Genomic DNA, 144,179 nt, shown 5'->3' with positions numbered 1-144,179 from the left:
AGAGCCCCACCCAGTTCTCTGGGCAACATGGTGGCGTAGCTGCAAGGCTGCAGGAGAGCAGAGATGAAACTGGAATGGTGTCAGTGCCAAGGACAGAGACTGAGAAGGCTGAGGGGGCAGAGAGGCCCAGAGGCAGAGCCCCACTTGCTGCATGCAGATTTGCTCTGAGTGGATGGGATTCTAGTGACTGACCTGCTACAGTGGGAATAAAGTTGGGTATACCCCTTTCACCCCAAGAACATTCCAGTGTCATTTCTTTGGTCTCATTGAATCCAGAGTGAACTTGTCCGTGGCTGAAACCCATTGGTAAGACAATTTGTATCTGAAGTAGGTCAAGCAGATAGATTATACTTGCTACAAGAGAATTTCAATGAACAAAGGTCTGTTCTCTGCTGACTATATGTTCCAAGTGTCATTTCTAGGCAGAGGCAGGAGCCGTGGTTAAAGTGGGAGGAAGAAGGAACAAAACTAATTTGCACTCCTTATATTTTCTTGGTGCTCATGGCTTTCATTCCAACACCACCACAGCTTCAATTTAGAAGGTACAGAGATGAGGGCAAAGGCAAAATGCCATCCTGAGATGATATGTGGATCTAAGAGCTGGCCAGATCAACTCGGGAGTTTTAAATAAATTCTTTGAAATTCTACTGTATTTACTGTATCAGAAAGCTAACTCTTGTACAACAACCTGAAGCTCTGGAAGGGAGGCTTGAAGAAAGGTGTTAGACTTAAGGTGTATTTAAGAGAGAATACTGCAAATGTAACTTGCATATTGATCAGTGTGGATATGGTGGGGTATGGTTTTCTTTGTCCCCTGTCACTGCCCCCAGCTGTGCAGTGGTGGATCTCAGCTTGTCTGTGGTTCAGAACCCTTAAAGATCTCTTAGGCAGATTCAGTAACCTCCCAGTGATTTTCAGTTGTTTAAACTCAGAACAGCCCAATCTGACTTACAGCTGCATTTTAGAGTTCATTTGAATTTCGGCCTGCCCCAGCCAAGCTTTGTTACAGGGGACTTGGAGAAGGTGGAAGGAGTGGGTCTACTTTTTCCTTCTGCCTCTGAATCCTGTGCCTTGCACATGTGTGTGTGTGCTCGTACGTGTGTGTGTGTGTCACTGGTCTAGTTTCAGGACCTCCATCCCCCCTGCTCTGTTCTAGGCTCTATCTGCTCTCCTGTACTGGGGAGGAGGGGGGTGGGTCATGGCTGGGGCTGCCTTCCACAGCAAACACCTATCGGAGGAGGGAGGCAGCCCCTGGTCTCACTCTGGCTCTGCTGGCTTCCCGCGCTGCTGGTGGCTCAGTCACAAGGATGGTCTCTGCGAAGTTCAGTTATATACCCACCCCCTCCAACGCTGAGGGATCAGCTGGGCCTCCTGGGTCCTAGACAGTGGTGCACACTCTAAGTATCTTTTTGGGTGAGACACCTGTTCATGCCTGTTTTTATGGGCACTTTTGTGGCTTGTGCTACCTCTCTGCCCTTTGTACACCTTCCTGTGGGGCCACGGGAGCTGCGGAGTTTCTCTTCCTTACTCTTTTAAGGCCACAGGAACATGGGATGGGTTGGAGGGCTGCCCTCTCACTAACTTTATTTACCATGATTCATCTCTTCCCGTTGTTGCAGGTAATAGCCCCAAACCTCTCGTATTCAGAAATCTTGGGATGAAAAGTAGGCTTTGCTCCCCAAGTTTGGGTATGCTTCCAAATACTAAGGGCCTCGTGTGATGCACTTTCCCAGATTTATCATGCTGTTTGCTCTGATGGAAGCATTAGGTGGTCCTGCTGATTTTTCAGCTCAGCTAATGCCAACCCAGAGAATGAAAAATCACTTTCCACTTCTTGTAGGCACTTACAACTATACTGGCAATTTTCCTGGTTCCCCTTCCCTTGCCTTGTGAATTGAGGGGATTGACAGGCAGGGAGAGCAGCTGAAGATGAGGAGGATATTTTCTCAGGATTCAGAAATGTCAAGCAAATTGGAAGGTGTCTGTCCCACCTGAGAAACTGAATCTCATAGAAAATAAATTACCTAAAGGAGGAGAGATTCAAGCAGGCCCCAGGCTGCTGGTGAAGTAGCTATGTCTCAGGCATTGAAGAAAAAGGAGGATGTAAGGATAGCCGGGTTTCTGCCTCTCAGTGTTCCCTCACCCCAGTACCCAAAGCATTTGGGTCTCAATCCATGGGTAGGGGGTGGAGAGAGCGATTTGAATAATAAAGAAAGGAAGAGCAGTTTCTACACAAACTCTCTTTGAAACTTTGAGAGTACAAAGCAGCGTTGTTTTGACAGCCCAGCCACATAGTCACAGGGGGAGAAGAGGCGTGTGCACCTGGGCACCTAGTGCAGAGTGCCTTCCATATCCGGAGCTTTGGCCTCTTGGCAGCTCCTGCACAAGTGTGCTACCTCTGGTTCTTGGGTAAGCGTGAGGGAGGGCGGCTGGCCCCCAGTTCAGCTGATTCTTACACAGCAGCAGGAGGAGACAGAGGAGGAGAAGTTCTCACTAGAGCCAAGAGGGGCATCAGAAGCTTTGCAGGCAAGGGGAAATGGTGCCCTTACCCTCAGGTAGGGGCAGAAACAGCATCCAGCGTCAGCTATGTTGCTCTGGCATAACACAATAGCTTTGGTATGTAGGGGAGAAGAGCTGATTTTCCTCCTATCTTTCTGAGTTCTTAGTTGAGACCCCAGTAATAAAAGAGAAAAACGTATGTTAATGAACATGTGTATCTCATGTATACGTGGGGGATGACCAGGGAAGCATGAGTAACTTGTGAGGCGACTTAGAATTCAGGATTAAATGTCACCTTTAAGAAAAATTGTTTCATGTTTTCTTCCATTTTTATTGAGATATAATGAGTGTACATACAACATTATATAAGTTTTAGGGTGCACAGCATAATGGCCTGACATAAATATTGTGAATGTATGGATATATGTGTGAATATTGTGAATGGTTACCCCAATATAAATACCACCTCAATAGGGGAAGGGGAGGAGGGGTGTAGGCTTCTTGGGGGAGAGTAAATGATTTTTAACAAAGATGAATCGATTAGATGGGACATGTGATAGTTTGTGACAAAGTTTGTTTAGGTGTGGTATCACCTTCTAGTCTCCCCTCCTGTGATGAGTCAATCTTTCCTGGTTGACGAAGTTCCAGGGAAGGGGATTTATGACAATTGAGTTCTTTTTGGAGCATCTGTCTTTTAGGCAGAAAGGGAGAGCTCAGAAGAAGCCTCTCCTTGCATTTGTTAGTTTTCAAGTGCCTACAGCTTAAGATAATCAGTATACCAAAGTGGTGTATTTTGGGGTTGTGTGCCCTGAATGTCTACAGTCATACTTTGAGGTGGCATATTCTGCTATCCTTCATGTACATCTCACCAGCATCAAAACCAGGCCAGCAGGCACCCACAGAGGGGCCATCACATGGCCAAGTGGGACGCTCACACCTCAAAGTGGAGGGAGCAATGCTGCCTGGGCAGGCAAAGGGCGAATGGTTGTGAGGATTGTTCCTGAGAACTCCAAGATCCAGGATAATAAGTGCGGGAGGAGGAACTTTGCAGAGAACTGGAGTTTTCCAAAATGTAGAGTGGGGTTAGGGGTCCCATCTGCAGGGAATGGCGACTGACAGTGGAGTCACCTCCACACATGAAGAGAATAGGTATTTATGTATGCATACATGTCTCTGCTTATGATTTGTCAGGAGAAGAGGAGCAAGGATGAGACAGAAAAAAAAGAATTTTCGAAAGGGTAAGTCCTGGAGATTTATCACAGATAATTAGCCCATGGGCAATGGAGTAACAGGGTGACAGCTATTGGTGGAAATTCAACATCTGAACCATTTTCTAAGGTTAGAACAGATACTCCTAGATGAGCCCATTGACAACTTCTCAGTGGGGCTTACTTTCTTAAGGCCCTGCTTTGTGCATATGGCTGGTAAAATGTAACAACCAAAACCAAGGCACAGGTCCAAAATTCATAGTTTTGGAATGTTGCCCTCTGAATTGCTGTGGAGACACCTGCTACTGAAGTTCTTAGCCTGGAGTTTATTTTGGCCAATGATTCAACTCAACCTAAAAAAAAAAAGAAGGATTGATTTGCATGAAAAAAAAATAGCCCTGAAGACTGTTAGATAGTGTCACATGGTACCTGAGCAACTGGGGAGGAATAGCATGGTGCATAGGAAGAGGGAGAAGGAGCCAGCCTGCTTGGTGGGTGGAGGGAAAACCATGCACATTTCAAGTAGCTTGGAAATTTGAGAGGAAGAATTTTGACACTTAAAGTTGATCAAAGCATCCTTAACCATTGCATTATCTTCAGAACTACTGGGGGCAAAAATGGTAGCTCTTTTAAAAATGCAGTTTAAACAGGAACAAATGAAATAAGAAACAACTACTGGTTTTGAGCAGTCCTGAAAAATCCTTGGAGTTGTCCATTGGTGTCCACTAACAGGATGGTAGAAAAACAGGTTTAAAGGTTAATTTTTTAACCTGGCAATAATATCAAAGAAAAGAGCAATGGTGAAAAGTAAATTAGAAATTCACTTGGAGATCATATTTGGATTAAGAAAAAAAATTTTATTAAAAAATTTGTTTTTTATATCCTTCCCTGGTAATGAGGGTCTAAGAAATACGTTAGGAAAAGCTCACACTGACACTGTTCACTCTACTCCTTTGAAGTAATTTTTCTGCTGGTCTCAGTGCTGTGTCTTTTCTCTCTGGTTTGCTTTCCCATCATTCAGTCATGAAGCAGAGGGCACTACCCTAAGGCCTGCCGTGCCAGCCCAGGGCCTCGTGGCCATCCGGGTCCTCTTCTCCCTGTCCAGCCGCAGCTGGGCCTGCTGCACCTGCTCTCTCTCCTCTTCCCCCAGTGCAAAGCATCTTCACTTTTGGTTCCACTCTGCTTCTCCTCACCCCTCCTTTCTGTTTCTTGCTGCGAGATTAATCTCTACCCTCAGGAACAGTTCATGGCCCTCCTCTGCTCATAAACTTAGAGTGGCTCCTTTTGGCCACTGAAGGAGCCCAGAGTCCTGGGTCAGGAATGTAGAGTCCCCTAAAGCCCCTTTAAGAATTTAAAGTCCCATAAGATCCCTTTTCAACCTCATCTCCTATTATTTCCCTTCACACATGTTTGTCTCTGGCCCAAACCCAACTTATTTCTATGCTATGCTGGCTTGAAACTTTCCCTGATTGTTGCCAGGTAGAAGAAAATTCATTTTCTGAATGCTTGCATGCCCCCTTTTATGGCATTTACCACATTTTACATTGTCTTTAATTTACCAGGGATGTGCTTTGTCTGTACACCTGTGTCTGTCATCTTTGTACCCACCTCATTAATGTCTTGGACAGAGCAGTTCCTGAATAAATATTTTAGATCAATTAATTCTGCAGGGTGCAGCTGGGAATATTAGACCAAATTAGGTTCATTTGTCCGACTCTGATGGAATTAAATCTAGGGCTGGTCTTAAACTTAATTTATTGTTCAGATTTTTATAATTCAGGCTGGATGTAGGACCAGCTTTTAGTTCTTGGGATGTCCTTGAAAGGATGGACTTCCTCAGATTTTTCTTGTCAAATTTGCAGTTCAGAAAAGAGCATTAATGACTTGGAATCAGTCTGGAATCTAGGGTGGATACTGTCAGTCCCTCCCAGCTTCTGACCCGCAGATAAGGGAGGAGACGGGATGACATATCAAAGATCTGAAAGGACCAGCCAGGGGACTCGAGGCTTAACCACCCAAGAGTGGTGCTGAGAGGGCACCCCTCATATTTATAGAGCAAATAAATATTAACAGTAATAGAATTCTGTGTGGGGGACTTAATACACAATCATTAATTCTCAGCTGTCTCCAGTCTCTTGGGGCGTGACGTTCTTACAAGGTGAACAAGTTCCTATGTGGTGAACAATGGAAGGGCAGTCATGTCACAGAAACTGTTTTGGTCTTGATCACGCATCATGAATTACAAGAAAAATAATTAAGTTAGATATGATTACACATTCGATTTTTATACTTGATTTATATATTAATCCCATATTTCCCCCTTATTTTTTAAATAAAATGTTTTAGTAAGTAGACATAATTGAGATTACAGTTTCTAATAGAAAGCTTTTTAACACAGTTTGCTTTTTCATAAAAGATAATCTATTTTTTAAATCTTGTGACTTAAAGATGGAAAGTAGAGTTTAGTGCAGTAGGAAAGCAAGGGTAGGTGGTCAGGTCTGTGCCTATAAACTAGGTATTGATAAGAGCTAGACAAGGACAACAAAACAGCCATTGGTGCAGAAGATTTCTCTCAAAACTGGGAGGATGAGGTTCTAAGCCTCACCTCTGTTGATCCCCAATTTCTCACCAGATGGCCCCCTGCCACTGTGCCTTAGGTTGTTCCTCCCTTGAGGACTCTTACCCGTCTCTGTCTAACCAGCCATCTTCCGGGGCCATACAGGGAGATGTAAAGTTAGTAAGTGAGAGAGAAGCAATATTCTTTGAAAAGGTTAGCTTTTTACTTCTTTGCAGATTTATGCTCCGTGGCTTCTATGCCCAGCACTTGTCTTGAGGTATCTTTACCAGCTGGAAGGATTATGACACACAGTAATTTTAAGTATGAAGCACGAATTCTAGTAAAGGGCTGTATTTAGGAAGGAAAAAGAAAAGCTATAGAAGTAGCAAAGGAAGAAAATATGAGAAGATTGATTATCTCTTTGACATAATTTCTTGTAGAGTAACGTAAGCATGTACAGGTTTTAAAAACTACTAATTAAATTATGTACACACATTAACAGAACAGGAATATAGATACATAAAAAATTCAGACCTACAATTACTGGCCATATCCAATGAAACCAAGAAAACTAGTTAGGTAACCCAGGCATTTGTAAAAACTTATTGATAATATGATGGATATCATCTAATTGATTTTGAATAGTTTGAGAAAAATCAGACAAATTAAAACAACACATTCCTGGAAACTGTTCACATCCCATATGTTCTTTTAACAGCAGATAGTCTATAATAGTGCGAATTTGAAGCACTGCAACTGGTACTTCTCCTAGGTCTTGACTGAGTTCAGGTAATATAGAAGCAGTCAAATTTGTTGTCTTGCCATATGCACAGGCCAGCTTAGATATCTCTTTTTGCATTCTGCCAACAAGTCCAGGAACAGGCAGGAGGAAGGCAGCTGCAACTGCAACAGCAGTGGGATCTAAAAGTTTCAAGTTGTCGTTGCAATCAGACGGCAGAGCTCAGAGAAATCTTTTGTGATTATTTCCAGGATGATCTATTAGAGCAGGAAGAATGTGTTCCACGCCACAAACACCTCGATAATGTGAAGAGAGGGCTTGATACATTTTGTTGTTACACAAAAATACCCAACCATTTGGAAGTCTATATCCAGAAGACCATTTTACATTGATTGTAGAATTACAATAAGAGGGTGTATGAGTACAATTAATACATACATGGTCAGTGATTATAGTAGTACTAACAGGTAAATTTAATTGAGCATCAGAAGTGAGAGTCTTAGGAGGAAGAGTAATATTTATGCCTGATATGTTAGTAAACACTGTAAAAGGAAGTCCTATGCCTATTAAATTCTTCTTCAACAATCCACTGATAGAGGAATCTCCTGCCACACAAAAAGATGACTTGTGTAATCCCTGGCTCGTGAGTTGTAACCACAAGTTAGTTTAGGAGAAATTATTTTCTGGCATAAGTGATATATTCAAATACACATAACTGCTTTTATATAACATGTCAGGAGTTCCCTTTTGAAACTTCTCATAGGTATAATTGCCAATTCTTCCTGAGTCAAAACTGCTTTATAAATATCATAATGATCATTATCTCTAACAGATTGATCAGTAACATTAATCCATAAATTTTCCTCCATCTTTTGTCTATATATTTCTTCACCATTCTTTTTCCATACTACAGGGCCCACAGGAGTGGAGCAAGTAGATGAACAATGAAGAACCACACCATGGCCTAAGAAAGGGGCACTATCTATGCTTGCTGTTGTAACGTAAGCCTGTGTAGTATGTACATGCATAAGCCATTATCGGGAATAAAAACAAAGGAACTAGATTTTGGTGGGTTTCAATTTTCTGTATTTGACGTACAGGCCTTTGTTGAAGTTTTTTGATGGTCATCTTCTGGAATGACTTTTCCAGAGGATGTTGATGCTGGAAGTTCTTTTTCATATCATATCTTGATTCATTTTCTGGGTAGCTAAATCAGGCGCTGATCCTCTGTAACAACACAAACAAACCCTTTGCCCCACACTTTGATATGACCTTTATACCATTGTGAAGAACCTATTGGAGACCACCACACAGGAACTGCTTTTGTTTTAGAAAAAGAAATATCAGAAAAATGCATTTCCATAGCTGATCATCCATCACTCTTTAAAAGATCAAAATTAAGGATATGTAAAGCATGCATTAATCGTTGATTTGCAGTTAATTTTATCATATCGGGGAGTAATCCTCCATTTTGTTTTAATAAATAATGCTTAAGAGTAAGATGACAATGTTCAATTAGAGCTTGACCTGTAGAATTATAAGGAATGCCTGTTTTATGAGTGATATTCTATAACTTAAAGAATTTTTTTAATGTAGAGGAAAGGTAAACTGGAGCATTGTCAGTTTTTATGGTGGCAGGAATGCCTAATACTGCAAATGCTTGTAAAAGATGAGTGATAACATGATGAGATTATTCTCCTGTTAAGGCTGTGGCCCATGAAGCTGAAGAATAATTATCAATGGAAACATGAACATGTTTGAGAGTTCCAAATTCAGGAACAATAATAACATCCATTTGCCATAGGCATTAGGACGTGTTCCTCTCGGAACAGTTCCAGCTTGTAAATGAGGAGAATTAATCTGAGAACAGGTTGGACAAGAATTCAAAATATTCTGAGCTTCAGAAACAGAGAGAGAAAAACGTTTTTGTAAAGTAAAGGAGGGAGCATGAGTCTGGTCATGATAATGTTGAGCCGGTGAGTAATTAACTAAAGAAACAAGTTTGTCTACTTTATCATTATAATATAAAAAGGACCTGGTAAATTAGAGTGTGATAGTATATGAATGATGAAGAAGGGGTGTAGAAGTTGATGGACACATGACTGTAATTGAGAGAATAAAGTGTTAATAGGGGTTGTACAGTGCCCAACGTCCCAGTTTCTAATAGAGGAACAGAAAAGCCAGCATAAGCAGAGTCAGTAACAATATTGACAGGACCTGGAAAATCTTGCAGAGCTTGCAATACAGCATATTAACTCATGTTGTACAGAAGTAAAAGACATTTGAAAAGTTTTTGACAAACCAGAGCAAGTTGTATAGGCTGCTTTAAAAGATTTTGTACCATCTGTAAAACAGGTAACAGTATTTAATAATGGATTAAGAGAAGTTTTTTGAGGAAGGATCCATTGATGGCGCTGAAGAAAGGAAAATAATTTATTCTTAGGGTAATGACAGTCAATATTTCTTAAAAAAATCAGAAAGTGCAATTTGCCAATGAGTATTTTCTCGAAATACTTGTATAATATTTTGTTAAGACAATGGAAGAATAATGGAGTGAGGATCTTGACCAATCATCTGTCTTAATCTCTGTCATCCTTTAAGGATAATGGAGGCTACTTTGTCAATGTAAGGTTGTAACGAGGGTTTAGTTTGATACTGTAAAAATATCCATTCCAGCCAACTGTCATATTGACAGCAATCCCATGGGAGAGTGGGGTATAAAATAAATTAATAAAAGTAAAGGTTTATGTAAGTTAATTTTTGATAATTGAGCTTTTTGAATGTGTTGTTCTATCCATTTGAGTTCTTCCTCAGCTTTTGAGGTTAAGTCTCTAGGACTATTAAGATCTGAGGGTCCTTCTAAGGTATTGAAAAGATGTTGTAGTTTATAAGTAGGAATACCTAATAATGGTCAGATCCAATTGATACCTCCTAATAGCTTTTGAAAATCATTTAAAGTTTTAAGATGATTTCTCCTTATCTGAATTTTCTGAGGGATTATTGTATTTTCTTGAATTTTATCCCCCAAGTATTTCATTGGGTATTGTATTTGTATTTTATCAGGGGTTATTTGTAAGCCCCATTGTTTTAATTCAGCTTCAGTTTCATTGAGAATAGTAGTAAGAGACAGATGTTTAGGTAGGGCTATAAGAATATCATCCATATAATGAATGATATAAGCTGGGGGCCATTTTTCATGTATAGGCTGAAGAGCCCTATTGCACATAATTTTGACAAATTGTAGGGCTGTTTAGCATTCCTTGAGGAAGTACTTTCCATTGGAATCTTTCTGAAGGGGCCTGTAAGTTTAAGGAAGGCACGGTGAAAGCAAACTTTCCCTGTCTGCTATGGCTAAAGGAATTGTAAAAAAGCAATCTTTAAGATCAATGATAGCCATGTTCCAGTCCTTTGGAATCATAGCCGAAGAAGGGAGGCCTTGTTGTAAAGGTCCCATAGGTTTAAGGACTGCATTAATTTGTCTTAAGTCATGTAAGAGTCTCCAGTTTTCTGACTTCTTTTTTATAACAAATACAGGGGAATTCCATGGGCTTGTGGAGAATTCTTATCTATGTAGCTGAAGCTGTTCTTGAACTAATGTGTATAAGGCTGCCAGTTTTTCTTTATTGAGGGGCCACTGACCCACCCAAACAGGCGTCTGAGTGGTCCACTGTAATGGTATAGGAGCTGGCAGCCGTGTATCAATGACCCCTAAGAAAAAGATTGAACAGATGAAGGTTCATCAAAAGACAGTGTAGCTTGCCATTGCTGCATCAAGTCTCGTCCCCGGAGATTAATTGCTACCTCAACAATTAAAGGTTTCAATAAAGCTAATTGTTTCTCAGGGCCTAGACAATGTAAGGTAGCTGAACTTTGCCATACTTGAGAGTCTGTACCAATGCATGAAACTTGAATGTGCTTTTCTTGTTTGGACCAATTTTTCAGCCAGTGGTTAAGAGCAATTACAGACACATCAGCCCCTGTGTCTAACAATTCTGTAAAAGACTTGCCTTGAATACAGACCTTACACTGAGGTCTGTCAGATGTGATTTTTGATTTAAGCCATATTTGTTTATTTGTACTTCCAAATCCACCTTTTCCTCTTTCATAGGGTGTTGTTGAAGGTGGGAGGCAGGGGAGTAAAAGTAATTGAGCTATTCTTTCTCCTTGAGATATATATATAATTCCTTTTCAGAGGATACCATTATTTTAATCTCGATCAATAACCTTAGGTCTTACTATTATTCCTTTGAATGTCTAGCTACTGTGACCCAAAAGTAATTCTACAGAATTGACTGGTAAAGGGCCAAAAATTCCTGTACTAAGTAACTGGACTCCTTGTGATGGGTGTAAATATTACAGATTGAGAAGAGGCAAGATCTACAGCAGAACTTCCTTTACTTGCTGCTTACAAATCATGCCATGTTCTTTTAACTGGAGAGGATGCCTCTGTATTATTTTCTAGGGCCTCAGGGGCTGGCCCAGTTGAAGGTTTAAAGACCGAGACTCATTGATAGGATTACCATCTTTATCAAATTTTGAACGACATTCATTAGATCAATGTCTCCCTTTTTTACATTTTGGGCAAACAGACGGCAGTTTATTTTTGAAAGTTGACTCTTTTGTCCCCTTTTTAGATTAACAGTCTTTTTTCATATGTCCTTGTTTGCCACAACCAAAACATTTCAAATTTTTTGAACTTCCCCTCGACTTTCCTTTCATAGCAGTTGCTAGTAAATTAGCTTGATATGTAGGGGAACCTACATCTGCACATGCCTTGGTATAATCTTCCATTCTAGCTCCACCCCCCACCCCATCCCCCACCCCCGCTTTTAAAGGTCTAAGAACTCTTTGACATTCCGTATTTGCATTATCATAGGCTAACATCTGCAACAACGTGTCTCTCAAATCTGGATGTGCTACTGTCCTTCTCAAATTATCTTGCAATCTCGCAACAAAGTCAAGATATGATTCATTAATTCCCTGTTTAAGTTTTAAGTTTACTAAATCGTAAGGCAGGCTTTCCAGCTGTTTTTATTTTTGCCCAGGCTTTTAGACAACACAGACGTACTTGTGCTACTGCCGAGTCTGCAGAGGTTGGAAAGCGAGAGTGATCCAATTACATAAAGACCAAACAGGCCCAGGGATAATATCTCCCTGTCTGTGAGCCTTTCTAAAATCTCTTAATACAGTATGCCAATCAGCTTATTTAAGGGTTCCCTGTGGCGGCAACCAGTAACAATGGTTTTTAATATATCTGTGAAGTTGAGCAGAGTCTTTTTTAGAAGTTTTCACTCCTGACGTTTTTAGGAGGGCACGGAGTAATTTTAAACAATCCTCTGGTTTAGCTGCTTTAGTTTCAGTTTGGCCCATTATAGTGTCCCTGACGTCTCGACCCTGTCCCTACCTACACTTTCCCGGAAGTCTTACTGGATCTACGATCTTCGGAGCTTCCCCGCTCTGAGTTTCAGGGACCCTGTTTGGGCGCCACTTGTAGGTCCCTCCCTGCCTCTGACCCGCAGATAAGGGAGGAGACGGGATGAGACATCAAAGATCTGAAAGGACCAGCCAGGGGACTCGAGGCTTAACTGCGCAAGAGTGGTGCTTAGAGGGCACCCCTCGTATTTATTGAGCAAATAAATGTTAATAACAATAGAATCTGTGTGTGGGACTTAATACACAATCATTAATTCTCAGCTGTTTCCAGTCTCTTGGGGCATGACTGTCCTACATGGTGAACAAGTTCCCATGTGGTGAACAATGGAAGGGCAGTCATGTCACAGAAACTGTTTTGGTCTTGATCACGCATCATGAATGACAAGAAAAATAATCAAGTCAGATATGATTATGCATTCGATTTTTATACTTGATTTATGTATTAATCCCACAGGATACCCCTTTGGATTCACACCCTTTTAGACAGTAATGCCTGTTGCATACATGGCGACTGTGTTTGTATATTCCTTTAGTCTAGGAATGAAACTGCAGAGGCCGGAGGAGGGGTGAGGAGCACAAGCAGTACAATGGCCAGTTCGATCTCGCTGATGAAATTAGAAGGGATGGGAGATGAGCGCCAAACAGCGAGGACCACGTGATTTTCCTCAAAGGGGGAGCTAAGGTCCCCCTCTGATGTGACTGATGATTTTGTCGCCATTGCACTAGAAGCCTCTGAGTGCTGGGCTGATGGCTCTGCTCTCCTCTCTCACTCCTTGGTCATCTCCACATTTCCAGGCTCTGGTGCTTCAGTCAATGAGCAGATATTTATCGAGTACCTACTTGATGCAAAGTACTGTACCTCTGTTGTAGGGAAATGACAAGAAGTTTAAGTTATAGGCTCTGCCCTTTGTGAATTTGTAATCGAATTGCATATTTCGGTTTAGATAGGCATGGGAAATGTCAATAATATAAAACAACCCTGAGCACTTGACATAATCCTAAGGGAAACCTAGTGACAAAATATTGGTGGTTCCGAAGGTTAAATTCACACACACAAAGAAACACTGTAAACATTGATTGATGCCACTCCTCTTCAAGACATGACCCAATTCCCAGAAGTTTTAAAGTTTCTCTGAAGAACTCAATGAATAGCAAATTATACTGCAAGTCGAAATATCTTTAATGTTAACACATACTCTAGTATCTTTAGCCATCTGGCTTAAATAGGGCCTCTTTTCTAGGACTCAATAAAATTGTAATGAAAATGTAAAGGATAAGAAATAGTGGGTCACTGGAGATATTCACAATGATCTTATTTGGGTGGAAGTCTGAGATATTAAATACAGAAAATATTTCAGTATCTAGATTAACAGGCACCATTCCTGCAAAGTAAACCTGGAACATTTACTTCTGGCCAGAAAAAGATCCACAGATGACTATTAATAGGTATAAATGGTCTGGTGTGAAGGCCAACTACCAAGAGACAGTAATTCTCCAGCAAGAATGTCCAAAGAGTCCAGTTTATTACCAAAATTAGAAAGTTTTTTGACTTTAAAATGACTGGTACTGAAGAAGGAGTCATAGAATCTATAAAAAGCTATCACTCGTGGATCTTAATCAATGAATCAAGCAGACACAACAGCAGCCTGAGTTCTCGAGTTGGAAGCCCTAGGGGTTTGCAGTGTGATTCTGGATAGGATGCCTTCTCAGTGTCCCAAATTCCTCTCTCTGAGATAATTACACTAGTATTATCTACTTCCCGGGAACATCAAGAACCAAGAGGAGATGAGACAAAAGAAATGTTCCAATTATTAGCGAGACTAATTCTGACATATTTAAATGGGGCTATAAATGTTTAAGCACCCGCAGGGAATTTGCTGACATATCTGTCTTTAAGGAGCTAAGAATCCTGGTGTTGGATTGTCTAGTCCTAGAGCTTCACTGTGCTGCCCATTTTTCATCTGTTTCCATTAGGGCAGTTTAGAACATGGCCTTCAACTGAGAGCACTGTTCTTTTCCCTTGCTGCCCTGACATCTGGCCATCCCATTCACCTCTGACCATCGTCTCCTCCACCCCCAACTGGTGGCGACCCTGGCCTAGACCCCTTTGGGTGTAATTGAGAAAAGGTAATCATTCAGAGGAGATTTTTATTAAAGAAATAATGAAGAAGATAAGATTAAAAAAATAGTTGAATTTATAGATTTGATTCTGACTTAACCTCAGATTGGCTAGGTTGGCACCATTTCTGGGCACCTCTTCCTGGGTCCTTGCCATTTGTGCAGTGATCTGGCTTTTTGTCCCTTGTTTTGTTTGTTTAGTGCCTCAGTTTAACTGTCCAGTCTTGGTTCTCAAGAGCTCTACAAGTGCTTTAATGAAAAATGAAAACCACCACCACCCAAGACTTCCTGATTCACCTACTTTAATCCAGGCACTGTGCCAGTGGTGTGGGGCATACAAAAGAGCAAGATGATTGCTGAGTAGTTCACAGCTTAGTGGGAAGAAAGGACAATACCCATAGAGTTGCAGTAGAATGGGGCAAAAGTTTTGGGCAGATATTTCTTTTCTCTTTGTTTCCCTCCCCTTTTTTGATACCAACCACCCAGATCTTCTTTCTATTCTTTTGCAAGATTGTATCTTCATGCCAGGAAGGGCCTTTATTCACCTCATATAAATTGTAGGAATTTTTTCCTGTCCCCAGCAGAGCAGATGCAGGCATGTGACCACACTCAGCCCATCTAATGCTCCTACCTAGGGTTTTGAAAAAAATATAAAAAGTTCTTTAGTGACCATTTTCTGAAGGCTAGAATTGTTTATGGAGATGTTGTCATTGAAATGGGGCCTGTGATTTCAGTGGAAAGATTGGGGTGGGGGTTGGAGAGGCCCCATCCAAAGGCAAACTGAGTATGGTTTATGATGCTAATGGCAGGCAGCCATAGGGCACAATATTCCCTTCAAAATGAAAGACCCGCTGTTCCCCTGCCATTAAGAAAGAGGGACATATCAGCATGTCTGATATGCTTGTTGAATATGCCACATGCCAATCACTGAATGCTCATAACAACACTGTGAGCTATTGGTCTTAGGGTCTCCATTTTATAGGTGAGCAAAGTGAGTCACAGAGGTTGAGAACTTTGCCCAAGTTCTCACAGCTCCTAAGCTGTGGAGCTAGGATTCTATGCCCGGGCTGTCTGGCTCCAGAGTTAATACTGTCCTACCGGATGTGTTTGATTTTGGAGGCAACCTATGCCCAGAGGTAGGTTTGCCATGAAGTTATTGACACTTAAGTTTCAGGGACCCTCTAGTGCATGGGCTCCTCCTGAGGCCCTGGGAGGGCCCTAGGAATGTCTTTATCTGGTTCAATGTTTATGTAAAATTTGCAAAAGCAAGATATTCTAACTGCAATTTGTTATAACTGCTGTCTTTTCTTTTCTGACTTCTTGATCTTCCTTTTCCTTGTGTCTGGTGGCTTTGGAGAGGCTGTATGCATTGTTGGGAGCTGGCTAAAGGGAAGATGAGTTAAAAATTCATTTTGTTTAGTTTACTGAGTTATATTTCTGTGGTTTATAGCGGCTCTGCTGACCTACCATTAACTAAAGTCTATATCTTATTAAGATTTCCTTAGTTTTTACCTAATGCCCTTTCTTTGTTCCAGGATCCCATCCAGGACGCCACATTACATTTAGTTATCCTGTCTCCTTCCCCTTCTCCTGACTAACAATGTCTGACTTTCCTTGTTTTTGATAACCTTGAGGAATATTGGTCAATTATGTTGTAGAATGCCCCTCTGTTGGAATTTTTGTTATGGCTAGACTAGGTTTATATCTTTTTGGGAGAAAAACCACAAAGATGAGGTGTCATTTTGATCACATATCAGGGGTACATGCTATCAGCATGGTTTATCACTGATGTTGACCGTGATCACTTAGCTGAGATAGTGTGTCATGTGTCTCCACTGTAAAGTTACTCTTTTTAGCCCCTTTTCCACACTGTACTCTTCAGAAAGAGTCATGATGCCTAGGACACACCTAAGGAGTGGGACTGTGCTCTTCCTCCTTGAGGGCAGAATATCTATGTAAATTATTTGGAATTCTGCACAGGAGGCTTGTCATTTCTCTCTCATTTATTAATTTATTCAATAATTCATTTATATAAGCACAGACTCTTGTATACTTATTCCATACCTTGGGTTATAATCCAATACTTCTTTACTTACCTTGTGGCTCAAATTGTTCCAACTTTGGCCATTGGGACTGTTTTCAGTTAGCTCCTGTGTCCCTTGGACATAAGTAAGCAGTTTCTTACTTTTTGACAGAAAAAGATCTTCCAGGCTTATGTTTTCTGTCCCAGTCCTAAAATCAGCCAAGTCTCCAACCAGCCATGAAAAGAACCCTTGTTCCTTTTACTGGAGAAACCAAGATTTGGGTGGTAGGTGTGTTCATTGCTGCTAGGGTGTTACCATTTCTGGATGGCATGTTTTTTTAAGGGTTAGCTGTAGAAATAGCTTCAAAGCATGGCCCACAGACTTGAAGCATCATCTTCATTTGAGAGCTTGTTAGAAGTACACAATCATATGCCCCAGACCTACTGAATTAATATCTACAGTTTCACAAGATTTCCAGGTGATTTGTACCTATGTTCCAGTTTGAGCCCTGGTCAGAACTCAGTCCCATGGTCCCAACTGTAAGGGAAGCCGACATTGTGTGCCCAGGAAGAGAAAAAAATGTGAACATGGTCCCAACTGTAAGGGAAGCTGGCATTGTGTGCCCAGGAAGAGAAAAAAATGTGAACATGTTGTGTTGTCTCTATAGCAACTATGTACTCAAGTATTTGCTCAGTATTGATTTGTTTGGACAACTTATTCTTAAAGTACCTATTTTATTTTTTTTCTTGCTCTTCCATTGTATTATTTTTTTAACATAAGCCATTCATTCACTTGTTTAAATACTTATTTAGCAAAAATTCTGAGAATTGGGGCTGCACAGTGAACAAAAAGATAAACATTCCCACCTTTACGCAGTTTATAATTCATGTGGTGAAGGCACAGAAGAAAATATGTATGTATTAGATGTGGTAACTGTTATAAAGAAAAATAAGGCAAGTCAAGAAATAGAGAGTGATAGAGGGGATGGGGATGGTTGCTGATTCAGATAGGACAGCCTGGTCATCCACACAGAGATCTGAATGAAGTGAACAAGGGAGGCTGGTGGACATTCGGGGACATTCCAGGCAAAGGAAGTACTAGGCAGTGGGTTCTCTTAAAAGCCAAAGGACATATTTGGATTAAAATTTTACATCTCAGCTCCAAAGCCAGGTGTTGAGATATTCAGGTGTTGAAGACATTTGGATGTTGGCCTGAGTTTTTTTTTTTTTCCATCAAGATTTTTGACAACATCTAGATCTTGCTATCTTATCACAACCTCTTCTGTCATTGGTGTATGTGATATGTTAATGCCCCTTTTATAGGCTGTGAAAGACTTTACTATAGTCATTCTCAACCTTTTTGATCTTAGGACCCTTTTACGCTCCTAAATGTTATTGAGGACCCTAAAGAGCTTTTGTTTATATGAGTTACATTTATATTTACTACATTAAAAATTAAATCTAAGAAAGCTAAAGCATTTACTTAACTCATTTACAAACAATAATAAACCCATTACATATTAACAAACAGTATAATTTTTATGAAAGTAAGTATATTTTTCAAAACAAATCAAAATGTAGTGAGAAGAATGGCAGTGTTGCATTTTTGCATATTTCCTGGATGTCTGGCTTAGTAGAAACCCATTGGATTCTTATATTTGCTTCTGCATCTAATCTGCTGCAATGCCACACATCATATAGCATCTGGAAAAGTTCTTTGTATACCTTATTGGGAGGAAAAACAGTAAACAAGGCAAGTAACAGTTTTTTAGCATTATTACAACACAGTTTTGACCTCATGGACCCCCTCACCCCCTGCAAAGAGTCTCAGGTACCTCCAGGGCTCCTGAAAGCACAATTTGAGAACCTTTCCTTTTGCCATATTATATAGCTCCACCATTCCACCTCAAGTGAATCATTTAACTTTTCTGTGCCTGTATTTCCTCATCTTTACAATGGAAAGAATAACAGTACTTACCTCGAGGGGTTGATGGGAGGATCTAATGACAATTTATGTGACCCACTTAGAGCTGTGTCGGGTGCATATAAAACTCAATAGTTATTAGTGTAATTTTTAAATTCAAAAGTTTATTATGCCTATTTTTGACCTGTGATATTGTTCACATATAGGATTTAATTTTATGCTACTTACTTGATTAGGAATGCTTCCCCTACTTAAAGTTTTTTTGTTATGGAAAAATAAGGGACGGGGTGAAAGGTATCAAGAACTCATACATTGCTGTTTTCTTTTTTTGGAAAAGATTTTTCTCTTGCTATATTTTAAGCCACATTACAATTTTTTTTCATAATTATAATCTCTTTGTGATAAAAACATGTGTTCCCTTTCCCTGAGATGAAGCATACCCATTCATGACAATTCTCCAAATATAGATCTCTTTGCTATTTATTCTCACCATTGACCTGAATTCCTGAGAAGTCCGAGAAGAAAACTACTTTCAACTGCTGTAATAATTCCTGAGGGATCAATGACCTTCAATGTTTCTTTTGTTTATCACCATTTTGCATGTTTGATCTAATTGTTATAAAATCCCTGTGAATGAAAACTGCCAATCAAGAACATTAACATGGTATGTTGATTTTTTTCATGTTCAAATTGCAATGATTCTGTTAATTCAGGATGTATGGCATTGATATTCTGTTTTACCATGTGAGTTAAAATGAAAAAGCTCCACATCACTTAAGCAACAGATGTACTATGCATGCAAATTTGTGCAGTCTTGTAATAATTATGTTAAATGTAAAAAAGCTTCAAATGATAATAATACAAGGTTAATCCAAGAAGTGTTAACAGTCTCCTCTTCACCCACCCTGAAAAGGGAAGCATTTACGTAACTAATTAGTTTACCATAGTAAATAATCCACTGACATTTAAAAGAAGCATTCCTATTGGAGCCTGGAGTAAATATTATGTTACATGTTAAACTATAAATAGGATGGGTAGTGGTGCCAGGCTCTGTTTTAAAACGCTGCAGAAGATAAGTGAGCTCCATCTGGGTAAAATGGATGTTACAAGTCTCCCATACACAAGTGTCCAGTTGCCTGGCCCAGGTTCCCTGTAACTGCTGTGGAAACTTGATGATTCATCTCAATTTCCAGCATGATTCTAGAAGGTAGCTAAAAAAGTGAGTGAATGTTTCTCTTGGAAAGAAAATGTAGAAGGGGAAAGAAAACAAAATTTGTAAATGACTTGGAGAGGTGGATTCCATCTAGCTTGAAGTGAATGGAGAAAACAGGACTTTTTACATAATAGAATTTTGAGTTTCTACTTGCAGTTTAAGACAATTTGAAGAACTTAGATAAGGAAATCACATGCCCCAGATCATTTTATTACAATTGATCTTAGCCTTGGGGGTCTGTGCATTTTGTCATTTTCTTCAAAACTGGATATCAGGTGTAGCAAGAATAAAGCCCAGAATAGAAAAGTGATGAAACAGAATGTCTCCAAGGAGAAAACTTCTCGAGCCCAAGGATTTAGGGGAAGCATAAACCAGGTGCTCAATTTAAGTCCTAACTAAGAGGGAGCAAGAAGAGGATCAGAAAGAACCAGTAATTTTAGGACTCACCCAGCAAAGACAAAGATGCAGCTGCCTTTCCAGGATATAAGAGGGACCCAGAGATTGTCACCTGCCCCATTCCTAAAATTCCTACCATGGTAGCTACACATTCAAATGAAATGTCTCTTTGTGGAATGATCCATTCCTGGGTATGACAGCATATTCATCTATTCATCTCATTGATTCAACATTTCCTATGATCTATGGATTCTTCTAGAAATGTAAAGATGCCAGAAAAATATTCAGAGTTCATAGTCTTCTGGAGTAGAGGGATAAGAAAACGAGTGACTGTCCTAGGCAGTTCGAGCTGCTGTGTCAGAATGCCCGAGACTGGGTGACTTAAACAACAGATCCCTTCCTCAGAGTTCTAGGGGCTGGAGGTGCCAGATCACTGTGCCAGCAGGTGCAATTCCTGGCGAGGCTTCTCTTCCTGGCTTGCCAATGGCCTTCGTGCTGTTCCTCATGTAGCAGAGAAAGAGGGAGCCTGTTGTCTCTACCTCTTCTTTTAAGGACACCAATTCCCTCATGAATGTCCCACCTTCGTGACCTCATCTAAATCTAAATATCTCCCAAAGGCCCCACCTCTAAATACCATCACACTGGGTTAGGATTTCAGCATATGAATTTTGGGGGACACAAACATTCCGTCTATACCAGTGACGGTGTGGCAAGTGCTTTGATGGAGAAAAGTACCAATATGTGCAGGAGTACAGATGATGGGAACCTGACCCAGGTGGGAGTATGGCTGGAGCAGCTCTGGATCATATTTCGGAGGGGAGTAGAGAGGGCAGGGAGGGGTGAAAAGGAAAAAGGTCCATAACTTGGGTCTCTGGGTTTCTCACCAACAGCGACAGTGGGGTGCTCATGCCTGTCCTCTAAGTCCTTGAAAGCCAGCATTCCCACTGCTGAGTCTATGCAAGACAGAGTGTGGTACATGGTGGATGTTCTATTGTTTGTGCATTCATATAACAAGTGTTCATAGAGTAGCTGCTCTGTGCCAGGTGCTGTTCTTATGCTGGGATAATTGCAGTGAACAAGGCACACAAAGATGCCTGCCCTCGGGGAGCCGACATTCTTGTTTAATGAATGAGTGAAAATGGATGTGTAAGAATGAGTTTCAATATTTTTCAAAGTCCCCTTACTAAAGCCTCATGTCAAATATGAATTGGACATATCTAAAAGATAATTATGGTCACCTCTGGAAACCTTGAGACTTTTGTATTTTAATTATGAATGTATGTTTTAATTCCTCATCCTTGATGTTACCTTTGAAATTAGAAAAAAGTGAGTGACTGTGTGTCTGTATAATAAATGTGTGATGTATGATAAATGACACTACATTGATTAAAAAATATATGATATGGAAGATTGTTTCTATGTCCTAGGGAAGTATGAGTTTTTAATCTCTTCCCTACTTTTCTGATGTTTGGGTTAGAATATATTCCCTCACTGTTTTTTTCTTCCCCCCACTGTTTTAAGGCTGAGAATGTTTTAGTATTTTCCATTCCCTTTTATTCTGTTCCTGGAATGGTTAGCAGACCCTCTTGCTGAGCTAACTGCATTCTCTTTTCAAATTTCCTTCACTCAATGTAGGATTTTTCTAGGTCTTAAGAGGATGGGCAAAACCACATTTGTTGATATTATCATGTCTTCAGTATGAAGTGTCCATCTGTCCATCCATCATCTACTCATTCATTTATATTGTATTTTCTACTGCATCTGAACAGCTTAATAGATACAAACCAGTGAGCCAATGTCATTCAATGTCATAAATGCTATGCTAGAAGAACATAGCATGTTCTGGGAGCACACTATAAAAGCCATTTGGCCAAGATGGAATTAAAATCAAACTTAGCACAATGGAGAAAATGGAATTTTAAGGTATTTATTATGCACAACAGTTATAGTTTAAAATGTCCACTTTCAACTAAAATCATTTGAAGATTTTTGATTGGACAAGATAGTTAGCTAATTACCAAATTATTAAATAGTTCTGCTACAGATCACCTTAGCCTACATGGTGCTATGTTTTGGGGACATTCTTCAGAAAATTGCACACTAGATAAGGCAAAAGTAGCACCCATGATGGTAGAAAATTAAACAAAGAAGCCAAATTTTTGAAATACTTCCTTCTGATTTGGGTGAAGCCCTTGGATTGGGATGAAAAAAAAATCACATGTTTGGTTCAAGACATAATTAAGGAGTGAAAGAGAGGCATGCCAATGTATGCTAATAACCAGGGGCTGCGGTCTGAATGGGCTCCCCTAAAATTCATATGTCGAAATCCAAATCCCCAAAGATGATGGTGTTAGGAGGTGGGCCCTCTTGGAGGTGACTGAGTATGAAGTGGAGCCTTCATGAGCGGGACCAGCGCGATGATGAAAGAGGCTCCGGAGAGCCCCTTTGCCCTCCCCGTGGTGAGGACACAGCAGGAAGGCTCCGGCTGTGAGCCAAGAAGGGGCCTGCCCAGAAGGAGACCGTGCTGGTGCTCTGATCTGGGACTTCCAGCCTCTAGAACTTTGAGAAATAAATTTCTGTGTTTATAAGCTACCTGGTCTCTGATATTTATTTAAAGCAGCCAGAACAGACTAAGGAGTCACACCAGTTACAAGGGCCTCTACTGCCCCTCAGGCCTGGTGGGTTCTCAGTGTGCCAAGAAAATCCTTCCCTGTGAGCTGGTCCCCCAGATCTCCCAGAGTGAGGGGCATCCTTTGGCCTCTATTCCCCCTAAAGAGATGGAAGGGGGTTGCACCCAATATTATGTCCTCGATTGATATTCCCATACTACCAATACAGGACGAAAGAATATAATGGTGACAGCTAAGTCATTATAAATGGTCCTCTGCTGGAAGTTCCAAAACTTTTCTAGGGCCAATGCACCCCGGGACCAAGGGAAGCGATAGACTGGGGCACCCCCTCCCACTCTGTCTGTCTATCACTTCCCTCATCTGGAATCTTCCTGGGGTGTGGGGAGGTAAGTGTGCTCAGCTGCAGGACCCCATCGCAGGATGCCATGTGTAAGCCCTGTACTGGGGACAGTGTGTCTTCTGTACAGCTCTGATTAACTCCCTGCACGAGGAGCTAATAGGACAGGGCTCTACTCATACACCCAGGGAACCCCGAGCTCTGATTCTTAAACTCTCTGAAGCTGCGTGAGGTTGTAGCATTTCTCTGAGGTGGTTCAAGGTGCTGGCAATTTAAGAATTCTGTTCCTGTTTTGGTTCCTGTTGTCTAAGTACCTCTGCTTGGGAAGGCGATTCTGAGGGGCAGGAATGGCAGAGATACAGACTAACAATAGGAATACTCAGGGGGCCTGCAGTTACACATGGTGGTTATGTTCAATCCGTGCCCTTCAAGGCCAGGGGCCTTGACTGGGGCAGTGACTGGGGAGGCCACTTCAGGTCCTGCTTTGGGCTTGATCCTGCTTTACCAGCTTTCCTGCTCATCACTGCTATGCTGCTGCTCCAGCCAGAAAGGAGGTGAGGATGGGAGCACTTTTTTCTGAGGATCCCTGACCCAGTAATCTCTGCCTTTGGCATGGATGGTGAAGGACAGAACCTCTTGCCTACAGAGGATTCCCATCTCACTCAGAATAAACCCAGATTTCTTGCCAGGGCTTCCAGGGTCCTGGGCACTGTGGCCCCTGCAGATCTGCCTTCTAGCAGATGTTGTGACAGGCGTGGCCCTGCCTCTGGGCATTTGTGCTGGCTATTCCTTCTGCCCGGGGCTCTCTGTAAGCCTTGCTTATTCATGTGTCTGTTCAAATGTCTTACAGAGACCACCCCAGATTAAATACTGCCTACGACCATCCCTCTTCCCACTGTTGCCTCTCACTCTCTGCCCCCTTCCTGGCTTTATTCCTTTTTCTAGCCCTTCTTACCATCTGACATACATTGTGGGTTTGGTACTATATGTTAAGTGTCTCTCTCATCACCCAATTGTAAGACCCTCAAGAGCAGTGACTTGGTATCCCTAGCACCTAGAACAGTGCATGCCACAGGATTAAGACAGTCAAAAATATTTTGGAATGTTTGTTGAATGGGTGATGGAAGTTTTCTAAAAAAAAATACTGCACCTTCAATGTCTGCCTTGTCTGCTCACCTTCTATTCACTTTGCAATTCACAGCAATGACACTCCACCCATGTCTGAACCGTGACTTCTTACATCTATCTATTCAGCCTTTTTCAACCTTATTTGACTTGACCTCTGAAGCAATTTATACTCTGCAAACAGTATCGTGGACTTTGGAGCCAGACACCTTTGGCTCTAACCCCAGTTTTGCGGTCCTGGACAAGTCATTCCACCTTTCTGGGCTGCTGTATCCACTCGGTTAGAGTGGGACACTAAGGTCACTCATGGGATTTTCCCAGGAGCGTGAAGTGAGAGGACACACATGAGGCCCCTGAGGCAGGGCTGGGGGTGCCATCCAAGAGCAGTGCATGTTCTCTCCTTTAGAACTTCCGTTGCTGCAACTTTTTCTGTTCTCATCCCTGGTCTCTTCTTTGTTTCCCTTGCACATTTTCCTTTGTCTTTCTCCCCACCCCTAGAGCTATGATTGTTCCCGAGGCAATGCTTAGCCTTGTTCCCCTTTTCCGTTGCTGGGTGCCTGTGGGTTATCTCACCCACACCCAGCCCTCAACTCCACGGGGCCTCTGGTCCTCTCCTGGGCTCAGAACTCATGTTTCCCAGTATCTACTCAGCTCTCCATGCAGATGCCCTGCTGGCATTTCCAACTCAACATATTTCAACTCAAATCTGCCCCTCCACCGCAGGGAAAGGGGTGTCTGCTTTCCCAGTGACTCATGGGAAATTTGGGTCAATATGCATTTTTCCCATATCTTTAAGCCCGATAATTTCTAGTTTCTAAATATCCTTTAAACATTTTCATCCTACCTGCTGCTCCCTTAATTCTAGCTCTCGCTGTTTTTCACCTACTCGACTGCCAAGGGTTTTAAGCACTGGTCTCCCCATTCAGTGTACTCTGTTTTCTAAATAATCCTCTAGTGTAAACTTTCTAAAGAGGAAACATAATCACATCACTTCCATTTAAGAACAAAATCTTGAATGGTTACCTGTTATCTTTAGGATCAGTTCAAACTCTTTAGCATGAGCATGACCAAAGGCTTTTCCTGAACCCACCCTTTCTCAGCTACCCTTGAAGTTGCCCCCACATGCTGAGTTTGACAAGCTCCCTGCCTTTGCCCCAGCTGTTTCCTGTGACTGGAGCACCTTCATCTGCCTCCTTATCCATTTGGCAAATTCTGCTTACTTAGCCTTGCAGCACTGTTTAAACATCACCTTTTCTGAAGTTTGTTGACCTTTCCAAGCTGGGGAAAATACCTGCCTCTGGAGCACCCCCACCCCGCAGCCACCACAGATGCCATTATTGTTAAGACTTCCCACGCTCCCCTGTAACTCATTGTTTTTCCTGCCTCTCGTGTGGTCCTACAGACAGGAAGGTCACAGAGCCACTCACCTGATTCCCCAGCAGTCAGCATGGTGCCTGGCTCTCAGTGCATGATGGCAGAGGGACTGAATGGTGAGGGTGTGCTTGCTTGGCCGGAGCTCATCCTTCAGAGCCCTGAAGCTGCTGGTAAGTCCAGCTTTGCCTCGCTCCGTAACCAGTGTTTACCTTTTACACATTCCATGTGTGCTGGTTCTAGAGTTGCTTTAGGTTTCAGTTTTTGTTTTCGTTTTCTAGAACCAGCTCAGTTTTTCTCTTGAATTAAATCTGACAGATTTCATTGGACTGGTTCATCTATCTGTAAATTCCTCTCAAATCTGATTTGTCTCAATTACTTCTGGTGGGAATAGAAACCATGAGACCCAAGTCATGTTCCAGACACTAGCAGTTTCCACAAGTCACTTAGCATCCTTAAGTTTTTTTGTAGGATGGAGGAATATCTTGTAAGTATTTGTGAGGATTAAAGTGCACAAAAGATTCCAGTGTGAGGATATCTTTAGGGCGCTATGCTATGTACTTCTACATTTTATGACATCTGGAAATAAAGAGGGACAAATATCACATGGCTGTCTGGTCTTCCTATTTTGAATCAGGAGAGGCCACATCACAAATTGTGGTTGAAGTCTTGAGGAAATAAATAACCCAGAGCACTCGGAACATACCAGAAGACTCCCTCATAGAAGTGGTCTAACAGTCTTCCTTTTGAAGGAAGGACAAGCTGAAATGGAATTCCTGGGGACTGGGATGTGCCTGCCTTGATGGGGTTCTCTGAGCTCTGTGTTCTGGAACATTCTGCTGATGTCCTCTTCTGAGACCATTGATAATCACAGATGAAGAAGTTGCTGATGTGATTTAGAAATCCAGGAAGTCCAGAGAATGTTCCCAAAACAAAGCCTGTCTGATTTAACAGCTGCAGATAAGAACTGGAAGGTGGGAAACCAGAGCAGGACAGAGCCGGTCTGTGCATAGAGCAGTCCATTCAAAGAGACTTACTGAGCAACTAGTACATGTCAGCGCCACTGCCAGGTTCTGGGAATACAAAGATGAATAACAAATGGCTTGTGCTTGTAGTGGAGGAGATTGGAGAAGGGGTAGGAAAGGATTTCCCCAAGAGATGTGGCTTTTTCTCAAAGGCTGAGCACCATGGAGTGCTATGGAGACAAGGACCAGGGCTGCCCTGGGATGGTATGTGCAAGGAAGCATGGACTGCCCCTTCCCAGTGACTGTGAGAGTGATGGGACACTTGTTCTCTCATCTCTACACATGGTGGCCTCACTGCCTCCCACAGGTTCAGAGACAGAACCGTTGAACTTTGAGCAGTTGGAGAGAGATCTTGTTCACCACACATGTGGTTCTATTTGATAGGCACCAAAGGCCCTCCCACTTAGAAATAACTTCCCAGAAGCCTATGTCATGTAACTTCCACTATTACAGATTCATTCCTCCAGACTTTCAATGAGAGACCATTTGAAATGTGAATAATTCTGCAAACACCTACTAACATTTCCTCTATGAGACTCTGGTTTAAGTGCTTTACAACTATTCACTCATTTGATTCTCACAATAACTTAATGGTGTAGGTGCTTTTGTTATCTCCATTTCACACGCTAGAAGTGGAAGCACAGAGCTATTAAGTAATTTGCTCAAGGCAGGTCACACAAGTAGGAAGTAGTAGAGGCAAAATTTGAATCCAGACAAATTGGCTCCAAATTCATGCAAACAGTTGTTATTCTAGAAGGAGCAGCATTGAGTTTTATTAGCAATTAGTTCTTTAAATTACAGTAGCTAATATTTAGTGAGCATTTATAGTGTTCCAGGCACGATACTAAGTGATTTTTGTTTATTATACTGTTAGTAGTAAAACCCAATAGGGTAGGTACCATTATTATTACCATTATACAGATGAGGAAAATAAAGACTTAACTTGATGTCACATAAACAGGAAATATGGAGCCAGGACTTGAAATCTGGAAGCTTAATTCTAAAACTCGGAAGTCCAATAGTACATTAGACTGGGTAGGAGCTGCCACTTGTGAACTGGAACACCGAGCAGGGAAGTTTTCTAATGGAGGGAGGGCCCCTGCAGGGTAGGTCAGTACAAGCGCCTTGTGGTGTGCCTGGGGAGAAAGGGATGTGGGGCAGGGTGGAAACAACCTCTCCCAACCTTCTGTTTAACTGGGGCTCTGATCTCTGTCTAGCTCAGAATTTGGGGGAATAGCTTTATCTACTAGAGCCTTACTTAGTAGGCCAAACATTCTATCATTGAACTTTAAAATCAGAAAAGTCAAAGATCATCTATCCCAACATCCCACTCCATGCCATAACTAAGTTCCCTGAAAGATACCAACTATCTCTCTACTCGTACATTGTCATTCACAGCAACTCACAGCTTCTCATCCTAAGACAGCTGGCTATCCTTTGTTAGAGCTCCTACTGATGCCAAATTATTGAGCTGAAATCTGTGCCCCAGTAATATTCCCTTTAGAGCTATATGAATTTGGCTCCTCCGCTTCTGTGTCCATCTCCTCATTTCTTCTCATGCCAGGATTTCCCCCACTCCCAGGGCTCCTGGCACACTAACTTTCAGGCACTCAAAAAAACTGCCACACTCTCTGCTGCCACAGGACCTTTGCTCATGCTATTTCCTCTGCCTGGAAGCTTCTGTCCTCTTTTGCAATCCATTGTGTTCATTTTGACTCTTTCTTTCACTTCAACTCAATCATTTCCTCAGGAAAGCCATAATTTAGATCAAAGTTCCCTTATGTTCCTTTCTGGCTATCAGGGGAAACAGTGGTGAATTACAATCATTTTTGTTCTCTAGGAATATTCCATAGATTGTTGAGGGGTTAGGATCCAGAAGCAGGAGCAGGATAAGAGGAAGCTAGGTTTTGGTGGTAGAGAAGCTATTTGGAGTCTAACAGCCTTTCGAATATTGAAGGTACTGGGCCCTAGACAGGAGAGCTCTAGCAGATGATAGAAGCTTCTGAGGTACAATTAGTCTGGCTTAAATTCTAGGATGGACTCTATTGGACTAGGCAGTAGAGTTCCAATGAGTTCTCTGCCTTGCAGAAGTGTGTGTGTTTCAGTCAGTCAAAAATATTGGCTGGGACCTATTTGCCAAGCAGTGTTCTAGGCACTGGAGATACAGGAGTGAGACAACAAAGTCCCTGCCCTCAAGGAGAATTCCAGTGTGTGCACATATCCAACCCTAAGGCTCGCAGCTCTCTTAGCCTACTCCTGGCCCATGCACACTCATCTGGGCTTCCAAACCCTCTCCTTCCACATGCCAGAGCAGCATGGTGTATAGGACAGCACACTTGGCAGGAGGGGAAAGAGCTGGTATCCATTCTTGGTGCTATACTCCCCAGTCAGGTCACGTTGGGAATGACGCTCACCTCACTGAGCCTCCATTTATTCATTTGCAAAGCAAAAGGACTGGAGCAAACAGCCTTTTGCTATAAAATTCTGTGGATACTCTGTGTCTACTATGTGGCGGGCACCTTTGTGGTAGTTCATTAGATTTCATTTTCTCATTTAATTCTCCATGGAGGTGGTGTCATCCTTGATGTATAGATGAGAAAACAGAAGCCATAGAAGTCAGGTCACTTACCAAGTTGGTGTCTGAGCCATGCAACGCCCATTAGTCCTGACTGCAAGTCCAGGCTAGTTGCAGACAACGCTGCTGAGCCGAGCCGTTCTTCAGCTCTTGCGCCATCATCCCATCTGCTTCTGTCCCCTCTCCTGGGCTGGCCATCGTCAGGGACTCCTGGCAAGGGGAGCAGGAGCCAGAAATGGAGGGCAGTCCCATCTGGATTGGCTGTGAGATCTCTACTGCCATCCTGGTTAAAATTCCCATCTCTACACTTTATTCCACGCTGGTACCAGTGGGTCAGCAGCATCAAGGGGGAGAGGAGAGCCCCAGATGGAAACAGTGAGCAATAGGAACAGGATTTAGTGTTGTAACAGAATCTGACACACACCCAGACATGCACAATAGTTATTATATTCTATAGTATTGAAGAATAACTAGTAAATGGTTAAATAAGTATGGCTAGTATTAGATTTTAAAAGTTATTCTAAGCACAGATGGTTTTAGAAGGAAAGGTGACTTGGCCACAAGAGAAAACTCTTTACATTCAACTTTCCCCCAAAGTAATTTGAGTCCCAGCTCTGACCCTTCCTGACTGTGTTCTTGGGTAGTGGTTCATTCAGCTCACTGACCTGCAGTTTCATCCTCTATAAAATGGGCACAATAATTACAACTATTTCCTGGGGTTTTGATAGAGATTAGAGGCCCTTGTGGCCAGTCTACCTTTACCTGAGTGCTCCAGTTGCTACAGGTCACATAGTTTTCTACTTCTCTGATCTTCCATGGTAATGTTACACATAACATTATACACAACATTTATATACATAAAGCAGATTGAGTTGATTTAAGGGAATATCTCCTTTCCTCCCATGCAAAGCTCCAATCCTCTAGTGTGGATTTTCCTAAAGCAGCATTTACTTGTCAGCAGCCGACAGCACAGAGCAGAAACACACAACACAGAGTGGATTGCTGGCATGGATTGCTGGTGGGGAGGAGAATCCCCCCAGAGCAGCCCAGCCCAGTGGAGATTAGGAGCTAGGGAACTTGACTTTGTCTAGAGGTTAGGGCCGAGTGTAGCAGAGACTGACTGCTGTCCACTCATAACCACCTCCTTTCTTCTGTTAGTCAGAGATCCCCAGTATGCAAGGAGTATGTGTCTGCCAAGCTCCATGACACCAGCACGGCTATGAGACGAAGATCTGTGTTGTGCACAGAAGTGATGTGTGCAGCTTCCAGGTTGTGCCCTTAAAGGGCTGAGGTCTTGACTCAGTCTTCTCTTTCTGTAGCCTGGAATGTTGTGAGGGCTGACATATAACAGCCATCTTAGACTACAGATGGAAGCTGTGTGCTATGAATGGCAGAACGAGATTAAAAGAGCCTGTGTTCCCAACGCCACAGGAACATTGCTATTAGTAATGGACTGTTTCCACATTGTTACCTGAGGGAGAAATATATCCTATTTTGTGTAAGCCTCCATTATTATGGCATTTGTCACAGCAGCTGTATCTTAACTAATCCAGCCAGAAAGGGTATTTTGTGCCCTCATAAAGATGGGCAAATCTGGGAAGCATTTGATGAGGTAGCTGTAATTTAGGGGAATAAACACAGACATTGATATTGAGAGACTATTTTGGCATTTGCATCCCCAAAGACCTAGTTTGAAGTTGGGCACATATTAGATACTTAATGAATGTGAATCAAAAGCATAGCATTTTCTTAAGTGGGATACTTCTGTTTATAGAATGACAGGTTCATCTTGATTTTAACAAAATTTAATTGTATATGTACATAACATATAATTTACCATTTTAACCATTTTTAAGTGTACAATCAATGGCACTAAGGACACTCACATTGTTGTGCAACCATCACCATTATCCATTTCTAGAATTTTTTTATCATCTGAAACAGAAATCCCATACCCATTAAATGATAACTCTCTAGATCTCCCCTCCTTTCAGCCCCAGGTAAACTCTATTCCACTTCTGCCTCTGAAATTGCCTAATCTAGTTTCCCCATATAAGTGGTTAAGTTATATATATATAGCATTTATATATACAAATACATACAAACCATACAGCATTAGTCCTTTTGTGTCTGGCTTTTTTCATTTAGCATACTGTTTTCAAGGTTCATCCACGTTGTTGTGCATATTCAGAATTTCAGTCCTTCCTAAAGCTGAATAATATTCTGTTGTATGTCTGTACCACATTTTGTTTGTCCACTCACATGCTGATGGACAGATGGGTTGCTTTCACCTTTTGGCTGTTTTAAATAATGGTGCTACGAATGTGGGTGTACACGTTCTAGCAGGAATTCTGACCTCACATCTGGAGTGGACACCTGTGTTTTCCTGGGGCGGTGCAGCCCTGGGGCCTGTCTGCTGTGTTTCTGCAGGAGGCATGTTTGGAATATTGAAAGTGCCTTGTTGATGCCTAGACATGACAGCTGGTCCCTGGCACAGCTGTGAGAATATTTTCAGGGTGCTGCCATCTCCTAACTTTTCACAGAAGGATTCTAAGGGACAGAGAGAATGCAGGGAGGGTGATGTTGGTGTATATGGGCACAACATATATTTGTGAAAATGAATCTCTTGTCTGTTCCTGGGTATAACATGTTCAACCTGATCTTGTCCAGCTGGATGAAGGGGTGCCTGAGTTTGCCGAAGAGAGATTGACGACTCGGAGCTACAGGTCAAGGTTCCATAGCCCAGTGTTGTAAGCGCTCAGTGTGTTTGGCTGCTAATCCTTCGGTCTCAGTGTTGGCCCCCTGTTGTAGAAACAGAAGCTGATGACTTTGCAACTGTGTTATAGCCAAAGAATGCCTGAGGAATGTGGCCATTACCCCCACATCTGAGAAATGCAGTTGTGAGGATTCGCACTTAGGTCGTCTAGCTCCAAAGACACAGTTCCCTAGGTCTGCAGTTTTTATAGTGGCTGCCAGTGAATTTTAGAATCCGTGTCAACATACAAACCACTGCATGGCCTGGGAGCCTCTCATGCTGATTCTGCAGTCTGTGATATCGGATTCCGGGATGATGGGATTTTGACTGTCTCTAAATTTCAGACAAAGTCATATGAGGACAGCAGAAGCAGGTGTTCTCATAATGTCCTTGGTTTTGGGATCTGTCCCTTTGGGTTTCAATCATTCAGTTAAAATTCAGATCCTTTTGTGTGTTGTGGTTTTAAACTTTCTGTTTTTACAGCTAGCTGGACTATATAACAGGCCTCATAAGAAACACTAAGAAAAATAAGGATGCTAGGCTGTGTTGGGGAAAAAAGGACTTCTGTTTAATGTGTTGGTTAACTGCAGAAATACAAGAGTTTATGGAATAGAAGGCTCCAATCCACTGGTTGGGGTCCATTGTCCTCATTTGTTTTGCTCACTGAGTTTCTAAAATATTAACTAGTTCTTTCTTTCTTTATTTTTTTTGGGAAAAAAAAATATGCACATTGTGTTAGCCTAGGAAACAGAGCTTGAAGAAAAGCTTAAATTCTATTGGTTAATTGGGAGGTACAATGACAAGGTGGCCAGAGGGAGGGAAAAGGTGTGGAGATAGGGAAGGATGGTAGGCGAATACAAGGTGGTGCGTTACTTCGCGTGGATGGAAGGTGGCTGATACTGTGCAGAGATGTCTGTGCACTTTTCTCATTCCAATGGGCTGGCTCTGGATAAGATGCACGGGGCTCCATGCCCTAGAGCAGGCCATCAGGGGGTGAATGAGGGAGAAGTGTATTTGTTAGCTCTCTCCTATCTCCTATGCTCCCATTAGCTGAAGTTCACCTCACAGGATGTCATTGCCCCTGCACTCCAAGAATGCATCACCTGATCCTTTAGTGGCTGCAGAGAAGTCAGACCCCACTGTGTGGTGCTTCATCTGAAGCGGTGAGAGGAGCCAGAGACACTGGCCATTTACTTCCCCAGTGAAACCAGCGTGTCACAGCAGCAGCTGGCAGCCTGAGCAAGCAGCAGAAGTCCAGGAGAGGCCTGCAGCTAGAGAATCTGAGGCAGCTCTTAAGATGTGTTAATACAGACATGGTAAACATTCAAGCAATACAAAAGAGCAGCCAATAAATGAATTTCCCTCCCATCGCAGACCTTTAAGTCACTGGCTACAGTCTGCAGCAACACACCACGTATACCAGACATTTGTCTGTTTGTAACATTGTATCAGGATAAGATTTTGCTACTTATAGCAGGAATCCCAAAAAATGTGAGTTAAATAAGATAGAAATTTATTGTTTTCTGTCATAAAACTCAGAGGAAGGCAGGAAGAAGGCAGGTGAACTTCAGCTTCCTGGTTATCATTCTGCTCCATCATTTTTAGCATGGTTTCTATCCTCAAAGTGGTTTAATGTTCCAAAATAGTTACTGGAGCTCCAGCCATCACATACATGTACCAGGCCAAAAGGAAAAAGAAAGGATAAAAGGGTGTGCTCTGTGGGCTCAGTTAACTTCACATAAGCAGTTTTCTCAGAGGCCCCCTCAGTCATTTCCAGGTGTCGTTACCCATCCCTATCAGCAAAGGGAGGCTGGGAAATAAGGTCCATGACAGTTACTTTGCAGACTAGAATAAAATCAGGGTTCATTAAGTAAAAATGAAGGAAAGAATGAATCTGGGTAGACAACTAGCAGTTTCATTTTATACAAATTTAATACATTGCTTTTTAAAATGTAATGTTTCTTGAATATTGTTCTAAGGTAATAATTATATAGACTTACTCCATTAATTTCAATACATGCATTATACTGTATGGAAATAATGAAGTTTACTTAATGTGTCCTCTATGGGTAGATATTGAAATTATTTCCAATATTTTGGCTGTTATAAACAGTGCTACAATTAACATCTTATACATATGTATTATTCATTTTTTGAGTATATATTTCTGTAATAAATTTACAAACGGAAATTTGTAATGGAAAGCTTGGGTCTAAAGGGTAACTGTATTTTGTTTTACTATACTTTGTTAAGTAGTTTTCCAAAGTGTTGGCATTCATTCACATTCTATTTGAAAGTATATAAAAGAGGTTATTGCCTTCTAGGTAAATACTGTAAAGATAACACAAATAACACTGTATATTATTAAACTTTATGAATTCCTCTAACTAGATAGGTAAAAATGATATCCTGTCAATTTGAATTTCATTAATTGTCTCATTAACTTTTTAAGTGATCATGGAATTTGTCAATTCTACTTATTTCTTAGCCTTAAACCACTTTAGATCAACAGATATTTATGTTTTTCTTCAGTATTCAGAAATATCTGAATTCTTATTTGCAATCTACTATAGCGGATTAAATGACTCATCTGATAAGGGGTTAACATCCAAAATACATAAGGAACTCAAATGACTCAACACCAAAAAAGCAAAGAACACTATTAAAAAATGGGCAGAGGACCTGAACAGACATTTCTCCACAGAAGAAATACAAATGGCCCACAGGCACATAATAAGATGCTATACATCATTAGTCATCAGGGAAATGCAATTTAAAACCACAATGAGATATCACCTCACACAAGTTAGAATGGCCACCATCCAAAAGACAAGAAATAACAAATGTTGGCAAGGATGTGGAGAAATGGGAACCCTCCTACAGTGTTGGTGAGAATGTAAATTGGTGCAGCTGCTGTGGAAAGCAGTATGGAGGTTCCTCAAAAAACTAAAAATAGAAATACCATTTGATCCAATAATTTCACTTACAGGAATTTACCTGAGGAAAACAAAATCCCTGATTTGAAAAGATATATGTATCCTATGTTTATTGCCACATTATTTACAATAGCCAAGAAATGGCAGCAACCTAAGCGTCCATCAGTAGATGAATGGATAAAGAAGATGTGGTACATATACACAATGGAATATTATTCAGCCATAAAAATAAAAGAAATCCTGCCATTTGCAACAATATGGATGGAGCCGGAGGGTATTATGCTCAGTGAAATAGGTGGAGAAAGACAAATACCATATGATTTCACTTATGTGTGGAGTATAAAACAAAGCAAAACAGAAGGAACAAAACAGCATTAGACTCATAGATGCTGAGAAGTGACTAGTGGTTACCCAGGGGGAGGGGTTGGAGTGAGTAGATGAGAGGGTGAGGGGGATAAAGGGACACAGTAATTCTCAATCACAGTATAAGCTGGTCATGGGGATAGTAGTACAGCATGGAGAATATAGTCAATGATTGTGTAACATCTTTCTACATTGATAGATAGTAACTGTACTAGAGGGGGTGAGGATTTAATAACATGGATAACTGTTGAACCACTGTGTTGTACATTTGAAACCAATATGACTGAATATCAACAATAATTCAATTAAAAAATTTATTGGTATATAATTCACACACCATAAAATTCACCTTTTTAAAGTATGCAATTCAATGGTTTTTAGTGTATGCACAGTTATGCAATCATCACTATTATCTAATTTCAGAATATTTTCTTTATCCCCAAAAGAAATTCTGAACAATTAGCAGTTGGTCCTCATTCCCTCCCCCCCCCCCCAACTCTGTGGCAATCTACCTTCTATTTCTGTGGATTTGCTAATTTGTCTCTTCTGGATATTAAATATAAATGGAACCATACAATATGTGGCCTTTCGTGACTGGCTTCTTTCACTTGGTGTAATGTTTTCAAAGTTCACCCATGATACAGTATACATCCTCCCTTAGTGTTAGCTCATTTCCTTCAGTAGAGATTTGTCTATTCATTCACTCATTCAACAAGTATTCATTGAACAGACTGCCTTGTGCCTTTCTCAAGCAGAGAATGCAAAGGGGAATGAGGCATACTCTGTATTTCCAATGAACTAAATGAGCGGAGAAGGAAACTAGACAAGGCAATGGGTGGTTGCTGGACACTATAGCAATAGGAGGGCACCTAGGTCAGGAGGTCTGGACTGTTTCTCTGGGAACAATGACTGACTCATGCACTGAAGAATGCAGTAATGTCTGCTGAGTGGACAAGTGTGGGGGGAGAGCGATAACACTCCAGGTGGGGCAAAAACACACATAAAGGAAGTCACGGCACCCATGAGGAAGCATGGTGCACTTACAGACAGGAGCTTGTGGTGACCCTCTTGGGAAGTGTCATGTTACAGTCCTGGGTGCCAGAATCAAAGGTGACCCGCCCTGGTTCCTGGAGGCCTTTGCTATAACACAGACAAGGAGTTATGAGAGGCTCAGCGAAATCCGAGGCAGTAGAAATGAAGCAGGAGGTAGATTCAAAGAATATTGAAACGTTGAATGGATGGGTGCTGGTGTTGGATTAGGTCTGGCCAGGGAAAAGGAGGTGATACCTAGGATTACAGCTGCAGGGACCAGGGGACAGGGGTGTGGTGCACTGAACTGATGAATTCAGTTAGAGACCTAAATATGATCTGTGAACATCTACTACATTTTAAGTAAACTTGGGTCAGGTTCAAAGCTTTCAAAGGGCTTCAAAAAGGTAGTTTAGGTGTTCTCCTCCTTCGAAGTCCAATTCAGTTTCTTCCATGTGAACTCTTACATACGGAGCTCCTCACACTGTTGTTAACACATCACTGGATCAGGCTCACATTCCTCTCCTTTCCTCTCTTCCTTCTCCTTCTTCGCCTTTCCCTTCTTTTTTCAGTATCTTTTGCAAATGTGCAGAGCTAGCTTATTGCCGTGATGGGGAAAGAACGACCCCAAGGCTTTGTCTCCCGCCGCCTCTGGGCTGTGGTCTCTCCCTCCGTTGGACTCGCCAGATTCCAGTGGGTACAAAGGACTTTGCTCTCCCACTGGTTCCCTTGGTGAGAGCGCTGCAGGGAACTAGCAGAGGCCACACAAGGAGGAAAAATACACATAAATGCGGCCCGCTGGCACGCTTCCCTTTGCCCATGCGGCCCTGAAAACACGCCGCCAGGGGCGAGATTGTGGTCAGCACAGCTGCGGCTCCCAGCACACGGACTGGTCTTCGGGAATTAGAAACACATTGATCTGAACTGGAGAAGCTGATGGCTAAAGACTGTCCAATGGCATCTGTCATTCGAGAGGCTCTAACTAGTGTGTTTGGTCAGTGGGGCTGCCAGGGGTTGGGTGAGCCAGCTGCTTTTCCTTTGCTGTGACACTGCCATGACCCAGCATTTCAACAGCGAAGTAATGGGCACAGGCACCTCATCCTCAGGCCCGGAAAACCCAGGGCGCCAGAGAGCCAGTGCAGTCTGTCCCCTCCTCTGGAATGCTCTGGGAAGATGGCAGCTTGGCTACATCCTGACTGTCTCTCCCCGGTTCATTCTCAGTGAGCTGATGGGACTGGAGCGGGTGTTCAGACCACACTTTCCTGGGGTCTCTAGAAGGAACAGAGAGGATTTGCCTCGAGAGCTTGCCTTTCCTTGGGGCCTACGCTGCCGGTCCACGGTTGCTCAGCGGCTGAAGCTGGACAACTACAGGGCTCTCACCTGGCCATCCTGGTTGCCTGGAGGGAACACCGCCCTCAGAGCCTCGGGCGAGTGGCACCTTCTCTCTGATTTGTAGGCCTTTTTACTGAAGGTCCACCTGCAACCCTTTATTGAGTTGCTGGTGTGCTACAGTGCCCAGCGGCCTTCTCTGCCTGCGGGCTGCTGTGGGGAGGAGTGGGGTGATGGGATGCAAAATCATGAACAAGTAAAGAAACCCAGCTACTGGATACAAAAGCCAAGGGGCACATCTGGCCCAGGTGACCCTCCAAAGCAAAGTCCTTCTATAGACAAGGTAAGAAAACTTTACCCCCCTAAAATTGTGAAAAATCTTAAGAAAATGAAATTAGAGCTTTAAAAAGGTTTTCTGGAACTAAAGAATTATGGGTTTTGAAGAAATTCAATTCAATAGATGCATTTTGAGCTCTTAGGACTGTAAAACACCTTTTTTTTTGCTACAAGGAGTACAATGGTGACTGATATCTTTTCTTAAGGAGTTTACAATGGAAGAAGAGGGACTTATAAGTAACGACATGGTACAGAGGATCATGACGTAAGAGCTTATGTGAAATAGGAATGAAGTGTTTTCGCGCATAGAAGGAGTCCATTAATTCAAAATGGCAGGTGAGGAAAGCCTCAGGGAGGGAGAGTGTTTCAGCTGGGTTATGGAGACGGCAAGGCTTCAGCTGGGGAGGATGAGGACGATGAATGCTGGGCTCAGGGAACAGACCCGTGAGCTGGAGGCACGTGCTGGGAGCTGAAGTAGGAAAATGGTTTGGAGTCAAATCAGAGGGTCTTGATTGCCCCGTTAAGAAAGTTGAGGGCCATGGTGGTACACGAACAAAGTAAAATGTCAGCCACCCTGAGGGGTTCCTCAGGTGTGAAGCAGCATCAGGGACCCAGACTTTGGCATCGGACACACTTAGAATGAAGGGCCTGTTAGAGCCCTCACAGCTGTGTGACCTTGGAAGCACCATGCAGTTTGCCCTTCTGTAATGACATTGCTTGTGTAAAAAGTGAAATGTTCTAAGAACTCGGAATAATATATGAAAAGGGCAGTTTTTACATCCTGGCCTCTTGGTGTAGGTCTGCTGCCTGAATGAACAACCCACAGGGAGGCCTGGTATGTTATCTCCATTTTACGGTCCAGGTATTTGTAGGAAAGAGTTTGAGCTGCTTGAGCAAGTAAGAATTCCCGTCCAGAGCCCACTTTCTTCCTGTGGAAGTAGTCTCCGTGGGCAGGAAGGCCCAGCACGGGGAGGGCTGGGCGAATGAATGGCTGTGTCGCTGCCTTCAAGGGGGGACCCGTCTGGTCCCTCTGAGGGAAATCGGGCTATGAAACCAAAGCTGCCGGGGTTGTGCTGGCGGCGCTCAGAGGAGCTCAGGGACTTCTCCCGAGGGAGCCCATCTCCCCCTGGACTTGGCTTAAGAGAGGGAATTCCAGGGCGGTAGCTACTGGGAGGCACTGCCCACGACCCAAGGCTGGGGCGGTGGGCCCAGAGGCTCTCTGAGCCCCCAGCTCCCCGGGGCTCCCGAGGGCTCCTTCCACGGTGCTCACCCTGCTCCCAGACTCCTGCAAGCTATCCCCTGGGCAGTCGGCTTCCCGGGGAGCCTCACCTGCGCTCCAGTATCCAGATTCAGACAATCACTTGTAGCTCCGGGCTGCAGCTGATTCTGTAGGCTTCGTCCATTCCTCAGGTGCTGTGTGGTGGGGGCAGAGATGAACGTGGAAGGTGGATGGAGAGCCCATTAGCGTATGCTTTCACAGGACCTGCGGTCTGTCCCTGGCCCCTGCCTTCTTCTTAAACCCTTAAATTCTTGTCAAAGGGCACACTTTTTTATGCCTAGTGGGACAGAGTTGACAGTGTGTTTTCTGAGAGGCTCTCTGCCCCTACCCTGGCAGAGTTCTCATGGCCAAGGGCTGGCCAGTTGGAAAGACAAAACTCAGCAGGGGACCAGCCCTCTGGGAGTAGCCTCTGGCCGTTCTTTGTCAGACACCAAGAGCCTTGTACCAGAAAGGGTCTGGCCTGGTTCTGGGAATGCAGGAGGACTGTTTCCTCTAATTTTTAGGACAGTGAAGACCGTGTACATTCTCTCAGGAGGTGGTGGGTTCAGAGCTAAGTTACAGAAAGATTTGGCTTTGCATCTCTGGCAAGTCCTAGCAGCAGCAATAGGAAGGGCAGACAGGGGGCAGGGAGACCAGTTAGGATTCTCCCGTGCCCCACACACACATGGGAAGGAGGAGCCAAATTAGAATGGCGGTGATGGGATTGAAAAGGGGGGTGTCATCTGAGACACACTAGAAGCACAATGTGTGGGAGGTAACAAGGCTTCTACAGAGACAAGTCCGAGTTCAGCCTCTAGGGAATGGTGGCCGATAATGCCATTAAAAGAAACTGGCAAGTCAGCTCTTACAAACCCTATGAGACAGGCTTCAAAAATAGACTTGGTTTCAAATTCCAGCTTTGTTACTACTAGCTGTGAGGGTGCCACTGGATATACGGCACCTCATGGAGTCTGATTTTTTTTTTCTCACTTGTAAAATCAGGATGACAATGACTCCTCCATAGAATTAAGAATACATTAAATGAGAGGATATCACAAAGCATTTACAATAGGCCAGCACGTGATCAGCACTCAGTAAATGGTAGTGACTGGGTAAAGCCTGATTGGTGCAATTTATGAGATTTGGGAATTGGGGAGGGGGGTGCCCTGGGAGGATGGACCTGCAGAGGAGAGTGAACCACTCTAGTTGAACTGCTCAGGACGGACCGTGGAGTTAGGAGGTTGTGTTGATGTCTTGTTAAGTTTTCGTTGTTTTTTAAGTCCAATGCTACCAAGCTTAGATGTTTGTAAAATGGTCTTTTATTTTTAGGGTAGAGGCATATGCATGAATACTGTTGATAATCCCTTCCATACTTACACAATGCCGAAATTATTTTCCCTTATTATCATTGTAATAGCAGCTGAGACTCTTTAAAAAGGGGATTAAACCATAATGACGTTTGCTGTTTGCAAGAAAAGTTAAACATTGTTATTAAAGATCCAAGCTCTTTCCAACTTTCTGCTTCCCCATTCTTGATGGATGTTTAGTCTTAAACTCAGGCTCGTTGCCATGGCATAAGGCCCTACCCACCCGTGGGAAGGAGGAGCCAAATTAGAATGGCAGTGATGGGTGATTCAATATGCATGAATAGAAAGAAAAAAGGTGGAGCAACACTGAGGTCTCTGCTATTTATCTCTTTTATCAGGGAAACAAAATTTTCCAGAAGTCTCTGCTGAGTTTTATTGGCCAGAATTAGGTCACATGGTCACCTCCAAGGATTAAGAGAGGCTGAGAAAACAAAAATCTGGCAAAGAGGAATGAGATTGCCTGACAATGATTCACTACCCTAGTGGGAGATTTTTAAGATGCTGAGATTTCAGCAGATTTTGGCAGTTTATAGTTCTTGTTCATCCAGTGATCACTTAACTGTAGATCAATGGACATTTTCATGGATGAGTGAGTCATCTCTGTTTCCTAGGGGATAAGAGATCTGAAAGATCATTTTAGAAGAGAGAAATTTGCCTGTTGAGTTGACCAGGGTCTTCAGAAGTTTCCCTTTTTGTTTCTTCTTTATTTTCCCCCCAATAAATAAATCGAGCTCTCCAACTAGATAATAACTAAAACATAATTGTAGATTTCAAGATTAAACTTTGTCACTTTTTAAATTTATGAGTTGGGCAGTCAGCTCAATTGCCCAGGAAGGCAAAACAACAGGAAGGAGGACAAAGCCTCCAGTCCCACCTCCTGCAGAAAGGGGCTTGGGCCATAGTGGTTAGCAGCTGCCCCTCTTCTGCTCTCAGGCCTGACGGCAAGGTCCAGGCTCCTCCCTGTAAAGAAAAACTTTCATGACCCTTCAGGATTCTGCTAAAGCTTAAGCATTCACAGCTATTTACTGCAGTTTGGTCACCAAATTCTTTGTTGTAAAATGGCTTAGAAAAATCGTACATTTGGTGTGATCATCAGTGACCTCAGATTTAGTGATAAAACTAGTGATTGTAACTTCAGATGCCTCAGTAACAATTTAAAAAGCTCAAATTACGAAAGAGTTACTTTTGGTAAGAGACTAGTTTTAAAAACCTCAAATTTAGAAATCTGAAGGTCGATGGTGGTGATGGTTGTATACCAATGTGAATGTACTTAAGACCACTGAACTGTACATCTATAAATTGTTAAAATGGTATATTTATGTTACATATATTGTACCACACACAAAAAATTTGAATACAATCTTGTTGAGAAACCTGCTCTAATGAATGACTCTTTTGTAAAGAGAACAAATAATTGTGTAGCAGTGGGTGCTTTTACTCTATACTCAGTGCTTACTGTGATCATGGAGAGTTCTCTTGAACCTTGGACTTGTGTACCCAACAGCATTCTCTCCACTTGGCCCAGCTGTCAAATATCTCAGGTCTGTGATGCCTCAAACTGAATTCAGTTTCTTCGGTTCATCAGTGCCTCCTCCCATCCTCCCTGTCTTAGTTAGGGGCCCTAACAGGCACATGGTTGCTCAAGCTTGAAATCTGGATGATGTCAATTCTTGAATCTTACTTTTCCCTGACTCACTATACCAAATCAAGCACCATTTGGTGTTAGGTCTGTCTCCTCAGTGTGGCTCTAACTCTCCATTTCTCTTCATTTCAACAGCTGCCACTCTAAGGTAAAAGAGGGATCAGGAACTCTCGTCTCTGAATGAGCTCCCAGCATACACGCTGCCATTCACCTAATCCTAAACTCCTAAAAAATTTCAAGATGTTAAATAATTAAAAAAATTTTTTTAAAATTGGGTAAGAACACAGCATGAGGCCTACCCTCTTAGTAGTTTTAAAAAGAAATTAAGGTATCATTGATATACGATCTTGTGAAGGTTTTACATGAGCAACATTGTGGTTACTACATTCATTTACCCATGTTATTGAGTCATCCCCCCAATGCAGTCACCGTCCATTAGCATAGAAAGATGCTATTTCTCTTCTCTGTGCTACACTGTCTTTCCCATAACCACCCCCAAACCATGTGTGCCAATCATAATGCCCCTCAATCCCTTCACCCTCCCTCCCCTTCTTCCCCACCCCTCCCTTTTGGTAGTCGCTAGTCCCTTCTTGGAGTCTGAGTCTGCTGCTGTTCTGTTCCTTCAGTTTTCCTTTGTTATACTCCACAGATGAGTGAAATCATTTGGTACTTGTCTTTCTCTGCCTGGCTTATTTCACTGAGCATAACACCCTTTAGCTCCATCCATGTTGTTGCAAATGGTAGGATTTATTTTCTTATGGCTGAATAATATTCCATTGTGTATATGTACCACCTCTTCTTTATCCATTCATCTACTGATGGACACTTAGGTTGTTTCCATACCTTGGCTATTGTAAATAGTGCTGCCTTAAACATAGGGGTGCATATGTCTTTTTGAATCAGAGATCTTGTTTCATTTGGGTAAATTCCTAGGAGTGGAGTTACTGGGTCAAATGGTATTTCTATTTTTAGTTTTTTGAGGAACTTCATATTGCTTTCCACATGGTAGAACTAATTTACATTCCCATCAACAGTGTAGGAGGGGTTGCCTTTCTCCACATCTTTGCCAGCATTTGTTGTTTCTTGTCTTTTGGATGTTGACCATTCCAACTGGTGTGAGATGATATCTCATTGTGGTTTTAATTTGCATTTCCCTGATAATTAACTATGTGGAGCATCTTTTCATGTGCCTGTTGGCCATCTGAATTTCTTCTTTGGAGAAGTGTTCAGATCCTCTGCCCATTTTTTAATTGAGTTATTTGCTTTTTAGGTGTTGAGGTGTGTAAGCTCTTTATACATTTTGGATGTTAACCCCTTACTGAATAAGTCATTTACAAATATATCCTCCCATACTGTAGGATGCCTTTTTGTTCTGGTGATGGGGTCCTTTGCTTTATAGAAGCATTTTAGTTTGATGTAGTTTCATTTGTTCATTTTTTATTTTATTTCCCTTGCCCGAGGAGATGTGTTCAGGAAATAATTGCTTATGTTTATATTCAAGATATTTTTTTCCTGTTTTCTTCTAAGACTTTTATGGTTTCATGACTTACATTCAGATCTTTGATCCATTTCAAGTTTACTTTTGTGTTTGGAGTTAGACAATAATCCAGTTTCATTCATTTACAGGTAGGTGTTCAGTTTTGCCAACACGAGTTGTTGAAGAGACTGTCATTTCTCCATTGTATGGCCATGGCTCCTTTATCGTATATTAATTGGCTATATATGTGTGGGTTCATATCTGGGCTCTCTATTCTGTTCCACTGATCTGTGGGTCTGTTCTTGTGCCAGTACCAAACTATTTTGATTACTGTGGCTTTGTAGTAGAGCTTGAAGTTAGGGAGCATTATCCTGCCAGCTTTGTTCATTAATTTTGTATCCTACAACTTTGCTGAATTCAGTTATTAGTTCTAGTAGTTTTAGGGTGGATTCTTTAGGGCTTTTTATGTACAATATCATGTCATCTGCAAACAGTAACAGTTTAACTTCTTCTTTATCAATCTGGAGGCCTTTTATTTCTTTGTGTTGTCTGATTGCCATGGCTAGGACCTCCAGTACTATGTTGTATAAAAGTGGTGAGAGTGGGCATCCTTGTCTTGTTCCCAATCTTAGAGGAAAATCTTTTAGCTTTTCAATGCTAAGTATGATGTTGGCTGTGGGTTTGTCATACATGACCTTTATTATGTTGAGGTATATCTTGCCCTCTATACCTATTTTGTTGAGAGTTTTTATCATGAATGGATGTTGAATTTTGTCAAATGCTTTTTCAGCATCTATTGAGATGATCATGTGATTTTTATCCTTTTTGTCGATGTGGTGTATGATGCTGATGAGTTTTCAAATATTGTATTATCCTTGCATCCCTGAAATAAATCCCACTTGGTCATGATGGATTATCTTTTTGATGTATTTTTGAATTCAGTTTGCTAATATTTTGTTGACTATTTTTGTATTTATGTTCATCAGGGATATTGGTCTGTAATTTTCTTTTTTTGTGGTGTCTTTGCCTAGTTTTGGTATTAGGGTGATGCTGGCCCATAGAAAGAGTTTGGAAGTATTCTGTTTTCTTCTACTTTCTGGAAAACTTTAAGGAGGATGGGTATTAGGTGTTCACTAAATGTTTGATAAAATTCAGCAATGAAGCCATCTGGTACAGGGGTTTTCTTCTTAGGTAGTTTTTTGATTACCAATTCAATTTCGTTGCTAGTAATTGGTCTGTTCAGATTTTCTGTTTCTTTCTGGGTCAGCCTTGGAAGGTTGTATTTTTCTAGAAAGTTGTCCATTTCTTCTAGGTTATCCAGTTTGTTAGCATATATTTTTTCATAGTATTCTCTAATAATTCTTTGTATTTCTGTGGTGTCTGTAGTAATTTTTCCTTTCTCACTTCTGATTCTGTTTATGTGTGTAGACTCTCTTTTTTTCATGATAAGTCTGGCTAGGGGTTTATCTATTTTGTTTATTTTCTTAAAGAACCAGCTTCTGCTTTCATTGATTCTTTCTATTGTTTTATTCTTCTTAATTTTATTTATTTCTGCTCTGATCTTTATTATGTCCCTCCTTCTACTAACTTTGGGTCTCATTTGTTCTTCTTTTTCTAGTTTCATTAACTGTGAGTTTAGACTGTGCATTTGGGATTGTTCTTCTTTCTTGAAGTAAGCCTGTATTGCAATATACTTTTCTCTTAGAACTGCCTTTGCTGTATCCTGAAGCTTTTGGGGTGCTGAGTCGTTGTTTTCATTTGTCTCCATATATTGCTTGATCTCTGTTTTTAGTTGGTCATTTGATTATTTAGGAGTATGTTGTTAAGCCTCCATGTGTTTGTGGGCTTTTTTTTTTCTTTGTGTAATTCATTTCTAGCTTTATACCTTTGTGGTCTGAGAAGCTGGTTGGTACAATTTCAATCTTTTTAAATTTACTGAGGCTCTTTTTGTGGCCTAGTATGTACTCTATTCTTGAAAATGTTCCATGTGCACTTGAGAAGAATGTGTATCCTGCTGCTTTTGGGTGGAGTCTGTAGATGTCTGTTAGGTCCAGCTGTTCTAATGTGTTTTTCAATACCTCTGTCTCCTTACTTATTTTCTGTCTGGTTGATCTGTCTTTTGGAGTGAGTGGTGTGTTGAAGTCTCCTAAAATTAATGCATTGCATTATATTTCCCCCTTTAATTCTGTTAATATTTGTTTCACATTTCAGGTGCTCTTATGTTGGGTGCATAGGTATTTATAATGGCTTGTGGGAGGTAAATTCCCTTATCTTTTGCTTATATGGAAATTGTTTAATCCCTGCTTCAAATATAAATCATAGTATTTCCAGGTAGAGTATTCTGGTTTGAGGTATTTATAACTAATCCTCTTGTTGGACTGACCCCTTTATCACTATGTAATGTCCATCTTTGTGTCTTGTTGCTTTTTTTGTTTTGAAATCTATTTTTTCTGATATAAGTACTGCTATTCCTTCTTTTTTCTTCCTATTATTTGCATGAAATATCTTTTTCCATCCCTTCACTTTCAGTCTGTGTAGGTCTGGGTTTGACTTGAGTCTCTTGTAGAGAGCATATAGATGGGTCTTGTATTTTTTTATCCATTCAGTAACTGTATGTCTTTTGATTGGTGCATTCATATCATTTACATTTAGGGTGGTTATCAATTGATATATACTTACTCTATTGTAGGCTTTAGATTTGTGGTTACCAAAGGTTCAAGGGCAGCTTCTTTACTATCCAACAGTCTAACTTAACTCCCTTATTATGCTATTTCAAACAAAACATAAAGGTTCTTTTTTCCCCCCTCCCTTCTTTCTCTTCTACTCTTTATGTATTGGGTATCATATTCTGTACTCTTTGTGTATCCTTTGACTGACTTTGGTTGTAGTTGATTTAATTTTGCATTTGCTTAATAGTTAATTGGTCTACTTCTTTTACTGTCATTTTATTTTCTCTGGTGACAGCTATTTAGCCTTAGGAGCACTTCCATCTATAGCAGTCCTTTTAAAATACACTTTAGAGATGGCTTGTGGGAGGTAAATTCCCTTATCTTTTGCTTATCTGGAAATTGTTTAATCCCCGCTTCAAATTTAAATAATAATCTTTCCAGGTAGAGTATTCTGGTTCGAGGCCCTTCTGTTTCATTGCATTAAATATATCATGCCAATCCCTTCTGGCCTATAAGGCTTCTGCTGAGAAATTTGATGATAGCCTGATGGGCTTTCCTTTGTATGTGATCTTTTCTCTCTCTCTGGCTGCTTTGAATACTCTCTCCTTGTCCTTGATCTTTGCCATTTTAATTATTGTATGTCTTTGTGTTGTCTTCCTAGGGTCTCTTGTGTTGGGAGATCTCTGCACTTCCATGACCTGAGAGACTATTTCCTTCCCCAGATTGGGGGAGTTTTCAGCAATTATTTCCTCAAAGAGTCTTTGTATCCCTTTTTCTTTCTCTTTTCTGGTACCCTATCATGTAAATATTGTTCCATTTGGATTGGTCAGAGAGTTGTCTTGTTATTCTTTCATTTGTAGAGATCCTTTTTTCTTTTTGTGCCTCAGTTTCTTTGTATTCCTGTTCTCTAATTTCTATTCCATTTACCATGTCCTCTACCTCATCTAATCTACTTTTAAATCCCTCCATTGTATGTTTCATTTCGGATACTGTATTTTTCAAGGTTTCTGTCCCTTTCTTGAAGTCCTCCTGAGATCTTGGATATTTTTCTGTAGCTTTGTGAGCATGTTTATCATTTTTATTTTGAAATCTTTATCTAGAGGATTGGCGGTTTCAGTTTCACTTAATCCTCTTTCTGGCCTTTTGAATTCTTATTTGTACAATTTTTTTGCCATTTAATTCTAGTGATTCCTATGGAATAATAACTTTGTGTAGGTGGTGTCCTCTAGTGCCCAGAAGCTCTATTCTCTGAAGTTGTGGACTACCTGGAGCAATGGTATGGGTCACAGGTGAGCAACATCAGCACCTGCTCTGAAGAAAGAGCTCTTTCCTGCTTCCCACTGCAGTGCCTGCCTCCACTGCCAGGTTCAGTGGGCCATGCAATCAGGGAGAAGCTTCTGCATTTTGTTCCTGTAGCTGCTGTAGGCAGGGTCACCCTCTGGCTGGCCTGGTGCAATGGTGGGGACATCAGGTGTGCTGACCAGAGCCTGCTGGGATGAAGGAGCAGCCAGGTGCCTATCACAGTGGGGGCCCTCAGGGCTGCATTGCCAGCCAGGGAGTTGGAGTGTCTGAAGCTCCTGAAAGTTCTCAACCTGCTCAACTGAGTGTGCTAGAATGATTTTGTCCACTTGCCATTTCTCCTGAGCAGCGAGCTCTGTGTAATCTTTGCCCCTTTCCCTTTCTCTGTTGAGAAGTCTTTCAAAGTGCTTGCCCTTCCTTTGTCCTGGAGTGGCCAGTTGTGCATACCTATTCTTCACAAGCATCTGGAATCTCAGTCTCTCTGAGTATTTTGCCTGTCTCTGCTTTCCAACCCCACTAATCTCCAGAGCACCATGTAATGGAGATTTGTGTTCCTGGAGAAGATCTCCAGAGCTGGATGTTTAGCAGTCCTGGGATTCTACTCCCTCCCTGATCCTTTTCTCTTCCTTCCACCTGTGAGCTGTGGTGCAGGGAGGGTTTGGGTCCTGCTGGATCATGCCTTTGCTACTTTACCCTTTTCCCTGAGGTCTTCTCTTTTCTCCAGATGTAGGCAGTGTGTTCTGCAGTCTTTGGGCCACTCTTTAGGGTTCTTTGTATTTGCTGTATTTTCATTTATATATATATATTTTGGGAGGAAGTTTCTTCCTCCTCATGCCACCATGTTTTTCCCCTCTTAGTAGATTTTTAAGCATACAATTCAATCATCTCTAGGCACAGTGTTGTACAACAGATCTCTATAATTCATGGCACTTAACTGAAACTTTATACTTGTTGATTACAAATCATTTTCTTCATCAAAATAAGATGACTTGTTGGTCTTCTGGGATGTATTATCAAATTGCTTAGCCATCCAATTTTATGAAGGCACTCAGCCATAGTTTTTGCCAAATGGAAATGAGTGATATCAGAACAGGATTTCTGTGTATGTTTAAAACTTCTTATTCTTCTGAAACTATTTACTCCCTACCCCTCCATTTAGCAAAGTAATATTAAAACTGTAAGACAAAAGAGTTGGGAGGTCATGTCCTCAGGGCATATTGTGGGAGATGGCTTTCTTATACTAGTATGTGAGTTATATAAGTGTACAAAGTTATTTCATTTTTATGATTCACTCATAAGTTTTATTGGATATATGTATGTTCCGGGCACTGCTGGAGTGGAAGCATTGGGCAAAGTCCCTGTCTACAAGAAGTGCGTAGCTTGGTAGTGGAGGCAGATTTGAAAAACAGATGATTTACGTGTGGAACTGCTAAGAATCAAGCAAGGTAGTTTGGGGTCTTTGAGTAGGGGCATTTTTGGAGGCTGGGAGAGCTTCCCAGAGCAAGGAAAATAAAGAAGATCTGGAGTTGAGGTTCAGGGTTGACTCCAAATTAAGGTCTTTTTCTACTTCAGCTAAAAATATACTTAATGTGGCCAACACTGAATTTTAAAAAATCTCATTGTTTTAATTTGCCTTTCCATGGCTACCAGTTAGGTTGAACATCTTTGCATGTTTATTGAGACTCTATTTTCTCTTCCATATGTTTTCTCTACTCTTGCCATTTGTAGGAAATCTCAATGTTGAAAATAAACTCTCCGAGGCTAGTTAGGGAACTTGTCTGATGCTCTTTGAAGGATTGATTTCCTAAATCCTACATATATCTACTGAGAAAAATAAGGATCAGGATGTTTTCTTAAAAGCCCCCTTGCTTCCTGCCAATCTCTGCCTTCTCTCTGATAATTGGGCTTCCGCTTTCAGCCTGGTGGTCACTGAGGAAAAGTCAGCAGGACATGACAGAATCTGTGGCAGACACTGTCATCATCTTTCACTACATTTTTTTTTTTTTTTTGTCAAAACTAGGGGAGAAAATCCACACGGACAGGAGCTGTGTGTAGGCTTGCAAATGTGAGCACTGTCTGATAAAACAGAAGTACCTAAGTGCACAAATCTTAAAGAATGAAGTCCAATTTCATCTGTGGCTTCAGAGAAATGTCTATAGATAAACTACTACAGGGATTTGAGACTGACTCTCATTCATGTAATGGTGATGTACTGCCTTCAGCTTCACATAACAAAGTTTTGTCCCAATTAACCCTAGAACTCAGCCTTCAGGTTGTCTTGCTTGATGGCAGTCAGAAGGGCTCTCCAGCTGTGACTTGTGTTCTAACCTCTTGGTGGCCAGAGGACAGGCGAGTTGTGGAGATGTAGTGGAAGGAACAGCCAGGACTTAGAGCCAGAGGCACCTGGGTGGGAGTCTTAGCTCTGCTGCTTATCAGCTGTGTTTTGTTCATAGTCTCTGCTCCTCTAGGTCTTGATTTTCTCATATGCAAAATGGGGAAAATGTTTCCAAGCTCACTGAGTTACAAGGATTGAATAACATGATTGTTACACAAATGTGGGGATGTATATGTATATTCTTGACTCTTCTTTCTTCTTAACAAGCAAAGGGCTTTGACCATAGTTGGTACTTCATACTTGTACACTGCTGGATTCCATAGAGAAGTGGTATTCTAGGTGTGGTGCCCTGACCGGCACCATCACTTGGGGACATGTTAGAATTGCAAATTCCCTGACCTAGGCAACCAGAAACTGCTGGCAGGGAGCAGCAGTATTCTACCTCCAGGTGACCCTAATGTTCATCAAAGTTTGAGAACCACTGAAATGGAGGCAGCTTCCTGTTATGGTCAGTGCAGAATGAGATTTAGTGAGAGGGGGAAAAAGTGAGCGTGTGTGTATATTTTAGTGATATAAAAGCTATTTAAAGACCCAAGAGATGACTTTCATCTAATGTCAGGTTTTCCTTAAAATAGTAAATGACATTTGTTTCAAGCAGAATTGCTTCCTGTTACTTGTTTAAAAGTACCTGAGTTTAGCTTCATGAAGGATTCAAGATAAGCTCTGTGGATGTCTACACTGAAATGGGGCAGATAACTTCTTATTCTATTTTCTCTTTCTCCATAAGTATTAATGACAGAACATGTAAACTAATGTACACTACTCAGCTCTGGAAGATCTGACATTATGATTTTTTGTCATGCTATTATTTCTGATTAAATATATTTTAATTTTATCTAAAGTCAGAGCCATTTGCTTATGTTCTTAACCACAGTGATTAAATATAACAGCTGAGCCCTTGAACACACTCCTGTGTATCAGTGAAAATCTTGATGCTCTACATGCATCAGGAAATTTGTTCCTACAACCAAGAGTATAATCATTGTGGCAAGCCTTTGTCAGACTCCTTTCTCATACACCTTAATTGTATCTCTTTATTGTACAGTTTTTGTGAATAATAGACATTAATGAATAGTTGTATTTAGTATATATAATGAGTGTTCTGCATTATTAAATATTCCTAAGCTTCTCCAGAGAAATGTGTTGAGGCCCCACAGTGTACCTTCTGCAGATTATTAGGAGCTTTGGGTTTCTTTGTCTGCCCTTACTTTTGAGAAGGAACTCATTTAATTGTTTAAAGTACAATTGATTCTATAGGCAGAATACATTCTTTAGGGCAGGACCTAATGCTTAATAATCAAGGAATTTCAATTCAGTGAATTTAAATTTCAATTTAGTAGTTAAAAATGATTAAAGCAAACAAGTTATGTGATACAAGCAGACATTTAACATGTCAAGAAGTGAACAGTCTCCTTTTGGAGAACTGCAAAATGGGGAAGAAGACAAGAAGCTTTTTTTGGATTAAAGAATAAAGAACAAAGGAGACAAAAGTAGTATCTTATTGGCTGGGGCCACAAAGTCAACCTCCCTTGTCTGGGGTGAGAAGGCCTAGAGTTGACTTGGAGTTTGGGGACTGGCTCACTGGATATACTGCATTTCTCCTCAAGCAAAGCATTTACAGGGACCTGAAAATTACTCAAGTTTTGGTTTGCTGATGTGGCACTGTGGATAGGTGTGGCTCCATCCTGGGCCTGGAAAGTTATTTTGACAGATTGTAATAAATGCTTGATGAAGGAACAAGTACAATTTGCTAATAAAGTTAGATTATTAAATGTAATAGTATTTACTGTATGTTGAGTGTCTATCATGTGCTGCGAAGTTGATTGAAGTTACCTACTCTGATTCTTACAAAAATACTATAAGGCGGATATTATTGTTTCCACTTTACAGTCCCCAATCATTAGTGTACAAAATGGACATGTGATATTTGGTGCTGGTAAAGCCAATGACTGTGGGGATGACGCAAAAGAAGTGTGTGGCTGTTTCCATGCACTGAAATCTGAGAGTGGCATGCCTGAATTTAGGCCTGTTGATGCTTCTCTTTTTGAATTGATATTGTCAATAAATGACATGTTTGTCAAACTGCATTGGTGAATTGTGTGTGTCTAATCATGCTATTGGCCTGGAGAGAGTGGCAGGAACTATGATTAGGGATGATGGAGGGTTTGCAGAGTACTAAGGCATTAGGCAGTGCACTGAATACACAGGCAGTTATTAAAATTCTTGGAAGTTTATGGCAGGACAGCAAATAGGTTCAAGTGCTTCCTTTCTAATTTACTCAGTCTTCAGAATGTCAACACAAATACAGGTAAATTGTTAATCCAAGTGAACCAATGGAAACCCTCAAATATAGTCTAGGATCTTTTAGATTAGTCATAGTCTTTTGTGAAGAAAAAAATGGACATGATTAATAGAAAAAAATGGCAAGATGTTTCTGTGCACAAAAATTCCAATGGAAGAAAAACCAATAAATAAGGAACTATTGGGAAATGAAGTGGAGACTGAGAAATGAAAAATTATGCTGAATTCTTATTGCTTGTTGTATCATAACAAACACATGGATAACATCAAACGTTATTTTTGAGCCCAGGTATATTCTTTGGTACTTTGTGTTGAGCTTATGTCACAAATTCTTGCTTGGCTTCAGTGGACTGAGTTAACAACAGAGTTAATTGTTACTTGTTGATCCTTTTGAATATCATATGGATTAGAGTGTTTATAAGCCGCTGCTAACTTTTATTTGGCCCAATATCTGATGCACAACTTCTTTTAAAATGCTATATCTAATTCTTAGGTGATGGATCCCACCACCTGTTAACCCTATGACAATGCTGTGTTCAAGTATCTTCTTGGTCTTTATCAGCTTCAGGAGCAGCTACCTGATCTCTAGATATTTGCTCTAGTGGTTGGATACTCTTGTAAAAACATGCCCAGAATGTGAGAAAATTAGAGGACCTTTGGCTTCTTTTGCCTGTCCTGCTTTTACTGCACAGGGCATATGATATTTATCAGATTGTTTTCTTCCAAGTATGTGCTATAAGTGACAAGAATGTGACCTCCATTGCTTTCCTGTTAGAAAATATCATGAATTCCATGCTCTTGATATTTCAAGAATGCGTTTGCTTGGGGCAAGGATGGGGACAAGGAAAGACTTGTACATCAACAGTGTAATCATCTTCCGCTGAATTTGTCTCTGCCTCTAAATCTTCCCTCTAAAATCCTTTTCAAAGATTGATACATTCTTTACCACAGTAAGTGAACAGCTTTCTCAATCACTAGCTGAGCAAATCTCAGGCCCTCATTTTTGCAATAATTCTGAGTTTACCTAAATCAAACTTAGAATTCAAGAGAACACAAAGGACATTTTATGGAACACTAAGATAAAGTCTCAAAGGAACATCATGATATTTGTCTAAATCTTTTAGGTCTTTTAGGCACTATGTGCAATTACTGGGTTAATCCTAGAGATCAAGTTCATTTATAATGTGCTTCTTGTTCCAAAATACCAAGATATCATTAAGTGCTAAACTTTTGTTAATATTTAGTATTTTATGTTTCCAAAATAAATGTCATATATAAATACCTTACTAAAAGTCATGAAGCAGGAGGATTATAAATACATTATTCAGAACTTGTGGAAATGGGTTCATTCAATCCACACTGCTACCTTGAATTTCATTGTATTTTCCATCTTTTCATGGTCGATGAGTATAACAGTGTGGAATAATGTTAGCAAATACATGGAATGAGAAAGCACAACATTAGTCAGATATGGATTCTGATATAGATTTTTATAACTTTTTGACTGTGTGACTTTGGGCAAGTCATTTAACTGGAGAAAATCTTTCATAGGGGTCTTGTAAGAATCTAATGAGATGCTGATGTGAAAGTTCTTTGCAAAGAAGCAATTGCCGCATATTCTATTATACCACAAATGCCATTTTAGCATTGAGAAGGAACTCTGTGGCCTTTGATTTTTACCATGAGAAAGACTCAGTGATCACCACTGAAGAAAGAACATCACATGACTGGTGGCATAATTAACCTTTACAAAGAGGTCCTCAGTGGGATTGCACTATATTTTTTAATGTTTGAGACACTTACAGAAATTAATTTTTTCCTAGTTTCTCCAGTTAGTAAAAGCTAACATGTGCAAAGCAATTACTATGCACCAGGCAGTGTAGTGAGCCCTTCATGGAAACAAGCTCATCTGTCCTCATAACTACCCTGTGAAGTCAGTGGTATGGTTATGCCCATTTTACAGAGGAGGAAAGTAGGGGGCACAGATTAGGGAAGGATCCACAATCAATCATGACCACAGCCAGAATTTCATCCATATTCAATGCATTGGTCAGTGTTCATTCTATACATTTTGTTATTTTCTCCCACTCCCATAAATCAGACCCCCACAGAGGCTATTCCAGAACGATTAAGTACTTTTCAGTGCTTGTCTGGTTAAGAAGGAAAAGTTGGAAATAGATGATTCACAAATTTGGGGTTATCAAATACAGCCTGCGGAAGTGTTAGTTACACTGTACTGTCAGAAGATGCCATGTTTACAGCCACTAGGAACCTTCCAAAGTGTGGGCTGTAAGCTGTACTGAGTGTATGGCCTGGGGAATCTGCTCACCATGCCTCTTGAAAAAGTTACTGCACTAAAAGGGCATGTAGAATATCTTCCAGATTTCCCAACCACATAGTCTTCACCTCAGCTTTCGCTTCAGCCATCAAAATGTGTGGTTTGGGCATGAAACTGGAATCAATAAACCTTTCTAGCACCCTGTGCTTTCCCTGCCTACTCCAAAACAAGTTTATTCTGTGTTCTGTTCCTATAGAATTTGCTAGGAGATTCATCATTTAAGCTGACAAATCTATTAATACCTAGAAGTGATAACTTTGTGCATTTTGTATATGGGGTATACCTAGGCCCTCAGCAGGACTAATTTGGGAATTTAAAAGCACCATGACAACTCCCTGGGAAGCTGTTTTCAAGAAGGTCCTTTTATTATAGCTCATAGGAAGCCTGCCTTCATGTCTAGCCAGCCTGGGCCAGTGCTGAGCATAGCTTCCAAGGGAGCCCAGGGGCTGGAAATTTGGGTGGCAGCAAGTTTATTCAACTGCACAGTGTGCTTGCACCTCCAGAAGTGTGCCTAAGCAGTAGGGGCCATGGCAACACATTAGTTTATTTGGGGCACAACAGTCAAAAGACTAATTATTTGAAAATACCCATGCAAAAGGGAGATTTACTCCAACTTGGAGTTTTCCTTTAATAGGAGGAGACTTAAAACCTTGGATAAGGCACTAATCCAATTAATTAATGAAGGCACTAAGCAGAGCAATGAATGTATTTTACAAAATTATTTGAAAGGCCCAGGGAGAAAGAAATAATGGTGCAGTATAACAACCTTTTGCTGTGTGGCTGCTTTGAGCATTTTTCACCCACATTTCTATTGTTAAATCTCAGGTCTTTCTTTGAATAACCACCCCCTACAAAAAATTCCATGTAACTCAAGACAGTAATTTACTCACAAAGGAAACACACCTGAAACTTTATTAATAATCAAGTTTTTTTTTTATTAGAGCAGATACAGTTGTGAAAACTGTACATTATACATTTTGGTTTTGAGGATTATAAATAAAGGAACTCACAGGTAGGGAGTTCTTTTTCACAGCAAGAAACTTTAAATAAAGAAAATCATGTTTTATTAAGTACATTGGCAGACTTCATGTGCTGTCCAAAATGTAGAGTACAGTATAACCCATTAGAAAGAGCCTTTCATGTAAAATACAGCTGTGCACATTTTAGAAAAATACCAACAATTTGAGCTTTGTTTTAAAAAAGCTTATAAATCATACATATATTTATAAATGGAACCAACATGCTCACCTTATAAACATATCCTTTAGTTATCTGTTACCCATTATTTCCAAAGCATTATGCATTTTAAATAAACACTTAATAAGATTAAATATTTTATTTTTTAAAAAAATCAGCTTTCCCAGCAATAGAGCTGCAGGGTTAAGAAGGAGCAGTGGGAGTATTGAGACTGACACAGGAATTTAAATGTTTCTTGGGTAAAAACATACTTCCTAAATTTAAAAGTCAAAGCAAAATGTAAAAAATAAGTACATATACAAGTTGAAAATTTCATTTGCTCTCTTCCTGCTTTCTTCTTTATTCCATATTGGTCACACCCAGGATTCTCAACATATTGTACTTCTGTAAAAAATACCACTGGATTACTACCCTGCAGGTGACAAAGCGTTCAGTACACACCTGTGCTAACTTGTGAATAATCTCTTCTGCACTGAAAGGTAGCAAATGAGGTAAAAAGATCTGATTAAACCATGCAGACTGTGAAAATACTTAGGAATAGCTAGCTCCCTCTCCACAATGTAATGTCTTATAGAGATTTAACTGATACCTTTCCTCCCCTGATGTCCTTTTAAATAATTCTTTTTATAAAGACCACGTTGTTTCCATAAGCATGCTTCTGAGTAATAAAGGATAAATTATAAAACGGCCAAAAAAAATCAGATTATGTCAGAATAACAAAGGACTGCAAAAGACAAATATATCAATAAAAATGGCTAAGCCTTTAAAAGGTGAAATAAAATTACAAAAGTACTTTGAAAAACATGAAAGGCATAGAGATGCAACAAAAGCTTTATGCTCTACCTGAATGTATTCGACAAAAAATTTAAGTTGGGAAGAAAAAAAGAAAGAAGAGCAGTTATTAATAGCATCTTGCTTAACTTTAATGGGAATTAACATCGCCACTGACAAGATTTTATTTGGTTGTAAAGTACGTCAGCAATGAAACCGAATCCTTTAGACGCCGATTACTGCAATGCATGCAACATTTTGACTATACTTCTTACAATTCGGTAGCCTGTCAGCTTTTAAAATTTAGCACCTCCTAAGTGCTTAAATAATTCATCTCAGTAATGTTAAAAACATTTAAAACTACTTCCTAGGAAGGTATAATGCCTTGAAATTGCTAAATCCTAGGGATAAATAGCCTTTTACAGGTTTAGGAAGACTAAATGACACGAAAAAAATCATGTATTGCTACCAAAAGAAACACGTCTTCTCTAGGATATTGTTATTCCTTTTCCTCGAGATGCAACAAGTGTTTCATCCGACCAGGACTGCACGCTGTAGATGACTATACATCATATTTAAATCAAGAGCAGAAATGAACACAGTCGTGCACAAGCAAATGCAACGTTCTCTCCTGGGACGTTGCGGTAGATGTCTGAGCAGCAGGTCACGGCCTAAGACTGGTGACTGATGCTGCAGCCTAGGTCTTCTAATGAGATACGGGTGAATGTTGGAACCCCGGCCACAGCAACACAATCCCTCCGCGTGCATTCCTCAGGCAGTCATTTGTTGCCCCAGCTCCCTACTATAAACGTCAGATGGTAAAATAGTAAGGCAGCTGTTGACTTCCATCAAAAAAAAACAACAAAAAAAAACCAAACACGCAGCTCCATACATTTCCAGTTTAGTCACATGCTGCTAGGACAGATGGAGTAGCCAATGCCAATAACTTCGCCGGACGGGGCTGCTTCAGCATATTTTAAAAAAGAATGATTATTAAGTTTTGCTCTCCAACATGGCCTCTTGCTTCAGCTCCCAGAGGACCCCAAAGCCACAAAACTCTCCCAGAAGAACTGAACAGGCCCTCTGGATGCCTTTTCCAAGTCTCGTCTGTCTTGCGATCCCATCCTAATTCCAAGCCTCCTTCCCTGAGTCTGGGTCTGACTGGTGTGTGCCATTTAAAGGGCTGATGACACCACGGCAGAGAACTGTGGGCTAACACCACTAGTTGTCATGACTTCACTGAAGGGTCAAAACAGTTACATCATTAGGTAACTATGTTGAATCACATTCAGGCGCAGCCAAAATTAAAGTGAAGAACAATACGTAGTTGTTAAAAAAAAAAAGTAAATTTGAATATGGGAAAAAAATGTTATATACTGTGATTTGATATAGAAATTAAGGCTATTCTTACCTTTCCTAATTCCAATCAAGTTAGAAAGTGAACAAAAAGAATGGCCAACCCGATATTCAACAGCATGACAAGGACAATCATGACTGAATTAGGGCCCTACAAAGGAAACAGAACAGAACAAGCATAACTCTTCCATGTTAATACAGAGATATAAATTAGATCATAAAACCAATTTCCAAAAATATAAAACCCAGTAGTGGTGTAAATAAGGCATGAATAATGACAGGAGTTCCAAAAGGTATAAACTAAAAACAGCAGTGTTGTATTTAGATGGAGCCATCTCTGAACTTTCACTAAGAAATGAATCTAGTCTTGTTTAAACCTAAAAAAAGTGACTTAAAAACAACCTAGTTCAAAAAAAGACAACAACCTAGTTCATTCATCTCAAAACATCGGGCAACAGTTGAGGTGAGAAACAGTTCCCGTGATGGAGTTAGGAACTAAGGGAAAGTGAATGTGCACTTTTTGTTATTTATGAAGGATTATTCCTTACAAAGGCAGTTAGAAGGTGAGAGTTAAATCTATACGATATTTGAGGCCTCTCAGGAAACATTTAGAAAAAACTCAAAATGAGGTTCTCTGACTCCTGCTTTTCTTGGTCTTTTTAGACACTACCTCCTCAAAGTAAAAACTGCAAGTGGGAAGTTGAACACTTACAGAGATTATTTTACACGCTTCATTTTTCATTTCTATGCTCACAACCACAACATTTCAGAAATCAAGTTGTTTAACAAACCTCAGAATCCTATTTTGATAAATGCTGCTATAATAAATACCAGCCAGGCCAACATACCCAAACTTTACTTGTTGAAATGAACCAACCTTATGACCCATCTTTTCAATCTGCCCATGCTTGGCCATCTTTGTAAGAGACATGACCTTGGTATTTACTATCAAAATAGCATCTAATTTTTTAGCAGTATTAAAAATGTTCGAAACCTGGCCTTCGGGGGTGGGATAGGCTTATTGTTCTTACTTTATGGATGAGGAAACAGATATACTATATTTGAATATCCAATAAGACAACACTGAAACAGTGTTAGAGTCCTCAAATGTAAGGCTGTGGCTTTTTTGGGGGGAGGGATGGTGAAGGAGCAAGACTGGAACTGCCACTGGTCCAGCTCTCACCTCGAAGGGTCTAGCGTTTGGGTCACAAGGAGGTGACCTCCCCAAATGAGGCCCCACCTCCCTGGTAGGGGGCAAAGGGCCCTGTCCTTTGCCCTAACACTCCACATTTTATTGTTATTTCTTGTTTATGGCTGTCTGCTTCCTCACCCAAGTCCCATAGCAGCAGGGCCCTGCTTTGTTCACCACTGGCCCCACACACACGGGTGCATTGCCCAATTTATTGAGACAACCAATGTTTAAGGAAAACCCATCTTCTGGCATTTTTCCAGGTGCTGTGGATGTGGTTATTGAATAGATTAATTTGTTGTGTTAAGTGAACAGCAGAATGATTAGCAAAATCAGGGTGGGGGGAAGGGAAGGGGGTTTAAAAATGGGTACCTTTGAGATAGGGACTATTAGGAAGAAGAAAAACCTTAGTTCCTAAATCCCAAGTAAATGGGAGGAAAGTAAACATTTACTGCAGATCTTTATACATCAGGCAGAGGGCTAAGCATTCCTGTTAGATTATTTTTTCTTCACAAGTGGTTATTCCATTTTACTGAACTTGAGAGGGTTAGTGTCCTGCCCAAGATTATTCAACCAGCTTGAACAAATCCTAGAACTAAAACTTTGTCCACTTCAGAGTTCCATGCTTTTTTTCTATATACCTGCATAGATCTTAGTTTTTAAATAATAGTTTAAAAACAATAAATTCCCATCCAATTCTCTAAAATGGCATTTTCACCTAAATCCACAGCAGCAGAAAAACATCAAACCTTGGTAATAATCAATTGCTTTTTTAGAACAGTTGTATTCTAAGTCAAGGGTCCTAACCTATGCAACTCCTCAATAATGGTTAACTTAGAACATATAAATAATGCAGGAATTCTTGTAACTCAGAAAATAATCGAGATGATCTTTCAACCTCACAACTCAGCATGGACATTAGGAAATCCTAGTACTATTACAAACTTTGATCAGATTTTGCACAGTGTTAGGAATTTTAGGCTCAGTTCTTTTGAGTCATTGAATTTAATGCATAATTCCCAAAGACAGTGATAGGAAAGATGACGGAAAGTATCTGGGGTCAAAACAAAATAATACAGAGTTGAGTGCCTTACAATGGACACAGGTAAAGTGGAATGACATAGGAAACACTTTCAGTGAAACCAACTTCAAAAGCTTAAGAAGTGCCTGAACCTTTAACTCCCATTTCATAAATCCTTATAAGGGTTCCATGAATTCAACCTTTTTGAATTGGCTAGTACTTTGGAGATTATCTATCTATCTATCTATCTATCTATCTATCTATCTATCTATCTATCTATCTATCTATCATCTATCATCTAATGTATTTTGGAGCACATACATATATATTTATCCAATCAGTACAGCTTTACTTATAAAGCTATTTTAAAAGATGACTCAGTGAAGATGAGGGTAAACCAGCAATAAAAAGTTCAAACAGTAAGCAGGTAAAAAATAAATTATGGGGTGCTAGATTTAATAGGAAGATATTAAGATGTGACCTCTGTGTTCTTTAGACACCTAGGCTGAGCACAGAATGGAAAGGTTTAAGGTAAAGTCTTATAAATATGATTGTGGTAGTCAGTTGTAGCTTAAAATAGCAAAATGAAAAAAAAATCAGTCTTGCTTTTCCAGACTGACGGGGACAGGTGTAATAAAAAGCTGGAGCAGGGCAAAGGGCAAGTCTTGAGTGGAAGAAACTTTTAGGCAGTTAGAAAATAAAGTGTAGGACATCAAAAAAAAGTTGTAATTAAAGAAGTTACTCCTTTTTTCTTCAAGAGACTATCACTCTTAAAACTTTGAGGAATTTTCTGCTAAGGAGTCACTATGGTTTGTTAAACCTAAAGCTTCTCTACAAACATATGAAAAGAATAATTTAGCATTAACAGCAAAGCTTCATTATGTTTGTTTACTGGTGTGTGTGTGTGTGTGTGTGTGTGTGTGTGTGTGTGGTTCAAAACTGACAGGAATGCCTTAAGTCTTACAATTCAAAAGAAAGATCAGGTAAATCTCAAAACAAACTTGGAAGCTGTTCAGAATAGTGGTTAAGACAAAAGTGTAGAGGGTAAGATTCTTAATTAGAAGGCCCCTCACAAATTATCTAAAGATCCTCTTCTGGCTCTTACCCAAGCTGACATGTTGCAAATCCCACAAAAATTTCAGTATCACATGGAATGTGTTTCCCTGGAACGTGAGTCTGTGCGCAACCACTGTCCACAGGAGACACACTTCCTGAGGAAGGCTGGGATCTGCCATAGCCTCCCTTCTCTTAGCTCTCATACTCAAGTAGTTAACTTGCTCTAAGTGTTAGCCTGTGTCCCAGATTTTCTGTATTTCTAGAAGATCAATACCCAGGGGGATCCTGAGATGGATTAAAATCTGTTGGAATATTTATGAACTATTCATACTTCAACTAGGACAATGTTGCTTTGTGGGTACTTACTATATGCTACTTTGGTAAGAACTTAATAACTACTAACTCATTTAATCTTCATAATCTTATGAAACAACCTTATGATATAGATACATATGAGGAAACCAAGTCACGTAGAAGTTAGGAAACTTGCCCAAGGTCACACAGCTGGTAAGCAATGCAGCTGGGATGTGAACCCAGGAAATTTGGCACCAGAGTCCACACCCTTAGCCACTAGCCTACACTGTCCAGAACAGTAAGCAGGTTGACCAAAAATCCAGATTCAGTGTAGCCAGCCACCCTACAAATGGTGATTCTGACTCAACCTGGTTCTCTTGGTTTCCCACAAAGTATATTGATTCAGCCTGGTTTTCCCTCAAATGTCTGTTTTAGTGTGAATATTCCTACGGGTTTTCAAGTTATTTATAAGCCTCTAACTTATACAGTGTCTTTACATCTTACATTTGTGTGGAGTACTCCTTTGTTTTAAAAGTTGTTCATTAACTACCTTTATGATGATTTTGTCACTTTCTAACTCCCCGTGAAGGTAACAGTTATGGGGAGTGTGAAGGCAGCTTTCCATTACTATTAGGAAAAGAAGATTAATTGTTAGAATCTTCACATGAGGGGTGAGGGTGTCAAGTCAGTCTTGGCTTCCTGCTGGAACTGCTGTCATTATTCATGTAGTTGCATTATTTATTGCAGCTGTGTTGGTCTTTAAAAATATTTTGGTAATGGGTTTTATAAAGCTGCCTGGCCTCTTTTCTCCCTTGGGGTGTGGAAGGGAACCCCAGAGACCAACATGTGGGCTGGAGGATTCTTGGTTAACTCTTAAGAATCAGACCGTTCCGCACATACATAAAACAGATTTATCAAACATATATTAGTAATGTTTTATAGAATGATGATTACATGTAAAAGCTAGTTTACCTAACCTGATGTGTAGGACACTGGGGCAAATGCTTCCCCTCGTGGAGTTCTGAAAGTAAACTGAACTCCACTACTGGGTACCCACAGGTGTAAACTATATGGCCTTGTATTGTTTGAATTTCCCCCTTGTAAATCAGGCAAGCTAATACTAATGTGTGTGTGAGGCTTTATTAATCTGTGGCTAATAAATGCAGAAAGCCAAATGAGAAGTGAATTATTATACTGAACAAATTCAATAATGATAATACGTGTATTACAGTTAAAGTTTCAGGATACTTAGTGTTAAAATTAAAAAAAATGCATAATGAATAGTCAGTTTCATAAAATAAGTCTGTTTTGAAAACCATTTATCTCCATGAGGCTGTCTCTAAATTAATCCAGCTAATCTGATTACATTTAGATAATTAAGATGAGAATTTGAATATAAAAAGGCCAGTGTTTCTAGATATTAGCAAAATAACAAACCTAAGCAACTACAAACATAAGTTAATTAAAAAGATAAATTTCAATTGTTTAACCCTATGGGTAATTCAAACAGACAAAAGAAACTGATGGTTGTATTATATAGTCTTATCGGCCAAGATTAATAACCTAAATATCTCTCTGCAGTTACTAGTAAATATTGGGTTGAGTACGGCTTCTTCCCTAAGCTCATTTAACATGCAATACCTCTGTTCCAAAGGCATGTGACTAGGTCAATAGGTCAGTTGGTCAATTTTTTAAATCAGTAATTACTTAGCTTCAAGATTTTATAAATTCAACAGATTTTGATAAAATACAAATTCCATATATCATTCAACAAGTCTCATTTGAGGAGGATGTAGTCATTTATCAATAACAAGTTTTCTGGTTGAATGATGGAAACCTTAAATGCTGAAGACTAGTTGATCATAAAACTAGCATCTACCAAGAAACTGAAATTTTAGGAGTGCTTTGAGAAGTTAGAAGACCAAGGTAATTGCTTTAAACAGTGAAAATTGAGTTCTTATCTGGGAAAGCAAAATGTTCTAGCTGTAAAGCTTGATGAAGTAAAATCCAAACTAAGTATTTAGGAGAGGAATTCACAGTACATAGAAAAGATGTCCTTTTGTCTAAAGATGCTGACTGTTGTGGGGGTCAAAAGGAGGGCTGAGAACCTAGGAAATGGTGGTGGAGTCCTCTAGAGCTCTGCCAGTGGCTATTTCCAGCTATTATCTACTGTTACGGGCTGAGTGTTTGTGTCCCTCCAAAATCCGTGTGTTGAAACTCTAATCTCCAATGTGATGGTTTTTGGAGGTGTGGCCTTTGGGAAGGTGATTAGGTCAGGAGGGTGGAGCCCTCATGATGGGATTAGTGTCCTTAGGCAGAGACACAAGAGAGCCTGCTTCTCTTCTCGGCCACGGAAAGACACAGAGAGACAGCCTGTGGTTCAGGAACCAGGAGGGGCTCACCAGACACCAGGTCCACTGAGCCTTGGGGTCTTGGGATTCCCCAGCCTCTGGATCGTGAGACATAAGGTTTGTGATTTAAACCAGTCAGTCTGAGGTACTTTTTGTTTTAGCAGCTTGAACTAAGTCAGCTCCTAGAAAGCTTACAAAGAAGCACTGGTAAAGGCTTGCTAAAGGTGATGCCATAACAAGCTGGGCATGTCTCAACTTGTCAGAAGGAGGTTGAATGTGGGTGGCTGAGTGAACCCGGAGAAATTTCTGCCCGGAGAGCTCTTTGCGGTCCCTAGCTACAATGTACTAACTCTCCTCCACACAGCCTGTGCTCATCAGGACTTTCACCTGCCTGGCTGGCATCAAGAGGGAAGCCACGCTGCGCTATGACCTCAAAGAACCCAAGAGAGAGAGGAAAACCCATGTTGCCCAACTTACTGAATTGGCTTCTTTTTCCGAAGGGCACGAATTGTTGCTTGCTGGATTCTTTGGTATAGCAAGTTCAGACTTCTTAGCTTTTGGCTCAGCTTTGCTTTCTTTGGCAACTGGTTTTGTCACAGACTTAGGGGGACTCCACCTGTTGGATGACGGCTTGTGCACCAGTGCAGAGGAAGACTGGCTTGGCCCTTCATCTTCCTCTGCATCTTCCAGAGGGTGCTGAGGGCCATGCAGTTTCACATAGTAGCCGTGGTACTGAGAATGCAGCTCCCCGTTACTGGGGTTGGGGATGTGGTGGTGGCCAGAGTACCTGGGTGGGGACACAACTGCGCCCACCTCCTTTGCGGGAGCCTTTGACATCAAGGGCTTATTGACAATGGCCATCACCTGCTCATCAGCCACACTCCTTCTGTCTTGGTTGAGTCTTGCCCCTGAGCTGGGGTTCTGCTTCTTTGTGGGCTTTGGAGAGGAGGGCTGGGGAGAGTGGCTTTGTTTGGGACTTGCTTCAGGAGACCTGGGGGGTGTCGTGCCTTTGCGATAAAAATGGGGAGATTCCTTTGGTGTAGGCAGCTTTTCTGGTACCTTTTCTTCTGGATTTTCTTTAGCATCTATACCTTCCTGAAATCTCTGTTTGATATAATCTGGGCCTGGGGAAAAAATTGGCAACAGAAAGGAAGATGATACAATGAAAATCAGGCAAAAGGCTTGTTCCCCATGATTACCTACATGTAATTCTGCTTAGCCAAATTAGTCATCTTTTCTTTTCTTTTACATATTTTTACAGGGCTTTTAGCATGAGTACATTTCATCCCAGGGGAAAAGACTATTGCTTAAAAAGTGATTTTAAGTTAATATTTACCATTATTTATACGATCTGGACAGCCATAACTAACAGCCCTGACCTCCCGAATAATTGCATTGTTCCTGCTTGTTTGCAGAACACGACATGAGAATCATGTTGATGGTGCACTGGTGACAATACTATGATTAATTTGTGTGTCCATAATTATGTGGCATAACTATAATACAAGGTATACGCTCATATAAGGAAAGAAACAGACTCTTATTTATTAAAATATTTAAATCAGTATTTAATAAAGTATCTGTAATAAGAGGAGAACTTACAGGTAACATATTTTTAATGCTCCATCACCAAAGGATCATTTAAACTCCATAGGTAGGTGTAGTTTCTGTGGTTTAGGTTGCATGTAACAGAATGACTTACATGGAATTCTTTCAGTGTGGATTTACATTGGTAGTGTGGCTGTGGGCATGAAGTCAAGACAAGGCTGTCGTCTTTGACTCTGTAGTCTCAGGATTTTATTTCCTTTTCCTGAATATCTTAGGATTGTTTAAAACAATCATATGCTAATTTTATAAATGGGGAAACTTTCACTTTAAAAAAGGGACCCTAGAGCAATATTTTATGGGGAGATATCAGGGAATGAGGAGTACAGAAACAGATCACGAGGGGGAGCCAAGATGGCGGCGTGAGTAGAGCAGCAGAAATCTCCCAAAACCACATATATTTTTGAAAATACAACAAATACAACTCTTCCTAAAAGAGAGACCAGAAGACACAGGACAACAGCCAGACTACATCCACACCTGTGAGAACCCAGCACCTCGCGAAGGGGGTAAGATACAAGCTGTGGCCCAGCGGGACCCGAGCACCCCCCAGCTCCCGGCGGGAGGAGAGGAGTCGGAGCAGGGAGGGAGAGGGAGCCCAGGACTGCTAAACACCCATCCCTAGCCATCTGCACCAGAGCAGAGACACAGTGCATGCGTGGGGTGCTGGAAACTAGGGAAACAGGACAGTAAGACCTGTGAGTGGGTCCCTGCAGCCGGCGCCCCTGGGACAAAGAAAAGCGAGTGAGTTTTGAAAGTCTTCAAGGGACAGGGATCCCACAGCTGGACGGAAGCGCCCTGGGACACTTAGCCAGCAGCGGGAATCCCAGGGAACTCTGGGCACCCTAACCCCCTGGACAGCAGGGCAGCTTGGAGGCCCCTCACAGAGATAAACAGCCTCTGGGCCATTTGCCCTCCAAAGCGGCTCCACCAAATCAGAGCAGCAGCCCGAGGCAGGCCATGCCCACAACAACCGCGGAGCTAAACTCCATAGCGGCTGGGCAAGAATCAGAAGCCCCATCTGCGTGCAGCGGCCCAGCACAAGCTGCTAGGGGTCACTGTTCTCCCAGGAGAGGAGGGCCACAAACCAACAAGAAGGGACGTTCTCCCAGCCATCACTTGCGCCAGCTCTGCAAACTATCTCTATCGCCATGAAAAGGCAAAAGAATTTGATACAGACCAAAATCACAGCCCCTGAGAAGGAGATAGACCTAACCAGTCTTCCTGAAAAAGAATTCAAAATAAAAATCATAAACATGCTGACGGAGCTGCAGAGATATTATACAAGAGCTAAGGGATGATGTCTGGAGGGAGATTACAGAAGTGAAACAATCTCTGGAAGGATTTATAAGCAGAAGGGATAAGATGCAAGAGGCCATTGATGGAATAGAAACCAGAGAACAGGAACGCATAGAAGCTGACGCAGAGAGAGCTAAAAGGATCTCCAGGAATGAAACAATATTAAGAGAACTGTGTTACCAATCCAAAAGGAACAATATCCGCATTATAGGAGTACCAGAAGAAGAAGAGAGATAAAAAGGGATAGAAAGTGTCTTTGAAGAAATAATTGCTGAGAACTTCCCCAAACTGGGGGAGGAAATAGTTGCTCAGACTATGGAAGCACAGAGAAATCCCAACAGAAGGGACCCAAAGAGGACAACACCAAGACATATAATAATTAAAATGGCAAAGATCAAGGACAAGGACAGAGGATTAAAGGCAGCCAGAGAGAGAAAAAAGGTCACCTACAAAGGAAAACCCATCAGGCTATCATCAGACTTCTCAACAGAAAACTTACAGGCCAGAAGAGAATGGCATGATATATTTAATGCAATGAAACAGAAGGGCCTTGAACCAAGGATACTGTATCCAGCACGATTATCATTTAAATATGAAGGAGGGACTAAACAATTCCAAGAAAAGCAAAAGTTGAGGGAATTTGCCTCCCACAAACCACCTCTACAGGGTATTTTAGAGGGACTGCTCTAGATGGGAGTACTCCTAAAAAGAGCACAGAACAAAACACCCAACATATGAAGAATGGAGGAGGAGGAATAAGAAGGGAGAGAAATAATCATCAGACTGTGTTTATTATAGCTCAATAAGCGAGTTAAGTTAGACAGTAAGGTAGTAAAGAAGCTAACCTTGAACCTTTGTAACCACGAATCTAAAGCCTGCAATGGCAATAAGAACATATCTTTCAATAATCACCCTAAATGTAAATGGACTGAATGCACCAATCAAAAGACAAAGAGTCACTGAATGGATAAAAGAACAAGACCCATCTATATGCGGCTTACAAGAGACTCACCTCAAACCCAAAGACATGCACAGATTAAAAGTCAAGGGTTGGAGAAAGATATTTCATGCAAACAACAAGGAGAAAAAAGCAGGTGTTGCAATACTAGTATCAGACATAATAGACTTCAAAACAAAGAAAGTAACAAGAGATAAAGAAGGACATTACATAATGATAAAGGGCTCAGTCGAACAAGTGGATATAACCATTATAAACATATATGCACCCAATACAGGAGCACCAATATATGTGAAACAAATACTAACAGAATTTAAGGAGGAAATAGAAGGCAATGCATTCATTATGGGAGACTTTAACACACCACTTATTCCAAAGGACAGATACACCAGACAGAAAATAAGTAAGGACACAGAGGCACTGAACAACACACTAGAACAGATGGACCTAATAGACATCTATAGAACTCTACATCCAAAAGCAACAGGATACACATTCTTCTCAAGTCCACATGGAACATTCTCCAGAATAGACCACATACTAGGCCACAAAAAGAGCCTCAGTAAATTCCAAAAGATTGAAATCCTACCAACCAACTTCTCAGACCACAAAGGTATAAAACTAGAAATAAATTGTACAAAGAAAGCAAAAAGGCCCACAAACACATGGAGACTTAACAACATGCTCCTAAATAATCAATGGATCAACGACCAAATCAAAATGGAGATCCAGCAATATATCGAAACAAATGACAACAACAACACAAAGCCCCAACTTCTGTGGGATGCAGCAAAAGTAGTCTTAAGAGGAAAGTATATAGCAATCCAGGCATATTTAAAGAAGGAAGAACAATCCCAAATAATAGTCTAATGTCACAATTATCAAAATTGGAAAAAGAAGAACAAATGAGGCCTAAGGTCAGCAGACGGAGGGACAGAATAAAGATCAGAGAAGAAATAAATAAAATTGAGAAGAATAAGACAATAGAAAAAAATCAATGAAACCAAGAGCTGGTTCTTCAAGAAAATAAACAAAATAGACAAGCCTCTAGCCAGACTTATTAAGAGAAAAAGAGAGTCAACACACATCAACAGAATCAGAAATGAGAAAGGAAAAATCATGAAGGACTCCACAGAAATACAAAGAATTATTAGAGAATACTATGAAAACCTATATTCTAACAAGCTGGAAAACCTAGGAGAAATGGACAACTTCCTAGAAAAATACAACCTTCCAAGACCGACCCAGAAAGAAACAGAAAATCTAAACAGACCAATTACGAGCAAAGAAATTGAAGCGGTAATCAAAAAACTACCCAAGAACAAAACCCCCGGGCCAGATGGATTCACCTCAGAATTTTATCAGACATACAGAGAAGACATAATACCCATTCTCCTTATAGTTTTCCAAAAAATAGAAGAGGAGGGAATACTCTTAAACTCATTCTATGAAGCCAACATCACGCTAATACCAAAACCAGGCAAAGACTCCACCAAAAAAAAAAGAAAACTACAGACCAATATCCCTGATGAACGCAGATGCAAAAATACTCAGCAAAATATTAGCAAACCAAATTCAAAAATACTTCAAAACGATCATACACCATGACCAAGTGGGATTCATCCCAGGGATGCAAGGATGGTACAACATTCGAAAATCCATCAACATCATCCACCACATCAACAAAAGAAGGACAAAAACCACATGATCATCTCCATAGATGCTGAAAAAGCATTACACAAAATTCAACATCCATTCATGATAAAAACTCTCAGCAAAATGGGCATAGAGGGCAAGTACGTCAACATAATAAAAGCCATATATGATAAACCCACAGCCAACATCCTACTGAACAGCGAGAGGCTGAAAGCTTTTCCTCTGAGATCGGGAACAGGACAGGGATGCCCACTCTCCCCACTGTATTCAACACAGTACTGGAGGTCCTAGCCATGGCAATCAGACAAAACAAAGAAATACAAGGAATCCAGATTGGTAAAGAAGAAGTCAAACTGTCACTATTTGCAGATGACATGATATTGTACATAAAAAACCCTAAAGACTCCAATCCAAAACTACTAGAACTAATATGGGAATTCAGCAAAGTTGCAGGATACAAAATTAACACACAGAAATCTGTGGCTTTCCTATACGCTAACAGTAAACTAATTGAAAGAGAAATCAGGAAAACAATTCCATTCACTATAGCATCAAAAAGAATAAAATACCTAGGAATAAACCTAACCAAGGAAGTGAAAGACCTATACCCTGAAAACTACAAGACACTCTTAAGAGAAATTAAAGAGGACACTAACAAATGGAAACTCATCCCATGCTCCTGGCTAGGAAGAATTAATATCGTCAAAATGGCCATCCTGCCCAAAGCAATATACAGATTCGATGCAATCCCTATCAAATTACCAACAGCATTCTTCAATGAACTGGAACAAATAGTCAAAAATTCATATGGAACCACCAAAGACCCCGAATAGCCAAAGCAATCCTGAGAAGGAAGAATAAAGTAGGGGGGATCTTGCTCCCCAACTTCAAGCTCTACTACAAAGCCACATTAATCAAGACAATTTGGTACTGGCACAAGAACAGAGCCACAGACCAGTGGAACAGGTTAGAGACTCCAAACATTAACCCAAACATATATGCCCAATTAATATGTGATAAAGGAGCTATGGACATACAATGGGGAAATGACAGTCTTTTCAACAGATGGTGCTGGCAAAGCTGGACAGCTACGTGTAAGAGAATGAAACTGGATCACTGTCTAACCCCATACACAAAAGCAAATTCAAAATGGATCAAAGACCTGAATGTAAGTCATGAAACCATAAAACTCCTAGAAAAAAACAAAGGCAAAAATCTCATGGACATAAACATGAGTGACTTCTTCATGAACATATCTCCCCGGGCAAGGGAAACAAAAGCAAAAATGAACAAGTGGGACTATATCAAGCTAAAAAGCTTCTGTACAGCAAAGGACATCATCAATAGAAAAAAAAGGTATCCTACAGTATGGGAGAATATATTCATAAATGACAGATCCGATAAAGGGTTGACATCCAAAATGCATAAAGAGCTCACACACCTCAACAAACAAAAAGCAAATAATCCAATTAAAAAATGGGCAGACTACTTGAATAGACAGTTCTCTAAAGAAGAAATTCAGATGGCCAGCAGACAAATGAAAAGATGCTCTACATCGCTTGTCATCAGAGAAATGCAAATTAAAACCACAATGAGATATCACCTCACACCAGTAAGGATCGCCATCATTGAAAAGACAAACAACAACAAATGTTGGCGAGGTTGTGGAGAAAGGGGAACCCTCCTACACTGCTGGTGGGAATGTAAATTAGTTCAACCATCGTGGAAAGCAGTATGGAGGTTCCTCAAAATGCTCAAAATAGAAATACCATTTGACCCAGGAATTCCACTTCTAGGAATTTATCCTAAGAATGCAGCACTCAAGTTTGAAAAAGACAGATGCACCCCTATGTTTATCACTGCTCTATTTACAATAGCCAAGATATGGAAGCAACCTAAATGTCCATCAGTAGATGAATGGATAACGAAGAGGTGGTACATATACACAATGGAATATTACTCAGCCATAAGAAGAAAACAGATCCTACCATTTGCAACAACACGGATGGAGCTAGAGGGTAGTATGCTCAGTGAAATAAGCCAGGTGGAGAAAGACAAGTACCAAATGATTTCATTCATATGTGGACTATAAGAACAAAGAAAAACTGAAGGAACAAAACAGCAGCAGAATCACAGAACCCAAGGATGGACTAACAGTTACCAAAGGGAAAGGGACTGGGGAGGATGGGTGGGAGGGGAGGGATAAGGGCGGGGAAAAAGAAAGAGGGCATTACGATTAGCATGTATAGTGTGGGGGGGGCAAGGGGAGAGCTGTGCAACACAGAGAAGACAAGTAGTGATTTTACAGCATCTTACTACGCTGATGGACAGTGACTGTGAAGGGGTATGTGGGGGGGACTTGGTGAAGGGGGAGCCTAGTAAACATAATGTTCTTCATGTAATTGTAGATTAATGATACCAAAATTAAAAAAAAAAAAAGAAACAGATCACATGCCACAAGATGGTACAGGCTGCAAGAGCTTAAGGATGTCAGTGGTCCAGGAAGGATGACTCTGGGGCTTTCAGAGATGGGGCCCCAGGGGAGTGCCCTCCTCTATAATGTGGTCATGTACGTCCTTGGCTACACTACTCCACTCATCAGCCGCTTTCACCAGGTAAAGTCAAGGTCACACGGTTAACGTTCGCCCGCTTCTCTGCAAATGAGCAGGAGCTGACAATGTCATTTCTCCAGTGTATGGGGAAAAACTACCCCTCCAAATTGCCTACAGGAGTTGACCAGCTTCTGTCAACTCCACAGCATTATATTTGTTTACTTTCCTTCCTGCCCTCCGCTCCCACCCCTCACCTCAAACTAGCCTAATAGATTTTCAGAGAAGCTAAAGAACAATTATCCTTCACTGTTAAAAATATATAATGCTTACTTATACTTCTAATTGCTCTTCCCGTGGTGGTCTGAGCAGTAATTTACTGTTATGAGACTGTTGTTTATTATACAAGGTATTTTCCAAGATTTAAAGCCTCACCAAAATCCTAGGAAGCAGATGCTATTCCCAATTTTCCTGATGTGGAAATAGTTGTAGCAACTGAAAAACCCAGAGTCACATAGCTTCTGTGTATCTTTACAATAACACATAAACAAAATAAAATGTAGCATTTTAAGCCCAGAAGTGAGGATTCCCAAGGACCCAAAATTATAGGTTGTACTCGGGGCCAAAAACATACTAGTATTATCCCAGGTTGCATCCTTCAGGAGGTAAAGCCACCCCTCAGGATTCCAATTTCCCAAACGGGATAAGATCACTTGTCAACCATTGAGATTTCCTTTCTAAATTGGGTTAACCCCCTTTCTCCTTTTAAAATTGGCAATATTCGTTCAAATCCTCCATCAAAAAAGCAGTGTGAATTCTTGCCCCACAGAAAAGTGTCCCCACTTGAGTGATGAAACGGGGCAACTGCAGACATTCCAGCCGGGTTATTTTCTGTTTCTCAATCTCTTTGGTGCTGTGACTGAGATGTTCCATGAAGAGAAGCAGCAGCACCAGGAAGTGAAGTTCTTCCCCAACAGATGTGCCCGTTTTTAAAACCCATTAAGGTCATTTATGTTGGTCTTTCATGGGAGAAGAGCTTCATTGTCCTACTGCAGATATATTTTTATAAAACACCGCCTCCTCTTCTCTGATAAAGGATAGTATCTGATAGGAGTTTGAGGCGGTATGTTGCTTACATACTTCTCTCTTACCCTTCCACACCAAATTTTTATTTATGCTTCACTATTGTTCAATTTTATAGCACTACCGAAATCCCCATCTGGGTAGGTAGTGAACATACTGTGCAAAGATAGTCAAGATTCTTAGAGCCAATGGATTTTTAATTAGAGCCAAATAATTCTGAAACACAAATTACAAAGTACATTTAATGTCTTCAATCTAAGGGGTAAGATAGAAAGATTTGCAAAAATATCTGGTACTTAAGATTAAGGCACATAAAAACTTAAATACACATACAGAAAAGAGTAGAGAAAAAAAATAGCCTCTGGCCAACATGATTTAGCTATTCTCAAAGTTGGAAGGGAAAGATACAGTCATTGAACCATGAGAAATAAAGGTATCACAAAGCCCATGTGCTTCATTTTGAAAATGTGAGACTGTAACAGTGAGGCCTACAAATTCAGGAATTATCTGGGTGACCTTTGGCCCCACCTGCCTGTACACTGCAGAAAGCAGATTGGAAGCAGAAGTGGGAGCCGCTTTGACAGATCCCAACACAAGTGGTAAATGCCAGCAAAGAATGAGACTGAGGAATCATTAACAGCTACAAGAGACTGTTTATTGGGGATGAGTTGGGGAACTCAGGTGATTCAGTAATAATGGGGCCAAGAAAAGTTGTTTTTTAAATGATATGTTTTAGTTATCTAGAAAAAGAACAAACCCTATAATACTTGAATGCAAAGCACATTTTAAAATGCTTTCTGTAGATAGTAAATAGAACTCTCTCAACTCTAAACAGGCCAAGTTGAGAGTGATGTGGCCATTGGAGGAATTCATATTAATGGACTTAGGAAGTTGTATTTTGGATTCTATTGAATGTATTTATTTTTATTAACTCTCAAATACCAGTCTAATCGTTATTTTAGATCTTTGGAAATCTGGTGTGCTGCATTTTTGTACATGTATTCCTATCCCAGATGCAGTAGGAAAGGCATTTATTTCTTCTGTGATTTACTTGTACCCCTCTCCTAAGATACATTTTTCAGGCACTTCCATTCAGATTTATCTACAGGTTTCTGATGATATTCACAATCTGTTGAGTTCAAAGAATTTATTAGAATGGTGGAAGTACATTCTAGCACTGAGTTTCATATTTAAAAAATTGAGTTTAATTATGCATTAAAAAATGGCTGGTTAAGGGAATAAATGTACTCCAAAGTTAGTGGCTCCATATCTGCTGCCTATCAGAGGTGTTGGGGGTGTGATTTCCAGAGATTTTGATTTAATAAGTATGAATCAAAGCCCAGAAATCCTGATGTTTAACATATGCTCCAGGTGATTCTAATGTAGCCAGTAGGCATTTAAAAGCAAGCAAAACAAATGTTGACTTAGAGGTGGAGCCTTACATGACTGTGCTCAGTTAGAAATGGTTACAACACGGCACAGTCATATGGGGAGTGGCCAGCTAAACAAGGATACACAGTTAGATGTTCCAGAGTAAGACTGAATGCTTTTTAAACAAGACATTTTATACAATGCACAGCACAAGTTTTTCCTGGACTATTTTTCTTGGAAGGTACATGTTTTGCCTGCTACTTGTTCTGTGGACTAATGTGTGTCAGTGTAGCAATGCCAGCAGCATAAAGCTGATGAGATGCAGCAGTTCATTAAAAAGCCTAGTCAGAATATTGCCAGGAAGGAAAATGATGACAAGTGTTGAGAGCTGTTGCAGTCAGCATTTTCATGGACAGCACGTATGACTCCTAAGGGATTTTTTCACTTGGGGCTTCATATTGGGATGAAGTCACATACAAGACACCTGCACACTGACATGCCACACAACATGGAACATTCAGCACACGTCACCCGCCAACATGGGAAGGTGACTTGTTATAGTTGGCATGAAGGCTCTGAACAGATATGGCAGCAGCGGGATGTGCAACTAGTCCACAGGTGAGCCTTGGTGGGCGGGCTGTGGGTCAGAGGGACCATGAAGATTCCCCCAAACAGCTGTCTACATGGGTAGTGCTGATAGCAAATGCTTTGTAGCAACATCAGAAGGCATTAAATAGAAATTAGATATTTTCTATAGAGACTGCCAATCAGCAAAAGAGGACCAGATTGAAAGATTCTGGCAAGGTCACTAACTGGTAGCCGGACCACTTTTATATTCTATCTGGAAAGAACACCACTTTCCTATAGGGCTTTGCAGTTGGCGAAACCGTGCTTCAACTTTGAGAAGAGGGTTACAGTGCTCTTGTCTGCAAATTATGGGACATCCATCCATGTGTCTTGTACATGGCTGGCACTTAAGTACATTTGTGGAACTGAATATACTGGAATGAATAAGTGGTAGGAATAACCAAACTCATGAGTTATTAACTTCACGTCAACTAGTGGATGATTCCATTTTCCTTTTTCTATGAGAAAGCTTACTCAGAATTTTGGGTTTGGAAAGAGATTTAGAAGTCATTTATTCCAGGATACTTCCCTTTTCTTAACCAAAAATATTGTATATTAATGATAGGCAAAGAATCAAAATATGCTTTGATTTAAAAAGATTTCTAATTCATACCAGAAATGTGAGCTTAGTTAATACTGCCCCTTAAACCCAAATTAAAGACTTTCTTCTTACGTTAGTCAATGTACAGTGTGTGTGCACATACATGATGTTATGGATGAATGTGTCCCATCTCCAATTCATATGCTGAAGCCCTAGCCCCCAGTGTGGTGGCATTTCAGGGGAAGGGGACTTTGGGAAGTAGGTTTAGATGAGGTCATGAAGGTGAGACTCTCTTGATGGGATTAGTACCATTATACAAAGAGGAAGAGACACCAGAGTTCTCTGTCTACACATATGCACCCAGGCAAGGCCATGTAAGGACTCAGGGAGAAGATGGCTCTCTACCAGAACCCAGCCATGCTACTACCCTGATCTTGGATTTCAGCATCCAGAACTGTGAGAAATATCATGTTGTTCAAGCCACCCCATGTATGGTGCTTTGTTTCAGTAGCTGAGCTAATACATGTTTCAACACAGGAGCACAAAGCTTGTTGAGGATGTTGCCTAGGGAAGTGAGCTAGCTGGCTATCTCCCAAGAGAGCTTAAAGTAAATATGCTTAAAATATTATGGGGCAGTGTTTCTCAGTCTTTAACCCAGTCACTCCCACAATCGATAAACAAGTTTCACACCCTAGTTAATATCACTTGAAAGTAAAAATAAAGAGTATTTTAATGGAAAGGAAACTGAAACAGTGGGACAAAGAGCCATACATATAGTTTCCCCATCATTCTCCCCTGAAGTCACACTCCCTACTTCTTCCTTAGTGTTAATCCAAAGTCTCATTTTGTCCTTCTTTGTTTAAAAACCTGATTTCATCAGCATTCTGAAGCAGAGCCATCCCTTGGGGCAGATTCACATCACCAAAGCTCACAAGACTGGTGCATAACACCAGAAGGGCAGTTCATTATTTACAGTGAGCAAAGTAAATGTCACATAGGTAGGGGACTAGCAGGAATAGCACCAATACCAGTGCTCTCCCTGTTGGCAGACCAAAATTAGAAGGTTACTGGTGAATAAGGAATCGGGACAAGGAGCATGAGAGGAATCAAATATCTACGCTTCAGGCTGAGCTAGCTTGATGCATCCATTTCCTCAGTGGGTTGATTCTGCTACAGCTCCCTGCATCCTTCCCCGTAATGCAAACATCCTTGCCAATGCAATGGCCATACCCAAGGTTTTGGCCAAGGCTTCTTTCACTTCTGGGTAGTTTTTGGATGGGCACTGCCAATTTCTGCCTCTATGACTTCTTTCTCTGTATAATTTCAGGCAAGCAAGTCTTTACGTGTTTAAATATACTCAATCAGGTTACAAGGAAATCTTGCTGTACTAAAGCCATGCTATCACTTATGATCACTTGATGTATCTGGGCAGAATCATAGGCCAATTTTAAAGTTTAACTCAGAGAGAAATCCTACTCCTATGTTCTTTTGGGGAATGACTCACTGTGTCACTCACACAGCAATTTAGGTTCCTGTGCATGTATGTGATTATCTACATATAGTTTCACATACATCCAATTGTATGCTTTTTAATTATTTGTTAGAACTTACGCCTTTCACAAAGCCATCTCACACAGCTCTTTATATTTAGTTTTTAAACTGAACACAGAAGATTTAACTTGGATGGTATCTGAAAATATTGCCAGCTCCTGAAAATAGGTAATTTACAATGAAAGTGTTCAAAATATAAGCTATGACAGATATCCTTTTTCTGAGGGTTAACAACTTCAATGCACAACACATGGATTTCAAACAATGGAAACATTTATATACGAGGTATATAAATTAAATGAGGAGCTTGACTTCAAAAATGCACTTGAAAGCCGTTTTAGAAATGTCTATCTGATTTGATCACTCTGTAAATGCAGAGTGGAAAGCATTTTTGCTCCCTTGAGGAGATCAATAATACTTAAGTACAGAAAAGGCTTTCTATACAGCTGCTGAAGGAAGTGCTGGCAGAGGGTCAAAGGAGATTATAGCCTTCCCCTTAGCTCTTCTCTAAATAGACCCATTGTCATCCCGTGCTACTGTGATGTATTCATTACTGATGGACAACTTGCTTGTATGAAGCTGTTCTAGCTAAGAAAGGGTGGAAGTACATTTTCCCACAATATTTTTTTCCCCTCAAATGCTTTTACACCATAAAAGGCTTTTAAACCATTTAGTCTGGACAACTGAGATGACCTTCTGTATCATTTACCTCTTGGTAACACCTAATAGAAAATACAGAGACCCTGTTCCCCAACAGAACCTAGAAATTACCATCTGCAGACAACAACAGTAAGTTTGTTTGCTTCCAAAGCAGCTCAAGCCCAGGGCCATGCAGCCAAGCAGCACTGTCTCCTGATGGCCGGCGCTCCTGGGACAGTACCTCTTCACTGGCTGAACCCTTCCTGCAGCTCTCACACCCTAGAACAGGTAGGTGCCAATGTACTTAGGTACCAGGGAAGATGAGTTCATTTCACACCACCAACTAGTTTATTCCTACCAGAGATCACTCCAAACACTGAAAAATTTCCCTTCATAACAAAATATACCTATGTGTTAAATTATTTAAATCTCACCCAGAAGCTTGAAAAAGATGCACAGGAAAGAAAATACCCATTATCTCTGGTTGGCTCCCTTGGAGTTGAACTACTCTAGAAATCACTGTGACAACTCCATCACTCAGAGACAGGGCCAGGCCCCTAAAAACTGAGTCATCGTAACCTAGCCTTTTGTTGTCTTTATTCTTTGTAAAAAAAATCACCATGTCATTTCCTTTTCATTCCTCTATCCTTTATTACAGCCAAGTTTCTAGCTTTTATATGGATCGTCCGGCTCTGTTTTGACTTTGTTCATTTTGTCACAGTAATGCCCTGTGGGTTCCACTATTATATTACCTTTATTGGAACCAAACATGTGTTGAAAACATACATTGTCTAGGGTACTAGTTATATCCAGTTTGATTTAATAGAAATCAATGTAGAAAAATTCTTTACCAGGAAAATCTAAAGTTTGATATTTAGAAATTTAAAACATTTATTTTGGTTTCTTGTCTTAGAAATCTGTTGTCCCTCAAACAATCACAAGGAAGATGTTTATAAAACAATGGAGAAACATATATCTAAAGGTGGCTAGTGCCATTTTATTAACACCCAGTATATTATAGAAAGGGCTGGAAACAGTACTAGCAAACCACTAGGAAGTGAGTTAAATATTTAAACCTACTGCAGATATTTTTTTATTGCTATTTTATAACATTTTGAGAGGCAGATGATCTGGATTTTTTTTGAGATTGTCACTATCATTTCTTCTACCATGACATTTGTTTTCCACTTAATCTGTGCAGATTAATCTGTCTATAAGAGGTATACTTTTTTTTAAACTGCCAAACCACATTAGATTTAATTCTTATAGTAAAAGAAAAACAGTCATAGTACTTATCAACTCTTTTCTTATTATGAAGTTATTTTTACAGGTGCCTCTGAATTAGGGATATTTGTTACAGCATCTGCAATGGTCACTAACACACTAACACAATTTCTTAGAATCAGTTAATTTCTTCTGGATTCCTATGTTGTTTGCTGCTATCCGCTCAAAGTTTATTGCCAAGGGTGGGATAGGCAAGAGGGGAGGTACATTGGAGAATAAGCCAAATCTCCAGTGCTAACACTCAGGACTCAAGTGTTTTGTTATTTTATGCTCCTACTTGTTTTGTAGTGTTGCTGGGATTCATGAAGCACAGACCCTTAAATTGAAAGAAAAAGGAAAGAAGAAATCAGAGGCAATGCTCCTACCTTCTCCCATCAGGGCGACAGTCTTACCTGGCTGGTGGAAATCAGGTGACAGCTCCCTGGCCACAACTCTTGCGATGTCGCACTCCTGGCGGGCAGCCTGGGCGGCCTGGTCAGCGGCGTCAGCTTTCGCTCTCGCATGCGCAGTTCTACCCGAGAACAAAGGGTGAGTCAGCAAGGGCGGTACTTCATTAATTACACACAGACAAGACACTGCAGCCTGGGGAAAAGAAATGCTAATGGTGACCATGGCTGTCCAACTCCAATAGCAAGTTTTACAGTCACACTGCTGTGAGATATTAATGGAATAACATGGAAGAAACCACCTGTACCCTGCCTCAATCCTTTCTAGAGCAATGAAAAATGAGCAAGTTCTGTGCAGCTTAATGCAAAGCTTGGTTTTCAAAACTGACTGGGTCAAATATCCTGTTGACTTTGGTCCCTTCCCCACTACCAAGCCATGGGGAATAGAATTAGAGCATATGAGTACAGTGTTCATGGATTTAATTCTATTGGTCAAATCAGTGTGAGAATATGATTGAGGAGAATCACTCAGTGGTATGCTGGTTATGTAACTCTCTGGAAAAACATCGATCAATTTCCATGTTATAAATACTCCCCTTATGGCCAAGTCAAGCTGCCAGTGTGATGTCACTGAATGCACAGTTGGGCAGAATCGGCTCATGGTCACTTTCACCAGCCTATAGGAGCAGACGATGGTTTCTGTTCTAAGAAAGTGTTTAGGAGGGTTCTAAGCAGTCATTTTAGTTGCTCTTAGAGCCAAAAAGGAGACAGGCAGAGAATGGAGGGGAAGAACATGGATCTCTTTCAGTCTGCCATCTCCTCCCTGGCCCATCTTCACTCTCTGAAATCTCTTTACGTTCTAGAGAACTAGGGCTGGGGGAGGCAGTAGGGAAAGGAATGGAGCTTCTTAGGCAAGCAGGAAAACTGATGTCTACCTACCCAAGAGGGGATTTTGAGGGTACGACAGAGAACTTCTGGGATTTCTGCTTCCAGAGGAGAAGATCTTGTCCCGTTAGTGTTTAGGTAATGATTATGGGCACCTGTTTCTTAAAATTTTGTAAACTTTCTATTTCATTAGCACCAGGCAGGGCTGTAACTAACTAGTGGTAAAAAACTTAATAAAAGCATAAAACAGGTGTTTTCACTTATTTCAGAGACAGCAGGAAAGGAAAAGTTGGGAAATGGCATTGTGCCCTCGCTGGTCTTAGGAGGGAAACACAGTTGGCAGCTGGAGGAGGCCAGCAGACCAAGTTCCTGGGACCAGATGGCAAGAAGCCAAAATGGGGAGGATGCGGTCTGACCTGAGCCCAGGAGGTCAACTAGTAGGAGGCCTCTTTCTCAGATGACCTTCTCCAGCTACCTCCTCTCATCCTGTGTTCTCATGGGCCCATTTCACCTGGGGCCTAGCCAAGCCTGAAGGCTTGATGTTCAAGAACATAAGGGTCATGAAGATTGGAATTTTTAATCTGTGGTCCTTTGCTCTATTCCCAATGTGTAGAACACTGCCTGGCACATTTTTATAGAGGGCTTGCTTTATGAATAAAGGAGTGAATGATGCTTCCTTAGGACAGCTGGGTAGCTGCTTAACAATGAATGGATTGTCAAAACTATAGAGACAGTGAAAAGGTCAGTGGTTGCCAAGGATTCAGAGTGAAAAATGGGAATGCAGGGGTAATTTAGGGCAGTGAAACTATTCTGTTTGATATTAATAGGGAACACATGAAATTACACATTTATCAAAACCTATAGAATGTACAACACAGTGAGCAAACCCTAATGTAAACTATGGACTTTACGTAACACTAATATATCAATATCAGTTCATCAACTGTGCTGAATGTGCCCATGAATGCAAGACGTTAATAATAGGGACAACTCTGTACTTGCTGCTCAAGTTTTTTGTTAACTTAAAACTGCTCTAAAAAATAAAGTCTATTAATAGAAAATGAATGGACATCTGATCATCAAAACTGTTATTTCTGAATCATGGAGGATATTTTAGGTTCTGTCTGTCTATAAAGTATTATGAAATGGGAACAAAAGCAATCGGGTAAGAATGAACTCTTAAACAACTGGCTGTAGCAGCGCCCTCCTGCGAGCCATCACTGATGAGGGGTGATGCTTCAGTCCCATGTGTTGTGCCTGAGAATCAATGGATGTCCTCTATTACACTTTTTCAGTTTCTCAGAATCTCAACTCTTTTCCCTAGAATTTTCCACTCTATCTTCTATTCTTAGCTAGAGCCTAATTATGTCCAGGCATCATAATTAATGAAGCCATAAAAGTACAGTTATGCTGCCTTATCATCTGCTAGCCCTTCAATGATAAATTTACAAAACTCAAGTAGTTTATTCTGATAAAATCACAACCCACCACCACACAGTCAAACAAAATAGTAGTATTACCTCCACCATTTTTTATAATATGCTAAACAGGAGAACAGACAAATACAGCTTAGCCTTGCTGCAAATATATTTTGTAATCAGCACAGCATCAGTGAAGGCTTAACCCTTCACTCTTTTACTTTTTTCCTAAGATCAACCAGGGAGGAAGGACCTTTCCATCTAGTGCCCCGCCCTGGGTCAGTACTCCCTCCCGCACAGCTGGCAGGCTGAGTCAGAACCACATTCAAACCTGAAATGAGAGCTCTGCTCGGGAGCTTCTGGTAGCCCTGGACCTGAACAAGAAGTAGAAGGGAACAGGAACCCTTCAGAACTTGCTGTCACCACCAGCTGTGTGCAGTCAGGTCACAGATAAGTCTAGATTTTGCCTGGGGAAAAATCTGGGCTTGAGTCTGACTCGCTTTAGTGAATTCATGTGTTCAAATCCCAGGCTCAGTTCCAGAGCAACATGCGACTGCTTTATTCAGCCAGCTGGTAAGACATGCCATTGTTCGCAGACTGGGGGGATGGGGTCTCAGGCTAGCTGGTCCGAAACTCAAAGTGGAGCCCCGCCGCTGTCGCTGGTCACACGGAAAACATTCCCACACATGAGGCACACCCTTGCCCAAGAAGCCTGTCGTCTTCAGACCTCACGAATCGCCAGATACCATGACACATACACTTTCCTATAAAATGCAGTGGAAAGTGAAAAGCAGCTTCCTTCAGTTAGGCATCAGCTGTTGACTGTTAGGACCATATTTTTAACAAACCAAAGTTTTAACTTGTAGAGAGTTATTAGGTATGGGTGAGGAGATGTGGAGACCTCGGCAGCTGGCTGAGCTCACGCAGCAGCTAAGTGACTCTCTGCTGGACATAAGCCATGCAAAGGTCATGAAACAGTAAGCATGGTATTTCTGAAGGTTAGGCATCACCTGGGAACTGAATTAACTATTTTTCCAACAAGTAATTTGATGAGTATCTTTTTCTTCTTTAACGACTGAAACAGTTTTTCAAGAATTCTCAAGTCATCTTACTCAGCACAACACAGTCTGGCTTTCCCAGTTTTTATTTAACGTAGTAATATTTTAAAAGAAATCATATCAACAACATATCAGACACTCCTCTTGCTAAGGTAAGTGTGGTTCCCTTAGATGTTGGCTCCAACTTCTAACTTTCAGTGTTTCACACACCTATTCACTGACATAACTGATAAAAATTTTAATCTGTAAAACTGATACAATATTTACAAATTTTGCTTCTATTTTTTAAATATCCTCTTCCCCCAAAACTGCTTTAAAAATGAATTTGATGTCTTTTTAAATCTGTTATATATTAAGTCAAAGTCAGTTTACAGAGCTGACTCTTAAAATTTGATGGTAGAGGCTATGATCTATTTGGTTCAGGGGCTAAACATGGTCTCTGCTGTTGATATCCAAATATTTAAAGAAAATTATTAGCGAAATTCACAAGTAAGAGCAACTGTACAGAAGCATCCAAATCTCATTGATGGCAATGCCATTCTTCCAGGTGCTCAAGCCAAAACCCTTTGAGTCATGCCTAATGCCTCTCTTTCTCTCACACATCACATCCACAGCCGGCAGATCCAGCTGGCACCATCTTCAAAACATGTCCCCGATCCAACCACTTCTTGTTCTCATCACCGCTCCTGCCCTGGGCGCATCACCACCGCCTCTCACCAGGCTCTGCAAAGCAGAATTGACCCTCTGCCCTGCTGCTCGTGCTGCTGACCATTCTATTTCCCTTCCAGATCTCTTGAAAATGCCTGACAATAACCAAAATTCTTTCCTGGATAATGGCATCATGGTTTGAAAATGCAAAAAATATGACCTGCTTAGCCTTCCTTTAGGACCAAGACATTATTCATTTACTAGCAATGTAGATCTGTGAAAAAAAATGTTATGCATATAGTTGTAGTCATTTTTAAGAAGAAATCAGTCTGTCAATGAATACTCTTAGTATGAACAAGAACTAGGTTGTTCCACAGATCTCAGCTAAAAAGCAGAGGCATGATTTCTAAGTTACTGCATCTCTAAGGAACTGGTCTTTCAATCTTGATTTGGTTCTCTGATCAGACCAACCTGGCAAAGCTCAGCATACACTCCTGCTGTTAAGGTACACACAGGTCCCTTAAAGGTCTGTCTCAACTTCTAACGTTCAATCTTTTATACATCTACTGACTGTCACAGCTGATAAAGATTAAAATCCTGAATGGACAATGATTCTACTAAAGCTCTGTTTTCAGTAAATTTAGTTTGGGAAGGCTACTTCTTATGGATACAATATTTATGATTTATTTGTTCTTGAATATTAATTTTCTCCTTATGGTGCTTTTATGTTTTTTTAAAAGACAGGAATAGTAACTACAAGACAGAATTTTTAGGTTCTGGTTAAATACAAGCTCATCATTAGCAAATAGTTCTCTTTTTTTTGTTGCTAGGGCAAGAGTTCATTTCTTTCTTTCTAAAAAGTGACATCAGGTTATTTAGATAGAAAATGTAAACCAAAGGGCATGGTATTCCCCATTGAAATTTCATATTTGATCTTTCAAGGGTGCAAACGTTCACAGAGGTGTGATGAAACAGGCTTTGAAAGCATTAATAGCCAGAGACTAGGCTGAGGCCAATCCAGGTCGCAGATGATTCTTGTCCATGAGATCAAAAGTTAAACCACATTAATCCAGCTATCACAGAAATGCCTTACAGAATCATAATTCATATCACACTTGACTTTTTATCAAGGAGAAAAAGGAGCAACCAAGATTCATAGGAAGGATGTTGACATACCTTCTGCAAAATACTGTCCATTATGTGTATCACTGTCATGTTTATAAAGATCTTGGGGATACAGTCCTCTTAAAGTTTAGTGGCAGGAAAAATTTGGTCTTTGATGAGACCTTGTACCACACAATGAGAATGACATCATCTGTTGTTCCTTTTTTTGTTAAGACTATCAGAAAACCTGGAGTAGTATTATTCTCAGTCTATGTATATGGTTGTCTTCTCTAACTACATGGTTTTCAAAATTCCCCAGTGTCACAAATGCTGCTATGTATGCGACTCATCATAATGCCCTCCAAATCCTTTTTTGGAAACTGGCAGATATTGAAAAAAAGTTACCAGATCAAAAAGCTCTTACTATATACAAAGTTTCCTAAACTCTAGGCCGCTCCCAGTTAATGCTCAGGGACATAAGTAATAACTGGAGGAGAATAGAGACTACTACTTGACTTCCTTTATAAGATATTTTTCTAATCCAGAATATTTTCAAGCTTGGAAAATAAGGCCTCATTCTTAAGCACTTTACAGACTTTATTCAGTAACACTTGATCAAACAATAAGCTTAAAGGCTATATTTTCTGGATAGGCCAGGTCAAAAACTCATTTCTAATCCTCAGTTGGAATATGCCAAATAATTGCCTATCTTCTACTTTATTCTCATTTTTATAAACTTTATCTAAAATTTACCTTCCTGTATAATTTATGCATTGAGAAAAATCTCATGTAAAGAAATATTTAAAGGGTAATAAAGGCCATATATGACAAACCCACAGCCAAGATCATACTCAATGGTGAAAAGCTGAAAGCTTTTCCTCTAAGATCAGAAACAAGAAAGGGATGCCCACTCTCACTACTTCTATTCAACATAGTACAGAAGTACAGAAGGTCCTAGCCATGGCAATCAGACAAGATAAAGAGATAAAAGGCATCCAAATTGGTAAGGAAGAAGTTAGGCCATCACTACTTGCAGATGACATAATATTATACGTAGAAAAACCTGAGGACTCCACTAAAACACTATTAGAACTAGTAATTGGGTTCAGCAAAGTTGTAGGATACAAAATTAATACCCAGAAATCTGTTGTGTTCCTATATACTAACAATGAACTAGCAGTAAGAGAAATCAGGAAAACAGTTCCATTTTCAATTACATGAAAAAGGATAAAACACCCAGGTATAAACCTAACCAAGGAGGTGAAAAGATCTGTCCTCTGAAAACTATAAGACACTCTTAACAGAAACTAAAGAAGACATAAATAAATGGAAATCTATCTTATGCTCATTAATAGGAAGAATTCATATTGTTAAAATGGCCATCTTGCCCAAAGCAATTTACAGACTCAAGGCAATCCCTCTCAAAATACCAATGGCACTTTTCAGTGAACTAGAACAAATAGTGCTAAAATTTGTTGCAGTACCACAAAATAGCCTGAATAACCAAAGCAATCCTGAGAAAAATGAACAAAGCTAGGGGGATTACACTCCCTGACTTCAAGTTAAACTACAAACCTATAGTAATCAAAACTGGCACAAGAACAGACCCAAAGATCAATGGAACAGAATAGAGAGCTCAGATATAAACTCATGCATATGTGGTTAATTAATGCATGATAAAGGAGCCATGAATATAGAAAAAAGACAGTCTCTTCAATAACTGGTGTTGGGAAAACTGGACAGCTACATGCAAGAGAATGAAACTGGATTACTGTCTAACTCCATACACAAAAGTAAACTCAAAATAGATTAAAGACATGAAACCATAAAACTCTTAGAAAGAAATATAGGCAAAAATCTCTTGAATGTAAGCATAAACAATTTTTTTCCTAGACACATCTAAGTCAAGGAAACAAAATCAAACATGAACAAGTGGGACTACACCAAACTAAAAAGCTGCTGTACAGCAAAGGACAACATCAACAGAAAAAGACAACTTACAGTATGAGAGAATATATTTGTGAATGATTTATCTGATAAGGGGTTAACATCCAAAATATATAAAGAACTCATATGACTCAACACCAAAAAATACCCAAATAACTGGATTAAAAAATGGGTGGAGAACCTGAATAGACATTTCTCCAAATAAGAAATACTGATGGCCAACAGGCACATGTAAAGTTGCTATACATCACTAATCATCAGGGAAATGCAAATCAAAACCACAATGAGATATCACCTCAGACCAGTTAGAATGACCACTAATCCAAAAGACAAGACATAACAAGTGTCGATGAGGATGTGGAGAAACAGGAACCTTCCTACACTGTTGGTGGGAATATAAACTGGTGCAGTCACTGTGGAAAGCAGTATGGAGGTTCCACAGAAGACTAAAAACAAAAATATTATATGTTCCAGTAATTCCACTTCTAGGAATTTACCCAAAGATAAAATCCATGATTTGAAAAAATATATGCACCCCTATATTTTCTGCCTCATTGTTTATAATAGTCAAGATACGGAAGCAACCAAAGTGTCCATCAATAGATGAATGGATAAAGAACATGTGGTACATATACACAATGGAATGTTATTCAGCATAAAAGAAAAAACATCCTGCCATTTGCAACAACATGGATGAACCTAGAGGGTATTATGCTAAATGAAATAAGCCAGGTGGAGAAAGACCAATACCATATGATTTCACTTATTTGTGGAGTATAAAAACAAAACGAAATGAACAAAATAGCAGTAGATTCAGTCACTTGAGAAGTTACAGGTGGTTACCACAGGGGAAGGGTTGGGGTGAGTCTGCGGGAGGGCGAGAAGGATAAGGGGGCACAATATTCTCAATCATAATGTTAAGTCAGTTATGGGGATGGTAGTACAGCATGGAATACATAGCTAATGATTCTGAAACATCTTCCTATGTTGACAGATAGTAGCTTCACTAAGTGGGGATGAGGATTGAATAAATGGGTAACTGTTGAACCAATCAATATGTTGTATACTTTAAATCAATGTAATATTGTATATCAACTATATTTCAATATAAAAAAACATTTAAAGGGATGATTTATTCTTGAAATAAGTTTTTACAAAAAAAAAGTCCTTTATAATGAGAGCCTTTCTAAAGTTCAAAAACACTGCCATTTTAAATAAGGTTAAAACTTCTCTCTAAATTATAACCACCTGCAACTCACTGAATGGGAGAAAATATTGCAGTCATATATCTGATAATGGGTTAGTAGCCAGAATATATAAGAACTCCTATAATTCAGTAACAAAAAGCTCAAAATAAGGGCAAAGGACCTTAACAGATGTTTCTGCGATGAAGATATACAAATGGCCAATAAGCACACGAGAAGATGCTCAACATCACTATTAGGGAAATGAAAATGAAAATACCAGTGGATGCTACTTTCTACCCGTTAAGATGGCTAGCACCAAAAAAAACCCAAAACCCTACAAAAAAACAAGTGTTGGTGAAGATGTGAAGAAATTGGAGACCTTGTGCATTGCTGATCAGAATGTAAAATGGTACAAGGCTATAGAAAATTGTATGGTGGTTTCCTCAAAAAATTAAAAATTCAGTTACCATATAATCCACCAATTCTATTCTTGGATATATACCCAAAAAAGAATTGAAAGCAGGGTCTCAAAAAGATACCTGCACATCCATGTTCATAGCAGCATTATTCACACTAGCCAAAAGGTGGAAGAAACCTAAGTGTCCACCAATGATTGGATGGATAAAAAAATGTGGTACATACAGAGTGGAATATTATTCAACCTTAAAAAGGAAATTCTGACACATGCTACAACATTGATAAACCTTGAGGATGTTGTGCTAAGTGAAATAAGCCAGTCACCAAAAGGACAAATAATGTATAATTCCATTTATAAGAGGTGCCTAGAGTAGTCAAATTCATACAGACAGAAAGTAGAAGGGTGTTTGCCCAGAGACAGGGGAGTTGCTATTTAATGGGCATAGAGTTTTAGTTCTGTAAGATAAAAAAGTTCTGGAGATTGGTTACCCAACAATGTCAATGTACTTAACACTACTGAATGTACACTCAGAAATGGATGAGGTGGTAAGTTTATGTTATGCATACTTTATAATAAAAAATAAAAAACAATCACCTGATACATAATTATTTATAGAGCATCCTATGTATCCAGAGGAAGTGAGGAGAAAGCAGTAAATACTATGTTTTCAGCTGAGATGTACTAGTCCCACCCAGAGCATGCTAAATATCTAATGAGGGGAACAGCTATAAAGAAAAGCAATAACTGATGGACAGTTTAAGGGAAGAGCTGTCAGAACTTTGAAACATGAGGGCAGCCTCCACCTCTGTTTTGTCAAGTTCAACAAAAAGCCTGGCACAGAGGCTGTCCTCAACAAATTTTGGTAAAATTGATAAATGGTTAAGGAGAGAAACCTAAAAGGTAACCCCAAGACTTCCAATTTGGCGTCCAGATGAATGGCTTGCTACAGATAGAAATTGTGCAGGTGGGAAGGGGACACAGTTTGAAGGTGATGATGACAAGTTCAGTTTTAGACAAGGAGGATTTTATAGGACAAAGGCTTTTCTATTTGGAAATACAGAGCTGCAATGCAAAGTGAAGGTCAGGGTTAGAAACAGGAATGTGGGCACTATGGTCACGGAAGATGGGTTCACAAATGGTGGATGAGCCCATCAAATACAGGTCAAAAGAGCAAAGAACTGAGCAGGAGACAAAGGTGCCTCAGCAACTGGGTGAAAAATAAGTAAACTCTGAGGCAGCAGCACCCAGGGAGGTGAACTTCCCACAGAACCAGTCAACGTTCTTGCTCTTGGATAAATCCTGTGCTCCTCTTAGGAGTGGGCCAGATCTGAAGGTGTTGCTTCTCTGCAGCAGCTGCTCTGATGGGCTGCTTTATATCCAGTCACTGAAACATGCACAGTTAGAATCTGAGGAAGGGGTGGTTTGCCAGTCCTGCCGTGGCTGGAGAAAGGTAAGGGCTGAGAAGAGGCTGCTGAGTCTGGTAAGAACCTGTGAGAGAGCAGTTCTCATAAGAAGGCTGTGGCAGAAGCCAGACTGAAGGGGGTCGGTGAGGAAATAGGCAGAGGAAGTAGAGGAAGCAGGTGTTGGCCCGTGCTGGAGACTTTTGACCCAGGAAGGAAGGAGGAGGGGAGGACAGTAACAGGATTAGCTGGGCCAAGGGGAAAGATGTTTTACTCATATCTTAAGAAAACAAGAGCTGATCCTGTTGGAAGGTGGGAAAAAGGCGCTCAGGGAACAGGAGAAAATGAAGAAGCTTTGAGAAGGCGCCACTTGTTTGAATCGTGTCCTGGATGAGGTGAAAGAAAGGAAAACAGGCCAAATCATGAGAATGATGATGGGATGATCCCATCATTTCAGGTTGGATCAGCCCATTTGGAAGATCGTAAGCTTGAAAGGGACTGAGAGCTGTGGGTGCTGGAACCCAAACAGACCTGGGTTCAAACCCCAGTTTATCTTGTACTAGCTGTGTCACTTTAGCATCAGTTTCCTTACCTGCAAAATGGGGATGATATTACCTTATAGAGATGTTCTGAATTAGTGTTCTGCTAAGATTTAGGATTGGTAGGGAGAATCTTGGGGTTTAAAGAGGTGAAGATTTGGAATAAGCATAGTACAAAATTTGCACAGACTGAAAGAAAGGAAAAGTGGACTTCCAGAGAGGACCAGGAGGATCCAAGTTCAGGTCTCCGTGGTGCTGCATCTTTCTCTAGCAGGGCTCTACTTCTGCGAGAAGCGTAGAAGGTAGAAAGTGGCCTTGATGCAGGGTAGTGACTTGAGCAAGGAGGATGGGGATGTAACCCACACGGAGCTGGGGGTAGAAAGGAAGGGCACGTATCCAACCACAGACTTTGGACCAGAGGAAATTGGAAGTATTACTTTAGGAGCAAGTGAAAAATATGATGGCAGTCTGGTAACTGTACAGTTGCATAAATGCAGACTATCATTATAGTGTTAGGTGCTTCTTAATTGATTGGAAAAGTGCTTCTGTCTGTCATGTGCTAAATTTTATAGAAACTGCTTTATTCTGATTAGATTTGGCTTACCACTAAAGGGTATATCTTTAGTTCAAATTGTCAGTCTTTTTAGAGCTGTAATAGAAATATCTGGGTGTGACTGATAAGAACTTAGCAACCTGAGAAGACCTGGGTAAGGACAAGAAGTAGCATGTCAGTGCTGTTCTTATTGCCCTATCAGTGCTGTTCTGCTTCTAGTCCTTTACCAATGGTCTATTACGGGTCCAAATTAAAGTGTGAGTAAGAGAGCAATTTAAGACTATCTCACTAATGGTTAAACACACAATGGCAGCTAGCAGATTTCATCCCAGGTGGGCCTGGTCTCCACTTACTGTTGCAAATGTCATTAAATTCACTCTGTGGTGCTCAAATCATCTCATTTTATAAATACTTATACATTAAGAAAAACTAAGCAAACATCATTCACTTCAGAAAAATCACACAAACCCTTTAGAATGCCATTATGAACTCACAGTTGAAAGACATTCTCTTAGTTAATAAATTACCTCTATCGAACTTTGGTGATGAACAGTGTGAACAAGAAAGTGCTTGGCACTGGCTATGCCAAACCATCCTGCACCTTAGGCTCGACCACATGAAACACACGAGAAGAGGGCTTTGTGAGGAATGCCCAAATAGTAGGGATATCGTCACTCTTTCAGCAAACTAGTGTTATTCACTTCACGATTCCTTGTAGGAACTGTAATTCACTTATTCCACTAATTTTATGCCTGGTCCCTGACAAGGGAACTTTTAATAGTTCAACTAAGAGGTGTTTGACTATGTTTATTATAAATTGCAGTCTTGTGCTACAGTAGATGTTGGGAACACAATATAGTGAGCACAAAGGATGTGCTCTGATTTATGTTAGTCTTCTGGTTCTGAGGGAGTTACTCTTGAAAGTTCAACTTTACCCAACAGATTAAAAACACAGTCAGAACTGGAAAGGGCCTCTGGGAGCCTTCTGGGTTCCCTGTGGTCAGTTACTCTTCCTTCTGTAGGGATTGGAGACTCAGAAACACCAACGAACATATTCAAAGTCACCCAGCAATTCAGTTGGATGAATATGCAGAACCCAGATCTCCTAAGCTTCAGGCAAATCAGAGTAACTATGTTGTGGGAAAAGATTTCTGTATTAGTATCTTCCAGATTTTGCAAACATTGTTATTTAATTTTTCATCTTCTAGTTATAAACTCTTCTTTCTGCTATAAAAATTTATTCTTACTCATAGATATACCTTGTTATATTCATGCTTTCTCTGAGTCTGCTGCCCTCCTTACTTCTCTATTCAATTCTTTAATTTTAATAAATTTATGACTCCCAGTGAGAAAAATGCAAATTTTGAGCTTTTTTCTCCATATTTTAAAAAATCAGTTTGGCTGACTTTCAAATGAAATAGTGCAGCTTAGAAAACATCTTACCAAAGACTATGGGAGATATTTGGTTTTCATCAAGGTTATTCGTTAGCAAGAACATTTTTAGGTGGTGTTAAAAATACTACAGATTCATCTAACTCATAGTTGCCTTCCACAAATCACCAAATTAGTAATTAACGCCTCCAACTTTAAAAGGAAATATCAGATCACCCAGTTCTTCCTGAATTCTTAAAAAGTTTCTTCTCTTTCCTCATGAGAATCTCAAAAAATTTCTGTTGTGATTTAATGTTTTCAGCACTTTGCTGTGTTAAACTGAGAACAGAAATTTTTCATCCTGATACTACTGAACAGATAAAATAGATTACCAAGGACACTGAGAAAAATGGAGGCAGAAGCAAATATGTAAACCAGGGGGATTGCTTGTCTATTTAGTACCTTTAAATGAAGGTAACACTTGATAAAATTTTTGGGGCAAAGGCAGTTTTGAGGATTACTTGTACCCTGAGATAAAAAGGTACAGTTTTCCTTCATTAGAGATGGTGACAGGAACAAAAAGCAGGAGTCAAAGTAAGTAAAAGAACCAAGTTAAATTCTGGCTCTAACAATAGGAGTCTTTTCCTTCTGGTCCTGATAGACTGTCAGTGATCTGCTTCAACACTACATCCTTATGGTGCTTATGACACTGCCCACCTGGGTATCTACTCTGGACACACTCTGATGACCTTTTAACCTTTATTTTTCTTCACAATGGAATTAATTGACTCTGGGACCTGGGATGCCATGCATGTCAGTAGGATGGATGGACTCCTGCTCCAGTCACTGGGGAATGCAGGGTCTGCCTTCCTGGACTCCATTCCTTAGTGACAGATACAGTAACTCAAATGCAAATACTCCTCACCAATCTGAGATTCAGATGGAGTCCAAAGAATCTCAAGAGGAATTCCAGCCATAGAGGGAATGCTGCATATCCTAAGAACAGGGGGAAATTTGGGATGTCATTTGCACTAAGACAGGGATTTCCCTTGAGGCCCTAAAATTCAAATCGACTAATTGCTTGTCTTGTAACTAGGGAGCAGTCAGACTGAACTCTGGATGGGCAGGAAGAGTGACCAGTCACACGCCACAGCCCGCCCTCCCCGCGGCTGGTGGTCTTCCCATGCAAATTACCATACAGGCCCAGGGCCTCACTTCTGCTTGGCTGCACTGTGACTGCTGCTCTGGAGGGCTGCAGGTTTACTGCAGAACATCAAGCTATACTTTCCAAGAGGGAGTTCTTGAATGTGTGAAGTTTTAGTCAGCAACAGAAGTACTGGAAAGAGTTTCTGCTTCCTTACTGATACAATCACAGTCGCTACTAAAATGACAAGACCCCATGACAAAAGGATGCGCCTTTGCCTTAGGGCCGTTCTGCCTTCTGTGAAGCAGGAAAATGAAAGATCCCCTTGCGCTTAAGGCAGAGAACCCGAGGCTCTGTAGGATTCTGGTAGAAACCTATTAAATGTATTTGTAATTTTGACCAAATGATGCCGCAATGGACACGATGGGGGTATGACACCTCATGGTCTTCGCTTTGTTTTGGCATGAAAGAAAAGGGGGACTGAGAGCCCTTTTAGAGCTTCATATGAACTCCTTTTGGGTCAACCAGTTACCCAGAAAACATGAGGGACAGTAAGGCAAGGAGAGATCTAAGAGTCAATCATAATGCTCAGAGCAAGCCCATTGTGAAGAGGTTTCTGCCCTTTTATAAGTGTGTGTGGACTCCACTATCCCACAGACAGACCTTCTTCCAGGCAGGAACTGGAATGCCCTGGAAAATGGCATTTGTTCCAGACTAAGAAGGAGAGTTAAGAAGCCTCTTCCCACCCAAGACCATGGGCAGGAGACAGTGCATGGAAGCATGAGGCTGGTGGGCAGCTGGCTGCTTCTATCTATGCTGTTAGGAGCTATTACTAATGTTTTAAGTGTCCTGCTGGTTCCTTGTTTTCCTATGGACAAGGAGGGTTTTGGATTACTTTGGAATTTGCTTCCTACATGAATCACTCCTGGCCTGTCTCTCTTGATATCTCTTTACCACTGTCGAATCCTCATTTCATGAGCAATTACTAATGGCTTCCATCTCAAACAAAATCTCGACATACTTAATGATTCACAATTTAAAATGCTTTTAAATTATTTGCTACTCCAGGCATACATAATTCTACATATTATGCTAGTTTTTCTTTATCCTGCTTACTATATTTATATTACACACATTACCATCCTGCTCTGACCCCTCTGCAATTCTGGAGGTGAAATTAAAGTTTCTTTCCCTTAACGCTCTCTCTGGTAGATGATTACTGCTGGCAACAGTCAATTGTAAACATGCAATTTCTCTGAAATGTTTTTCTGAGATGTCACAACAACAGCGGTTCAAATAAGTGGTTGTGCATGGCAAAGTGAAATGAAAACGGTTCTGATGCTGGTCAGAGAGACCTCTGTCATGCCCTGAGCTCTGAGACACTGTAATAAGTCACCACAAGTGACATATTTTAATATGCTAAGTAACTTCTTACAATTTTGTTAAAATATCTTTTCTAAGGTGTCTGGATATTTCCAGAAAAGAGCTTAGCTACTTTGGTTCTAAAAGTCTGAAATTAATTTTTGGAGCACACCATGTTCATTCCATGTATAATGTTAAGACCTAGGATTATTTTTAAGTCTGCTTTATTTATTTAAATAATTGGAAGTAACTATCAACTTAAATGCTATATGCTGATGGTGAAATCTCCTGTATTATTAAAAAATTTTTAAGCAGTACTAAATGTTTACTTGGGAGGTTTAATCTGACAGTGACTTTTGGGGAAAGAATACATAAATATATGTAAATATATAATATATATACATTTAAATGTATATTGTTATATTTGATTGAAGTATATATTTTACCAATAAATGTCACCCACTGTTTTGAGTGTCTGAAGGTTTTTTTGCTCTCATTCAGGAAAAATACTCAATTGTACTTATTATCCTAATATATATTTTTTCCATTTTGTTGAATCATAGGGAACTTGACAGAGTTGGCATCAAGAAAAACTACCTACCAACCAACCAAAAACCCAGGAATGAATAATTTAACTGAAATATTAGCTGAAACTCTTGTACTGACTACTAACACTGCCCTGACAACTAGTTAAGTCAGAGCTGCTCATATTTTTAAATGTAAATTTTGTTATGTATGGCACCAGGCTCCTTTGTCAAATAAGGTTTTATTACAGGGTTATTATGTAATTCAATTCATGGATTAAAAATGTCTCCTATGCTTGAAAAGCCTAACTGCAATGGTATTGTCCTTGAATTTTGGTAAGAAATCACTAAACTGGAATTCAGTAACCAGATTTTTATTTAAAAATAGTAATACAGCACATTTTAATCAGTTTTTGAAACAGGCTCCTATGCTTCCGAGTATTTTCACCAGTGCTGTCTTTTACGCTCTGGGAATTTACATTGACCTGAAATTTAAGTTATGAAGTAAGATTACAAGGGTGTCTTATCTGCTGTTGTCATTTGAGCCTGTACAACCCACCTCAAAAGCCCGTTTTTCCCGTCCCTTAGCCATCTCTTGGCTAAGAGCCCTGCTCCCTGCCATTTGCCACTTGTTCTGGGCTATTTTAATTCTGGACAAGTTGCGGCAGTGGGCTATATTTAAATTGGCTTGCTCTGTGAAGAAACACGGCAAGTGCACGTGGCTCCTTTTCCCTTTTTGACATAATCCAATTGTGCTTTGGCTTTGAATCAAGCTGTGTGAGATTGTGTGTCATACCCACTGGCCTAGCTCCCACTCTCCGCTTCCTAGGAGTTTACCACCCATTCGGTAGGGTGCAGGTAGTTTACTGGAAGGGATGAGCCAGGGCAGGGACCCATGGAGCAGCCACCAAAAACTTAAGAGTGAACTGAGAAACATGAACAATAATGAAAGGAAAAGTAAAGATACTTTTAGCTCCTGGCTGAATGCTACTGGACTATTTGCTGAATAATTTTCCAAGGACTCATAACCAAATAGGAATTTTCTAATGTAGTACATCTATTGAGAAAGCCTTAAGAGAAATTGCATGCACATAAAAAGCCAGGTTTCTCTCTGAGCTTTTAGAAGTGGACATTCTAAGAAACACTTGGTTCTACCCTGCCCCTCCCAACTGACCCCAGCCTCCTCCTCTATCATCAGTTTATATACTTTTGTGCCAGATAGAAGGTGTAAGTTCTTGCCTGGAGTTGCGCTGTTCCATCATAGAACAAAAATAGGTTGGAAATTACCCCTAGTCATTACAAATTAAAAACAATGTAAAAAACCTTTCTAGAAAACTGCAGCTGAGATCTTATAAACTTTCACAGTTCACAGCTAGCCTAAACCCAGGCTCTGTCATGAAGAATCAGAAGACAGTTAACTTTTAAGGAAGTATTTTACAAGTCCAGGACTTTTGACTTGAGACCTAACGTACAAATGCTGGTACTGACTTGCTCACTTTGCTGGCAGTGGAAGTAAAATCCAGACTAGTTATATGATCCTATTCTTCTAGCTGGTCTGGGGAGCTTAAGTATAGAAACCAGGGTTTCTGCCTATTTACTCTGGAGATATTTACTTTGACTGCTTGGGTTATTAGAATTTACCTGCTGTAAGCCAAGATTCTACTTGATTTTTTTTTTTTTTTTCTGAAAAAACTTTACTATGAAATCAGGTTGTAAATAAGACTGGGCTTTTGTTCTCTGTTATGAGCAGGAAAACCGTTTTAGAAATGCTATGTTAAAAAAGTATTCACTCACATAGACTCATTAACTAATATGAAACCATTTTTAAATGTGCCAAACAAAGGAGGGGCCATTAGCAGACTTTTTAGTTAGTGTAGTCAAGAGTTACAGGCTTTCAAATTTCTCTACATAGTAGCAAAACAGAGATGAAGAAAATAGATCAAAACAGAGATGCCTGTTTTTACTAGAAGGCACACAAGTGTTAGTGAATATCATTATGTTCTGAATATTATGAAAACACAGCTCAAAATAAATCCCACATTACTGCTTTAAGCTTCCAGAGAGTTAATTCCAAATTTTAATAAATAAAATGCCATCTTTTTTCCCAAGTGCATTTCCAGGCTCCCTGGCATTCTTCTAGGTAAGAAAAGTACCTAAGGTCTTCCTAGTTTTTCTTGTCTTTTCCAAAGATACTGTCCAAGCTCATTCTTAAAGGCAGCATGACAATGAAAAATACGAGTGACTCTCCCACCGCTACCACATATAACTACTTAGAATCAATCATGCACTTACTAGTCTGGATGGAGAACCTGCCACGGAAATGCTGCCAATGGGAGTATAATTGTGGCTACGGCACAATAGATAATGGAAGCTTAATATCCCTACGGGAACTTCTAACCCTTTAATGTACCTGCTCTAACAGCATCAGGACTCTCCTCACATAGCATGGGTGTGGAGCAGGCTCTTCCTCATTTCCTGCTCTGAGAACAGAGGGACAGAAAGGTCTTTCTGAGAGTCATCTTCTTAGGCCAGACTCAAGGCAGGAAAGAGATCATTTCTGGCCTTTAAAAAAAATTTTTTTAAAGTGATTATTGGCACTTTTAAAGACTTATTTCTAATAACTTATGAATTATTAATTAATCTTTTATTACAGTGTGTGCTTCTCTGTGATCACAATTGACTAACACACATACATATACAGATCACACATACTCCAGGATTATAATAAACAAAGGGCTTATGCGTCATTATTTTTAGGAATGACAGGGTAAAGGAGAAGTGAAGAGAAATTATATCACATTTCTTAAGGAGCCAGGAGAGGAACTAACAGTAAACTGACAAATAAAACCATAGGTGGTGGAAAGTGAGTGCAAAGGGGCACAGGCCAAGTTTCTGGATGTGGGGAATGACCTTGGGTCAATGGGTGGGACAGGTCCCAGAAGTTTATACCAGCCATGGGCTCATGTTTCCCACAGCCTGAACAACAGACTAATCCAAGGCTGTGAAAGTGTAAGCAGGGAAGTGACTTGTGACCTCTGCCCTCTGTGGCCTGGAGGTCAGCCCCTGTCTCTGGTCATTACATGGCATTGAGAGCACAAGATACAAAGGAAAGGAGCAGACTACTTTCAGTCAATTCAATAATTTGTAATCTACAAAGTATCACCATTGGAAAAATACAAAGACCTGGGATATATTTATTGTATTGAGCAAGCAAATTAAGTATTGATGACAATGATCACTGTTAACATTTCCTGAGAATATTTTATATGCCAGGTTTAACTTGCATTATCTGTTCTAAGAACTTTATGTGTAGAATCTCCTGTAATCCACCCTGGGTTATGAGCTAGTGAGTGGTGGTGGCTAATTTTAGTTGAAGAAGGTAAGAACTATACACAGATACACCTTGGTTTCCTCATCAACTGAATTACTAAAAGATGAACATTTTCTCCCAGATATGATTTAAATTAACATATACATTTCTCTTTTATTCATAAGTTGATTCTTGTATATAATAGACTTCTGGAATAAATAATTTTAAGTTAAAAGTATAATCGATGCTATCGAGTAATGAGTGGTTATTAGTTACACTAGCTTTTCAAATGATTTTACTCCAACATACAGGATTTTTTTCAACCAGGCTGCAACATCTCCCTTAGATCTTTGTAAGATGTTGAGGTGTTGCTGTCTTTCACTGGGGTTTCAGTAGGTGACACACACCAAACCCCCTAACGTGGGCTCTTCATGACCACTTTCCAGTGGTGGCATATGCAGCCTTTTTCTGTCTGCTGGGCCACCTTGCTATCCATCCTGGTTCCTGCTATCTCCCGCCACCTGGAGGCTCTGACTGTTCTCTCCCCACCTACTGCCCTTGGTACGTCCTTAGGTATCTCAGCATTTGTGATATTTGGCATTGAAAACCCAATACGTCAATCTATAGCATATTGTAACAACCAGAGCATAAATGTAATCTTGTATTAGATTAGCATAATGGAAATTTCATGGTCTCTCTGGACTTGCTCAGACACAACATTATTTAGGATTCATGGACTTCAAAAGTGCCAAACTAAAAATATCTCTTAAATCATATTGGAACATACTCAAAGTTGAATTTCTTGCTGTTTGTCTAATCTGTGCCTACAGTGGTCATGAGCAAGAGTTGTAGAATCAGACTATGTAGATATGAATTACTCTCAGCACTCACTAGCCTGCAGCCCAATGCAAGTTACCTAGCCTTGCTGTGCCTCTGTTCCTTCATTTGTAAATCGAGAGCAGTGGCAGAACCTACCTTACAGAGTTATTATGAGGAGTACAGATGACACATGTAAAGCTGGGCAGAGAATACTCTCCATCCCTGCAGATAATAGTTATCCATCTGATTAATTGAATAATGTAAAAATACATTAGTTTCTGAATAAGTAATATATCCCAATAGCTCAATAAAATAGAAAGAAATAATGGGAAAAGTCTCCCTCTTATCTTGTCCCTTACTCACCCTGACATTAACCTAGCCACAGCTACCCAGTGTTGCTGTTTTTTAAAAAGATTTTTCCAGAGGTTCTTTGGGTATCTATAAGAAAAGAGGAACATAAGTTCCTGTTTTCTCCCTTTCTATACAAACTGAAACCATATATACAATATTTCTCTACCTTTGTGAAATAAATCAGAAAGCAGAGACCAGAGTGTCAGACATGTTTTACTGTGCTAAACTATTGTATCGCTTGACCTTCATGAGAGGTGACAGCAGGTTTAACTGCCCAGGTGAAGTAGGGGTAGCAGAGAAGTTTGGGAGTTCCAGTCAGAAGACCTACACTTGTTTCCTGGTCTTACCATTTGCAAGCTGTGCACTCCTGGGCAGATGACTTAAGTCTTGGAGGTGTGGAATTGGTTATCAACATCTATTTTGTGGGGGCATAAGGCTATGTGTAGATCTGAAGATACACAGACACACACAGAGTATTTACTACCAGTTAGAAGTTACCACCACCCATAAGGCCTCTCTTTCTACTCTGGAAACACCAGTACATGGATATGGAGAACACAAAGTCTCTATTTCTGACCTGGTATCTAGCTGGCCAGATGACATTACTTGTCTAGGGTCACAAAGGTCTGCTTTTCCTTGAGGTACAAAGAGCCAGCACTGGGTGGGCTCTGTGCCTTAGAACTACCTTGTTAAAATTTCCAATATGGATCCAGTTTCTTTGACAGATGGATTCTAAAATTGTCAACAGTAATTTTTACCTGACACTAGGCTTAGGTTTTGACAATAGATGGGAGGTTAACTGGGATGGAAAGTAGGAGATGATACTGGAGACTCTAGGGGTTTTCACTTCCTCAGAAGCAGCCCACTGAGCTCAGCCCTCCAAAAAGCATAGCTGACAGGCCTCACCACTGTGCTCCTGACAATAGCTGCAGCCTGGCCTGCTGCTGCTTCAGGGGCCTGAGCTCTCGCTGAGGGGAAGCTCTGCTTGGGGCTTAAGAGATTGAGACTCTGTTGCTGATTCCTTACTATTTATGACCACAGGCCTTTCCCCTCCCTGTGATAATATTAGTTTCTCCATCTATAAAACAAAAGGTAAGAATGAGAACAATTCTAATTTATTGTTATAACAAGATTTAATCTACTTTCCCCCACCCCATATGAAGTCAAACAAAAGAGCCTGTGTTCTAGCTTGCACATGCCTGTCTCCATCTCCTCTGGGTTTCTGCCTCCTGTCTGCAGCCCTTCCACAAACCTGAGAATGCTGAGGTCTGAAACTTCAGTTTGAAGACCCCTGGGAAAGTGAAGAATTCTAAAGTCCCTTCAATTTGAATATTCAATAATTGTGGTAGCTACACTTTTCTTTTTCTGGGGAACTGTGCTTCTTGAATAAGTAAAAACAAACCTCTATTGCTTTTTTTAAAAAGTGACAAGAGCCTTCCTACTAAATCTGATGAATTATTCTGTTATGGTAAATAAAGTAGAGGCATCAGATTCAAATAAGAAAGGCAACTATACCTTCTAATTAAAACTTTCCTACAATTTGAATGGTAAAGAACCCTAAATGATGGCCTGTCCATAGCAATCACATCATCTGTGGAAAGTAAAAAATGAACTTATTTGCTTTTTATAACAACCTAGATCAAAAAGTCTAACAATGGATATTTATATGTAAGAGCATAAAGCCCAAATGTCCTCAAGGGTTTGTGGCTGATTATTTTCTAAGTGGATCTCTAATGCTAGCCACAGTCTTTAAACATCCTGTCATCTAATTATACTTGGAATTATTAATCATTATATTAATGCATTTCAAAAGCTCTGGAAACTGAGAAATACCTCAGAGATCACTTGGGTCCAACTTATTCACGTTGATCAGGAAGCTCAGGCCTAGAGCACGAAGACCTGTCATGCATACGCATCCCCATGTGCACATGGGGATGTTTGCACTACACGACCCTGCCTCCCAGGGCCAGCACCACAGGGACAGCCTAGAAGGAGGCTCCAGAACAGAGCCACACAGGACACAAAGTACTGATACTATCCTAACCAGCTGGGCAAAAGGTGCCACTTCACCAGCCATAAGGTGGTAACTTGGGGGGGCCTGTTCTCCTCAGGGGACTGTAAGAACACACCATATTTAGGGAAGTCTGTTTTAAATTGGACCGGGCTACTTTTCAGCAAAGTAGACAGGTATTTTCCAAATATATATTTTTTAAATTAATTATATTATTAATGCATCACTTTTCTTATTAGTGATGGAATGTGTGGAGGGATGTAGACGGAAGGAACAGCACAGAGAAAGGTGGGTGATAGGGAAATTGAGGAGGTGAGGAAGGGAAGATGGCAATTAACTGACTACAGTGGGTTCAACACAGTAAAGGGTAACTAGGCGGTGACTACTGTAACTTTTTTAACACTGAAAAACTGTCAAGTCCCTGAGAGAAAAGTGAAAGTTAAAAATTTAGTATTTATATACTATAACATGTGCAATCCAAAAACACACTACTAATATATAAGTATATAATATTACCCTGCAATGACTGAGCATCTATATTTCAGGAACTTTACCCTAAACATTCTATGAACAAAATTATTGTGCTGGGTGCACACAACAGTCCTTCGATGTTATTATTCTCTGTTGTGTGTAAGGACACATGCTCCGTTTCGGTAGTGGTTTGTCCACAGCACACAGCAGAATTGGGACTCAACTCAGGTAATGAAAAAGTCCATGTTGTTGTCCCCACATTATGCTGCCTATCATCCAGAAATCATTAAAATGTTATGGGGGAAATGTGCCAACTGGTGATAATTATTTGATTATAATGATTTTTGTATTGAATTCAAACATAAATCCTAAAAAAAAGAACTTTTATTAAGTTGATCATTCAGATAAAAATTCTCATCAATCCTGTGAGCTATAGATAAAACTAATAAACTGAAAACGAAGTCACATCACTAAGCCAACTCTGCTTTACCACTGTCCTCCCTGGATCAGGATGTCACCAGTGTTCACTTGGGCATTTAAGGCTTGCCTTAATATAGGAGAAGCAAAAACCCTACTGATCCCCCAGTGAGCCAATCTGGTTAAGAGAGCCAAAAATACCAAGGGGACAGATGTGTTTACCCAATTATTTCAGGCCAACAGACCCAGCCTAAGTATCCAGTGCTCTGAAATAGCCCCTTTCTTCTTCAGAAGCAAGTGTCTATGGACAAGTTTCAAACTGAAGTTTGGGAGGAACATTCTGTTTTCATAAGTGTTTGTAAAAGATGCTCAATGTTTTTCTGATCGCCAGAATCCAAGTATCGCCCTGACCCGTTCTCATCTCTCCTGTGTGGTTAGCAGGAGCTCCCCAGCCTGCCCTAACTCAGCCCACGATCCCCTCTCATTCATACCTCCCTGGTATTACGTCATGGGATAAATCTGCTTAAACATGGCTGGATTTCCCCCTCCTACACCCTGCCCTTTTCTTACAAACACTGATACCGCCTGCTGCCAGCCTCTCCCTTTGCAAGAGCACCTGGCAGCAGCCGTCTTTACACGACAACAGGTAGGCGCCAGGGAGAGGCGATGCACAAGAGACCACGCCAGCTGAGAGGTCACCCGAGGTGAGGGGCCTTTCTGCATGCTCCCAGTCAGCCTGCAGGGAAGGCTCACTGTGTGTCCGGTACAACACGGGTGCCATTTCACCTTAGCTCATTCACTTCTTCTCGTATCCCTAGGAGGAGGGCTCTATAATCAGCCCTAATTTGACTGACTTAGAAACCAAGGCTGAGAGGTTAGAAAAAACCCAAGGTGGAGTCAAGACTGACTCCAAAGTACGTGTACTTCCCATACTTCATGACCTTAAATTACAGAGTGTGAATAAGATCAGTTCCCTGTCCAGTCCAGAATCTTCCTCCAAGTTTTGCCTAGCCAAAAACCCAAACTATTACTAGGGAAGATGTGTGAATATTTTATTCTAAAGCAGAAGACCCAGAGGCTGTGTGCCCAACCAGAATGTGTTCTCTACTCCATCAGAAAGTTTCAATTTTTTTCTGTGCCATTAGGGCAGAGATGCCAAGAATATTCGTGCTGTAGTGGGTACCAACATTATTCTAAGCCATAGAAAAACATTTTAAATTAAGAAGTTTAGAAGGCATACATTTGAATTTATATAGGTACCACAGGATTTTACTAGATGTACTTAATGAAGTGCATCTTGGTTTTTAACAGGAAGTTGAACACAATGTGTATTAGAGTGCTGCTTGTGATGGTGATGGTCAGAGGCAACCTAAGCGCCCACTACTAAGGGAGTGCTAAGCAAAAGGGGCCGCATGCCTACTCTGGAACACTGTGCAGCTGTCAGAACCAACAGCCCAGGTGTACAGGTGGTGGCAAGGATCAACCTTATAGTTTTGAGTAGAAAATGGGTAAAGTGGGAGAGAGAGAAAAGAGGGGCCTGGCATAGAGAAGGCCAGTGTTCTTGAGTGTGATTTATCTTCTACACAGGAGGGTTAAGAATATCAAAGAAAGGAGAGAAGGAGAGAGGGGAGGAAGGGAGAGGGAGAGAGGAAGGGAAGACAGACAAGTAGCTTGACAGCAGACGGACAGTTATAAATCTCTCAGTGCTGGTCCCACACATTCATTTTTACCCCTTAGTTCTATTTTATGGTGGTAAGATACATGTTCATCAGCTCTGGGAACTCTTCATGTGTGCATGTGCACCAGTGCCCCGCACCCCCAAGCCTGGATCAGAAGCCCAGTTTGTAGGCTTGAATACTGACATTAACTGAAAATGATACTTGATGGCATCAGAATTGAATCTTAGGTTCATTCCTATTAAAAATACTCCATTTTCTTTTTATAAATACAGACTGGCAGAGAATGAACACCACAGAACATAGAGACAAAATAAATGAGAAAAGAGGCAAGCTAATGACTGGATGTGATGACAAGTTCTCTTCCTGTTTCCTCTCCCCCTTTCCCTCCCTTTCCTCCCCTCCGACCTGCACCCAGGTGGCAGTGACTGCAAAGCTCCTTCCCTTGGACCCCAGTCTCATTGAGTCTGGTCCCTACGCCTCAGGCTGGCTGAGGCGACGTGGTGGTGGTTGGGGAAAAAGCTGTCGGGAGCCAGGAGTGGTGAATGAACTCCTGAACACACTCTCCACTGACACATCACTAAAAATAAGTATGCTTACATGCATAACACATTTTTGGAACAGTAAACTGAACTCTCTTTTATCCTCTCTAGAGACTTAACATTTCAACATTCAACGTTACAGAAACTAAAATGCAGGTGGCAACAACTTGGAGCACCGTAGGTAGTAACATTTGACGTATGTGCTAAATGCACTTCTGCCAAGATGTTAAGGAATTGCAGGGAGTGGATGGGCACCATCTATCAGCTGCTCGTCCGTATTCCGGTCAAATGCTGATAAGGCTCACTTGGGCATTGCCTTATTTAGTCAGACTTCTGGGCTGAAATACCGTGCACGGCGACGACTGCGCATGCTATTACGTGCTTCTTTCAGCCATTGGTGCTGACACACCAATTAAAAAAAAAGTCTCTGTTACTTGAACAGCCTCTTGCCTTTCCTAGCAGCAACTTTTCTACAAAGAATAATAATAATGATATGGCAAATAAACCTGAATTTATTTGGCTAAGAATTCCCATAAGGAATACTGAAAATTAAATTACAGTTCCTAAGGGTTTTTCCCCCTGACACTGAACAATACTGTATATTATTACTCTATTGGTTTGGCTTAACTGCATTTTTTTCATAAACCACTATTTCTAACAGTGTTATTTTTTAAAAACAGGTATTATAATATTGTAAAGAACCTTATAGTAGAAGTCAGTAATTTGATCTATACCTGATTCTGCTCTTAACTGCACCAATGTATATGAATCTTGTTTATCTATATCTATATCCATACATATATGTACATAAACCACTACATGCATTTATTTTCCACAAGAAGTCTAGCATATGAGCCAGTTTTAATTGTTTCTAGAATGAGAAAGCTTTTTATGTACTGACACAGAGTGAATTCCAATATATAGTTAATTTAAAAAACAATAGGTACAGAGCAACTGTATTCTGGGCTATGATCCTTCATATGTAATTGCAAAATCTAAAAAGCTTTAAAAATCAAAATTTTCTTTTTATAAGTTTAGTATTAGAACTTATTTAACAGTAACACCTGAATGCAAATGACATGAAGCTATTTATGGTTTTTATATCACTGGGTGTGAATATTCAGTTTCCCTAGAGGATTAAGGTGTTTGCTTACTGAATGCTGCTCAGATCCCCTGGAGGTATTGTGTAATTTATGCTATATGCACCATATTGCTTTTCCAAAATCCAATAAATCCTAATTATAAAACATATCTGGACCCAAAAGATTTTGGAAAGCAATTGTGGACTTGTGGTATGTGACCATCTATGTCAAAGGGGATAAAATGTATATTTGTGTGTATAAATACCAGAAAAATTTTATGAAGATACTAATAACACTGGGTGTCCTCAGTGAAAGGAACTGATTAGCTGGAGTCAGGAGTTATAGGGAGATTTATCATTCAGTCTATACCATTCTGTAACTTCAAAATTCGGAACCACAAACATTTACCATTTATTCAAAAAACAAAGAAAATTAAAAAACGTAAAAACCGTCAATTACAAGCATATGACAAGAGCTTGATCTATTTAAGATACATTTGTTAACAAGTCTGCAGCAGGCAGTGGTTTATACCTACTGCCCGTGGATCCCCTTGACTAGCCTACCTTAGTCATTGTGAACTCTGGTTTCTCTTGGCTCTCAATTTACGCATGCCCAGTTCTTCCCAATGTTGCCTTCTCTTCCTTCAAAATACTGTTTACAGTTAGTTTCTTACATGAAGGTTTTGCCTCCTGAATCCTCCTGTAATAAATTCAATTTTGTTTGTAACTCAATAAAACTCATGTACTTGGCCAGATATATGCTCCCTTACGTGTCCTATCTTTCAGCTACCTGGAAATTCATGAAAGTATGGATATAATAATCTGTCTTAAAAATTTTTTATTTAGCAGTTTTTCTTACGTGGATGGTTAATTACACTAAGAGTATATTTGGACTTTCTCATGAGCCTTCCAGGGCCTGCCCAAGTAGCAAGTGATAAATATTAACTAAATTGAATCAAACCTATTAAAAAAAATCATCTTCCAGGAAGCTTTTATAATGAAAATGAAATGAAAAAAATAACCAAGGCAGGCTTCTGAAGACTCCAATACCACTTGTAATGGCAACCAGAGGTAGAGCCCTGGGCTGACAGGGTGCTATTCTGATTTCACAGTTTCCGAGTGCTGACATGTGCACCAATCATGAAGAAAATTCAGTTACATTTTCATGCTCTTGCATATGTAAGACATGGTCTAGTGAGAATTACTGTGAGTTAGAAAAATACATTTGCTCCCTGTAATTTTAAAGAAGTCATCTCCTGATTGTGATGGGTCCTGAGGACCTAAGTTCACAGTCAGCATCTTTAAAAATCATGGCTACTAAGTATAGAAACAACCCAAATCCTTATCTTTCCTGGCATCCTTGAAATCACTTCAAAGTGATATTTGAAAAGGTCACTAAATTGTATTAGTATACATATTCAATTTAACAATTTGTCTAGTTTCTCTTTTTAAAGACAGAAAGCAGGGAGTTTTGAAGAAGACAGTCCGATCCAGTGAAGTAAAATTTCCCTAGGACTATACATTTTATCCAAGCCTACTGTTTTGGCATTGGGCACAAACCTTTGTATTCAAAACCCACCAAAAATAAAAGATACATTTTTTTCTCCTTTTTATATTTGGAAATGAATCTTACTAGAGAAATTCACTTTTAAACCATGTCTGTATAATCAAAGACAAAATGTCTTACATTGTTTTCAATACAAATACATACTTGTTTTAGCTGATAATCAAAAACGTGTTTTTTTTAAGCCAGAGAAACCTTGGCAAGAATTCTAAGTTACCACTGTCACTTTACAGATGAAAAAAACAGTCCCAGGAAGTTAATTTTTGGATGTGTTCTGTCTGTTCTTCATTGTGAGGTGTATAATTATTATTAAGAACTGGCTGGACTAAATGAGTACATTAGTATATAACCTAATAAGTACCAAAAGAGGTCTGTACCAAATGCCGTGGAAGCAAAGAGTAGATGAAGGGAGCTGGGGCAGCAGCCCCAGGAGTGGTTTCTGTCAGGGACAGGCTTCGTCTCCCCATCCTTTGTGGGTCGCCCAGCCTCTCTGGCAGAATTCCAGCTGCACCAGGGCTTCTACCCTGCTCTCGGCTATGTACTTGTTTGTCTCACCTCACCAAATTATGAGCACCTAAAGGGCAAGTGCTGCCTTTGGAAGCCCATCTCTTAAACATGCATGTCAGCAGGGGAGGCCCTCAATTAACATCTCTCAGACACATTGGATCTGCAAATGACTTTATGATAAAAGTGGACCAAGTGGAGCTGGACATCCAGAAGGATGGTGGATGGCAAATCTATAAGTGGAAAAGGAGGAAGAGTTGGAGGGAAAGACAGATGGGCAGAAGGCAAAGACAGTTAAGAAACACATGAGCAGTTAAGGAAATGCTTTATGAGGAAGGTGAGACAAAAAGAAAGTTGAGCCCATGGATAATTTCTCAAGAGATAAATGTGTGGGTCACTCTTAGTCAGTACTAAATAAATAAAAGTCATGAAACGATAGACTTACATAATTGTAATGACAGTCATATTATTTGAATACTTTTTGTTCACATGGTTCTGTTAAGAGCTAGTAAATATTTTACCTGCATAAAGCTGATCTGGCCTTCTAAATGACTTTCCGACTATGTGCTTCTTGTGTGTATGGACTGAGGATTTTGCTTAAGCATTTGTTGCTTGGCAAACATGGGCTCACCCATATGCCAAGGAGGTGGATGAGCTACTGGGAGAGGGCTGCTATGCACCCTCTGAAAGAGACCAACAAACTAATCCAAGGAACTACACCTAGACAGAAACCACAGGATCCACTAAACCAAGCAACCTTCAGTAAGGGAGAAAAGCATTTTCTATAGAAACCTCATTTGAGAAATGGAGCAAGAATTCAGTTAGACCCGATTTTCGTTTCTTTACAGGATTAAAAGGAAATTAATGACTAACGTGGTTTAACATAGCTGCAGTCATGGCAGTGAGTGTGTGTATCCATCAGATATACCACCAGCTACAATATGGCCCTTTTCAGAGAAAGATGGTAACACAGATCTGCTTAGCAAGAATAAGATGGTCTAACAGATTTATAATGGTAATTAAAGCTCTGATTTTAAAAATGGAGACAACTCCAAAGGCATTTAATTTAAAAATGTGCACTAATCACAAGCCTTTAGTAGCCCAACAGCAACTGGGTATGTTATAAGATGCCCCCACTGTGCTACTGCCCCTGAACATGCTTTTGTGCTTTTTCCCATTCTTGTCTGTCCAAATCCTTCTCACAGTTCAAGAGCCAACTCTACCCCTTCCCCATGAGGCCTTTCCTAACACTCCCAAATGGATAAATCCCTTTGCTCTTTTAAACTTTATCCAGAACTAAAAAGGTTCTGGAAAAACAGATTCCATCAGGGCACTTCCTCTTCACCTTGCAGCACAGTGATTTGTTTTGCTCCATGACAGAGAATGAGCTGCTTGAGAGCCAGGGTCATCTTGTCCTCACTAGCAGCGTCTACTCAAGGAGGCGTTAGCAAGCGTTCACTCTACTCAAGGAGAGTGGTCTAGGTCTTCCTCGAATTGTCACCATACACATGGCATATGGGTCTGTGAGTACTGACTTCTAGTTCCCTATTTTTTACCTTATTCTTCTGCTGTCATTTTGCAAAGAGCAAATTTGCCCAGTTGTACTTGGGGAGAAAGGCTTGTTTCACTTATCTCCTTTAGGCTTAAGCAGATGTGCTTAGAAAAGGATATAATGAAGACATTTAAATAATATTACAATGGACATTTCACACTGGTTTGTTTTTAATCAAATAGAAAGCAGTATTAAGGAGAATTTTCGATCGAACTTTAATGTTCTTATCTCATACTTTGGAGTCTGGCTGTTCCTTCTGCACAAGCTGATTGAAGCAGGATGAGGTAGGAATGCAGAAATGCAGGCATGTAGATGGGCAACTGTGTTGAAAAGAGAAGTCTAATGAAATCCTGTTTAGCAAGGCAAGATTCAGGACAAAGACACAGGTGTTCAGCTCAAATCTGTTTAAACTCTCCAAGAAGGCAGCACACAATGGGGAATCAGGCTGGTCCGAGTCTCAAAAAGGAAACTTGCATCACAAAAATCTGTCTTTGTATCTACAGTTTGCACACACCCTGGAGAGGCCTTCCGGCACTTCAAACAGAGGTGTGGCTGTGTACACCAAAGGCTAGGATTTGTCTTCACGTTTGTATGTGATGTATCAGGAGAATATCATTTATCCTATGCCAGAATTCAGGTGAGAATCTCTATAGCTATTTTTCTCAGAAACTTCTGAGTGCTCGTGAATTTCCCTAATCCAGTAACTGAACATGTCTGTTACTTCAACTTCCCAAGAGCCCTGGATAGTGCCTCAGTGGCACTGTCACATCCTCGGATATGTCCAGCAAGGCAGAACTTCATCAAAAGTCTATGAGCCCTGTAATAAGCATAGGAGCTCAGACCCGCACAGTGCTTAGTGGTACCAGGCACTGTTCCAAACACTGGACACATACCAAGTCATGGAGGACTCATTTTAACCCTGTGAAGGAGCACTGTTAATCATCACACCCATTTCACAGACAGTGAGATGAAGACTTGGAGAGGTAAAGTTGTTTCTTGAGGCCACTTGGCTAAAAAGTGACAAAGTCAAGATTTGAAGTTGTTCTGGCTCTGGCATTTGTACTCTTAACTCATACACCATATTGCAGAAAAGAGTCAAGAAAACTTCCTAAACGTCTCCGGGCAAAAATCAGGTGTCAAGTTAAGCAATTACTTGAGCTTTTTCCCTGTTTTCTCTTTTCTGAAAGTCTCTGCAGTGCAGTTCACATTCACTTCTTCCTTGTTTTTTGGCATAGACAACTGAATTAGAGTTGACTTACCAGCCCCTCTTCCCAGAACTGGACTGGCTGAAAAGAGGGACAGCTCATGGTCACAGCTCAAATTGTGGGGCAGAGCCACGCACAAACCACCATCCAGGAGCTATTTCTACCAGAAATAGGTTAGTTTGGACCAAGGTGTTGGAAGCCAACAGGGGCCCATAGTCACCCACCTCTCACCTGGGCACTGGTTGCCCCTGGAAGACATGAGGACTCTTGTAGAGCCCAGAGGGGCTCTCCTTGCTGTGCGGAGGGCTGCATTCACCTCAGTGCCTTCTAGATCCAGCCTCTCAGACACACCGCAGGCCCTACCCTGGTCTGTACTGGAGGAGAAACAGGCATGGCAGCCTGAAAATCGGAGAGTGCTCCTTTGACCACGGGGAGATGGCAGAGCCACTGAACCAATAGCAACAAAAAGGAAGCAGTGCAGTGGCTGGAAGGGGAGTTCCATGAATGGGCCCCAAAGCCTGGGGCCTGGGGCTCATCTGAAACCTGACTTCTTCTCTTTGATGATTAAGTCCCCAGCTCCTGACTGTCCTTAGCCCCTACTCTTTCTAAGCCTCTTTCAGGCTGATGATAGAAACCTGCCTTATTCACCTCTTCAGCTTCAGTTCTACAGGAAGCATCTGAACACCATCCAGGCAGATGGGCCAAGGTGAAGTCGGCTGCAGGGAATGAAATGGGCCCAACAGCGGGCCTGGTGGACCTGCCCTGATTCACACACGGTGCAGCCAAAGCCAGGACGAGCACTGGGCAAAAACTCCACACCAACCTCACCTCTCCCAAGAACTCCTGCTCTTCCTTGGGACCAGCTTCTTCCCTGGTGGCCCCCTTGCACACTGCCTCAACCTCCATGGAGTTCTCGTTCAATTTCTGGCTGTGCTGCAAGTTGCTGACATATCCGTCACTGCCACTTGGTCATAAATCCCCTGGAGGACAGGCGCCACACCTTTCTCATTTCGGTTTCCCCCAGGCACTGAACTCCACCTGCTTTACACAGAGCAGGCACGCAGAAACCACTGGCTGAAACGACTACAAAATTTACTCCATCATGAAACACTTAGCATCCCCTTTCCACTTCAAATGTATTAACTCATTTAACTCCACAATTATTTTCCTTCTCTTCTCACCGTGTGGGTGAAGGTGTGTGTGAAACAGGCAGGGGGAGCATGTGCCCAGGTCACAGCACTGGCAGCACCAGAATCTGAACCCAGACTGGCCACACCACGGCCTGCCTCTCTGTGCCCTGGAATTACATGAATATGAACAACAGTATTTCAGCAGGAATGTAACAAACAAGAGCTCTCAACCCTCCTTGCTTTTGCCCTTGCATGCAGTTCCCTCTGCTTGGGAAGCCTTTTTTCTCCTTTCTGTTCCCTGTTCCATTCCTTGTCTCCTTATGACTGCACAAGAGACACCCTTGAAATCTCTCTTGGTTCCTCCAGGTGTTTAGAGATGCTCTGCTGGGCTCTGATACACACTGTTTGCTACTTGACATCCTGGAAGACCTGTTTTTCTCCTCAATCTCCTGCCCTGGAGTATGAGCTCTCTGAGGTTCTCAGAAAGGGCTGTCGCTTCACAGTAGTCAGCATGGAAGTATTCAACAACTGTTGGCTGCCTCAGTTTATTTAATACCTACTAAGTGCTACTTACTGTGTGAGGGGTAGTCATATGCTAATCTCATTGTCACAACCTCCTGTGACCTGGGTGTTAAATCATCCCATTTTTGGGGATGGAAAACCTAAGGTTTAAGAAGTTGCACAGTTAAACAATATTTGAATAAAATTTCCCACCATCAGCTCAGTCTGGTAAGTGCCCATATCTTTCTGGCATCCCTACCCCAAAATGTGAAGAAGAGTGGGGTGTTCTCCAGGTTGCCTGCAGATGGGTCTGCTGGGATCTTGCTCCTGGGCCCCGACCTGAGCCTGTTCAGGTAAAGGATACAGTCTCTGGGTCCCAAGGCAATCAGACCTCCAGAACTGCAGTGCACCCATGTGTTCATCTCATCTCAGGTTTCGCGTGAGTTTCAGCTGAGCTCTAGGAAATCCAGGGTCACTAACCACAAAGGACTTGCAGGAATGGTCATTTCCATTAAACTGAACAACTTCTATGCAGTGATCTCCACATAGAAATATTTTTAGATATATATATATCATATCAAGCTGAAATATGAACTGTCAGAAACCTGGTTAGATCTTAGCCTTGTACCAGGCTCTCAATCTCTAAGATACCAACTCAAAGGTGACAAAATCAAGCAAAACTACGTATTTTGCACTAGAAGATCTCGGCACTTGTGCTGAATTTCATGTAACGTGTAAAAGACAGAATTATTTTTATTAGCAGAAGTGGCCCATGAAGTCTAAAAATGACCTCCTGTTCACGATGATCATTTTTGTTCAGGTATAGAATAAGCAAACATCTTACTCTGGGTATACCCTTCATATAATTCTTAACTAAGAGGGATTCTAGTTAGCTTTAGATTTATATTTATTAGGAAAAACTTTCAATAATTATAGATGCTTTACAGTTCAGTATTTAATTTAGACTTTCAAAAATTATTTAGCACTTAAATGAGCAGAATTTTATACTAATCACAGAGAGCAAAGGATTGGGGAAAATAAGAATAGAAAATTAAGAGAAAAAAAATCTTGAAAGTGGGATGAGAAAAATCAGTTACACGCAGTCTATTTTAGTTCTTAAAGGTCTTTATACCTGCTTGGTGCAGGGACTGTAAATATATCAATTTGCCCAACAATTCCATTTTTTTTCCTATGGCTTAAAAACTTAGAAACTTTTACATTCCTGCCTCATTCAGAGTCTTCAGACAGATTAAAAATTACTTAGCACGACTCAATGTAATCCATGATTTTGGAAAAGAAATATATACTCGAAGAGTTTATAATCATTTTATACTTTTTAATTTATTTAAGTACTTGTCATTTGGTAAAATATTTTCCTGTTTTACTGAGCAATAGGAAAAAAACTGTTGATGGACTAGAACAGAATATATATGTAACCATTAATAGAAAAATCACTGTCAGCAGAAACCCTTGTACTTCATTAAGTACCCCCACATCTGCTAGTTTTTCAGCAGAAGTGGTGATTTCTTAGGTGGCTGATCAGACCCAGCTGAGCAGGGGGCCTTTTTAAGCAGGAACTTGCCACAGCTAAAGATCTGCAGGAAGGCTGGACTATGCTCCTGGACGTGCCAGCTCTTAGAGGCTGGGCAGAGTCTCTATTACAAACCAGAGAGGGGCTCAAACAAAATAAACCTGCCATGAGTTAGGGCAGGGGCCACGGAAAGAAAAAGACGTAGATTGTACTGTGGAACATCATAAACATAGAATAGCCCTGGAGCTCCCTCGGTTTGGATCCTAAGCTGAATCCAAGTGCTCTTTGCAGGACTCCAGACTGACTCACGGTTCTTGGTCCTACCTTATCCAAGTAGGTAAAATGCCCACTAATGTCCTTCTGGAGGTACATCCCAGATGATAAAGTTTGGGGCCTGAAATTAGGCACTGCAATATTTTCATATTCTGTTTTAACTAGTAAGACAAGTTATCTTCACGCAAGCCACATGCTTATTCTTGATCCACTGTGTATCAACAATAACTGAAAAAAATGAAAGATGGCTTTCTAAGGCAAAGAAAGTCATAGATGTCACTCTTTCATAGGACTCAGTCAAAGACAACAGGCAGTATGAAGTTAATGAACGTTTTAATATATGGCTGACCATCCAGATATTGGGAAGGCTATTCTATTAATAGAGGAAATAAAAAAAAACATAAAAGGGAGTTGCTAATGTGACTTTAGACAACAGAATTATGCAAATAGATATCAGTTATAACCACAATCAAACCTTGTTTAGTATTTTGTTTTAACTTATCCTTTCTTAATATAAAATAATTCTCTGCTTCTTTCCACACATGGGTCACTATCTCTGACGATTCCTTATAAATTTCTCTACTTCAGACCTCTTCTCATTTTCCTAACAACTTTTTATTACAAATGACAATGTTCATCTTTAATTTTGAGTGTTTCATATTTTCTGGAAGTTCCTAAATACACAACCTTCAAAATACCATTCTTATAGGAATCTCATCTGTTTTGTTCCTCCTTGAATGTCCATGAATTTAAAGATTCATTCTCCTTCTCCCTAAAGTGTCAAATCACTATTCATGGTGCACCTATGCCGTCAGCCAACTATGCTCAGACTCTGAGAGTTTTAACTCCCCTGTAAGTCACCAGTTGTACATTTTTGTGCACACATTTAGAAGTACGACTTCCCCAAAGGGGATAAAGCCCCAGAGTCAAATCTGATAGAAGGGTTATATCCAGGGTCTCTAGTCTCCTGCTTTCCTATTATTCTTATTCTTTTCCACAAACCAATAGCATTAATATACAAGCTGAGTTCTTCACAAATTTCAAGGATCCTGCTCTTTAAGCCTGACTGATTTTTTCATGTCCTTGATGCTGCTATCCTGCCTCTGCTGCCTGTAGTCCAACTTGTGCATGGCAGCTAAAATCATTCTCCTCAAGATGTTGTTCGCATGTCACTACCTTCCTCGGAACTCTGAAACTATTTCCACTTGTGTGTTGCATAATGCTTGATTAGTGCTTTTAAGATCCTTGAATAGTCAGCACCCCTTATCTAATTGTCCTCTCCTCTTTCTGTGACTCAGATATGCTCTACACTAGCGCAAAGCAAAACATTGTGAGTCTTAGATTATACACATGAGCAGGGCAGTGCAAAATCCAGACAGTTTTGAGTACATTTTTGTGCACATTTTTAGAAGCCTTCCCAAAAGGGGATGAAGCCCCAGAGTTTAAATCTGATAGAAGGGTTATATCCAGGGTCTCTAGTCCCCTGCTTTCCTATTATCCTTATTCTTTTCTGCAAAGCAACAGCATTAATTTTCTGTAATTTCAGAGTAGCACCACCACTGATCTCCACAAATTCACTAACGTTTTGGACCATTTTTTGCAGTGGTAGGATGAGAGTGAGGGGGAAGCGCTTGCATACAATGATCCCTATTGTCAGGACCTATTGGCAGGGGAGCCTTGAGAGACTATCAATAGTGAACCCTGGATGGTTAATAAGGCCATGAAGCTGAACCAAAGACTTGTTCCAGCAAACCACAGGGACATTACTGCCATAGATAATGAGCACTGGTGATCTTCACTGCCTTTAAGCGTTTTTCATTTCCAGCTCTATCAGCAGACACACTCTTCTTCCTCTCCCTGGCCAATCTCTGGGGGCCTCTGTGTCAAGTGTTGCCTTACCTTCCTTTCAAAATGTTGCTGAAGGCCCAAACTGTTCATGAAATCATTCCAGACCAGTTCTACTTGGCACCAGACATGCTGCCAATTACACCAGGAACCCCTTTATTCAGGCCGTGTCTTTAATTTTTCTCCCTTTTCTCATTACTCAGCATTTCTTTAGGACCAACATTCACATATAAACACATTCACGTGAACACACATTTACACACACACTGTTATGGGGGGATGCTGGTTTGAGACTTTTTTTTCCTCTGTTGGTTTACACCTTCTGTTTCCACCTTTAAGATCCTATTCTTGGGCACTGCATATAGCAGAGGCTCTGTGACTGTTACAAATACAGAAGCTGTAATCTAAAGAAAACTTTTCACAATAAAGTTTAGTAACTGAACTTTAAAACCACAAAATCAACCCCTTACTGATTTATGAAGGAAAAAAGTGAAAATTCCTAATATGCTCTTCTTTCCATTGCTTTCATTTAAACATTAGTGAATGACTACTCACTCTATCATCACATTTTAATCATTCCAACCATGGGTTGAAAGTTTTTCTGATTTGGTAAGAATAACAATTTTGAAAAATGCTTTTACTGTCAAGTTTGCAGAGTAACATTAAAGACAAAAAACCCTAAATATCACTAGGACATGTGGCCAAGTAAAAAGTCTTTGGAGAGGCCTATGAACTAATCAATCTATTCTTTTGTAATTCCTGTAAGACTGACCAGTTAGATATTTATGTAAACTGATCTGAAACCTGTATGAAAGGAGGCAAGCACTAATAAACAAATAGCTGACCCAATGAATTGCTCTGTGTTATTATTTAACTACTTCCTTCGACTGTAAGTTACCTCCGACCAACTGGAAGCTGGTGTTGGGGGTCAACCCCACCTTCCTTCCTCCCACTTCCGGTCTAGCACAGCACTGCATGCGTAAAGCATTTAACAATACCTCTGAGGTGATCAAGAATGATCGGTATGTGAGCTGTGCTCCTAGAATGCTTATGGGTACTTCAAAAATGGTTTTCATTTTGGTTAGATGCTCCTAACTATAATCTTGTTCTTAACAGTTTACATAGGAGGACATTTGACTTTTCAGTCCACCCTGTTCTGACTGAGGCCAAATCTGGAGCTGGAAAAGCAAAATGTCAGGTATGTTCCCCTGTGGTTACCAACTGAATAATTTCTAGTAGCCACATGGCTGATATAGTGATGTAAAGTCAGGCAAAGGAGGGCAATTGGTGCAGCTGCGGAGGTTCAGACACAGGCTTTCTGTGACAATCTGGTCCAGTGTCCCACCTGTTCACCCCCATTCTATTGATAAGGAAGGGAGAACCAGAAAAAATATTTTGTTTAATATGTTTGAAAGAAATCACCCATACTCCAGGAGTGAGTGAAACTTTTCACTAACTTCATTTAGGGGCATTAGAATATCACACGCCCCCCACTTAGATTTGCCTCTTCCTCACCCACAGTCTGCCCACCAATTCCTGCTCCCTTTATCTCTTGCTTCTAACCACCACTGCTCCTCACTGGGTCTTTATGATCACCACAGATCAGGCTTCCTCTTGGCCCCAGTTAAATCTATCTCAAGCTCCCTGCTCAAATTTCTTCAGTCTCCCCAAGGCCAACTAACAGGAAATGCAGCTCCCAAACCTTCACAGCCTTGTTTCTTATCGTATCTCAGCCTACACTGGTCAACCTTTAGTGTGCCTGAGAATAACCTGGGAAGCTCAGGAAATGCAGGCTTCTGGGCCTCACCCGATGACAAATGGTAAATCAGCTCTGGGTGGGGGAGCAGCACATTTTAAGCCATCCTTCTGATCTGCAGCAGGGTCATGGATGCCACTTGCAGAGGCACTGCTCCCCTGCATCCAGCTGCCTGTGAGAGCTCTTGCTCCCCTTGGCCTTGCTCACTAGGTCCCTTCTGCCGGCTGGCAGCATCCTCACCACCATTTGCTTCCTGCCTCATCTAGTCTCATTCGCCCCAGGTAGGGCTCAGCCCCACCCCCAGAAGACCACCGTGCACTTGGTGTTCTTCCCTCTTTTGCATTTAAAGTTTTTCTTCGAATTTACCGTATTACGTTGACATTATCTGTTTATGTTTGTTTCACTCACAAGATTTGTGGCTGCTGAATAGTATCTATTAAATGAAACAGTGGCAAAATGAAGTCTATGAAAATGATACTGCTCCCAGATGGCTCTTCCTTTGTGAGCCTCAGGAGAGTACACGGGCTAAAGGAAAAAAGTCTGATCCCAGTTCTCAAAATCTGATGGGGGTGAAGGCTTGGGCTCTGATGTTATGCTCTTTGGTGTCCACCCTACACAGGTCACCTACCTGTACTCTGACCTCTCTATGCCTCAGTTCCCTACCACCTCACAGGGTTTGCCATGGCAATTAGGTGAGATGACAGATGTCAAGTTCACAGTACAGATCCATGCACCAGGGGACCACTCAAGACATGTTGGCTCTGTATGTGACCAACAAGTGTCACCCAAATTGCTATCTCGACCAAAAGGTGGAGCTGGGCACTTGCACTAAAGCACAATATACATGGAGGAAACACTACTTTTCTACCTGGAAACATTGCCAAAAAAATCAGCTTATTGCAGAACAGCTAACTTTGATGCTTCTGTATCCAAATCATGCTAATGAGATCCTGCTCCCATCAAAAATCTATCTTGTAGACTCTATGCAGAAATAACTTAAACTGTGATTAAATTTAAAGTTACTTAAAAATTTAATATATATATTTTTAAAAAGCACTAGTCATCTTCCCTTTAATGTAATAAAATTTTAATCTATTTTATGTATATTCTGTTGACAGCATTCCTATCATCAGGAGTAAAATCACATGTTTGAAGAGACATTTTGTTAGATTTTCTTAGTCCACGTTTGTTATAGACCTGGGGTGTGATCGCAAAAGACTAACAGGGGTTGAAGAAAGGAGCCTGGGAGTGAGGGCATTACAGGCAGAGATTGTTGCATATGTAAAGAGCACAGGAAAGGGCCTGTGATGAGTTTGCCCAGGCTAGACAAGATGCTTCCCAGGGGGGTCCCATGAGCCGCAGTCCCACCTTGCTCACAGCTCTGGTCCTGCTGCACAGGAAGGCTACAAACCCATTAGAGTATTTGCTCTTAGTGAAAGGTTTTGTTTCTTACTCATCTCTGTATTCCTAGGGCACATGTTTGGACAGAACTGGCACTAAATGTTTGCCAAATGATGTTTCCTTAGCATAATAATTTGTGAGAGTGATATTTTGTTCCAGCACATTGCCAAGTAGGAAGCAGGCCAACAGATCTTGCTTACTAGGTAGGTTCCTTGTGCACTAATCTTAGAAAGCATAGTTTCAAAAATTCAAGAACAGGTATTCTGATACCTGAATTGCACTGTCATAAGGCAACAGATTCCCAGTCACTTAATGTGAGAACGTCTTTCTTTGTACTTCTTAAAAAGAGCTAGTATCACGTGCATGGAATTCCTCTTTAATGCTGTGTCTCATAAATGTCTTTGTCCCTTAGGGCTTGGGTCTGAGCTCTTCATGTATATTATAAATCTGTCCCAGTTCCAGCCCCATGTTCCCTTTTTTGGGGGGAGAGGTGGGGGTGCCAACATCTCAAAATTCACAAAGTCAAAAATCCAAACTCATCCTCCTCTCTAAACCTGTGCCCTCCTTTCTGGTCCCTGTCTGGATGAACAGTACCAGCATCCTTCCCACTGGCCAATCCGGAAATTCAGGAGTCACTCCGATGCTTCCTTCTCTACATTTGCTGCTCTTATTCAACCATTAGGTGCTGCTGAGTCTGCTTGGGAGGCTCCCACTTGTACATTTGCTTCTTTACATCCCCGCTGCCACTGCTCAGCACAGCCCATGGGCTCTTAGCTAGATGATAGTGAGCAGATTCCAGCTTAATCTGTCTCCAATTTTATTGCCCCTACTCTTCTCAATCCCTATACCACTTGCCTCCAGAAATATCTAAATTTGATCATGTGATTCTTCTGCTTAAAACTGTCAACAGTTCTCCTGTATTTGGGATAATATCCTAACTCCCCCTTTTGTGTTAGTGAGCCACTGCTGACTTCACCTCATCTTTCAACACCCTCCACCTAGCACTCTCTTTCCCAACCACACCAAACATTTTACAGTGCCCCAGATACATGTGGGCCATTGTCCTCTGCACCCTTCTCCACCTACCCCTGGAAAATACCTAGGTATCCTTTGTGTTTGGGGCTGGATACCACCTGCAAAATTATGCCTCCAGCCCCAGGCTATGATTAAGCTCCTCATATGTTACCTAAACTCATAACAAGAAGTCAATCATCTTAGAGGGAACTGCTTTTTAATCTGTCCCAACCAGACTCTTTGATGGAAAGGGCTGGGTCCTAATGATAATTTTACATTTATATAGTATGCCATTGATTAATGTTATAAAGAGTGATGAGAATTAATATTTCTCAGAGATAAACAAACCTTGTAAAATGGGCTGGTAACTGAATGTCTTTTCTTTGAATCCAGGCCAAAGCATTAACTAATGTTTTAACTGATGACAGATGAGGGCTAAAGGTACCACTCTTTTAGGGCATTTGCATCTTTGCAAGATGATCTGTCAGTCTATAGCTCAAATGATTCTCAAAGCACTAGGATGAGCAGAAAGGGGAGGAACAAGCAACCAGGGCTGCTGGGGCACGTAAAGCCTTATCATGTGATGCTCCCCCATTCTTGCTCTTGAACCTGAAACTCCAGCTTCTGTGGGGTATCACTGCAATGTGTCTTGACTAATAAGCTTCCCATATGAATCTTAAACCTTTCCTATAGTGGATGGAGGTAAATGTAGGAAATATTGAAATACTAACTAAAAGAGCCCTCCCTCACCAATGTAAAAAATTATACACAGAAACTTCTAGACCAAGCCAACTGAAATCAAAATTTGATTGACTTGATACCATAAAATACAGGAAAATTTTTAACCTTATTCAAAAAATTTTAACAACAAGAATATAACAAGATTATTTATTAATCTCTGGCATAATTGATTGTTTTAAAAATACTAGAAAGTAAATTAATGTATTTTACTTGGCGTGAATAAGTCTCTCAGCACACAGGGAAATCCTAAGAAGATTTGACTTCAGAAAGTTGCACTCTTTTGGAGGCAATCTTGATTCCTTACATATTAATTAAATTTCTGATAAAGAAGCTTATTTGTATAATATGCTCAATTCAAAATAAATGTGAAACACCACCTAAAATAGAAGGGCAAATTTATTAAAAGCTTATTTGGTTTTTTTCTCAAGAGGCCGTTGTACTAAAGCTGAATGACTTACATAAATACCTTTGGCATTTGTTGGATCCTGTTCCTAAACACAATGTTCATATTTCATCTATAATAAGAAAAGCATCTCAAAGATTTGCAAGGCACTAGTCTTGCAAGCATCCAGTTTGGTGTCTTGAGTAAAATGAGATTGGCAGAGTCAGCTTAATCCATAATGGAAAGTTGTGAGCAGGGTGGCTCGGCTGCCTGCAGCTGCCGCCTGGAGTCTACCAGCTACATTAGCATGCGCACAGAACTCTGCTGCCTGCCCCCAAACAGAGTTTCTCCAGGTCAAAGCTGAAATTCATATGGAGCAGAAGGGATGGAACATGAATGCAATCACACCTTTGGCTTTCCAGAGCATGTTATAGTGGGGTGGTTTTCATTACAAATGAAACTACACTAAAAAAGTCATTGCTGCCTTAATCTTCATATTTACAGAATCAGGAAAATGTCAGACTTCGGAGATAAATGAGATCAAATTTGATGCAGCTTGTACTGCTTAAGCAAACGCAGAGTTCTACAGTTAAAATAAGGCCAACATGTGTCCCAAAAACCTAGCTTATCATCCCCCTAGATTGTTTTTTTTTTTTTTTCCCTCTAGTCTTCAAAGCCAGTTTTCATCAAGGCGATCTCTGCAGAATTGAATGTTACTTCACATCCCAGCCATACCGTTTGCAGCATCTTCTCCTGGTCCTCCCCATTTAATCACAGTGGAGAGCCAGGCCTACATGATTTGGAGTTTATGAAAGTATGTTAGTAATAGTCCAAAAGTCTGGATAACTCTGTAACCCTCCCATTATTACGGCCTAAGACAAATTTTCATTTAGTTTGTATTGCTTGAACCTACATGCTAATCATTAAAACATATGTGCACTTCAAGGCCTCAGTTTTTGAATGGGCCTGGGCTTGAAAGGGCTGGATGAAGAGTTTTTAAAGAAAGATCTTTAGAAACAAGATACCCAAGAGCATTTTACAAGGTTCTCATAGCACAGCACGTCCCATGTTACGTGTAATAACCTGTTAAATGGTGAGAGGGTAGAATATCAGAAGTCAAAAGAGAGAAGCAGGTCAAAGGAGTTTCTCTGTGTTCCCCAGTTCTGCCATTACATCCAAGCTGTACCTGCTGCTTGGGGGCAGGACAGAGCTGGTACCTAGGTTATCTTTCTGGTTTCAGCTGCTCACTCCGTACACCCACACAGAAATTCTCGGTGACTGCTCAGCCCGTGAAGAAGTCCTGGGTGCCTTTATACAGAGAAACGTGTCTTTCTTTAAAAAGCCTGGAGAAGAATGTGAGGCAATCAGAGCAGGCTCCTCACTTTCACTTGTGGGAGATGGGCATTCTTTGGTAAGGAGGAGAAACCTGTATTTAAAATATTTACATGCACCATGAAGGTTAGTCACCTCCACTAACATACCTAAACAATATGAAGATAAAATTTTTATTATCCTATGTTGTCTTCAGAATAGTACACCAGCAGAGCATGATATAAATACATACACAATTTCCTTGATCATTTGCTTTTCAATCTTAAAAAATACAATTGCCTGTTGACAGTACACTGACTTCACACAGACTTGAGGCTGGGAGTTGGGTGAGTCTGCATATAGGTGGTCAAGCTTTGTGGATTTAACTCGTTTCCCTTTGCTTATCTCTATTTCTGTTTTTCAAGCCTTCCTTTCCTTCCTATTTCTTTCCTCCCCCCACCTTCAACTCTGCCCTAGGTCTGGTCATCCATCTACTCTGACTTTTGGGAATGACACTTGTAGGATCAACACATTTTCTGAAACACAGCCTGTATATAATGATTTACAGTTTACAAAGCCCTGGGATACCCCATTCCCCCATTCAACCCTAAACATGACCTTTCTGTGAAGAAAGAGGCAAATGTCAATGCCTGTTCACGGAAACTTTTCTGCACCTCAGAGCCTGAGCGTTCTAACCACACCTCCGGAATCTGTTCGTAGAAGGGCGGGTGATAACCGGTGGAAAGGGCCACCAGCAGTGAAGGCAGATACGGAACACAGGAGGCATAGCTAAAGAAAATAATGCTCCCTGTGAAGTTCTTCATTTTAGGTGATTTCCCTGCCAAATTGTTTTATTTTCTCCTATTTAACAGCCTCTTCATTAAGATGACCTACAACGAATTACAAGGGATTCACCTTCCCACAAAAGTCACTTACACTCATAACTGAAAATTAGCCAGAGCCCCAGGAGAAGAGACAATAATTCATGTAAAAGGTAATCAAATTGTTTTTAAATATACGGTATAACCACTAACATTACAGAAAATAAGGACAGAATATAAATTAGAATCTTGATTTGCAAAGAGAAATAGAATCGTTTTGTACAACAGAACTAAAGAATTTCAGATTCTTGGCCCTTCATGATAACTAGGCTGAGACTGAGCTTTTTCCTAAAATTGGGTACTAAGCTGAATTTGGATCAGAATGTGCACTGACTCATGGCTGACTTTGGATTTTAATCACTAATAAGTGTGAATCAAGTCAAGTAATCTTGTGAAGGACTGTTCTATTGAATAATATTATTTGAGCTTAAGAAAAATGACTTCCAAAAGTGGCAGGACAAGAAAACTTTCAAAAGGAACTAAAGACAGGTGAACAAACCTTCAGCAAACTTAGATTTTTAAAAGATAATAAGCTCTTATGTTCTGACGTATCACATATATTGGTGATATCAAATATGTAGGATGAGCTAATTATTATACTCAGCATAAGCTGACTTCCTGGAGCTTCCCTGTCTAAGGAAAGCACTCACATACCCTATGAAGAATGGAGATAACAGCCTGGCTTAACCTGAAGCTCATGTTCCCTGGCCATGTCTTAGTTAGGACACTTTAATGATGTGGATGTAATTAAGGCAGAGGCCACCCATAACACATACCTTTGTATTTTCTGCACTTGCTTGACTACTGACAGACTAGAGCATGATGAATTATGAGAGCAATGTCTCCTTCCTTAAAAACCATGGTTTATAAGTGTCCAGCAAAATGGAATTAGAAGTACTGGCAGTGTTCATACCCTAAGTAGGGAGAATTTAATTCACTCATTCATCAAATACCTACTGCAGCCCTTAAGGCAGTGCCTTCATCTCAAGTAGCTGCCGGGTATACCCAAGTGTGCCGAGTTGCCTTTAGGGCCTGGCTTTCCAGTCCCATTGGAGAAAGACGTGTGAAACAATTATACTGAAATTGAACAACTTAGACCAATGTGGGCATTTAGAATAAGCTGGATAGCGGTGGGCAGGAGCCTGAGGGGTCAGGGAAACCTTCCCTGAAGAAGAGACTTCATGCCTAAACCTGACAACAGAGCAGCCTGAGGGACTTGGTCAGGCAAGGGGGCCTGGCAGGGGGAAGGGATGAAAGAGACTTTTCTCAGACCTGAAGCAAAGCTGTTGTGGCTGAATCATTCTGGGTATGGAAGAAAGCAGGAGAGTGGTAAGAAATTATATATTTTTTAAATTTCTTGAGAATTTTTTAAAAAGTTTCTCATTTTTATATTTAGGTCCAAAGTTGGCAAACTTTGGGGTCCAGTCTCTAGTTTTAAAATTGGATGCTGGAAGCTTAACTGCTCACCAGATCCTTTGAGCTTCAGGCCCCCCATATTATATCTGGCTGCTTCCTGCCCCTTGCACAGCTCTCCCAGTGACAAGCACAGTGGGGCGAGGGCTGGCCAGGGGAACGACACAGGGCTGCTCCTGACATTACCTGTCTAGGTGCTGGTGTTACTACCTGACGTGGCACTAATGGCTGGGGAGAGGCTGAGAGTAGCACAGTGCCACATGACTGGCTACCTGTGCCATCACTGACACGTCCCAGGGGCAGTGGGAGCCTGCCCAGCCAAGCACTCTACCAGCTTCAGTGAGGCTGGCCACAGAGTCAGAGAAGATGGTAACTATGCCATGCCACTTGATCCTCCCATTTATTTTCTTCTAATCTGTGATACGGTGAAATGGCTTTAATTCTCAACTTGCTTTCGTCCAGCTCTCTCCTACCCTTTCATGTACATCTTCTACCTTCAAGCATGATAATTATTTCCTCTAAGGTACAGATTCTACAAAGCTTCTCTTTTGCCTACACCTTTTCTAACTTACCTATTAATTTCCATGGAAGTGTGATTTTCTAAGGACCACTGATTTGCTATCTCAACCAAATGCCTCACCTTAAAATTCTTCCTTGAAACATTTTTCTCAAGGAACAGTAATCTGAATACCTCAAAGAATTATTGAAAAGTCAATGGAATTAAAAATGACCAAATGAGAAGCCACTGAAGCAACATGGATAAAGGGGTGACCTTGGACAGAGCTTGGGTCTCTGCTTCTGAACGTTAGGGGCTTAGATACTAGAGTTGCTCCCCTACCTCTTGCACACTTTTTAAAAAACAAGGTTGAGACACTTTCTCAATTCCAGGTGGTGACTTTTTTTCCCCCCAGGACCAAGACAAGAGGGGGATAATACATTTTGTTAAATCTTATAAACGTAGTACTTTTTAGATCAGAATATAAACCTAAAGAAAAGTCATCAAATGATTACTATCCCTTACAGTTTTAACTCTTTAAGTGCTACCCTGCTAGTAAATACCAGTATCTGCTGTTATTTTTACTACCCACTAACTGTTGTGCCATTCCCACATTCCCTAATCTGTAAGAATTGAACAGGGGCCCATAATAAGCTTTCAGAAATAAGCTCCTGTGTGTTTACTGGGGAGAAACATTACTTTCTCTTCAAAGAAGCACAGGAAAGGTCCACAGACTGACCATGTTTCTTTGAATCTCTGGGCCAAACATGGTTTCATGTCTCCTGATATCCCTGAGGAGACATTATTGGAAGATACAATTATTTATTCTCAGGGCTACCTTGAGGCTTTGCTTCAAGATAACATAGGGTAGTGGTACAAGAACATTATATCCCATTTCCCTGGGACTTAAGAAACAAACAAAAATTCTCTATATCAAAAGAAACAACAGTAATGATGATTGACACTATCTGGGTGACAAACTGAAATGGTCAGTAACTGTTAAGTGATCATCTCTACTAATGGGAACTAGTGTTTCGACAGTGGCAGCTGCCAGGAGCCTTACTTTCTACTTCTTATTCTGCCATTACTGGGGCAGGGGAATGTGTCACTTTATGTTCCCAAACTTTTGATATTTTTAAAAACAAAGACATTAATAATAACTGTTGAGGGGCCAGGTAAGATGGAGCAGAAACTCAGGCACATAAAAAGCCATGGTTTATGACAATAGCTAGAAGTCCTTCCCAGGCAGCAATGTTTAAAGTCTTAATAGAACCTCTTTTCTTTTTATTTTTCAAAAAAGTTTTTACAACAATGTAGAACTCTAAACTCAGGACTATTATAAGAGGAATGTCAGCCCTTCAGCTACTTTCTACAAAAACAAGTGGCAAAACTCTTTATCTTAAGTACTCAGTAAAGTAAGGAATCTGGAGAAGGGACCAAAATAGTGAAAGTAAGTAGAATATAAAAGGTTATTTGAGCATTTATTTGTCTATTGTGTCTTTCAAACAGTATTCTTTTTTTTTTTTTTGAGAGGGCATCTCTCATATTTATTGATCAAATGGTTGTTAACAGTTAACAACAATAAAATTCTGTACAGGGGACTCAATGCACAATCATTAATCAACCCCAAGCCTAATTCTCATCAGTCTCTGATCTTCTGAAGCACAACGAACAAGTTCTTACATGGTGAACAGTGCAAGGGCAGTCATCACAGAAACTCTTGGTTTTGATCACACATTATGAACTATAAACAATCAGGTCAGATATGAATATTCGTTTGATTTTTATACTTGATTTATGTGTGAATCCCACATTCTCCCTTATTATTATTATTATTATTTTTAAAAAATGCTGAAGTGGTAGGTAGATGCAAGATAAAGGTAGAAAACATAGTTTAGTGCTGTAAGAAAGCAAATGTAGATGATCAGGTGTGTGCCTATAGGCTAAGTATTAATCCAAGCTAGACACGGGCAACAAAATATCCACGATGCAGAAGATTTCTCTCAAAACAGGGGGGTGAGGTTCTAAGCCTCACCTCCAAACAGTATTCTTTTTAACTGTGATAAGAACACAACATAAGATCTACCCTCTTAACAAGTTTCTAACTGCATACATTGCTAATTACAGGCACACTATTATTAATTACAGCAGATCTCTAGAACTTATTCGTCTTGCTTAACTGAAACTTTATACCTGTTGAAGAGCAGCTTCCCATTTCCCCCCCTCCCTCCAGCACCTGGCAACCACTATTTTACTTTCTGTTTCTATGCGTTTGATCATTTTAGATACCTCATGTAAGTGGAATCATGCGTATCTGTCCTAAGACAGGCTTATTTCACTTAGCACAATGAATTCAGCATTTTTTAAATAGCTAAGTGAAATCTTTATGAAGTAGGTAACTGGCTAAAAGTATAAGATCTTAAGCTAAGTATCTTTGACTATAAACTGTATAATACAGTATTCTCAAAGTGCTAAAAGATATTCAACAGAGGATGTGGCTAGGATTTGATGTTTTATTATGCTAGTATAACCAGAGATTATCTTGGCATCACAAGTGCTTCCCTTTCGTTATGTAGACTTTTCCAATTTAAACAAGCTAATCGTAATAGTCAATAATTAAAGCAAGCATAAGAAAGTCATTTCCAAGAGTGCCCTGCACAGGTTTATTTTCCACCCACCAAGAGTGACTTGCCTCTAATAGATCACTAGATTGTATGGTGAAAATAAACACAAGAATAGAGGAGTGCATTTAGAATTAAAGGCCAGGGGTTAACAAAAAGTTCATCACTAGCTCTAAGGGTTAGCTGAGGGCCAGAAAAAGGCAGCAAGATCAGATGTTTCCTGTCTACAAGCAAACTAAAAAGCAAGTAGATGGATGCTTGGTGATCAGAGAAAACTTAGATCTAAAATAAAAATCACTCAGCAGAGAAATCAGTGAGCTTTCAGGAAAGTTTGTGCTGATTATCAAGCACTATTAACTTTAAAATAGAGAATTAGCTTGGGGTAAAGATAGAAACCTTGAAGACTTTTAATATATCTAAAAATGATGCCAAAAGAAAAAGACCTCTTCCATTTTCCAATTGTTTCAGATACTTGGAGGTAAACAGTAGCCACAAAATAGGGTTGTTGTTTTTTTTAAAAGAAACGTCACAAGTCTGGAAGTATTAAATTGCACCTTGTGAAACTGCCATTTTTTTATACCTCAAAAGGACCAAGAATCAGAAACTTCACATGGTTCAATCAAAGAAAAGGGGAGCTCATTAATTCAATGCTAAGAATAAAAATCTCAAGGCATGCTAATATTTTGTGGTTTCAAATGAGATTTACTTCCATGGGAGAATATTACTAAAGCAGGAAAAGGATTTTTAATATTCTATGCTAAATGTTTGCCTCAAATCGCACAAAACTTCCACCAGTCAGTATCCATTTAAGCCTAAAAATAAAAATTTCCACTTATAAAGATCCCTTCTTCTTTTTTGTCTAACATGACATCTATGTCTAATCAAATTCTATTCCCAATGATTTTTCCATTCCTCTCCTTGGGTCCCTGAACCCAGCTATTAATGGTAAAAACTTCAAGCATAGTCCTGTGCCCACATACACCCCACTTCTCAATCTATTATTCACCCTCTTTCTCCTACTCACTCCAGCCCTTCTCCACTGCTCTACTTTCTCCCAAACTTGGCACACCCAAGAGTCCCATCTGTCTATGTCATATTCCCCCCCCCACTTTCCTTTTAATACACCAGTGATCTAATCTTTTCCTGCATAGAATGTGGCGATTCTAGTGAGCCTTGTCCCTCTGCCTTTGCCATGTAGATGAGCTCTGTTGTTTTAAAGAATGCATGCTAAATTCTGTCGTGCAACTTTCCATTTCTGCTCTGTGTATATCTTGGTGGCTTTCTCAAAATCAATTTCATCTACAGGGCATCAATCAACAGAATTTGAATTTTAGAAATGTAGATAATTTTATAGTGGGAGTTACAAACACCTCCAACTTAAATATTAGAATAAAGGTTCTCATCTTTACTAGGTATATTTCCGTGTGGATAGATATTTTCTGGTACATAAAGTACAGTGTTCTCTGAGAAATGTTTCAGGGGTACTTTTTTTTCTAATGTAACTTTCTGGATTCTAGAAATGTACACAAAGTCTGAGTGAAATCCATCATACTAAGTATTAGGGAAGTAATTTAAACAGGTAGGGTGCCTCAATGCGCCTTCAGTGTTTTTTGATGATGGAAAGTTTCGTAACAATACAGGTATATTTCTGATTCTTATTCTTTGGGACTTTTATTTTCCAACTTTGATTTTGGTAGTTGTAGAATCGATCTGATGCCACCAACAGACTGACATAGTTTCTAGCAATATTTGGCTGTTTTGAACGACCCGGCAGAACCACCCAAGCTGCATTCACATACCTTGAATTCGCTATTTCCACTTTGGTTCTGGCCATGGCAGCTGCCCTTTGCGCACCTTCAATCGCTCTGTCCACCTTCTCCCTAGTTTTTGTATTTCTTATTGGTATAAGCTGCTTCCTTATTCCACGGACCAGAATATTATTTTTGTATTTTCCCTCTTCTTTGGAGCCGTCGGGAAACACGGTGCAGCCATATCCATGCCTCTTGTTATTTGCCCATTCGCCTTCATACTTCATGCCGTTGGAGCGCTCGCTAATGCCGAAACCATTGCGCTTGTCGTTCTTCCACTCGCCCATGTAGGTTTCCGTGGTGGTGGCATCAACGTGGTCTTCCACAGGGCAAAAATCACAATCGACGTCGCCAAAACTGATCGTGGAGTTGGCATCGCTGGAGCTAATTCTGCTCATGGCAGCGTCACTGCGGACGGAGCTGCGCTTGCTCGAGATGGAAGACTTGGACTCGGACTTGCGAAGTTTCATGCTTCCGAGAAGGGAGCCCCTCCGGAAGAGGCCACCCTTCTTCTTGCCGGCGAGCTCCCCGTCGGCGTGGAAGTTGAGCACGAAGCCTCCGCGGGTGCCCGCGGGGCTGTCGGCGGCGGCCGCGGCGTCGTGGAGTACGCTGCCGTTGCTCTGCTCGCTGCGCAGGGAGGCCATCGAGGTGCGCAGCGGCGAGCGGATCACCGTGGCCATGCCGTAGGGCACGCTCTGGCGCACGCCATAGCCATGCCGCATGCCGCCGGCCCACTGGCCCTGGTACGTACCTTCAGGGGGCGCGAGAAAGCACAGCGTGAGTCGAGGGCAGAAGGGGCGAGATCGCCCGCGAGCACGGGGCGCCCCCTGGGAGAGCCCGGCGCAGAGCACGCAGGCCCACGGGACAACCCCGTTTGTGTCCAAGTCAACTCTAAGCGAAACTTTTCATCCACTCACGGATCTCTGCCCTGTAATTTTGTGGCTATGGCTTTAATGTAATTGTAAAGGACTTCCCAATAGTCTAATTTTTGTCTTTCATTAAAAAATTTATACGAGTGTTTTCAGATGAAAACCATTACTTTCTAATACACAGAGAGTGAACACTAGGAAGCAATTTTTCTACTCTGAAATACACACACCCAACGTCCCTCGTAACGCAGTGTCACAGAAAATGAAATGAGTCCTATTTCTGAATCTTATTCTAATATACCTAAAAAAAAAATAAACCCTCTAAAAACTCCGGTCTGTCATTATAACGCCCAAAAAAGCTCAAAAACTTAAAATTATTAGTGATCTGAATCCTTGGCACATGGTTCATCAAACAAATTACCTACTTTTTTTCCTACCATGTTCAACATTTCTTTTAGGGTAGGGAAAATTTATGATGATTATTAGTTTGGGTAAAACTTTCTGAGCTAAGAGTGACTTGACTAACAATAAATACTCAGAACCATTATGAAGAAATGAACAATTTGTTTTTACATTTTATACTGCAAAGTGAAAAGATCAAGACTTGTCTTATATCACTTGCCAAGTTTCTGCTTTCTTCCCACCATTCTTGTCAGGAATTTCCCTAAGCTGTGCCACTGTGTTGTGAATTTCATCATGGACTAGAAGCACTCTAAGGGCAGGAATTACTTCAACAGAGAAGACAAAATTTCCAGACTTCAAGGCTTATGTGTCCTGTGGTCTGTAGGTGATTGATGACTTTATAGTAAACAGGGTGGCTAAAAGAGTATAGTATTTACCCTAAGAAAAATTTATATATATAGCTTATATATATAAATTAGATTATATAGTTCTACCTGCAGTCACTTTTCACTTTATATTGCTGCACACAGATTTCCATTGTGTGGCACATATTTATTTTTAAAATACTGAGCAACACTAGTGATTTTATATCATTTGTTAACAAGGGCTGATTATTCCACTGCACTTAAAAGTTAAAACTGTAATGGATCCAATAATCAAAAATTTTGTCTAATTTCAAGACTGCCTTCCTTTTCTGTTCACTCCAATACATAGTAGGGTGACAGTGAAATACAAAATGGGTCTGGTACTGTGAATGTCATATTCTGGCTAGATGTGAAAGTATTATTCTAACATCTATGGACTTTTAAGGAAGTGGGTGGGCCATAGCTTTCTCAAAAGGATTAAACCCCAAAGGATAAGATAGTCATGTAAGAATATTTCAGGTTAAAAAGCTTCCTACTGAATGTTAGTCATTTCTAAATACTACCACCTTAAGGAAGGGAATTGTATTATTAGGAAATTTCAAGTTTGACTTTTCCTCTGCCTATAGGGATAAAATCTAAGTTCTAGTATAAAAGTTACACAACCTGACTTATACATACTAAAACAAACCATCTTATTTTTTAAAAATAGTTTGTTTATATAAATGAGGAATGCTATAAATCTTTCAAGATAACGAACAAGTTAATTTTGTAAGGACAGTTTCCAAAGGTGCTATTTAATATCAGGAAGTATTAACATTTATAAAATACAACCATAACGTCTCAGTTAATTTTAACACTGAGGGAAAATCAGTTTCCTTAAACTGACATGTCCAGAAGAGACTAGTATTTAGAATTTCCAAGTAAGAATTACTCAAAAAATCTAAGCAGTTTAAGGCGATAGCAGTGATTAGAAAGTTTAGGTCTTTGCTTCATTGTCAAATAGGGAACGGGGAATAACAGTACTGGCCATATTCCCATCCCATTATGTTTAATCACAGTATGTGGAAGGCTTCCTCTGTGGAACTGCTAAAAACCAATTTATAGTCAAACTTTAGTTCATCTGAAATTTAAAACAGGTTTAGTTTAGTCAATAAATGTTGAAAAAAAGGGGGTCTCTATTTCTTTATGAAGCAGGTGGGTTCCAGTATCTCCCTGCTGTTCAAGTTCTAATTAGTGCTTCTCAATTCCTCAAATATACATGCATATTTCATGAGTGTAAAAATTAACTTAAAATGAAACCCATAAAAATAGGTTCTGTGATTTTTCATCCAGGAGCTAGTTTTCCAGATATGGCCATTTTAACTGCACAATCTTGTAGTGGAAGGCATCTGGTTCAGAAAAAGTTCCAGTTATGTAGAGCGCACTAGGCCAAATACGCTATGAATGGGTACGTGCTAGTGTGCATGTTATTAAAACAATGTCTTCCTTGGTATTTTCAAAAGTTTTATGACAGGTAGAAAAAAAAAGTGAAGTACAGCAGATCAGAATTTGCACAAAAAACTCTGATTTTTTTTTTGCACCTCAACTTAGATTTCATGAATATGGTATTAATTTATTCTTAATATTCAGGGGGTTTCTATTTCAGCAACACTGCACACACAAATTACTAATAAAGTAAATCAAGTGATACTTCTCATATGGAATTACTACTTCCTTCCTTCCTCCTCTAGTTCAATGTCACCTCAAAGTACACCCAATGATTTCCCCCTAAATTTGAGAGAGGGTGCACATGTGGAATATGGAGACAAAAAAAGCCAAGCTAACTCAAGTACGAAATGGGCATTTCCTATTTGTGTGAAATAAGTTAAATGAATGCACTTCCACTTAGATACCCACTTTATGATAAAGGACTTTTTAATTATATGGGGGTGACATAGGAAAGAAAGCAGAAAATTGACTAGCACAGAGTAGACATTCAATGGTGATTTTTAAGAGGTATTTTTTTCTTCCTAATTGGTAGACTATTAGATTTCTTTTTGGTAGGAAAAAACCACAGTCCAATGGTGATGCCAAATTTTAAGGTCTTTAAAATTTTTTTTAAGTTAGTTTTAAAATAGAAGGCAGATTATCCATATAGTTTTTCCTGGACACTTATTTGAGCTTCTACAACGTGTACATAGATGACCTTTACTGTGCTTTATATATTTTTTGATTGCTAGGTATAATGAATGCTCTAAACCAAGAGATTTTGTTCAATGAGTAGTAACTTTAAAAGACTTATTTTTAACCTTCCAAAACTGAAGTAAAAGAACTAGCCATAGACTACTCAAAAGGTTATAAAATAATGCACACATTAAAAAAATAAGTTTTGCATTCCTCTCTTGAGCATGGAATTTAGTTATATGGAAGACCTGAGGACTCCAATAAAAGCCAAACCCAAGCTAACCTATTTATAGGGCTGTCAACCAAGGCACTCCATTCCCATTCAGAACTTTCAAGGGCCCTAATCATTGTGGAACTCGAGACACATGCAGCCCATATAAAAGTATTAAAAAATTTCCCCCCTTTTAATCCATGAGAACCATCCTTTATTTATACTGTAGGACGAAAAGATGTCCTTTTTAGCAAATCCTACCATTCTGCCATTTTGCATTTGAATCACAGCCTAAGTGTTCTGAGGAAGTGAAGTGTACAAATTGTATAAGCTTTTATAAAAGCAATGGCCTAACTGACATAGCAGTGGACTGGAGAAACCTTTAATTGGATCCCTTTAATATCCTCCAACTCTGAGCAGCATAATTCCAAAAGGTGACATCGTCTAAGAACCCTTTTCAATTAACTATGATTATGTTTATTAACAGAAAATGTATTTCGTCAAAGCATATGCCATCATCCTTCTCAACTTATTACACAAGGAAATCCCTCAGATTTTGACACGTTTCAGTAATGTATTCTTGTCCTAATTGAAAAAAAGGGAACTCTTCCCTATTATATACACAATTTCTTTTGCAAATATTGTTAAGTATTTAAATGGGGTGAATTTTGTTCACAGCCAGCATACTGTTTAGGTCATACACCGTAGTGCAAATCGGTGATTCGATACTGCCATTCTCAGGAGTAAAGTAGCTGCTAACTTACCAACTACAGAAATATACCTGTCAATTGCACTTTTAAAAAACATAGACTTCATTGTTCATTTCTAAAATGTTTTCCTAGTAACTTGTCCAAAGATCTCTAGTCAACAATGACTACCATTGTTTTGCTTGCAAACCACTACTTTAAGGAACTGAATGAAAACTCGAAAGAAAAACCTACACCCTCTGGACCCCACCTGCATCAGGTGGCCTATCCACTCCCATAAGTAGGATGTTTCCAAATGCACACCAAATAAGGTACAATTCCCCAACATCCTACTTATGAGGTTCTGGCTTCTATCTTTAGGCTACTAGAGGACCACAAGCGAAATACGACTCCACGCGAAACCAATCCGGGGAGCGGTCAGTACCGACAGCCAGCCTCACAAGCCCAGCGTGTTAGCTCTAACTCCACGGGAGTGGCGATTTCCAACAGGGCCTGGAGAGGGAGGGCTCCGGAACGTAATGTGACGGGCTCAAGTGACAGCGTCCTTTCTCCAGCCCAACCCTCTCGGGCGGCGCTCCCTCCTAGTGGCAGTGCAGCGCTGGCGCCGGCCAGGTATATTCACGCCTCACTCTCCCGGGTGTAGACACACCGCCCGCTCCAAGAACCGGGTCAGATCAAACCCCGGAGCACCGGTAGCGTCCCAACGCACCCTCTCGGTGAGGGCGAGCGCGGGAGGTGGGTGGGAGGCTTCCCCAGGTGTTTTGGCGGGTTTCTGGACACGTGCGCCTCGCGTCCTCCCCGCGTCCCCGCAGCCTGGGCAAAGCCCACCGCACCAGCTCTCGGAGCAGCCGAGCCGCCTGCGACGCCGCTCACCTCCGTCCCCGTAGGTCTCCACGCCGTACCCGTCCTGCAGCCCGTTACTCCAGGTACCCTCGTAGCGAGCGGGGGTGCACAGGCTCTGCCGGACCCCGTAGCGCCCCTTGAAACCATGTGACCACTCCCCCCGGTACATCCATTTGCCCTTCGTCTCCACCCCCAGCCCGTGCCGCTTGCCCTGCGCCCAGTAGCCCTGGTAGGTGTTGCCGCTGGGCCAGGTGTAGCCTCCAGCCACCTCGAAGCCGTGCGACCAGGAGCCCGAGTACTCGCCCTGGCCCTTGGGCCCCGTGCAGATGCCATGCCCGTGCGCCTTGCCCTCCTCCCAGCCGCCGCAGTAGGTGCCGCCATCGTCGAAGTCGAACCTTCCGCCCGTCATTCGGGGGGCAGCCCCGGCGCGCTCCCCGCGGGGGCACAGACGCGGGCAGAGCTGGGCACGGCAGGGTGTAGCTCGGGGGTGGGGGCCCGGCGGGCGAGCTCAAGACAGCGCCCCGGGCAGCTCGCGCCGCCGCTCGGCTCCAGTCCGACGCCGCCCCCGTCCGCCCCTCTTCTTTTGCCGCCGCCTCCACCGTCGCCACCGCCGCCACCGCCGCCTTCCTCCTCCGCCTCCTTCGCAGCCGCCGCCGCCCGGGCCAGCGCCGCGCGCGAGAGGACAGCCCAGGCTCCGGAGCGGACCTTCAGCTGCTCCCGCCCGCCCACGTGAGCCGGGCGCCGCCCTGCGCCCGCCCTAGTCCCCTCCCCGGGCGCCGAGGCCCGGCCCCGCGGCGCGTCCGTCCCACCGGGCCCTGCCCCCAGCCCCGGGAGCCGCCGCGTCCCCGGCGGGAGGGCGGGTGGGCGCGGGGACCGGTGGGCGCGCGTGTGTGCGCGCAGCGGGATGCCGGTGGGCGGGCGAGCGGACCCAGGGACGCGCGAGAATCCCCGCCTGTGGAGGAAGGCGCGGCTGCGTGTGCGGGGGCAGCTCGCGGGTGGCGGAGCCTCCGATGTTTGCATTCGCGGTTTATCAAAGTGGTTAAGCTCCTGTAAGTGCGGCCACGTGTGTGCTGAGGGAAAACTTATGTATGCGTGTTTGTCTGCATGGGGTTGCAGTTACATTGTTTCGGCATTCCAACTTGTGTACTGTTGCATTTGTCATGCTCAGCTGTCATGAATTAACATCCCCCGGATATATGTATGCATGTGATATAAATCTGCGGCAGCCTAGATATAATTGTGCAGAATGTTCTTTTACACCTACCCATTTCTTAGCACATGTGTTTGCATTTATTTAATGAAGATACTGGGGAGAGCAGTGCAGTTTGAAAAAGCACAAAATCAGTTGGTTCCTTTTTTATTTATTAGTTATTAGTAATAACTAATGAAGATGATGTGTTAAATCTGTTTTTGAAGAGGTTTAGGCTTTCCTTGTACATCAGAACCTGCTTGTTCTAATGCCTCATTTCTGACAACCTTAGAAATTATTCAGCCTGGAGCTATGTACCCAACAGGCAGACCAGCCAGTTTATGCATATTGTATAAGTGTCTGGAATGTACACCTGGTACCTCTCCACTAGTGCCCACAGTTTAAGAAAGTAAATACAAGTTTTCAAGGAGGAATATCGTTAAGTAAAACACTGTTCTAAACTTACAAAGAGTCTGTGACCTACAAAGGCAGGGACAGGTGTCAGCTGATACTTCCAGGTACAATGCCTCTTTGTTGAATTCACTTTGAGGGACTCTTTTAAACTTTTAAACCTCTATTTCACCATCTTTCAAATGGGAATGACTATATTTGCCTTTCCCTGTTAGATAATAATTATTTTGTGGGTGTAGTGCAAAGACAAGAATAAGAGATTTGGTACTAGACAAGTTGAATCAGTCAGTATTGCCTCTGATGAAAGCAGGCATGGGTCTCAACCTCACACTCAAAGTACTGGTGGGACACACATCGTAGGTTGGCCTCTCAAGGACACTGCTTTGCAGATTATTCGTAGTATTCCTTAGACTGGGGGGCTTTTGGATGACCAGGGGAGTACAGAGGCTGTCAAAGTTTCTCTCACTAGGTATTTGATAATCAGATAAAATATAAGGACAGGTGTCATGGTAGGGAACAGGAGAAGTAGACTAAACTGCCCAGAAAGGGAACTGAAATTGACCTTGATTGGCTGTATCTCAGGGCTGGAGCTGGCTTTTCCTGCTTATCTGGCTGAAATAGAGAAAAATTTGAGTTTACACAGAACCAAATCACCAGAGAGAGTTAGAAACCCTCATCCATGGCGGTGCCCGCAGTTGCCAGGAATAGTGCTTACCCTAGTGGCCTGAAATAATTACACATCTTGCTCAGCATCTCGTCTTGGACTGGGGATTGATTTAGGCCACTGGGAAAATGAGGGCCCAGGACTTTTGCAGCTAAACCTTAATTCCATTTCTCTGCTATGGGATATAGCAGGATCAGGAGCTAGCATAGACAGACACATTGCCATCTGTTTTGAGGTTCTATTTGATATGAGAAACTATGTGGTTGCTCAAGCCAACATTCTTTTTTTCCTCTTTTTAAATTGGCATTCTTCATAGAGTAACCATTGCCCCTTTACCTTTTTTTTTTTTTTGACCCACCCATTTGCATTAGGATTCATATGTGAACATTTAAGGGCTAAATTTTTGTTTGCAAGCATGGTGGAAACAAAAAAAACTTTTTTTTCCTAATTAGCTCTCCCACAAATGGTAGATTTTCTGAAATAAACCTGCACAAAGCAAGGTTTTGGCTTTTGTGATGGATGTCTAGTCCATCTATGGTGGATGGACAAAGGGTAGTGGTGCACACACAGCTGAGTAGAATATGGAAACATGGGGAGGAAACATGGGGAAGATAAAAGACATGACTATCTCTTAGTTTTTTCTTTTGTTATCCTTAGCAGATGTCTTCCTTGGAAGGGACCTCCATTAGAATAGTAGAATTCACCACTAGATATCTGCTATTAAATCTGAACTAATCTCAATCCTAACCCAACTCTGCTGTTGACTCTCTTCACGGAAGAAAATTATACTGAATTTCTGGTAGCTTGCAGAACAGTTTTTGGCAAAGAAACCATACAAGTCACACATGCAGTTACCTGCTGCAATCACAATAGGATATTTCTCCTGTTGCATTGATGCGTTCTTAATGTAAGTGTTCAGGTTCCATGGTGATGGTTGAAGACTGGGAAAGAGGAGGAAGAAGAGGTGCTGAGAATGATGGCATTGCGAATAGTAGGCAGTGGGATAATGTTGCCATTTACCAGCTGGCTAGTAATGTCCTTATTTTCCCTCTCACTGTGAACCTTTGCCCTGGATAAGGGGGAGTTGAATTTAGCTGTAAGAAGGGATTAATAAGAAGGGAATGTGAATGTTGGTTTGACAGGTGGGGTGGGGGAGGCAACTAAAGCCCAGGGACCAACAACCACTCTACCAGTTTATTTTCCTCCATGCTCAAAACCCAGCCTTTAGAAATTCCCATTCTAAAACATTTTGTGCCAAAAGGCAAGCCATTTTGAGTGTTGATGTCTGGTAACAGCATGTTGATAAGGATGTTTTACTTAGATTTGATTTTTTTTTTGTTTTAATGAAGGCATGTTTAAAAATTTATTGGTGACTTCATATTTACATATTAGAATAATTGAAATTTTTAGTAAAATTTACAAATGACAAAAGTAATCTGTAGGTGTTGTCTAAAGTTTATGTATAAAAGTACATATAGTTAGAATTACTTGATTTACATCAAAATGAGTATTGCTAGCACATTTGTAATAATGCACTCCTAAAAATTTAAGGAATTTGTCCACAATAAATACAAAAGTTAAGAAATATGGGCATAAGCTTTGCAGACAACTTGAAGTCAGGAGAGGGAGTGTCTTGCCAATGGGTTTCAGCCCCACGCAAGTTCACTATGGATTCAATGAGACCAAAAATGACAATGGAACATTCTTGGGGTGAAAGGGTTAATACCCAACTTTATTCCCACAGTGACAGGTCAATCACTAGAATCATGTCCACTCAGAGCAGGTCTGCAGGCAGTAAGCCAGGCTCTGCCTCTGAGCCTCTCTGCCCCCGCAGCCATCTCAGTCTCTGTCCTTGGCTCTGCCACCATTCTAGCCTCTGCTCTCCTGCAGCTGTGCAGCCATGAGGCCAGGCTACCGTGTCACCCAGAGCACTGGGCAGAGCTCTTTATATAGAGTCAATAACAATGTATTGCCCACGTGTCTATAGTGAGCTAGCCTACCAGGGCCAGGTGAGACTCCTGGCCACAGGATTCCTCACTTTATCCACAGGGAGAGAATTCCAAAATGAATGGTCTTCAAAACTTTGAAGGCAATTACTATGTGCCAGGTTCTGTGTTAAGTCCTTTACATTTCATTAACTCACTTAAATCTCATAATAACCCATGTGATTAGTACTAGTATTATAACCATTTTACAGAAGAAGAAAATCAGGTTTAAGACGTTTATGTGCCCAAGATCATTCCAAGTGGAAGTGGTCAAGCTGGGATTCAAACCAGGTCTGTCTGACTGTAGAGGCGCTTCTCTTTATAACCATCCTTTACAGGAAGGGAGGTGAGAGCTTTCCAGTGGGGGAGGGAAATGGGAGAGCAAGAAGGGGTGGTGAAGACAACCTTTCTTATTTTTTAGTCTGGCTGCCCAGATGCATGGAGATGCTGCTCTCTAGAATTACAGAAATGAAGGATGAAGAGTAAAATCACAGAGATGGGAAGATAGGTTCATTTAGAAGATGATCCAGAAATATATCCCAGAGGAGATGTTCAATAGGTAGTTGGGTAATACAGGTCAAGAACTAAAAATGAATTAGTTGATAAGTAAATAACCCTTGATTTTCTCCTTCCTCTGACAGCCCTTGTTCACTAGCACCTGCCTTGAACTTGCACTATTTCTGCCATCACAGGCCCCTCTGGTTGCCGTCTCTCTAGGCCACTCCCCCGTGTTCATCCAGGACTGATAGCTCATCTGCTTTTTGCCCCACACACTGTCCCCTGTCACTGTCCCGAGAAGCTGCATCCTGGCCTCCCAGTTCATTGCCTTTCTCGGTGTCATGTCCTTTATCATGAAGCCCTCAGACATAGGCTGGACCATACTTTGACCCAGATGTAGGCCACCTCTGAAAGCCAGAACTTTACAGTCTACTCTTTGACAACACTCTCTGGTGTTTCCCACTAACCGAACAAGCCATTGACTCTTTCAAAGTTCCCCATGCCTTTAATGCCCTTCATGCCCTCTGGGCCCTTCCTTAGTGGGGTGAAAGTGAAGATTCCTATGGCCAGGATTCTCACCTGGCCCTGGTCAGCTTGCTCACTACACATGTGTGAGCAGTACTTTGTTACTGACTCTATATGAAGAGCTCTGCCCAGGGCACGGCTGCAGGAGAGCAGAGGCTGGAGTGGTGGCAGCACCGAGGACAGAGACTGAGACAGTTGCAGGGGCAGAGAGTCCCAGAGGCAGAGCCCGGCTTGCTGCCTTGCAGACTTGCTCTGAGTGGAAGGGATTCTAGTGATTGACCTGCCACTGTGGGAATAAAGTTGGGTATAAACCCTTTCACCCCAAGAACGTTCCATTGTCATTTTTTTGATATTGAATCCATAGTGAACTTGCCTGGGGCTGAAACCCATTGGCAAAACACCTAGCCTGCCCAAAGGCCCTAGTGAGTTATTTCTACCACACTGTCCATTCTATAGTGATCTCCTGGTGCATCTGCCCTCCCAGTCCCCAACTCTAAGCCACTACTTCTCATCCGCTGCTCCTAGGAAGCCCTTTCTGGAGAGAATCACATCATTTACCAGTCACCATTGCACACCGTTGGGGGCAGGCTTCAGGCCAACACCACCCCATGCACAGCAGACCTCTTCCCAGGCAGCATCCAAATACCCATCACCTCAGCCCCTTGCAGCCCCCCTTCTCCCTCGCAGAAGAAAAGAACTAACATGTGGGAACCCCTCTCTCTTTCTCTCTTCAAAACCTAGCATTGGTTCTCATTTTCTTCCTTTCCTCATTCACCCCAATCCCAGAGGAAAAAATGTCCTTTTCCTTTCCAAGTTCTGCATCAATGCCTTCTCTCTTGATTACAGTGTAGTTTCTTTTCTTCCATCCAACAAACGTGCTCTTGTGTCCTCACATGCAAACAGTCCTAGTTTCCTGGTGCTGCTTTCACTTCTCATCCTGTGTCTGCTGTCAAAACTCCAGACTTCCTGGAAAGAGTATATTACATTCAAGTAATAGACATTCTTCCCACCTCCCATTTTTGTGCCTCTCGACTTGGGTTCTGCCCTCATTCCTCGAGTGAAGCTTATTACGAGGGACCTCCTCGCTGGCAGATACAATGGCATCTCCTCAGTTTCTATCCTGCTAGTGGCAGCTGCAAATCTGATACTTGTGAGTACTTGTCTCCCTTGGCTTCTCTAAAACCTGTATGTCTTGCCTCTCCTCTTCCACCTCTTCAGCTGTCTCCACTCCCTGTGTATTTTTCTTCTTTTCTCTTTCCTATTCTCCTTAATTTTAGGCTGTCTTTTGTGTTCTAAACATTAGCTTCACGGTAACAGAATTTTGTGTGATTGCCGGATACTTGTTGGCTAATCTTGTACAACTCCACAAGCCTGCTCTTAGGGCTGCATCTAATTTAGAAGGAGTCTAATTCAGATATAAAAACACCAGCTGAGCCTTATTTAAGTCTCAAGGGCAGTGCTTTGGTTTCTTCCCATGACTTGTCTCTTGTGGCTCCATGCCTGCCCTTCCTAATGGGCTGAGCTCCACCTAGACTTAGCATACGTACCCAATGAGGAGGCTCACGGAAGGTTTCAGGAAAGCTCTAACAATGAAAAAGGCAACAACATATTAAAGGGATGCTTAAAAGAGGCAGTGAGCTTGCAGACATAGAGTGGATTGCAGGTCTGAACTGAAGACCTAGTACCTGAAGCAAATCACAGATCATAAAATGTGTATGTATGTTCTGTGCATATGTACACATATATACATATATATAAAACATCTCTAAAGAGGCAGGAGATTAAAAACAAAGTGCAAGGAATACAACTACAAGTAGCAAATGAGTGTCGAGTATCGTAAGAGTTCAAGGACAGTGATTTTTGTGGGCTGCCATGATTGAAGCTATTTTTGGGAATCATAGCCATTTGGTTAGCTTTGTGGGTAGAGTGGAAGGGGCATCCCTCCAGGTGTCTACAAAGGAATGACCTTGAGTTACAAGACCCCTCACAAAGGGAAGGAAGGAAGGTAATCCACGTCCTTCATTGTGAGAACAGAGGAGACCTGGGGCCTGAGGAGACAAGATGACGAGTTGCATCTCCCCCTGATACACTGAAGATCATAATGCTTTATTCCAAAAATGTGGGGATGCTTAGGCAACTCAGTATTTGAAATGGCACAACTTGGAGGTGGCAAGGGAATATAAGAGCATATTTGGGAGTTCTGGTGATAAGATGTTAACAGTGGTGAAGATGAATGAGATAACCTTTTCATAAAGAATTGAAAAGAGGAGGGAGGCACACAGTATTGCTGCAAGCACAACTAAGGAGTAAGGATTTGCTCATTGACCAAAAGCCCAAGGAGAGAAAAAAAAGAAATTGATTATTTGGCAATAAAAGAAATGTAAATTATAATTAGGGAATGAATGGGTCGAAGAGCTCTGGAATGGGATTTGAAACAATAGCCAATAATGGGAAAGGCTTTCCTGTAACTGAATGATGTGGGGAAATTTTTTTCTTGCCAAGTCCAGTCCCAATCCACCCATCACCTCAACATGCACACCTTAGGGCCCTTGTTGGATTCTTCAGATACTGATTGCATTCCAGATAAAGCTTACATTCCTCTTCCTTTCCTTTAACATGCTCTAGCATTTTTGTCATCTCTTGCATTTCACTTATGACTTTCAGGTGGAAAACCCTTCTTTCAGCTTACCCAGAAGTAGGAACACCCCATGGGGTGGCCCTGGAGGCACACTGCTCAGATCTCCCTTAATGAAAACCTGCAGTGAGTCAGGTACTGGGCAGACAGTCTCCAGCTGCTGCAACCTCAGATCTACTGTGGTGTTCACAGCAAGGCCTCACTCCATCCAAGACATCCCTTCCAAAGTAAAGGGCAAGTTGCTGCATCTTGTGGGTTCTAACACAAAAGAAGGTAGAGCACCTGGTAGACCTCTTGGGCTCTGCAAGCAATGGATGCCTCATTTAGAAACTGCTCCAACCTATATGCTGGGAGATGTGGAAGGAAGGCTCTGAGAGGGCATAGGGTAGGACAGCAGGAGGCCCAGGCTGTGGTGCAAGCAGCCCTGCCTCTTGGGCCATTGCTCAGGCAGATTCCTTGGTGTTGGTGTTCGGTGTCAGTGGTGAGAAAGGTACTATGGGAAGATTATGGCATGCCCCAGTAGAAGGATTGCAGTGAAGGCCTGTGGGGATCTGCAGCAAGGCCATATCATCTGCTAAACAGAATTGTTTCTTTTGAGAGAGAGTTCCTGGTAAGTTACTTGACCTTGGTAGATGAGGAACACTTGACCATAGCACATCAAGTGACCATTTCTAGAATTTCCTATTATGAGCTGGGTCTCATTGAACCTGCAAAGCCAAAGTCAGATCCAGAAGATGGACATGGTACATCTGGGATCAAGCTGAGCAGGACCAGAGAGCATAAGCAAGCTGAAAGAACAGGTTGCTTAGACCCCCATGTCCCCTAGGTTTGCACTAGAACCCCTTCTCCAGCTCTATGGGAAGATGGGTTCCATGCAACCAGCTGAAGGTAGAAGAAAAGCTTGCACTTGGTTTATAGATGGACAGGCTCTGCATGTGGTTGAAGCTGAAAATGAGTGGAGGCTACATTACAGCTCCACTCAGGAGTGGTCTTGAAGGTCTATAGAGAGGGAAAATCTTTCCAAGGGGCAGAACTGTGTGTGGTGGCCCTGGTAATCTACTTTGTATGAAAGGAAAAGTGACTTGAGGTGGGAATG

General features: G+C 41.0%; 1 protein-coding gene across 5 annotated transcripts; it reads right to left on the bottom strand.

Annotated features, from left to right (window-relative positions):
* Positions 1-55,560: 55,560 nt before the first annotated feature.
* JPH1 (junctophilin 1) lies at positions 55,561-135,826 on the bottom strand. 5 transcript variants are annotated; one of them, XM_036887500.2, is made up of 6 exons: positions 135,207-135,826; positions 129,608-130,367; positions 79,431-79,576; positions 64,380-65,026; positions 58,047-58,142; positions 55,561-57,907 (listed from the first exon to the last, which is right to left on the bottom strand). In XM_036887500.2, exons 1-5 carry the CDS (start codon positions 135,583-135,585, stop codon positions 58,062-58,064), a joined length of 2,013 nt encoding a protein of 670 aa, XP_036743395.2. In that variant the 5' UTR covers positions 135,586-135,826; the 3' UTR covers positions 55,561-57,907; positions 58,047-58,061. The 5 variants fall into 5 exon arrangements, with proteins under 5 accessions (XP_036743395.2, XP_036743394.2, XP_036743396.2 ...); XM_036887499.2 differs by having other exon boundaries at positions 55,561-57,874; XM_036887501.2 differs by having other exon boundaries at positions 55,561-57,437.
* Between the last annotated feature and the right edge of the window lie 8,353 nt (positions 135,827-144,179).

This window comes from Manis pentadactyla, chromosome 3 (assembly GCF_030020395.1).
Source record: "Manis pentadactyla isolate mManPen7 chromosome 3, mManPen7.hap1, whole genome shotgun sequence".
Classification (NCBI taxonomy): domain Eukaryota; kingdom Metazoa; phylum Chordata; class Mammalia; order Pholidota; family Manidae; genus Manis; species Manis pentadactyla.
Note: the sequence above shows the minus strand (reverse complement) of the source record. Positions and strands in the feature narration are given on the sequence as shown.

Excerpts from the sequence above, each read along its gene's own strand:
- JPH1 (XM_036887497.2), bottom strand. The coding sequence starts at position 135,585 with ATGACGGGCGGAAGGTTCGACTTCGACGATGGCGGCACCTACTGCGGC. Across the intron at positions 65,027-79,430 it reads TGTCGCCCTGATGGGAGAAG|GCCCAGATTATATCAAACAG; the intron begins GTAGGAGCATTG and ends TTTTTTCCCCAG. Across the intron at positions 58,143-64,379 it reads CGGAAAAAGAAGCCAATTCA|GGCCCTAATTCAGTCATGAT; the intron begins GTAAGTTGGGCA and ends TTTCCTTTGTAG.